This window comes from Rhinatrema bivittatum, chromosome 5 (assembly GCF_901001135.1).
Source record: "Rhinatrema bivittatum chromosome 5, aRhiBiv1.1, whole genome shotgun sequence".
In the NCBI taxonomy this organism is placed as follows: Eukaryota; Metazoa; Chordata; class Amphibia; order Gymnophiona; family Rhinatrematidae; genus Rhinatrema; species Rhinatrema bivittatum.
This window is the reverse complement of record NC_042619.1, coordinates 287,672,613-287,816,791: the sequence shown is the minus strand read 5'-3', so window position 1 is coordinate 287,816,791 and position 144,179 is coordinate 287,672,613. Positions and strand designations below refer to the sequence as shown.

The window sequence follows — 144,179 nt, the reverse complement described above, 5'->3', positions numbered from 1 at the left end:
TCCCAAATTCTTTAGATGTGAGAATTGTGAAACGGTGTGGTCCTCACCTACAAGAAAGTGAGGTAAGCACATTTATGGTTTAAAGGGTATTTCCAATGCTATTAATTCATTCACCATCTGAAGTGAGAGAAGGACGGGAAGATCTGCTGAAACCACAGAATGCTTTGCTGTTCTTTTAATAGAAACATAGAAATGATGGCAGAAAAGGACCAAATGGTCCATCCAGTCTGCCCAGAAAGCTTATGGTAGCACCAGCCATGCCAAACAGGTCTTCCCCATAAAGATATTGGGGGGGGGGGGGGGGGGCAACTGGCTTGCAAGTTACCCCCCATACTTATTTTCCCAAACCTTTAAAGACAGGGCCCTTGTTGGTTTCTGTCTGAGTCCAATGCCCCTTTATCTCTTGCCATTGAAGCAGAGAGCAATGTTGGAGTTACAAGTATAAGGCTTATTGGTTAAGGGTAGTAACAGCCGTATCAGCAAGTTACTTCTATGCTTATTTGTTTTGCCAGACCGTTAAATTCATCTCCTTGTTGGTTGCTGTCTGAAATTAATTCTCCTTTTCCTTTTTTCCCCCTGCTGTTAAAGAAGAGAGCAATAATGTGTTGTAATTTAGGGATAATAACCGCCTCACCAGTAAGTTACCACAATGTGCTTTTTTCCTCATTTCTATTCTCCAGCCTTTAGGGATCCACAGAGTTTATCCCATGCCCCTTTGAAATCTTTCACCATTTTTGTCTTCACCATCTCCTCTGGAAGGGCATTCCAGGCATTCACCACCCTCCACCGGCGCTACCTTTGCCCTGTCATATGACAGGGCAAAGGTAGCGCCGGCGCCATTTTGGTTCCTGTCCCCCAACGTCACGGGCGTAGGAGATCGCTCCCGGACCCCCGCTGGACCCCCAGGGACTTTTGGCCAGCTTGGGGAGGCCTCCTGACCCCCACAAGACTTGCCAAAAGTCCAGCGGGGGTCCGGGAACGACCTCCTGCACTCGAATTGTGTTGCCGTAATGCAAAATGGCCATACGGATTCGAATTTATCATTTAGGATCCTTTTTCCTGCCACAGACAGATGTAAACCATCTTTGACACAGAGCCTTTTACTGTTCCATACACAGTCCCAGCCCCCAATATATCCAAAACGTTCTTCTTTACACCACATTTTGAGCCATACATTGAAGTTATTTATATGGCTTAGCCTCGCTTCTGAAAAGGCAATAGTCTTTGCCATGTGACTAATCTGCTTCGCCAGGGACTGAAAATCTCTCTGCACCACTTGGATGCTGTTTCTAGGAAGGGCGTTGGTTCCCAGATGGATGATGATATCAACTTCAGGGTCTTTGCTTTCTTCTTTGATCGTGTTGACTATTTGAATAGCATTTCTACTGGCAGCTGATCCCAGAAAGCTTTTAACTAGTGTTTCCCTTGAAAATCTCATATGTTCAGTGCCGACCAGCTTTCTCTGTGCCTGGGACAGATGCTCAATATTATGCCCACTCTCCCGACTTACCAGTGGCTGCTCCAGCACAGCAAGCACCCCATCTCTCCCCCCTCCTGTCCAGCATCCCCCTCTTTTTCTTCCCCCACCCCTTGCTCAGCATCCCTTTTTCTCTTTCCCTCTGTCCCCATCTCTCTCCCACTCCACTTTGTGCCCTGCATCCCCTCTGTCTCTTCTCCCACTTCATGTCCTGTGGGAAAGAGCATTTCCTGTGGCGGGTCCAAGATTATAGAATTCCTTACCTACCCCTGGTCAAACACTAACAGAGACCTAGGCATTCAAAAAAGCTGTAAAAACGTTTTTGTTCCCGTAGAATGATTATGGCACCGGATGAAATATTTTAATCCCATGAGTTTATCTGCAGACACCGAAATGTGCTGTTGCTTTTGAGTATTTCATTTCTATTATTGACTAATGTTTTATATTTTTATGTTTTATTTTAATTAATGTATGGCTTAAGTGTTCCCTGCCTTGAATCTTGGGAGGGTGCGGGATATAAATCTTTAAATAGATAAATCTCCTGCTCGGTATCAGTCCGTCTCTGGCTTTCCCTTCACTCCTCCTCCTACGCTTCTTAGACTGCAGTGCTGTAGTGATCTTTGTGCAGCAGCAACAGCAGAAATAGCTGCAGAAACTCAAAATAAAATCAGCATGGGGCCTGTGAGCTATCATGTGCCCACAAGCTCTGAGGCAGCTCTTCTCCCACACCAGCTTATTCATTGTGGATATCCTGAAAACCTGACTGCATGGGAGTAGGTTTGGGGGAGGCTTTCAGCCTTGGGTCTTCCCCTAATTAACTTTCAGGGGCCAGAACCCCTCCTGAGATTTTGATAATTAAACTCATCAGTCATTATATCTCACCATAACCTTTCTCAGAACAGTCCTGTAAAATCTTTTAAATATTCTTTGTTTTCACACACACATAATACAAATATGTTTCAGAAATCATGGCACATTGTCTGACTAATGTGTCATCTGTGAATTTTGTAGATAGATTGCAACATTCCTCTCCCCCCCCCCCAAGAAATACCTACATTTATCAAGGCCCAGCGACGTGCGCAAAGCCCCGGGACGCGTTTATGTTCCAGGGCTTTGTGAAAGGGGTGGGGCAGGGGCGGGACCGAGGTCTTCGGCACAGCAGCTGTGCTGGGGGATCGCGTGCCGGCAGCAGGCCGGCGCGCGCAAGTTACGCCTGCCTCTGGCAGGCGTAATTTACAAAATAAAGGTGGGCGGGGGGGGGGACTGGAGAGAATGAGAAAAGCCATCGGGGCTCCCCTAGGGCTCGGTGCGCACAAGGTGCACTAGTGCACAAGGTGCACTCATGGGATCCTGCTGTCATTCGCTTCAGGAGTCGTCCTTGTTCCAGCACTTCTTCAAGATCCTGTGTTTCCTGTTCTTCATTGGAGCTCCTCGTCTTGTCCAGATATCCACCTGCTGTTCCTGTAAGCTACGTTCCAGTCCAGATGTCCGCCTGTTGTTCGTGTTCCAAGTCTAAGGTCTGTCTCCTGACCCAGTATCCGTGTCCAGATGTTGTTTCTCCTGATCCTGTTGTCCGTGTTCCTCTTCAGTTGTCTTGAACCCCTGGCAAGCCATGTCGTGGTCCGCGACCAGCCCCACGGGCGGGCTGAGTAGGGCGCTTCATGATGCAAGCCATGTACCTCATTCCTGAGTCTTTTGAAAGCCTTATACCTCGTTCCTGAGTCTACGTCTGTTTCTGAGTCTACGTCTGTGCATCCAAGTACCTCGTTCCTGAGTCTATGTCTGTGCATCCTAGTACCTCGTTCCTGAAGTCTACGTCTGTGCATCCAAGTACCTTGTCCCTGAGTCTCATCTGAATCTCCATGTTACGGTCTTTGCTGCCCTGGCCTCCATCCGGGCAGCGAAGACTTGGAACGGTCGGAGGACTGTTCATAAAGACCATCATTGTATTGTTGGTCTTCTGGAGGAGGGTCAGTATCTCCAGTCTTCTGTCCAGCCTCGCTCCTGTCCAGCCCATGCTTGGGATTGCCTCGCCTACCGCGGCACCTCTTCGGAGTTCCTCTGGGGTCGAGCCGTGGCCCAAGAACACACATCTCTTGGTAAGTGGGACCGCTCTCCTAGCGCTCCCCAACACCTATAGCATAAAGCAAACCTGCTACTCCAATACAGCACTATCTCTGAGAACTCAAACAGTAAGAATCCTGTATAAAAAGGTAATACTGCAAATATTCCACCACAAATATACCTCCTATTGGGAAAGCAGAACAAGCTGGACTGCTAAAGACCACTACACAGAAACTACATGCTAACAAAATAGTTTATCTCAGTCACAAATACACAACACAGACTCTCACTAAATACAGAGTAAAGGATCAAAAAGTAGAAATATGCAGACAAAACGTGAATTCTTTGTTCTGATGTCCACTGCAGTTTCACCCTTCCCTCCCTTTTAGTTCCTTTCCAAAAGGGGTGGAGGGGCTGGATTAGGGAGTAAAAGGACTTTCTTAGCACAGTTTTCTGTCTGCTCCAGGCTAAACCCTCCCCCTCATCCTGTTTCTTGCTGCATGTGAAGGGAGAAGCAGCAGCAGAAAGCAGAAGGGCCAGGGGCGGATTGGCCTATAGGGGGATAGGGCATCCCCCGGCGGGCCGGTCACCCTGGTCACGTGGTAATCTCAGCTCCTGCTGAGGGACTGCCGTGGAACTCGACATGGCCCGAGGGAAGTGTCAGTGGATCCGCGACAGAGCCCAACCCATTGTGGTGCGAGGGAAGTATCGTGCAGCCTGAGGGAAGTCTTGGCTTCGATGGAGCCCAACCCAATGTGGTCCGAGGAAAGTGTTGGCGTGGCCCGGGAGCGGTCTCAGCATGGCCATGCGGCACAAGAAGGGTCAGTGCAGCCTGAGGGAGGTCTCCGCACGGCCTGAGGGAGTTCTCGGCCCAAAGAAAGGCCTACAGGCTCGGCAACAGGAAGCATCTGGCAGTTCCAGGGCCCTTCCTCCCACTTTCCCCTCTGGCAGTAAATGAGCAGCGCAGGCTTGGCCAAGGCCCAGAAGAAAGGAGGATGCCTGAGAGTTGTGTGTGTGCAAGTGTGTATATGAGAGAAAGCTCCAGGATGGGTGTATGAAAGAGAGAGAACCTGAATATGTGCATGAGAATGAGCCTGCATGTGTGTATGAAAGAGAGAGCACCTGCAAGTGTATATGAGAGAAAGAGCCTGAATATGTGATTGAGAGAGTGCCTGCATTTGTGTATGACAGAGAACGTGCCTATATGTTTGTATGAGAGTACCTGCATGTGTGCATGAGAGAGAGAGAGAGAGAGAGCCTGCATGGTATATGCAAGAGAGAATCTGCATGTGTGTGTGAGAGCCTGCATGTGGTATGAGAAAAGAGAGCGCCTATGTGTGTGAAGGAGAGAGAGAGAGAGGGTAAAAATTGTCCTTCACCCAAATCTACAACAATTTCTGGAAAATCAAAAGATGCCAGGAATTTATTTATTTAATGGTATGGAGAGCTGGAGATTTTTCAATTATTTTAAATTTGGGGGTATTATTTCATGTGTCTGCTGTTTTGAAATATTTTCTTGCTGTTTGGGAAATATTAGAACAAATTTATGTGACTTTGAAATCATTAGGGGCCCAATATTGAAAGATGGTCGTTTAAGTAACTTGTCCGGATATAACTTATCCAGCTAAATTACACGGTATATTCAGCAGCACGGCCTTGTCGCTGAATATACGCATATATATATTTGTACTTAGCTGTATCGGTTATAACCATCTAATGTAACTGATAAATTTATGCGGCTTAGTCGAAATATTGCTACTTAATTATATAAGTTATGCAGCTAAGTTGCTCTATCAACTACCCGCCCACAACTTATGCAACTAACTTTTTAGCCAAATAAGAGAATAAGAATGAACATGTGTGTTAGAGAGAAGAAAGTTGTGTAAATCTCCCACCCTTTACTAATCCATGACAATCTCAGGACGACTGGAATCTAAAGTTCCCAGATATGGAGAGCAGGGGATTTATTTATTTTAGCTTTAATTTTAATTATTGGGGGGGTGTTTGCTGTGTCTGTTATTCTGAAATATTTTATCGATGTTTGGGAAATTGAAAAAAACAATGTTAGATGTTTGTAATCATTGGATGATCTTTTCATCAGCTGTTTTGAAATATTTATTCTTTTTATGAGTTTGGTTTCTTAATTTAGGAAAAATGTGTCATTTATTTTGGAGATATTTGGGCTTAATTTTGCCGGGTTTCAGAATCGACTTGGTGCGTTGATGTATGTGCTGCAGAGAAAGTGCACAAGGGAGTAAGATACCCTTAGGCTAATTTGGAAAAAATCCCCCGGGCTAATATTTTCCTGCAATCTGCCCCTGAAGAGGGCTGTTCTCTGCCACCTTAGATTGGGACACTGGTCAATACAGTGATAGGAGCAGAGCGCAGTGTACTTATGCAGTGGACCCCCCTGATGATGCTCCTTTAGGCTTGACACTCGAGGTAGTCACCCCCTCATGCGCCCCATCCCTCCCTAGTTCCGGTACTGCTTATCAGGCCGATACAGTACAGTGCGTGTTTTCGATGCACTAGCTTTACCTCTTATTCAGTAAGGGGTAATAGCGCGTCGAAAACGTGCGTCCAACCCCCCCGAACCTAATAGCGCCCACAACATGCAAATGCATGTTGATGGCCCTATTAGGTATTCCCGCGTGATTCAGAAAGCAAAATATGCAGCCAAGCCGCTCATTTTACTTTCAGAAATTAGCGCCTACCTTTGGGTAGGCGTTAATTTCTCCGGGCACTGGGAAAGTGCACAGAAAAGCAGTAAAAACTGCTTATCTGTGCACCCTCCGACTTAATATCATGGCGATATTAAGTCGGAGGTCCCGAAAGTTAAAAAAAAAGTAAAAAAAAAATAAATTTAAATCAGCCCACGGCTCGCGGTTTGAAAACCGGACGCTCAATTTTGCCGGCGTCCAGTTTCCGAACCCGTGGCTGTAAGCTGGTTTGAGAACCGACGCCGGCAAAATTGAGCGTCGGCTGTCAAACCCGCTGACAGCCGCCGCTCCTGTCCAAAAAGAGGCGCTAGGGGCACGCTAGTGTCCCTAGCGCCTCTTTTTGCCGTGGGCCCTCATTTAAATACAGAATCGCGCGCACAGGAGAGTGGCCTGTATGCACGCCGGGAGAGCGGGCGTTCGCCCGCTCTCCAGCGACTTTTACTGTATCGGCCCGTATGTTAGTTGCAATGTCAGTAGCTTGAGCACAAGAGTATCTTATAGAGATAAAAGGTGTTTAACACACCAGGGGGGCCGATGCAATAAATCAGCGTGGAAAATGGGCACTCGGTGTTGAGCGCCCGCTTTCCTTCCTAACACGCACCCAGCACTTCTCCTGGGCGCACGATCGAATATTTAAATGAGGGGATGCGCTGCCAAGGAGGCGCTAGGGACAAATGTGCGTCCCTAGCACCTCTTTGGCAGCGGGCGCCTAGGAGAGGTGGCCGTCAGCGGGTTAGGAAAATGGACGCTCAATTTTACGAGTGTCTGTTTTCCTAACTTGTGCACAGCCATGGGTTAGGAAAACGGACGTTGGTTAATTGAGCATCCCTTTTCCTAACCTGACTGCCGGCAGGCTTTTTAAAAAAAAAGTTTTTATTAAACCCTTTGCTCCCTCCACCTTAATATCGTCACGGCATTCTCACCTGCAAGCAAGATCTTTTTCAGGAATGATTCCTTTCCTTTGGAACGAGTTACTATCTAATGTGAGAGAAGAGCAGATTGAAAGCTTTAAAAAACTTGCTTGATGAAAGAATGTTTCTTATAGAGTTGATTTTTATTTCATTTTATTATTTCTGAAGATTATTTTAAATTTTTCGTATAAATTGTTCAAATCCATGTTGTAAATCGCTTAGGAAGATGTATTTTGTTAGGAGATACATAAATGATTTTTAAATAAAGAAAATAAGTCGGAGGAAGTATGGAAAAGCAATATTTCCTGCTTTTCTGTACACTTTTTTGGGTTGCTCAGAAATTAACGCCTGCCCAGAGCAGGCGTTAATTTCTAATCCCATTATAGAATAAGGGGTTGTGGACGTACATCCAACCAGGGGTTAAACAGTGCGCTCGGCCCCCAGGTGATAGAAATGTCTGACTGATGCTTTCTCCATGATGCAGCCTTCCCTCTTCATTTCCCCCTCCATCTGAAATGCATTGAAGAGCAAAAGCATTCTGGAGCTCAAACAGCACACATTTTTATTTAATGGTAGAAAGTTGACTGCACTATTTGATGAAGAAATAAGCCTATCGTAGGGATGACAACATGGTTAGGACTGAAATAATAATGCAGCCAGGCAACAGAGGAACTGCAAAACCAGGCAAACAAACAAAGCTAGAATAAAATGTCAATAGAAGGACAAAAATATAATAGACCAACTTTTTTGGGGTTTTTTTACAATTATTCAACCAATGGTTAGAACAAAGCAGACCATTAGCTTCCTCAGCATTCTTTGTTTATTTACATCCATCCTAAAATAGAAACAAAGGAGCCCTATTTACTAAGCATTTTTCTCATAGGCACAAAATGGGATAAAATCTTTAGTAAACAGACCCCAAAGTTTGCTGGGTTTGATAAAAACAAAACAAAACAAAACACTATGGGCTGGATTTTAAAAGCTCTACATGTGCTAGGCCTATTTTAAAAAGCCCCGGCGACGCGGGTAAAGCCCCGGGATGCGTGTAAGTCCCGGGGCTTGCAAAAAGGGGCGGGGTGGGGTGGGGGAGGGGCCAGAGGCCTCCGACACAGCGGCCATTTGCCGCTGTGTCGGAGGATCGCGTGCAGACAGGCGCAAAAGATTAGATTAAATTTTTTTTTGGGGGGGGGGGGTAGAGTAGGACTGGGGGGGAAGGTTAGGGGGGAGGGAACGGGGGAAGCCTGCGAGCCGACCCCTGATTTTGTAACTTTCGCGCGCAAGTTATAAAATCGGGCGTACATGTGCGCGCGCCGGGTAGTGCGCGCACACATGTAAGCCCGCGCACAGGTTTTAAAATTTACCCTTATGGCTGTCTGTGCTGCAGTGCTGACCATCATCAGAAACCAGGCAATTGCCATTGACCACTGATAGCATCGCTAGTTGGCAAAAAAAACTTACTTTACGTACGCTGACAAGGAAAATAAATGCCATGCAAAAGCTTGAAAAATGGCACCTTATTTGATGCTGCTAAATCCTTACCGCTGCGCCTCAGGGAAAGGTCATTTCCCTTTAAGGCAATGCTAGACATGAAAAATGCCAGTTAACAGTAGGATTGTTCTCAATTGCTATTGAGTTCTGTATCTGTGCTTCTCTTCTTCTTTTTTTTTTTTTTAAACAATTTAGTAAGATTCATCACTTCTGTCTGGAATTGATTGCCAAGATGATAAATGCTGAGAGGTTGAAGATATTAGTGTCTGGAAGACAACGGTGCAGTTTGTCTGCACAGTGTACAGAACAGGGAAGATGGTTTTAAAAATCAATACTTGAACCTTTGCTTTAAAGGTTAGCTTATGTTAAGGTTGCAAGTTGCACCTTTGTCAACGAGAGGATTTCAAGGGCAACATTTGTTCATCAATAAGAGGTATCTCCTCGCCTTGTGTCAAGAGTGTTGCTGCATGAATATCAAATAATGTAGGATTCCTAAGTAAAGCCAAGCAAAGTGTTAATTGTTGATGTTTGATGAACTTAACCAGATGACTTTTTTTTTGTGTGTGTGTCTAAGCATTTAGCATGTTCTGAGCAGAGGCGTTGCTAGGGATTTAAAAGATTTGGGGTATGGACCCATCAGGCACAAGAATTTAATAATTAAATCCAACAATCATGAGCAACGCTCCCCCCTCCCCTCAAAAACCGCCACACAAGTGGCGGTTTTTGAGGGGAGGGGGGAGCATGCGGGCTGTGCATGAGCATGCGGGCTGTGCATGAGCAACGCGACCTTTAAGAAGCCGCGAACTACGTGCATACACGCTCATGCGCACGTCAAGAATAACGGGGGCAGAAAAGGGGCGGGGCCTGGGGATTCTGAGGTGGGGCCAAGACTTAGGAGCATAACTCCGAATTTTACAAAAAACTGACCGTGGTGCGTGTCGGCGCGTTATCCGCATAACATTACTGCTGGTCCTGGTGAGGAGCAAGTCGGGAGATCTCGAGTTTTAGGACTTTCAGCACAGCGTGAGCAATCGGGGGCTTACAGGATGAAGAACCAGAGGGTCTTGAAAACCCCAGTATCATATGGACAAACTGGTGGCCTAATTGGAAAAACTGTTTTTTCCCTCACGTGAGCACGTTTTAAAATCCGCCCACATATGTGCGTAAAAGCTGCAAAAGCACTAGCGGAAATAAGCGTGGGACATGTACTCGAGCTGCCTCTTAAGATTACGCGCACACATATGTGTGGCAGGGGTATTTTAAATGATACGCGCGTATTTGCATGCACGATATAAAATGGAAGCGTATCTCCGCTTGCAAGCTGATACGCGCGTTTATGGGCGCACACGCGTTCCTCTTAAAATTAGCCAGCAAAGAATAAGTTCATTTTTCAAGATCCCCCCCACTTGGAAGCCTTTCTGGGTGACAAAGGACAGGGGTTGAGTTATAAGGCTGTAAAAACGTATTATTCTCCTTATTGCTGTATAAAGTATTACAGGGTTTTTTTTAAATTATTATAAATGTGATATATCCTCCCAATAATGAGGACTATTGATTTCTGAATGTAAATGTAAAGAGTTTGGGATAAATATTATTGATAATTTGTTTTTATGATTCAAAATATTATTTCTTGATTTTTCTGCAAATGTAAAACATTTGTTTAAAAATCTTAATAAAATATAAACTAAAAAAAAAAATAAAATTAGCCAGCCAGAGGTGTGCTGCCAATTTCTTATTATGGAGCACTCACCATTTCTGTTCCACTTGGTGAAGCAATCCTTGCTTTCACAAAATGATTTAGCCTTCCATGACCTCTCAATACATTGTAGATAGAACATACAATAATTTAACACTGAAAATTACATTCTAATCATGGGACTTGGCAGATTCTGACATTTTTGACTGGATCAGTATATGACTTATCTAAAAGTATTTTGCATGAGCTTTTGAAACCATAGAGGTCCCTTTAGATGTCACATCAGAGACATTCACACCTGAAGAAGGGACCTATGCAGTCTCGATAGCTCATGTATAGGGACTTTCATTTTCTTTTTTTATTTTCTTTTTCCTAAGAATTTCAATGTTATAACAAAAAATCAGTGGAAAATGACTATTATAATATGGGAGAAGATAAAGTGGAAAAGCCATTTTTCCAGTGATTTTTTTTGTTATAACCTTGAAATTCCCAGGAAAAATAAAAACTTAAAACAAAACCTTTTTTAGATAAAAGTTTCATTGATCCAATAAATGCAGAGAATGCAGTTTACTCCAGGAGTCATGACGCTACCAGATCACTGTATTACATATTCCAATCACTAAATTGAAAATAAAATGCTTTTTCTCTCTTTGTGATCTGGGTGGAGTTTATTTTGCATTGGTCTTGGTTTCTTTTTCATGATTTCCTCTTGTCTGAGTTCTCCTAATTCCTTTCCATTTTATCTTTTTTCTCTTTCCTTTTTTCATCACATCCTCCCCTCCCCTGACATCTGTCTTTCCTTTTCCTATCATTTTTCTTGATTTCTCTCGTCTCTGCCCCTGCAGACTGCCTGGAATGGAGGTGCTGGAGTAGTAAACAGAACAGCTGAGATTCAGGGCACTGGGATATTGGCCAATAGAGGAAGGGCTGAGCCCTATGTGCCCACGGTTAGTGATGCTTCTGGTTCTGAGAGTTGTCTCTTTGTGCATAAGAAAGTCAGTCTATATAGTTTGGGAAGCATGGACTACACAGTTTTGCTTTCCAGTCCTCTCACCCACACCACACAGAATAACACCTTTATAAAAGAAAAGGCATTTCTCATCACAACAGTTTGTGTCTAAGCAATGTGAGAGATATCATGGGAATTTGAATTACCAGCCGAGTGGATGTTATATGACTAGCCCCACAGTACATCTAACCACAGTTTATAGTGACACAAGTATCCACTGTCCTCACTTTCAATCCAACCCAGTCTTAGACTATAGAGAAAAACATTATGTTCCTTTATTTGGGGAAGTTGTAGATTTGGTGTTGTGCTATTTGTGTGTGTTTTGGAGGGCTAGGGATGATGGTTCAGTACATTGGGTAGTCATTTAATACTGATGGGTCCCTGGATTTATCACAGTTTAACTCTCAGTTGTGAGCACATTTTATGCATGCAGGCTCTAAAGCAAGGACTGTACTGAATCAGGCCGATTCAGTACAGTCTGCTCAGGCCAAGCGCACCGTTAGCCCCTTTTGGACATGCGTTTTTGACACACTATTCTTACCCCTTATACAGTAAGGGGTAATAGCGCGTGGAAAACACGCATCCAACCCCCCCCCCGAACCTAATAGCGCCCTCAACATGCAAATGCATATTGATGAGCCTATTAGTCCCGTGCGATACAGAAAGGAAAATGTGCAGCCAAGCCGCACATTTTAGTCTCAGAAATTAACGCCTGCCCAAAGGCAGGCGTTAATTTCATCCAGTACCAGGAAAGTGTACAGAAAAGCAGAAAAAACTGCTTTTCTGTACTCCCTCCAACTTAATATCATAGCGATATTAAGTCGAAGGCCCTCAAAATAAAAAAAAAATAAAAAATCTGCCCACGGCCCGCGGGTTGGAAAACAGACGCTCAATTTTGCCGGCGTCCATTTTCCGAACCCGTGGCTGTCAGCGGGTTCAACAACCAATGCCGGTAAAATTGAGCGTCGGCTAACAAACCCGCTGACAGGCGCCGCTTCTGCCAATAAGGAGTCACTAGGGACGCGCTAGTATCCCTAGCACCTCCTTATTAGCACGGGCCCTCATTTGCATACAGAATTGCTCACTCAGGAGAGTGGCCTGGGCGCACATTGGGAGAGCGGGCGCTCGCCTCGGAGCGCCGGCTCTCCCGCGCATTTTACTGAATCGGCCTGAATGTGTGTTTAAATTAGTTGCCCTCACATAGAAATTCCATGTCAATGAGGGCATTAGGCATTTCTCACCAATGCAGAGAAGTGTGCCGGTTTACCTCCTGTTTTGTTAGCGCTGAAAAATTAACTGCTAGTGCAAAGCTTCTATGGCTCATTCAAACTGACTTGCAGGACAGGTATAAAAATTATCAGCTATACAAGTTGGGAGAGGAGGAGGCATACTTGATGTCATGCAAAGTATTCTTTTATACAGGAAAAGAATTTTGAGGAGTAATAGAAATAATATGTAAGAAAAAATGGTAACCTTGGCAGAAAAGAAAAAATTCTGAGTACCAGTGACAACTGTACATAGAAGAAGGAAGAGAAAGTAGCCTGGAAGTAGGGCATGTTTGAGGACTAAGGGAAACCTATTCATACCATGGCAGACTGAAGAAATTAGATGAAAGGAAGAAATGGAAATGTACATTGCTGGAGAAGCTAATAATAATAATAATAATAATAACAATGAAAGCAGGCAAGCATCTAAGGAGGTCATTCTCATCCCTGTCCTGAGGACACCCCAGCCAGTCGGGTTTTCAGGATATCCACAAGGAATGCGCATGAGAGAAAATGCGTATGTTATGGAGGCAGTGCATGCAAATTTTCTCTCATGCGTATTCCTTGTGGATATCCTGAAAACCTGACTGGCTGGGGGGTCCCCAGGACAGGGTTGGGAACCACTGATCTAAGGAAAAGAGACTAAAAGCAAGATTTAAAGACAAATGCAGTTTTTCAGTAGATCTCAGAGCTCCTGGAAGCTAGCTGGGAATCTGAGCGCACCCAGACAGTATTTGTACCGCCCGGTGCAGAGGGGAAGTGATCACATCAAAACTCGCTTAATACAAAACGAAAAAGAGAAAAAAGAAGTGACTCAGAATCCAGAGCTGTAACACATGCTACTCAGTCTGTGGCGGAAGCTGGAGTTCCAGTCCTGGGACCTCTAGGATTTTATGTGTAGTAAACATGCTTTGTGCACAGAAAGAATGTTTTCAAAGTGTAAAATATGATTTAAGCACACAAAATATGCTTTCTGCACAGAAAGCATTCTTGTGTGCATAAATTCTGTGCTTAGCCCTTCTGTGCACATTTTTTAACTCCCAATGCTTTAGCATACCATCAGTTTATTGCATTGGGAGTTATACAACATTAGCTTGTGTGTTAGGGAAAATGTGTGCTGAATTTAACGCTCAGCTTGCTGCATCATCCTTTCTGTTAATGTCTTTTTCAACAAATGATATGTGTGCAATGGTATATTCAGTTTGGGAGGTGCCAGAATGGACTTTGCTGAGAACAGTGAAGAGACCCCTAGAATGTTCTAGAACAGTGGTTCCCAACCCTGTCCTGGGGACCCCCAGCCAGTCAGGTTTTCAGAGAAAATGCGTATGTTGTGGAGGCAGTGTATGCAAATTTTCTCTCATGCACATTCCTTGTGGATATCCTGAAAACCTGATTGGCTGGAGGGTCCCCAGGACAGGGTTGGGAACCACTGCTCTAGAGGGGTAATGTGAGGAGAGGAGAAGTTTTTCTCTTTTTCCCTTCAGTGAGCTGCAGGAAGTACACAGGTAGCTTGTTGTTTGCAGGCCCAAAGGAATGGTTTTTAGGCTTTCTCCCTGTTTTAGAGAGTAAGGAGGGGAAAGCAAGTCTGAAACTTTCTCATCTCGTTCTCTAAAGCCTGTGTGGTGAATTTTCAAAGGAGTTATATGCGTAAAATTAGCATATATGCACATAAATAGCTTGTACTTGCATACTTGCTATTTTATAAACATCAAAAGTATGCACGTATTTTCATTTCCATGCACACATTTCCATGCGCAAAAAAGGGATGTCTGGGGTGTTCCGGAGCAGGGCGAAGAGTTTCAATTCAGATTTAGGAAAGCTTTAGATTTTGACTTCCACTATCGACTCACTCAGAAGGGGGATGGGCAATAGTAAAGGCTATCTTTTGTAGAGATGTGAATCGTGTCCTCGATCGTCTTAACGATCGATTTCGGCTGGGAGGGGGAGGGAATCGTATTGTTGCCGTTTGGGAGTGTAAACTATCGTGAAAATCGTTAAAATCGTGAGCCGGCACACTAAAACCCCCTAAAACCCACCCCCGACCCTTTAAATTAAATCCCCCACCCTCCCGAACCCCCCCCCCAAAATGCTTTAAATTACCTGGGGATCCAGCGGTGGTCCAGAACGGCGGCGGTCCGGAACGGCCCCCCTCGATTGAATCCTGTTGTCTTCAGCCGGCGCCATTTTGCAAAATGGCCGCCGCAAAATGGCGGCGGCCATAGACAAAAACGATTCGACGCAGGAGGTCGTTCCGGACCCCCGCTGGACTTTTGGCAAGTCTTGTGGGGGTCAGGAGGCCCCCCCAAGCTGGCCAAAAGTTCCTGGGAGTCCAGCGGGGTTCAGGAAGCGATTTCTTGCCGCAAATCGTTTTCCGTACGGAAATGGCGCCGGCAGGAGATCGACTGCAGGAGGTCGTTCAGCGGTGGTCCGGAACCCCCGCTGAACGACCTCCTGCAGTCGATCTCCTGCCGGCGCCATTTTCCGTACGGAAAACGATTCGCGGCAAGAAATCGCTTCCTGAACCCCGCTGGACTCCCAGGAACTTTTGGCCAGCTTGGGGGGGCCTCCTGACCCCCACAAGACTTGCCAAAAGTCCAGCGGGGGTCCGGAACGACCTCCTGCGTCGAATCGTTTTTGTCTATGGCCGCCGCCATTTTGCGGCGGCCATTTTGCAAAATGGCGCCGGCTGAAGACAACAGGATTCAATCGAGGGGGCCGTTCCGGACCGCCGCCGTTCTGGACCACCGCTGGATCCCCAGGTAATTTAAAGCATTGGGGGGGGGGGTTCGGGAGGGTGGGGGATTTAATTTAAAGGGTCGGGGGTGGGTTTTAGGGGGTTTTAGTGTGCCGGTTTTCCTGCCCTCTCCCTTCCCCCGATTTACGATTTTTTAACGATAAATCGGGGGAATTGGTATTGTATCGTGGCCCTAACGATTTTTGACGATTTAAAATATATCGGACGATATTTTAAATCGTCAAAAAACGATTCACATCCCTAATCTTTTGGTGCTTCTTGACATGTCAACAGCCTTCCGCATTTTGGATCACCTTCTTCTTCTTTTTCTCATACGTGAATATGGCATTGCAGGAACGGGCTCTTAACTGGTTCTAATCTTATCTCTCCAATCGTTCACAACAGGTCAGAATTAGGTAGAAGTCTCAGTGGCGTGAGGTTCCCACAAGAGTCCCCCAAGGTTTGGCCTTATCTTCTTTGCTGTTCAACATCTCCCTGGCACCTAATGGCAAAATCCTTGTGGAACTCAGGGTGGGCTACTGAATTTACGCAGATGACATTCAGTGTTTCATTCAGCTTCAAACTATATGATCGGACCCTGTCGCTTTGATTGCTCTGTGCATTTCTACAGTTTGGTCATGGCTTTGTCATAATAAGCTTTCCCTGAATTTGAAAGAAAAACACTAAACTTGTTGTGTTGCAGCGTCCTACCCTAGAGCTGCCACCTACCTCGCTTTTAGTCAGCAATGTGATATTGTCAGCCGCCTCCTCTGCGAAGAGTCTGGAGATATGGCCTGACTCCAGGCTTGCATTTACAGAAGAAATCAAAGCAAAATTGTTAGGTCAGAGTTTTTTTAAACTGAGACTGCTTTGCAATCTAAAACTTTACTTAACCAGTCAGAATTTCAGTCTGTCCTTCAGGCGCTCATCCTTCCCTTACCAGATTTCTGTAGCCCTCCTTAGTTGGGTCTTTCCACCTCCTCTAAGATCATTGCAGCTATAGCAAATTCTGCAGCATGCTTATGACTGGTAGAAGCAGGAGAGAATGCATCATTACTGGCTGCCGTGATGATGCTTAGCTCATTACATTTTGATTCCTTTCCCTGGGCCCCTGCTGTTCTCTGGACTCATACTCCAACTTGCGTCTTGGCCTGCCACGAGCGGTTATATGGATGGAGCGTCACCCAGAATGGGACACCTGGAGGGAAGGAGACAAAAGGCTTTCTGTGTTGTGGCATTGAGCTCTGGAACTCCCTTCTCATACAGCTATGGTGTATTGCATGTCCTGAATCTTTCAAATAATTGCTGGAGACACATCTGTTTAAGGCTTACTTCTGAGGAGTATGAGTTAGTTTCCCTCCTTGTTCTATCTGGAGATTGTTATGTTTAGTTCAGCATCAAACTGAATTTTAAGGAGCTCCTTTTTGTTTGTTTTCTGTCCCAGTACCTGTGCTGTTTATCTGTTGAATTTAAATGTTATGTATGTATAATTAATTGTACATTGCCTAGAGCACTGTGTGTTAGACGATCCACAAATTTTTAAAAAAGATAAGTTTGCTATTTTATAAGAGACGTATGTAAGTATATGTGGCAACTTATTTGAGCAATTTTAGATCTGCTAATTATCTCGAGCAATTGATATCAGATTTATCTGTTGTCTGCTGTTTCAGGCCCCTACAGTACACTGCGCGGGAGAGCTGGTGCTCCAAGGCGAGTGCCTGCTCTCCCAACGCGCCCCCAGGCACCTTTTTTAAGTATTTAAATTAGGGCCCGCACTAATAAGGAGGCGCTAGGGACACTAGTGCGTCCCTAGCGCCTCCTTATTGGTGGAAGCGGCGGCTGTCAGCGGGTTTGACAGCCGAAGCTTAATTTTACTGGCATTGGTTGTGAACCCGCTGACAGCCACGGGTTCGGAACACGGACGCCGGCAAAATTGAGCGTCCATTTTCCAAGCCGTGGGCTGCGGGAGATTTTTTTTATTTTTTATTTTTGGGGCCTCTGACTTAATATCGCTATGATAGTAAGTCGGAGGGAGTACAGAAAAGCAGCCTTTTCTGCTTTTCTGTACACTTGCCCAGTGTTGTCTGAAATTAACTCCTGCCTTTGGCACACATTTTACTCTCAGAAATTAACTCCTGCCTTTGGCAGGAGTTAATTTCTGAGAGTAAAATGTGTGGCTTGGCCGCACATTTTACTTTCTGTATTGTGGGTGAATACCTAATAGGCTCATCAACATGCATTTGCATGTTGGGGGCGCTATTAGTTTCGGGGGGGGGGGGGGGGGGTTGGCCGTGCGTTTTCCACACGCTATTACTCCTTACTGTATAAGGGGTAATAATAGCACGTCAAAAACATGCGTTCAAACGGGGGCTAACGGTGTGCTCTGCTGAGCGCACCGTTCTGTATTGGCCTATATGTTGGGTGGGAAATCTGGTTGAACTTGGAGGAGTTCTGGATGTTGAATTAGGAGGGTCTCAATGACTTGGAGAAGGACTGGGAAAACTGGTGGAGGTATTGGCAAACTGATGATTTCAATTACATGCACATATTTTAAAATATACTTTCTGCATATAAATCAGGGTTTTACATGAGCAAGTTATATATTTTTTTGCATGTATATTTATAAAATAGTTAGGAAAGATATGCACTTTTAATGCATTACAGGTATTCATGTGTAACCAAATATATGCGCATATGTTGGGGTAGACATATGCGTATTTTATAATCTGCGTATACCTGATTCATGCAGATTATATAAAATACTGTAGTAGATCTCCGCCTGGAAATATACAAGCATATATGGGGATGCATGGAGTTCCTTGAAAGTTATCCTCTGAAGTTATAGACAGGTGAAGCTGCAGAGAGTTTCCCCAGCTAGAAGAGAGTTCTCACTTTTAGGATTTTTCCAAGGAAGGAGAAAATCCTGTTTTTTTGGTCGATTTTTGGTTCTTCAGAAAGGGATCTGGAAAGCTATAGCTACCTGCAGTATTTTGTTTTGGAGAAGGAGCTATACACTCATACACTGCCTATTCCAGTGCATCTACCCAGTGTTGTACATCAAAGGAGAAAGAGTGCCAACCTGGTACTGCAATAAGGGAGAAAGGAGCTTTCATGCACATGGTACTCAAACCAAGGAGAAGTGAGGAGAGGAGACTGTGTGCCTTGTGGCAGAGCAGAATCATTGGAATCCAGGTACCAAGGGGCACTTTAGAAGAAAGTAGAAGAATTCCTGGAGCTTATACATTAGGAAATCCTGCAATTGAGGGGGATTCTGAAAGAGTGTGGCTTGTGAAATGGAAGAAGCAGATCCAGCTCCAAGTAAATGCACCCATTGTCAGATTGTTGTTACCAAAACATTTTATTTCAAGTAAAATTAATTTGTTGGTCAAGTGCAGCATCTAAACCTCAAGGACCTTGAAGTGTAGCTTCCCCCTTGCTCGGGAATAAACCCATAGATTGTGCACCTCCATTGCACAGCCCCCTCTGTTCTGTCTTTCTGTTCCTTTAGCCTGACCTTTTCAAAACATGGGAGGGGCAGGGGGACAGGGGATGAGTTCCATTACAATATAGGAAGGCAAGTGGAGAAAATGCGTGTTGATGATGAAGAGAATGTGGGAGTAGGCTGCTGAACAGAGTGTGAGGGAGGGGCATTATGAATCCTCATAGGCACACTACATATTGCTTTGCATTGAGAGCAGACTTTCAGGCATCGTGTCACTGGTACTCCATTAGAGCACCACTCTAAACCATTTCCTGCCCTCTCTTTGGCATTTCCATGTCACTGCATGTTTACATTTTGACGAGTGGGTGTGTGTGTGAGGAAATAGCATCAATCTACCCCAGGAATCCCCAGAATAATTTTATTATCCTATCTGCTCCTAAGGTTAAGAGTGAGGAATGGATCTGGTTCCTATTTAAGGCCTTTGCAACCAAAGCAGATTTTTTTTTTTTTTCAAAGGACCCATTCCGGTGCTCGTAATTTGAAGCTCTGTTCACTTTAGCTCTCTACAGATGTATGGCAGGTTTTCATTTTGTAATCATTTCCTACCTGCTGAACATTGTCTATAGTGATGTGTGTGTCAGTATCCTGTGAGATAGCGCAGTGAGGCCTGTCGGCATCACTAGGCCCAGGCCTGAGCCATGGTTTGCTGAGAGGTGTTGCACAGAGGGGAAGAGCTGACCTTGGGACACCAATCAGCAGATGATTGGGCTCCTTTCAGAAGAAAAGAGCCTTACATGTCCTAAGAATATCAATGCGGTTCCTGTCATAGATAAGAAACTATAACAAAGTGCAGGCCTGGATTTGTCTGCAGAAATCAGGGGGGCTGAGGATTTGCTGCCTTCCAATAAAAATCATATAAATTATACCAATAAATATAGTGTAAACCTACTTTAGATTCATAATGTAATACAAAAGATGGAAATGTTGGCCAATTTGCTTCAGAATTATTGAATTTTTGTCATAGGATCTACCCCTGAGCTGCCACAGGAAAATAAGGGGGGGGGGGGGGGGGAGGCTGTGCCTTAGACCTTCTGCCCCCTGTTCTCCAGCCTTGGGGGGAGGGAGGGGAGAGAAGAAGGGGGTAGACAGGGGGCAACAGCACCAACAGAGCCTAGGGGTGCCAAAATCCTAAATCTGTCTGAAAAAAAGCCCTGCAGAACGAGAATAGTAATACCTGGTGCAGGGAGCAGCTAGGCCATGCTTACGGGCAGGGGTACAGATGAGAGCATCAGCATTCACATTGCAAATGACTAGACATACAGCTGCTTTTGCACTAGGGGAAGGGGCTGTTTTTCCTCCTCTCTTCTCTGCTGAGATGTTAAACTGTGTGCCAGCTTATCCATCTGATAAAATCCACCGCTTGCCTTGTTTCATTTAATCCCACTGCTTGGAGTTGGAGCTGGCACTGACTGAGCACAGAGGTTCCCTGCTTCGCAGACCAACCTGAGAGGGAGATCTATGAAGAAGACCTCCAGGGAGCCAGAGGGAGAGAGATCTAATTACATGCTTACCCTTGCCTGGCTATTCTTTGATCACCTATAGGTCCAATTAAAAACTAGCTCAGCAACAGCTTAGTTTCCTTAAAGCTCCAGCTCTGGCTCTGAACTCTGGTCCTCGTGATCTCCAAACAGGTTTAGCTTCCAGGGTAACTGAATTATGTGGATCAACCTGGCTCTTAGATCGAGCGAATGCACACCACCTTCCAAACATTCATTACGAATATCCTGAAAACCAGACCTGTTTCGGGTCCACGTGGGATGGAGTTAAAAGCCACTGGACTAGCAGCTGGAAGATGATGATTAGAAAATCGTTTCCCTTATTGGACAGCTGCAGCGGATAGTGTGTGCTCGCAGCAGCAAAATGTAATGAGCAGCACACGAAGATGCTATCAGCTTCCTCATGCAATATTCCTGGGTTAAATTTGAATAGAAAATTTTAACTTCAGCCTCCTAGTCTTTATCTCTGAACAGAATTCCCATTGGATCATGTAACTTTCTGCCTCGCAGCATACATGCTAAGTACCACTTTCCTAACTGAATCATCAAATCCCTTTAAATCTGCCAGGTTGGCAATCCACAAAAGTGTTCCTTAGACACTAACTATCTGTTCTTTCCTTCTTCCCATGCCTTTCTGACTACCTTCTCCCTCCCATCAATCAGGCTCTAGAGAGAGTTAAAAGTCTGATTGGTAGATGAACCAAACATGAGTTGGAGAGGACGGGAGGAGCAGATCCTCTCTAATTCACTTACAGGCCGATGCAATATGGACACGCTAAAAACAGCATCCAAACTGGGCGTCCCTTTTCCTAATTTATTTAGGCGATTTATATACTCATGCACGCCCACCCACCTTAACAGCCACGTTAAAAAGACATGCTAGGGAAAATTGTCCATCCCTAGCACTTCCTCGGCATCAGGCACCCGAGAGACATGGCTGTGCGCACAGCTATGGGTTAGGAAAATGGATGCTCAATTAACAAGCGTCTATTTTCCAAACCTGCACACAGCCCTGGGTTAGGAAAACCACGCTAGTAAACGGAGTGTCCATTTTTCTAACCTGACTGCCATCATTTTTTTCATGTTGTTGCTTTCTGTGATTCCTCCGACTTAGTATCATGACAGAACTAAGTCAGAGGAAACACAGAAAAGCAGTATTTTCTGCTTTTCTGTTGACAGCTTGGGGTGCCTGAAGACTTATTGCCAGCTCTGGGGTGCCATTAAATTTTGAGGGTTAAAACGTGCGCGTTGGGTGCAGTGATTTTTTTTTACATCGGGGTACTAGCTAATAGCCTCCGCAATATGGCATTTACATGTGATGAGTGCCTCGTGCAGGTTTGGACGTGCGTTTTGGACACGCTAATCCCATTATTGCATCTGGAGTTTTTCTAGCGCACCCAAATGCGCGTCAAGCTGTGCGATGGAATGCAAACCCTCAGAATACATTTTGCAAGAATTGTCACATTCTCAAATATAACGGGTGGGGTGGGAGGTAGGGGGACAAAGGAGGGAGTCAAATCGATGAGTATAGGTGGCAGCATGGCTTGACTACCTTCCTCAGTGAACAGCAAAATGCATAAGGAAAAACCTCCTGTAGTAGGTGGCCAAGTTTGTACAATTAATAGCAGGGAGATTTCCTGTGGCACAGGAAGTGGAGGTGAGGGCTAGGCATGGTGATTGCCAGAGACAGAGCAGTGTAAGATTGGGTGGGCCAAGTGGTCTGTACCAGCCAGCATCTACTATGTTACCCTCAGACAACAGGACAGCATTGTCTAACAAAGTAATGTCCTGATTTGTAATGCAGCTTTACTGTGTAGTGACTGAAAAGTGAAAAGGGGGATTTTAGCCAGAAAGTTAAGGTGTTTAAATAAATCACACGCCCCCCCCCAAAAAAAAACCCAAACTGCCTCATATAGGTAACCTGAAAACTTAATTTGGGCAAATCAACTTTTATCCCCAGAGCACCATTTAAAAATTGGTACACACAATAAATTAAAATGGACCCAGATAAAGTGTTCCTTAGGAGGGTGACAAGGACAAGCGTTTCAAGCTACCATGGTGAATTCCCTGTAAAAATGTCAGGTTGAATTAAAGAAACAAGGGTTTGCTTTGAAAACCTTCAGCAATTCCTATTAACAAATTATTATGTAGTAATACTTTATGATTTTAGTGCACACACCGCTTTGATGTTACAAGGAATTGTGGTATATTAAATAATAAACTGAGCTGATACAAAATCTGCCTTGGGTTTGCATGAAATTTGGGAGATTCATGGTCAAAAAAATGCAGTGGGTTTTCTGCTTGATCTTGGAAAACTTTGCTGTTTTTTTCAAACTAGGCTGAAACCTTCTTGGCTTGAATTTGACTCGGACAGGTTTGCACATCCCTTTTCTCCAGCTGTGGCATCTACAGCTTCTTCCATCTACATACGTCTAGTCATTAGAGATGTGAATCGGAACCGGAATCGGTTTGGTTCCAGTTCCGATTCAAATCGTGCATTTTTTTCGTCCGGCCCAATTGTTTGTTTTTTTTTTATCGGCTGCGCCCGATCCGATAAACAAAAAACCCACTCCGACCCTTTAAAACTGCTCCCTTAGCCTCCACCACCCTCCCGACCCCCCCCAAAAAACATTTTAAAATTACCTGGTGGTCCAGTGGGCCCTGGGAGTGATCTCCCGCGCTCGGGCTGTCGGCCAATAAACAAAAAACCCACCCCGACCCTTTAAAACCGCTCCCCTTAGCCTCCACCACCCTCCCGACCCCCCCAAAAACGTTTAAAATTACCTGGTGGTCCAGTGGGCCCTGGGAGTGATCTCCCGCTCTCGGGCCGTCGGCTGCCACTAATAAAAATGGCGCCGATGGCCCTTTGCCCTTACCATGTGACAGGGTAACCGTGCCATTGGCCGGCCCCTGTCACATGGTAGGAGCACTGGATGGCCGGCGCCATCTTTAAAAATGGCGCGGGCCATCCAGTGGACGGGGTGGGTTTTTAGGTTGTGTCCTAACTCCCGTTAGTGTGCACTAACCCGATTAACAATTTTTTCACAATAAATCGGTGGAATTTATATTGTATCACACTCTTTAACGATTAATGACGATTTAAAAAATATCGAACGATATTTTAAATCATCAAAAAACGATTCACATCCCTACTAGTCATGCCAGAATTTTGCTAGCCTGTATCTCTGGCAAGTTGTTTCTTTGAATGGGTTAACTTTCTGTGGGGAATGGATGCCCTACACTAACTTGTCTGTTAAGCTGAGAATTGTTTCCACAAACAGCATTGAACTGCGGAAATCCTTTAGTACATCATGGCCAAGAAGAATCTTGGGTAGCAGAGTCAGAATTAGTCTGGGACAGCGGCTGCCTGACTTATTGTTGCCCAGCTAGCCCTGTGGCAAATTCCTTCACTCTGTAATGGAAACTGTTCCCGTTAGTTTTGCAAATCACCACTTTTATTTCGGTATATCCAACCTGAAATTTGACATCACAAAATAGTTCAGATCTAGAAAAACACTGAGAAGAGTTTATGAGGTCATATTTTTACACCTGGTAGTTCTCCTTTGTTTGACATTCCCATCTGTTCTGCACTTTTAGACATTTTGTTTCACGGCGTTTTATACAGTGGCTGTCTCTGCCATCTATCAATGATCACAATTTCAGAAAGACAGGAGTTTAATTTTAGGATGTTAAGACTGTGGATGCAAGGTTAAGGGCTTTTGGGGGAATGGGAAGAAATAACAAACAGCTTTCGGCAGAAACATAATCACGCCTGTCATTTCCAGCTGTTCTGTCCTGGCTCCCAGTTGTTCCTCTCTTCTGGAAGCAGGGACACTGTGGGCGTAGGGAGCCTGCGAGCGTCACTGCCACTGTCAGTGCTGTGCTGTGAGCAGAGGGCGAGCAGCCCTCCCACAAGAGTTTAGACGGCCTCTCCGTCCTCACTCAGGGAGATGGTGTGGATCTTGATGGTTGGCACGTTGCACTTGGCCTGGGTGCTGCTGCTCGAGGAGCCAACGCAGCAGCAGGCCCGCAGGAAGGTCTTACTTCTCACTTTGGCACTGGCACAGTTTGATCTCTCCTTGGGGGCTGAACTTTTCATAGATGCGCTTGACACGGAAGAGAAGTATTTCCACTCACAGACGCCATCAGACTTGGAGATTTTGTAGAAGGTTTCCCCCGATCCTACAGGAATCCGGACCATGGCCCTGTGCTCTTCCAAGCTGTGGCTAGCTGGGCTGGTCAGGCTGTAGCCAGAAGAGTGTTTTTTGGAATATTGTTTTCTTTGGGGGCACTGGGCTTTCAAAACATTCTGGAACGCTCTTTTGAACTCCTGACTCGAACATGGGTAGATGATTGGGTTGATGCAGCTGTTGAAGTATCCCAGCCAAAATGCTATTTTGAAAACTGTGTCAGAGGGCTTGATTGCAGGGAAAATGGAACCTGGGGGAGGAAGTGTGCAGGACACAGCATTATTGGAGAGTCAGCAGAAAGTGTGACAGTTCTAAACAATGCGTAACACAACAGTTCTAAACAAGAAAAAGCTAGTTTGAAACTTTTTTTATTTGAATCTTTCATTTTCCGGAAACTTCTCATGCTTGATGGCCAGGCCTGGATTTGCCAATAAACAACTTGGGCCTGTGCCTAGCATGGCGAAATTCTTGGGGGGGTGGGGGGCAGGGTTCAACACTCTGTATCCTGTTTCTTCCCTTCCCCTCCCAAGCAGTGAGCAGGGAACAGGAGAGGAGGAGCCAGGGTGGAGGGGACAGGACAGACGTAAAGTTGCTTTGCTCCCTAATCCAGCCCCTCTGCTCCCTGACAGCATGCAGAATACAGGAAGGGAGGGGGTGAGATATGAGGGGGAAACGCCCTTCTGCTCTCTAATCCAGCCCCTCCTTCCTGTCCAGTTACTGCCGGGATCAGCTGCAGTGATGGAGGTGTGAATTGGGTTTGAAAGGGGGGAGCGGGAGAGGAGGGAATGAGAGGAGAAGCAGCTGGGGGAACAAAGGGGAGGTTAGGAGGGGCTGAGAGAGGGATCATTGGGTGGTGAAGGGATTGGCCAGGAGGCCGTGTGCTTGTGAGTGCGGGAGAGAGGGGAACAAGGGAGGGGCAGTGTTTGTGTGCGTGCGTTACACGAGGGATCTGTGTTGGGCATACGTGTGACAGATTGGGTGGGAGGTTAGACAGGGATGTGGATGCAAGGGGGGGTAGGACTAGAACAAGCTAGAGACATCTCTTCCACCTACCCCACCTTTATTGGGATCCTTATTCTTGAGTTGCATCCATCAGATTTGAGATTCTCCCCCTTATCTTCTCCCCTCTTCCTTGACTGACCTTTCCCATATCCCTGCTTTTCTTTCTCCTCTCCCTATCCTTGGGATCTCCTCCCTGGGTTGATATTGGAGGTCCGTTTCCCTCATCCAATAGAAAACAACATATCACGCGTGCTCAAGCAAGCCTGGAAAAGCTGTTTTCATAATGGAATATAAAAGATGGAAATATTTGCCAGTGAGCCTCAGAATTTTCTAAATCTTGCTGTAAAATCTACTCCTGAGCTGCTGCAGGAAATTGTAGGGCTGGCCCTTAGACTTGCGCCCTGCTGTTCAACCTCCGGGGGGGGAGGGCTTGGTTAAGGTAACATTTTCAATAGGCCTAGAAGGTGGCAGAAATCTAAATCCATCTGTTGATGGCCATGGAGATGTGCACCGACGCATCGATTCCACTTCTGTAAGAGGTGCTGGTGGGAGCAGGGTCTACAAATCCCACACTGGATCGGGATGCCAATTCATAAACACAGGACTAGTCAACCATTTCTCCCTTGGTATGGGTTCCCTTGGCAGCTTGGAAGATTTGTTTTTGCATGTAAAATGAAGAGTATGAAATATTGAACAGTCTAACAATTCTGTGAACCTCCAACAAATTATCATGGAACTGCTAATTCAATCTGTTTCATATATACAGTAACAATGACAAATTAATCAAACAGCTTCAGACATGGGGTGGGGGTGGGGGAGAGAACACTTTTCAAAGCCGTGTACATGGGCGGATGACTTAGGCCTGGATTTTCTAAGCTCGCAGACCTTAGAAAATCCGGCGGTAACGGGGGGGTGGTCCTGCAATAGCCGGCAGCCATCGCACCTCCGCGGTGCGATGGCTGCCGGCTTTCGCGCCGAATAACTACATCATAAAAGGTGTAGTTATTCGGCGTGAAACTGGCGGCGATAAGGAATCTTACCTTTCACCGCCAGCGATGTGTCCGCAGCATCGGCCCTGGGGCCGACTCCGCCCCGAGCTAGCTATCGCACGCGAAAAGGGACTTTTTGCCTGCGAAACGTCCCTTTTTGCATGCGATAGCATTAGAGAATGACTCCCAGGAAGTATCCGCAGGCTTCCACAGCCGTGTACTTTTAGCCACGGGGAAAGAGAAGCGTTCCTGCGGGCATGTATAGATCAGGGGAGGAGAGCAAAGCGTGTACATTAAATTTCAGATGTGCCCCCACAAATGCCAGATCCAAAGTATGGGTGCACATTATTTCTGTTAGCTACCCAGGTAGTGTCTCTTTGAAAATTAGTGTAAAGTCCACTCACTAAGGGCCTGATTTTCAAAGGCATTTATGTGCTTAAAAATGGGTTTTACATGTGTAAATGCACCTTACTGATGTAAGTGGACTTTTGAAAATTGCTACAATATATGCCGTTGAATTGCCCGCATAAGTGCATTCCATGCCTGTAAATATCTTTTTAGAATTGCTATGATGGTATGTTACATTTACATTTGTAAATCCTTTTGAAAATTCCCTCCTGTGAGCAGTGGTCCCTCGTCGAGTAACATTATCAACTATCTTTTACTGATTTAGGAGCAGTTAAATTTCAACAGGGCTGGATTTAAGATCACAGTGCCCTTAGGGAAAGGACTGGGGGGGGCAAGGGATTCTTCCTCCAGAAATATTACAGGTTGATTCAGAAAGGATCGCGGGAGAGCGGGCGCTCCTTGTTGAGCGCCCGCTCTCCCAACGCGCGCCCAGTCACCTCTCCTGGGCGCGCGATCCTATATTTTAAATGAGAGGTTGTGCTAAAAGGAGGCACTAGGGATGATAACGCACCCCTAGCGCCTTCTTGGCGTAGGAGAGGTGGCTCTGGTCAACAGGTTCAGGAAACTGACGCTCAATTTTACGAGCGTTGATTTTCCAGATCCCCTGACAGCAATCGGTTAGGAAAACGGATGGCGGTAAAATTGAGCGTCCGTTCTCCTAAGTGGACTGGCCGGCACATTTATTTTTAATTTTTTTTTTTTACATTTTTGGTTCCTCCGACTTAATATCGGAGGAACTTAAGTCGGAGGGTGTACAGAAAAGTAGTATTTTCTGCTTTTCTGTACACTTTTCCGGACTGCTCATAAATTGTGCAGATTGGCAGCACATTTTACTTTCTGAATCCCGGGTGAATGACTCATAGGCTCATCAGCATGCATTTGAATGTGATTAGCGCTATTAGTTTTCAGGGGGTTTGGCCGCGTGTTTTCGAGCCACTAAACTCCTTACAGCATAAGGGGTAACAGATGCGTGTTGAAAACACGGGGCTAAACCCATGTTAAATACTGCACACGGCCGAGCGCAGTTTATACAGTCGGCCCATTAGAGCAGTGGGGAGAGTTCTAGGTTTTGGGCACCTTGAAAATTTGGCACTTATGTTGCCACTTATGTTGCCTGGCCCTAAATGCAGCCCTGAATTTAACAACCAGTGACCTGGATATTTGATTATGTTACCTTATTATCTGTCAGCCTGGTGTGGCCAGATCCACTGAGCCTATGCCGTATACTGTGTAAAAAATACTATTTTTAACTTGAAAGCACTGGGAACGCATAGTGCAATAGGATTCACTTCAAAATCTGCTTCTGACAAAACATGCTTCAAAGGACTTTTACTTAATTGATTTCTTTATAGAACTACGTTTCGTGTTGCAGAGTTTAAAGATTTATTCCAAGGGGAGGGGTAAAGCGTATAAGTGAGAATCAATAATCCTAATGTGAATTCAGATGCTAGAAAACCTCCTAGTTCATAGCAAACTGGATACGTAATGCTATCTTGAACACAAGTTCCAACCAAAGCACGGGTTACAAAACATATGCTCAATAAACCAGAGCGGTGAATGCACCTTTACTCTCTCCTCCGGAGAACCCAATACAGGAAGAAGAATCAGCAAAGGAAGAACCAATCAAGGAAAGATCGAGGTCATTTTGAGGAGACAGCAAGGTTTATGGCATCTCATAGGGGTGTGCATGTGAAAAATGTTCATTTCATTTCGTTTGATGTTTGTTTAATTTCAATTTGTATACTGGAAACGAAACAAACATTAAAGTGAAAAGATAAAAAAAACAAACAAAAGGAAATGAAGAGCTCTCCTTACAACCAAAATCCCCACAGCCCTATTGACATTTAAAAATGGATCCTCCTGGGCTTCCCCTATCATCCCACCCTCCCCAGAAACCTCTTACCCCTTCCATGGGGTCTCCAAAGTCAAAATGGGGCAAGAACAATCCCAAGACACGCTTTCCTCAAAATGGTGCCAGCTGGCCCTGAGGTCAGCACCATTTTGTTGTAAGGCCATCTGCTGTGCAGCTCTACCACCAAATGGTGCTGCCTCAGGGCTGGCAAGCTGGCGTCATTTGAAAAATGGGACCCAGCGGAGCAGGAGTGACTGGAGATTGCTCCTGCCACATTTTGACTTTGGAGATCCCAAGAGGCATCCAGGAAGTATGTGTGTGAGTGTGTGTGAGTGTGTGTGTGTGAGTGTGTGTGAATGTGTGTGTGTGTGTGTGTGTGTGAGTGTGTGTGAGTGTGTGTGCGTGTGTGAGTGTGTGTGTGTGAGAGTGAGTGTGAGTGTGTGTGAGGGTGAGTGTGTGTGTGTGAGTGTGAGTGTGTGTGTGTGTGTGAGTGTGTGTGAGTGAGTGTGAGTGGGGAGCCCTTTCAATTTTAAAATATCAGCTGTGCTTTAGTGTTGTTTGTTGTTGTTTCCGAAATGAAAGGAAATGAAATAAAACCTCACATATCTGTTTTTTTTTCCATTGCATTTTCTCATGAAATGAAATTAGGGTTGCATTTTTCATTTTCTTAGAAAACAAATGCACATAATAAATATCAAAACAATGAGTAACTTGCATATCAAATGCAGGGGCACTCATCACTTACAGAAAGATGTCAACTAGAAAACAGCTTTAAGCATTTTGCATGGTTTTCATCTGGACAGATGGTTGCACCTTCGGCATACACGTCTTTTCCACTCATCTGCTAATCACTTGGCATTGTTTGCCAAGCTTTGACTCCCTCCATGATTTAACACAAATGAATTACTTGCTGTACAAAAGTGTTGGGAAGTTTGGTGCAACTCTCTGGTGCTTACCAAAGCATTTCGTGTCTCCCTCCCTGGGCTCCATTATACATTTCAGGCACTGTTTAGAACATATTTATTTATGGCCCTTCAGTAGTTATTACCTTGCATGAGTTACAAAAGATATAATCAAAAAGAAACAGACACAGTGGGAGAAAGTTTTCAAGGTGTTTTGTCATTTCTTGGAAGGAGGATGGGAACAGTCAGAGAGGTTTCCCAGGGGAAAGATGTTTTTGTACCCTATCCAGATTGAGAAAAACAGAGAAATGATGGCAGAAAAGGACCAGATGGTCCATCCAGTCCTCCCAGCAAGCTATGGTAGTATCTGCTGAGCCATGCAGGTTGCCCCCATGCTTATCAGTTTCCCAGATCGTAAACATCAGGGCTCTTGTTGTGTGCTGTTTGAATCCAATACCCTGTGTGGCACCCCTATTGGGTCTGGCCACTAGATGCCACTGTCCCTGTATCTCTGTCCTTAGAACACACCATACCCTTCACACCCTCCCACCTGGAGATTGAGATTGGGTGACTCGGTGCTACTTAGCTCAGCCATTTTAACACTCAGGGGCAGGATTCAGTTAGAGAGAGCAGCTGCAGAGGCAACATATTTTTCCCCACTCTGGTAGAGCCTCCTGGCCTTGCCCAAAGGAATTTTCTTTAAGAAGAGACACCTCACCATGCACTCCCGGCCAGAGGGTCCTTCTTATATTCACAGTGAGACAGACTTTTAAGCCTGATACCCCTTTGGGGCAAGGAGCTCTCTTCAGGGGACCAAAGACCTGTGAGCCTGCTCTACTCACTAGGTAGGCAAGCACTAGTGATGGATCCTGCTGCAAGAGACAGGGAGGCCAGATAAGCTCTCCAGATTAGGAATTAAAGTATTTTTTGGAATAAAGAGTAGTGGGGAGGATTTTGGATCCCCTTCCTCCCTGGAACTTCAAATCATGACTCCTAGTTCTACTGATTTTTTCCCAACGTAAAAGGTTTGTTGTTGACCATGGATCATTAAAACCTTTCAAGTATCTGAAAGTCTGTATTAGGGATGTGAATCGTGTCCTCGATCGTCTTAACGATCGATTTCGGCTGGGAGGGGGAGGGAATCGTATTGTTGCCGTTTGGGGGGGTAAAATATCGTGAAAAATCGTGAAAAATCAAAAAAACGTAAAATCGCAAAACCGGCACATTAAAACCCCCTAAAACCCACCCCCGACCCTTTAAATTAAATCCCCCACCCAAATGACTTAAATAACCTGCGGGTCCAGCGGCGGTCCGGAACGGCAGCGGTCCGGAACGGGCTCCTGCTACTGAATCTTGTTGTCTTCAGCCGGCGCCATTTTCCAAAATGGCGCCGAAAAATGGCGGCGGCCATAGACGAACATGATTGGACGGCAGGAGGTCCTTCCGGACCCCCGCTGGACTTTTGGCAAGTCTTGTGGGGGTCAGGAGGCCCCCCCCCAAGCTGGCCAAAAGTTCCTGGAGGTCCAGCGGGGGTCAGGGAGCGATTTCCCGCCGCGAATCGTTTTCGTACGGAAAATGGCGCCGGCAGGAGATCGACTGCAGGAGGTCGTTCAGCGAGGCGCCGGAACCCTCGCTGAACGACCTCCTGCAGTCGATCTCCTGCCGGCGCCATTTTCCGTACGAAAACGATTCGCGGCGGGAAATCGCTCCCTGACCCCCGCTGGACCTCCAGGAACTTTTGGCCAGCTTGGGGGGGGCCTCCTGACCCCCACAAGACTTGCCAAAAGTCCAGCGGGGGTCCGGAAGGACCTCCTGCCGTCCAATCGTGTTCGTCTATGGCCGCCGCCATTTTTCGGCGCCATTTTGGAAAATGGCGCCGGCTGAAGACAACAAGATTCAGTAGCAGGAGCCCGTTCCGGACCGCTGCCGTTCCGGACCGCCGCTGGACCCGCAGGTTATTTAAGTCATTGGGGTGGGGGATTTAATTTAAAGGGTCGGGGGTGGGTTTTAGGGGGTTTTAGTGTGCCGGCTCACGATTCTAACGATTTATAACGATAAATCGTTAGAATCTCTATTGTATTGTGTTCCATAACGGTTTAAGACGATATTAAAATTATCGGACGATAATTTTAATCGTCCTAAAACGATTCACATCCCTAGTCTGTATCATATCGCCCCTACTCCTCCTTTCCTCCAGGGTATACATATTTAGGTTCTTCAATCTCTCCTCATAAGTCATTTTATGAAGACCATCCACCTTTTTGGTTGCCCTTCTCTGGACTGCCTCCCTCCTGTCTCTGTCCCTTTGGAGATATGGTCTCCAGAACTGAACACAGTACTCCAGGTGAGGCCTCACCAAGGCCCTGTACAAGGGGATCATCACTTCCTTTCTCTTACTAGATATTCTTCTCTCTATGCAGCCCAGCATTCTTCTGGCTTTAGCTATCGCCTTGTCACATTGTTTCACCGACTTTAGATCATTAGACACTATCACCCCAAGGTCTCTCTCCTGCTCCGTGCACATCAGCCCTTCACCCCCATCAAATACAGTTCTTTCGGATTTCCACGTCCCATATGCATGACTCTGCACTTCTTGGCATTGAATCTCAGCTGCCATATCTTTGACCACTCTTCCAGCTTCCTTAAATCCCGTCTCATTCTCTTCTTCCAGCGTGTCCACTTTGTTGCAGATCATAGTAACATCTGCAAAAAGACAAACCTTACCTTCTATCCCGTCCGCAATGTCGCTCACAAAGATATTAAACAGGACCGGTCCCAACACCAATCCTTGCAGCACTCCGCTTAACACCGCTCTCTCTTCAGAGTAAGTTCCATTTACCATCACACATTATCTTCTGTCCATCAACCAGTTTGCAATCCAGGCCACAACCTTGGCTCTCACTCCTAAGCTTCTAATTTTATTGACAAGCCTCCTGTGCGGAACAGTGTCAAAAGCTTTGCTGAAATCCAAGTAGATGACATCGAGTGCTCTTCCTCAATCTAATTCCCTATTCACCCAATCAAAAAAGTCAATCAGATTTGTCTGACAGGACCTTCCCCTGGTGAATCCATGCTGCCTCTGGTCCAGCAATTCTTCTGACTGTAGATAGTTCACTATTTTTTCTTTCAGCAGTGACTCCATTACTTTTCTCTACCACCGAGGTGAGGCTAACCGGCCTGTAGTTTCCAGCCTCCTCTCTGCTCCCACTCTTGTGAAGCGGGACCACCACCGCTCTTCTCCAATCACTCAGCACCACTCCCGTTTTTAGGGATCTATTGAACAGGTCACACAGCGGATCTGCCAGCACATCTCTGAGCTCCCTCAGTATCCTGGGATGAACCTCATCAGACCCCATAGCTTTGCCCACTTTCAGTTTTCCTAGCTCTTCCCATACATTCTCTACTGTAAATGGAGTTACATCTACTCCACTCCCCTCCAGTTGCTTGTTAACCAGGGTCCGAACACCGAACTGAAGTATTGATGTGGTAGGCTTGATCGACAAACTGAAGAGTACAATGGGTGTACCATTTTCCCTAAAGCCAGTCCAGTGAGTGAGAGTCTTTTGAACGCTGCCACCAGGATTCATCCTGAGTTGCCCTGTTTGAAGGCAAAACACTGCAGATATTTTGACCGGGGGGAGGAGAAGGGCAGTAGATACAGCTGTGCACTTTTGTTCATGGGATGGGAACTGGGATTCAGGGCAGAGGGAACTGTGGCAGGGGGAGAGGGATTCAGGGGTAGAGTGATGAACTGGTGCTGGGTGAGGGGGGCAGAGGAATGGGGATTTGGCGGCAGGCAGGCAGGGTGCAATACAATGCTAAATTCACTGCCAAAATGATTATCATGTTTTCACTTGTTTTTGACGGTGAATTTTTCTATTCAAATACTTGGGATCTATAATCATGCAACTTACTCTGTTTTCCAATTTGCACTTCCCAATACAAAGTGTATTGGTGTTCTAGAGCAGGGTTTTCAACCCATATCTCAGGGCATTCCCATCCAGCGAGAATATTTCGTTATTTATTGGCCTTGAGTTCTTGAGAAAAATGAAAAGCAGTTTAATAAATCCAAGAATAAATCCATCTTTTTTTGGGTGATGGGGAAGGGCTGCCATCTTGTTCCTCGCCTCAGGTAGCAGGTTGCCTTCAGCCGCCCCTGCTAGGAGGATCTGGGTTTCTGTGGCTGGGAGGTGTGAAAGGACAGGGATGTCTGTGTGTGAGCATGACTCCTGTGGAAGGGGAGGCAGGGTTCAGCGTGTTTGTCAGTGGGCATATGTGTGTGTGTGATACGCGACCTAGTGCTCACTAATGAGGATAATGTCTCTAATGCCTGGGTAGGTGCTCACCTGAGCTCCAGGGATCACTAGACTGTATGGTTTGACATAGCAAATAGGACACAGAAAAGACACACAAAGATCCAAGTTTTAAATTTCAAAAATGCAGATTGTGTCCAAAATGGGGAAGTACCTGGAGGAAGACCTGGAAGACTGGGAGAAAATGGGTGAGGTGGAACAACAGTGGGCCAAATTAAAAGGAGCTTTTACAAAGTCAACAAATCTATATGTTAAAAAAGTAAACAAAAGAAACCTATTTGGCTTTCAAAGGATATGGCTGAAAAAATAAAGGCAAAAAGAACAGCATTCAAGAAGTATAAAAGAATCCCAAATGCAATACTGTTCTCTGCTTCAGCAGTGGAGCAAAAGGGGAATTGGATTCAGATGACAGCCAACGCTGGGGTGTGGATCTGGAGTATGGATATGCAGACATTAGGAAAAAAGCACAGGACTGCTTCTATGGCTAAGTCCAAAAGCAAAGCATGTTCAAGCAGCGTTGTCTGAATTATCAAGAAGACTGCTCAACTCATAAAAATGTTGCTAGCAGTATTTTTGTTATGAGTTTGACAGTTGCTTGGTTTTGATTGTAAATATTACTATCCTTAACACTAGTTTTGGGGGTAAGCCGCATGGAGCGGCACTTACTACTCTTATCAGAAACATGGGAGTAACCTGCATGGAGAGGTAGTTACTACCCTTAACATAAACATGGGAGTAACCTGCATGGAGCGGCAATTACTACCCTTAAAAGAAACATGGGAATAACCTGCATGGAGTGGCAGTTACTACTCTTATCAGAAACATGGGAATAACCTGCATGGAGTGGCAGTTACTAAACTTAACAGAAACATGGGAGTAACCTGCATGGAGTGGCAGTTACTACTCTTAATAGGAACATGGGAGTAACCTCCATGGAGCGGCAGTTACTACTCTTAACAGAAACATGGGAGTAACCTGCATGGAGCGGCAGTTACTACTTTTAACAGAAACATGGGAGTAACCTGCATGGAGCGACAGTTACTACGCTTAACAGAAACATGGGAGTAACCTGCATGGAGTGGCAGTTACTACTTTTAACAGAAACATGGGAGTAACCTGCATGGAGCGGCAGTTACTACTCTTAACAGAAACATGGGAGTAACCTGCATGGAGCAACAGTTACTACTTTTAACAGAAACATGGGAGTAACCTCCATGGAGCGGCAGTTACTACTCTTAACAGAAACATGGGAGTAACCTGCATGGAGCGGCAGTTACTACTTTTAACAGAAACATGGGAGTAACCTGCATGGAGCGACAGTTACTACGCTTAACAGAAACATGGGAGTAACCTGCATGGAGTGGCAGTTACTAAACTTAACAGAAACATGGGAGTAACCTGCATGGAGTAGCAGTTACTACTCTTAATAGAAACATGGGAGTAACTTGCATGGAGTAGCAGTTACTACTCTTAACAGAAACATGGAAGTTACCTGCATGGAGTGGCAGTTACTACTCTTAACAGAAACATGGGAATAACCTGCATGGAGTGGCAGTTACTAAACTTAACAGAAACATGGGAGTAACCTGCATGGAGTGGCAGTTACTACTCTTAACAGAAACATGGGAGTAACTTGCATGGAGCGGCAGTTACTACTTTTAACAGAAACATGGGAGTAACCTCCATGGAGCGGCAGTTACTACTCTTAACAGAAACATGGGAGTAACCTCCATGGAGCGGCAGTTACTACTCTTAACAGAAACATGGGAGTAACCTGCATGGAGTGGCAGTTACTACTCTTAACAGAAACATGGGAATAACCTGCATGGAGCGGCAGTTACTACTCTTAACAGAAACATGGGAGTAACCTGCATGGAGCGGCAGTTACTACTCTTAACAGAAACATGGGAGTAACCTGCATGGAGCGACAGTTACTACTTTTAACAGAAACATGGGAGTAACCTCCATGGAGCGGCAGTTACTACTCTTAACAGAAACATGGGAATAACCTGCATGGAGCGGCAGTTACTACTTTTAACAGAAACATGGGAGTAACCTCCATGGAGCGGCAGTTACTAAACGTAACAGAAACATGGGAGTAACCTCCATGGAGCGGCAGTTACTAAACTTAACAGAAACATGGGAGTAACCTCCATGGAGTGGCAGTTACTAAACTTAACAGAAACATGGGAGTAACCTGCATGGAGCGGCAGTTACTACCATAAGAGGTTTGCTGGGCAGTCTGGATGGACCATTTGGTCTTTTTTTGCTGTCGCTGCTATGTTACTGTGTGCATGTGAGTATATATGAGTGTGTGTGAGTATATATAAGTCCTAAACCCACACACTTTAATGCCTTAAACAATTCAGCTGCAGATTTACCTCCCTCCTCCCTGGCTGAACCCCAGCATAGTGCTGTCCATCACTGTCCTCACTTAGGGGATATGTTGTGTGCTGACTCAGAAAGTGTGAGGTTAAGTGTGTGCGCGTGTGGCCTTGTTGTTTCCTTAAGTAGTGGGATGGGAAGAGCCTGGGGGATATCACATTTGTGTTGTGAAGTGGTGGATCCTGTCAGGAGGAGAAGAGCCTGGGGGATTCCAGCCCTTTATGTCTTTGCTGTTCTTTTCTTTTCTACACTCACTTAGAGCAAACCTGTAACAGGAAGTTTTATTTAGCACTTGGGGTATGAGTGCAGTTGGGGTATGAGTGGAGGATAATGGGTTGGGGTATGAGTGGAGGATAATGGGTGAGGGATGTGCACTCAATCCCTCTTACATTCTTCCCTCTGCCCTCCTCCCCCTCAGTTCCTTTTCTCTTTTTCTCCCTCTTCTAGTCTGCCTCCCTTCTCCCTCAACCTATCCCCATTTCTTCTTCTGCAGAACCAAGCAGAATGCACAGATAGAGTAAATAATATAGTTACAATGATAATAATGTAGTACAAATACTTTTCTGATGTCCAGGGCAGCTGAATAGCTTCTGTTGGTGAGGATTCTTTCTCGCTGTCCATTCTTCTGCCACTTCCTTCCCCTGCCTCCTGTTAGTTATACCCTTTCCATTTGCAAATCAGAACTGTGTTGTAAGAAATGGATGCTGTGTTCTCAAAATACATTCCGGGTTCTCTCTTGCAATTCTAACTCTCTCACCACGGATCCTGCACACCTGGTGTTTACTTCTTATATTCTTACAGTTGTTATACAGTCATGTGATGTGTGTTTGTGTGAGAACTCTGAATCCATTAAGGCCTAAATTCTGAAAACATCCTTGGTCAGATTAGTCAGACTTAGGCCAAGTAATTCCATTACACATCCCCAGTGCCCTCCATGCATACATTCCCAACTCTAACACCACATACCCCTCCACATACATACACCACAATCCAAACCCTTTCAACTTGCCTCAGCACCCCAAATCCCCATACCTCTCACACAAAACCACCCATGCATATACACCCAATCTACACTCATCCCATATACCTTCCCACACAAAACCACCCTCCACCCCATTCTCCCCACATCCCATTCCCCCTCACCCCTATGCACATTCACACACATGCCTGCCTCTCCCCACACCCTTCCCCACTCCCCACATGCCTGCACCACACCTCCCATCAGTCATATACACGCCCCTACACCACTACTTCCCCAGCACACATGCCTCTCTACACCACAACCTCCACACTCACCACACCTTCGTCTTTGCCACATACATACACACCTTACACCAATCTCTACATCACCACCTCCCTAACACCCACCTCCTTACCTACCTCCATGCCAACCCAGAAACACACATACCCTGACACCCACACCTGTCCAACACACACTTCCCTACACTACTTTATGACACATACATCCTACCTATACCAGCCCCGATACTACCATCTTCACCTACCCCTCACCTATACCACCACCCCCACACGCACATGAGGGAGGAGAGGGAAAGGGGGTTACAGAGAAAGGTGCAAAGGAGAAAACATGCCCGCTATCTTACAAGCCTATTTTCCCACACCTTCCTCACTGACACACAGATACCTACCTCCATTCCTTCACCCCCCAAGAGCAGCTACAAAGCACACAGATATCTGAAACATTTATAGCACACATGCATATCATGGAGTAATATAACGTGATCTTTGAAGATGGCATGCAATTCTAAACTACTCTTTTTTGGGGGATCCCCTTAATATACAGGCACATTCAGTCAGGGGAGGAAAAGAAGGGGCAGTATCAGAAATTTTATAACTCTCATTCCATCTTTTATTTCATTAGGTCAGCAAGTACATTATCAGTCACCCCACCAGCCATGCCTTACATTTTATGCCTAGGTAGGAGCATACTTCGAGCACAGAGTAGAGACCCTACCAGTGGGATTGGAAGGGAGCAGGGGCACAGCCCATAGTTTATATAAAATAATAAAAAAGTAGAAGTCATATGACACTAGGCTTGAGAATCTAAAAATGTATAGGTTGGAGGAGAGCAGAGACAGAGAGAGATGTGACAGAGACTTAAATACCTGAAAGATTTTAGGAATGCGCAAGAAACAAACCTTTTTCAATGGAAACTAAGTTCTGGAACAAGGGGGCATGACATGAAGCTCCAAGGGGACAAACAGCAGAAAATATTTTTTTTTTCAGAGAAAGAGTGGTGGATGCCTGGAACGCCCTCTCAGTGGAGGTGGTGGAGAATAGAACAGTACCAGCATTCAAGATGGCAAGGGATAAAGGATCCCTAGGATAGTAATGAGGCACTGAGATAACACTCGTACAGGCCGATACAGTACACCGGAGCGCACTGTTAGCCCAGGTTTGGACGCGTGTTTTCGACGCGCTAGCTTTACCCCTTATACAGTAAGGGGTGATAGCATGTCGAAAACGCGCGTCCAACCCCCTGAAACTAGTAGCGCCCACAACATGCAAATGCATGTTGATGGACCTATTAGTTATTCCCGCGCGATACAGAAAGTAAAATGCCGCACATTGTACTTTCAGAAATTAACGCGGGGAAGTGTACAGAAAAGCAGAAAAAAATGATTTTCTGTACACCTTAAGTCGGAGGCCCTAAAAGTAAAAAACAATTAAAAATTGGCCCGCGGCCCGTGGGTCGGAAGACGGACGCTCAATTATGCCGGCATCCGTTTTCCGAACCCGTGGCTGTCAGCGAGTTTGAGAACCGACGCCGGAAAAATTGAGGGTCGGCTGTCAAAAAGGAGGCGCTAGGGACGCGCTAGTGTCCCTAGCGCCTCCTTTTACCACAGGCCCTAATTTGCATAGGCCACCCTCCTAAATCACGCGCCCAGGAGAGTGGCCTGCGCGCGTGCCGGTAGAGCAGGCCCTCGCCAGCTCTCCCACGTGTTTTTCTGCATCGGCCTGATAGAGAGTATCCCCTACAGAGCAGCAGTTACAACCCTAAAAATCTTGCTGGGTAGACTAGATTGGCTATGTAAGTCTTTTTTTGCCATAAGTTACTATGTTACTAATGAACCAAAATTCAAGAAAAATTATACCAGCATCCAGATGTAAGTTACAGGAAGAGAAATATGTCTTCCCTTTACAACAAAAATCTTTATCTTGGATGAGTCTCTTACAGTGACAGCTAGTGCTGTTTATTCCTTGTATTGTTTCAGAGTAAATGGCAAGATCTGAGCTTGAAAGCACATCAAAGCCTGGATTTACCAGTAGGTGAAGTAGGCAGCTTCCTAGGGGAGCTGAGAGGAGCACTTTCTTCTCCTCTGTCCTGGTGGCACTTAACTTGAAAGCACTGCTCAATCTGAGCAGCCTGACCTGTCCCCTTTAAAGGCACAGAGGTTCAGGGAGCAGTGGCATGCAAAGCACTTTTAAACTAGACCTGCTGCCGGCCTGTGAGCCCCTGAGCTTTTAAGGGGACGAGTACGATGGGGCGCTTCAGCTCAGGTTGAGACGTGCTTGCGGGAAAGTGCCCCTTAGAGAGAGGAAGAGGCATCCCTTGCAGTGCAGAGCATTTTCAGAAAAAATCCCCACCTACGCCGCACTTCCTGCATCCTTGGAGGGGATCCCCCAACTCTGTGCCTAGGTGGCACTTCAAAGGTAAATCCAGCCCTGCGCACATCACCATCACCGGATCATTCTTATATTGGTTCAGTAAGTGGCATCACTGCCTGCAAAGACTCCAGGCTTTTGTTCTCTAGGACCCATGCAGCTACTAGAATTGCAAGGTACAGGAGAACCTAAAGAAGCCACAGAGCAGAGAACTCTAGTCGGTTGGGTGCAATCGGAGCACAGGTTAGAAGAGGAACACTTAGCTCTGCACGACACAAGACATGAGCAGCAGATAGTTCCACCCTATAATCCACAATTGCTCTTATCTATTAAATTTTGATGCAAACTGGTAATGATCCAATTGAGATTGGTGATTCATGGGCTGAATTTCTGGTTTGCCACCTTCGGTTCTTAATCTGCTAGCATCCTACAATCGAAGAGAATTTAGTATTACTGAAAATATCGGATGCATCTCTAGTTAAAAATACATCCTGCACATGCACTAAGTACTAGTCTGTTCCTGAATGCTATGGTTATATTTGGTCTCCTCATAGCTCATTCTGTCCATTAGCAGTCTTTAGAGTACTAACTGTTCCTTGAGGGAAGCAAGAGAACAGGAATATATTGGTAAGTGAGCCTTGGAAATGCTCAGTGCCGACTGCTTCTCACTCAGTTCAGGCTTTACATTAAGTCTTACAACCTTTTGCTCACTAGTACAAGCTGTTTTTTTCTATCACATCAGTCAGCAAAGGTCAGCTTTAAGCATTTTTGTTCCACACATTGCCTCACAGCATGTGGCAAAGTAAAAGAAGAGAAAAAAATATTGCAATTTTTGTATGGTACAGGATGCCGGTGTGCTCACTGCAGCCCAAACAGGGTGTCCTGTGGAGATTCTAATTGGTTCTGCTTAAGAGGAATGCCACGGCAGAACGGGGCAAATCTAGCATGTTTTCCAGAACTGGATTGCTTATCGTAAGTGAAACTTTTCCATAATTCTATCATTTTTTTTTTTATAATTTATTGTGTCAGCCTGTGTCTAAGAAGAACATAAGAACATGCCATACTGGGTCAGACCAAGGGTCCATCAAGCCCAGCATCCTGTGGCCAACTATTTTATCTGTAACTACTTGCCTGTCTTTTAGTCCACCTGTCTAGCTGTTTATCCATCTAACCATAAGGCGTATTAAACATTTATATTATGTAGATAGCTCACAAACTTAATATCTGCTATGTCTCATCTATCTACCTATCTAGCCAACATTGCAAGCGTTCCATTGTTTGCTGTATTGATGAAACTTGATTGCTGTGCTTTGACATCAGGGGTTGTTTTAGTGTTCTTTGTTCGTCAATCTATCCATTCACTTTTGATAGAAAGGTCAATTAGCACCTGATGGAAACTACAGGAAACCCAAATCTGTCCGTTCTGTGAGCTCACTGTGAGTTACTGCTATTGGAAGTCACAAGTATCTTCCATTGTGGTTCTTATGAGCAGGTTACTTAGCTATTGGTTCAGTTTGTTACACTGAAAGCCTCTGCAGTGTTACTGGCATATTATCTGTAAGGACAGCAAGACAAGGACATGCTGGGTCTTTACTCTGGTATGTACATTTACTCTGGCAACTGGGTGTCAGCCAACTGTATTTTGTTTTTCACATTTTAATTTATTATTTTTCTTTATTGTACTTTTTACCTGGCTGTTCTCTCCTGCTCCTTTGTGCTTCCAGATTAATTGGATCCAGCCTATAGTGGGCATTGGTGCCATAGGTCTTCAATTGCAACTACACAGGGTGTTTTCTCCTATTATTGTAACCTACCCTGGTCCAGCCATTGCATTGGCAGTCCTTGACTGGGAACCAGAGCCCGTGATCCTCTCCAGAACCTGGTTCAACCACACTCTAAATTCAGCGAGCTATGACTGGGCTCACTCTCCCTACTGGTGACTGAATGCTTTCTCTGAAGCCTCTCCAGTCTTCACACAGGAAGTGAATTTGGGTCTTCCCCACAGCAGTGCATAGGAATGCTGTTGAGCCATTGGGCCAACAACGTGGCGGAATAGACTAGTGGTTAGAGCAGAGGGCTAAGAGCCAGGGAAGACAGGGTTAAATCCCACTTCTCCCATGATAGCTCTTGTTGTATCCTTGGGCAGGTTATGTCACTTTCTATCGCCTTAGGTACAAGCTTATGAGTACATTTTCAAATAGGTTACATGCATAAAACGGCATATCCACGCATATGTGTAGCATATGCACATATACCCAATTTTAGAAAAGTATATGTATATATACTCGTATTCGTGAGCAAAAGCATGTGTGGGTGTGTCAGGGCATGGTTTGTAACTTCATAAGTACTTTGCTATTTTATAATGTATGTGCGAACGTCATCAAAACTGTGCAAACACTTTTACTACAGCTTTTTTTCTATGCCAGTTTCAAACTTGCATTCTCCTTTTCAACTTAGTGTTTGGTGTGTGGCTTCTCCTGATGAGTGGACACTGCAGCAGGCTAGGAGGAGCGGCAGAAAGAGCGGGGGAGGGGGAATGAGAGAAATTGTGATCTGTGCTCAGAAGTGTGTTTGAAACCTTTTTGTCTAGTTTGCTCTCAGCTTGCTGGTTTTCTTCAGGGGATTAGCGTGTGTGTGTGTGTGTGTGTGTGTGTGAGTGTGTATGGTGACTGGGATATACTGGGCAGAGGGCGAGTGTGACTGAGGCACATTGGAGATTGAGTGGCAGGAGAAAAAAAATTACAAAACGACAATAATAAACTTATGAATACTCATGGAACAATGGTTGAGGAGGATGAAAGAACAGAGGAGGAAGAGGAGAAGGTACCCCCTTAAAGAGAGTACACAGGACCAGGGATCTGCCTGAGAAGCAGGTTATGTACAGGTTCAGGTTCAACAAGGAAACCATACTGTACCTATGCCAGCAGTTAGAGCAGGACCTGCGCCCTTTCACCCGAAGAGGCCACACCTTGCCAGTACACGTCAAGGTCACTACAGCCCTGGCCTTTTTGGCTACCAGCACTTTCCAGGGGTCATGGATGTTATAAGCCAGTCAGCCACCTCCTTATGTTTCAGGAAAACATGTCACTAAATATCTTTTCCTCAGAGAAGACAGCAACAACAACTTATGAATGAGTTCTACCAAATTGCACAGATCCTTCTGAGGGCACCAGCTGATGAGGCCACCTACTAGAATTGCAAGGGCTTCCACTCTCTCAAGATGCAATGCCAAAGGGATCATCATGGATGTAGTGCCCGGGTTTCTGGGGTCCTGTCATGATGCCTACATCCTCTTATAGTCTTGACTGCTTCCAGGAAGGTCACATCACTGGGGGTGGATTTTAGGTAGGTCTGCTGCTCTTACTACAACCACACAGCTACTAATCTCTCCCCTTTTCTCTCCCTGATATCTAGATGGGCTTATCACTTAAGCCCAGGAGGCCAACTCCAGCCTTTACTGGGAACAGTCCCGCTACTTACTATCATAGGAAATCTCAGTCAGCTCTTTTCTGCCTTCTTCTTTATAGGTGAGCAAAACCTGGCTCATGAGCCCATTGGCATACTTACCCACAGACAGCTGCAGATGTGCACTGCAACAAAGCCCAAGGGCAGACCAGGGAAGCCATCGAGCGAATCTTTGGCCTACTAAAAACAGATCAGGGAATATCTTCTCTACAACCCCACCATGGTCTGTGAGATCTTTCATAATTTCACCAAAACCAGAGGCCTGTCTCTTCTAGAGGGACTAGATGGTCATCTTGAATAGGAGGCATGCGACCTAAGCGCTGAGGAATTGCAGGAGATGCATCGCCAAACTTAAAAGCAGACGGTAGCAGAAAGGAACACTCTGATTCAAATACATTTTCAATGGTGAAGCTGCATTTATTTACAGGACAATGGTGATATTGTGCATAGAAGACAATAAATGAATGCTTCCTAGGCCATCCTCTCTTTTTGGGAGTGGCTCCAATGCCTTGGGCTGGCTATCTGGTGCTCGTTCACAGTGGTGTCCGGGTCACTACTCACAATGCCTTTGGAGTGCATGCACACTGAGGGCAGTGGCAGGAGGTGAAAGCTGCAAGAGAGCTGTGCAGTGGAAAGTAGCTCCTGACAGCATGGGGGGTGCCTGAGGATGAAGGTCTGCCAGCCTACCAGCTGTAATGTGCCTCTTCTCTTCAGCAGAAGCACAAGAAGAGTCCATCCCCATTGTAGCAGAGATGGGAGGTGGCTACCTTGTGGTGGTGGAGGGATCACTGAAGGAGACATTAGTGCAGGTGGTGCACCCAGTGGAGGATGAGACTCCTTCATGGGTGATGGCAGACCCACTGCAGGAACCTCCCACCTGGCTGATGGAACAATAGCAGGCGGTGTAACAGTCGGTGCAGTGAATGCTGGGGGAGGCAGCATCAGGGGGTCCGATGGACGATACCATACAGGCTGTGGTAGGCAGAGAGCTTCTGCTGCAGCATCTCCCTGCAGACAATGGTCATGCTCTGAGATTCCTCCTGCAGCATTCTGTCAAGGCCTTGGATCTCCTGTCGGGCACCCTGCATTTCCTTCTGTACCACTTCCTTAAGACCCTGGATGTCCTGCCATAGGTCAGCAATATGGTCTGCCGTTCTTTTATTCAATTGCCTGATACGGCTCTCTGGTAGAGTGTAGGGCACCTTATCTTCTAATCTCTACTAGAGAGAAGCTGCCCTCTTCAGAATGCCTGCCCACGCCCTCATCTACAGCATGCTGCAATACTTAGGAGTAGATGGCTCCTCCTCCTTCAGCAAAGGCTGGTGTGATCGGCATCGGAAGCCACTTTCCTCTCATTCTCCTCTCTCTCAGCTCTGGACTCTGCTGACCCCTCCTCTTCGTCCTTGCTGCTTTCCTCTGGGCTTTCAGGCAGCAGTTGTGCATGCCATCTAGCCCCCTCTAAGACCTCTGGTTCTGGGACCGTCAGATTCTTAGCCAATCTCTTCCCCTACAAAAACGTAAAAAGGTACACACTGTCACAACACACTCTATTTGACCTTTTCTCTTTTCTACCACAGTACCATAAAAACAGCTCATAGGTGTAAAGTCTATAGCCTCCTTCTACTTGACTAACTCCTAATCTAGTATTCCTGTGTATGTCAACACTAACATTATACACTATTTTCTCATCTACATTCATGCACAAAAAAAGGACAGATAGCTTGGTGTGGCTATTGACTGCTGGCCCTATCTGCCTTTAGTATCATAGACATAGAATATCCCAAAAAAGTATATATATATTTGTAGTTATGGTATTGCACATTATTATAGTCATGACTTGCAAGCTCCTTATACGCCGTTTTTACAAACACAGCTCACCTTGGTGTCCTTGAAGATGTGAGGTGTCCAACTCTCCCTCCCGTCTCATACCAGTCTCTGAAATGGTGCTGAGGACCATTCATTCTGCCTGGGTAAAAATAATTTGGCTTGTAAGCCCCCTTTTCTCTCATCCTGGATTGTTTCTTCTCAATATGGCGGCGGAGGTCCCAGTTTTGGCTCGCTCCTGTTGTTGTGGAAGACCACATTAGGTTGGTGACAGATCTTTTTTTTTCCCAGGTCTGCTCTTTCTGGTAGGAACCCACTCCCCATGATTCCTTCCCACATAAGATGTGCTGGACCTTCATGACCTCTTTCACCAGAAGGTCCACCTCCCATGACTGGAAGTTAGGCTTCCTAAGCAGGGCTGAACTTCTTCCAGACAGGGTGCAGTTAGGAAGTCAGGCTATGAGACTCACCTTTATATACATGCATTTGTGCATAAAAGCCATGTTAATGTGTGAACAAAGGAGCAGGGTTTATGCCCATATAATTTATGCTATCTATTTTATAAAATCGATAGCAAAAATATACACATAGGTTATGCTCAAATATATTCACTGCATATATGCATGTTTATTCTTTGTAAATTTGTGGTATATGCATACATTTTCCTCAAAAGCGTGTGTAGGGTTGATCCATAATAGGATTAGCTGCAGGATCAATGTCTTCAGGGACAGGCTGAGCCAATCCAGCATTTATCCCTATTGCTTTCAATGGGGGTAACACCAGGAGCAGCTCCTCCTGTCCCTGATGACATGGAGCCTGTAGGTAACCCTCGTCCATAAGGAAAGCAAGGACCTTGTGGATGATAACTCCTCATCTGAAGTACTGAATTTGTATTTTTTGGCCTTTGCTTTTATTCCTGATACCTGGCATTAATCATTAAGCAAGTTAGCAATGAAACAATATTTTTGGTAAGTGTATATGCCCTGTGTATTAGAAGACATTTGGCTATTAGTTTCTATAGGATCTCATTATATACATCTACCCTACAAACTCTGGATGGGAAGCAGCAGAGAGAAATTACAGCTCTGACCCAGCTTCAGGTGATTGTCTGGCTCTGAAGACTTGCTGTGTCAAGGTCCTTCCCAATTTAGGTGGCTGAGTAGGCGAGGTAATGGAAACATCGAGGAGTCCCTGATTTTATAGCTCAAAGCTGCAGCTTTAATGTGAGAGCTCCCCAATAATCTGTTTGCCTCCATGTCTTGAAGAAGACAGAGGGCAGGCAGATTTCCGCTGGAGACATAAGTGTGGGCATAGCATTGATTGAAGGGATGTCCAGAAGGATGCAGGGAGCCTAGTGGAGGAGAACATTACTCTATGAGGAGGAGAGCCAGTGTGAGCAGGGAGAAAATGAGGCTGGATCATTTTGTTACACCTGTCATATACCAGGGAGGTCTTCTTCAAGACTTTGCTCCCTATTGCTTTCATTATCAGCACCATTTTTGGGGAGGTAGTAGTGCATGATTAGAAGTTGTTGCAGATTGCTTCTGTAGAAAGGAGCTCCTAACTGCAGCACATCAGTAAGACACCTTGTCTCTGCTGGAAGGTTTGCTGTAGGTGAAAGGGCCAGGAACTGTCAGTTCCTTGTCTCCCCATTGATTTATGATTGTAGTTGGGAAGAGATCGCATGCTTCCCTCTATATGGTATGGCCTGGCTCACTTAAATCTCTGGCACTTAGGGGAAGTAAGACCACATTGATGACTAACTGCTTGGATGTGTTGTGCCCACTGAAGGAAGGACATTCTGGGGAGCCGAGGTTGTAGCTAGCCTATGGCCAGGATGGCCATGGCCATAGGTGCCAGATCAGAAGGGCGCCGCTGGCCACACTGGGACAGAGGCAGATCAAAGCCTCTTAAGCAGCAGGATGGCTGCTACAGCTTCTCCCCCCCTCCCCATCCTTCCGGGACTGATGATGCTTCTAGTGTGCTGAAACACTTGCAACCATGCAGATGCACTGTTAAAACAAGTGCGAAACCGAAGCAGGGCAGGCAGACACCTGCAAAGTAGCAGGCACTGCTGCCTGCCTAAGAGGACCCTGGGCAATCTAGTCAGCGCCAGCACACTGATGCCGGGTCTCCTGCTGCTAAAAAGGAGCAGGTGGCAAGGGACATTCTACCGCTGTCACTTCAGGCTTTGCAGACCTCGGAGAGTGGTGCAGGCAGCCAGTAGGAAAAAGCTTGTGGAGGGGGGAAATCCCATTATTTGTCTTGAGATGGGGATGTTGCTTGTGTTGGGGGAAGTGAGACAGGAGTTATCTGGAGGACAGAGAGAGTGATGCTCCTGGGAGGAGAGGGGATGTTTGTGGCAGTGCTGGGAAAAGAAATACTGGTACTGAACTGGCTGGAGGGGAGACTGGACCAGACAGGGGGACCCTGGGGGTGGGGATAGAGAAAGGGGGATATTGGTGCTGGCTTGGAAGAGAATGGGGAGACAGAGATGGGGATGCTGAGGATAGACTGGGAGATTGGAGGGTTGATGGGTAGAATGGGATAGAGTGGGGGTTACTGGTGCTGGCCTGGGCAACTGCCAGTGTGAGAGCATGTGTGCATATGTGTGTGTGTGCACATACATGAGAGACGTATGGAGGAGAGACCGACGTGGGGGGAGAGAGACAGAGCAGGTAGGGTGGGAGGGAGAGGTAGAGTGCATGCGTGTGTATGTGGTAGAGGGGAAGTGTATGTGTGTGTGTGTGTGGAGGATAAAGTTTGCACACACCCCCAACACATACACACTAATCCAGAACAATCTCTGGGTCAGGGTGACTGGAAATCACACGTTCCCAGGTATGGAGAGCATGAAAGTTTTTAAAATCCCTATTAGTTTTACTTATTGGGTGTTTGATGTGTCTGGAGTATTGAAATATTTTATTGGTGTTTGGGACATTTTTTAAAATAAGTAAATGTTTTTAATTATTGGATATCGTTCTGTTCATCAGCTGTTTTGAGATATGCACATTTTATTAGTATGGTTTCACTATTAATGATTCATATTTCTTGATTTTCTTGTTTTATGTTTTCTGAGGAATGGTGGTGGTTCTGGGTTTCCATTGTTGCACTGCATACAGAGTCTGGCTTGCTGCAGTTTCCAGGTCAGTTTTGTCTGCTTGTTTCTATTTATTCTTTATGTTCTCTTTATTCCTTATTTGTTAGCATGTAGTTCTGTTAGCATGTAGTTCTGTTAGCATGTAGTTCTGTTAGCATGTAGTTTTAGTGTAGGAATCTATAGAAGACTGGCTTGTGTCATACTTGTGTCTACTTATAGATTATAATAGTAATAGTGTTATGGTGTAAATTAAAAACAAAATTAAGAGTCTTCTGTGAGGAAGGTGGACCCTTGAGTCGAGACGAGGTTGTTGCCACCACCAAGGCGAGGCCCCTGGTGGTCTTCGTCGTCAGGAGGCGGTTCCGGGACAGAGAACCCAACAGGATCTTCACCTATACCAGTCCACATTCCCCGCAGGTTGAGCACTTGGGTGACGGGGCCGGCAGGACTTAGGCGCGGGTCTCTCAGATGGCAGGCAGAAAACAGGTCAGACGTACCAAGGGTCGAGGCAGGCAGCAGACTAAACGAGGTGGAGGCCAGGCCGAGGTCTGTGCAGGTAGCGAACAAGCAGAAACAAAGAACCAGGCTGAAGATCAAGGCAAGCAGCAGACAAGCAAAAACCAGGAGACAAGCAGGGTTGGAGCCAGAAGATCAATCCAAGGAAGCTGGAACGAGGTGGAGCTGGACGGAGGCAGGAGCTGGAACAGGGCTAGGGCTGGAGCAGGAGCAGGATCTGGAGCAGGAGACAGAAGAATCACAGGAACACGGGATCAGGATGCAGACAACACGCACTCACCAGGAGCTGCACCTATTGCCAAGGCGAGGAGGAGGTGGCAAGGCAGGGTATTTATACCTGCCTTGCCTGATGTCATCATCCTGAGCCGCGGGGAACTTTCCTGCCATTGGCCCTTTAAATCTAGCCCAGGCACGCGTGTGCCTAGGAGGCCCAGGGATCACTATGGCATTGGTGGCGTCGGGAGCACCGCGAGCAGACTGCAACAGCGGCGAACCGCGCTGGAACGCAGCAGTGGCGGGGTACGCTGGAGCGGGCTTCCTGCCAGCACAGTGAGGTGACCTGGCCTGACTCCCTGAGGACCGGGGCACCTAACATCTTCTAGCTTGTGGTGTCATGTTGTGCACGAGGTGAAAGTGCACTTTTTCACTTGGCCATAGGTGCCAAATTACCTGGCTACGGCTCTGTGGGGAGCTACGTACAGAATGCAGCCCCTAATTACCCGATATTCGACAGATGCAGCTGTAAGGGTTGACAAGTGCAGGAGAAGGGTTAGCATGGCAGTGAGTGGGTGTGAGAGTGAGTGACTCAGGGATGAGAAGATTTCTAGCATGCAAAAAAGAGACCTGCACCCTATTAAAAGAAATATAAAACTTTTATAAAAATAAAAACCTTTAAGAGGCCAATATTCAAAGTATGTTCAGCACTATTTAAGTGACTTATGCAGCACTGAGTAGCGGCTGCTGAATAAGCGCCTACGTTTAGCGGCCACTGCTCAGCTGCATAAGTCACTTACATGGCCAAAACGTTAGCCATATAACTTATGTGCGTGTAGTGGGCAGATCGGGCGGAGTGAGTTAGCCATACAAGTTATGCAGCTTACTTTGCTATTTGGTCTTAGTCACATATGTTATATGCTAAGTTTAGATGAACCATAGAGCAGGTTTAAATGTAGCCAGTTCTAACTTATACAGCTAAGTGCAGATATATATCCATGTATTCAGCATCTTACCCGAAGAAGTTATATCCGGCTAAGTTACTTAAATGGCCAGCTTTAAATACATAACACAGGAGGAGGAGGAGGTGGGAAAATCTAGGGAGACAATTATTTACAAAATGTAAAGGGCCCCAAGAACCCCTGGAGGCCACGTCCTGATTGGCCTAGGGAGCTGGGGGCTGTGGCAGTTGCCTCGTGCATTACCAATTTAAGAGTGGCTGTGTAGCCCTCTTGAGACTGGATGAGATGCTCTACCACTTCCATCAGCCTCCCACTGTCAGCACGTAGATGACAGACATCCTCCCCCACCCTCTGGACAGCTACCTCTATGGCTGCTAGTCCTTGGAATTCTGGGCTAGGAGTGAGTCCTGCCTCTGCAGCCATGGGGTTCCACCCTGCATCTTGTGGAAACTGTCCAGGAAGCTGCTCACCTCCATTCCCGAGCAAAGGCTGGGCAACTACAGGACCTACGTCCAGAGGTTCTGGGGCCAAACAGGAAGGAGGCCTTACTGGGAAGGAGAAAGCAATGGGTGGCAGTATAGGGCTGGGGCCTCCCATGCAGGGAGGAGTGGCTATTGTGCCGCTGCTGGGTCCACAGTTGGTGGCGGTGGCTGCTGCACCCCTTCAGTGGGCACAGCTGCTACTCCAGCAGGAGAAACCGAGTGCACTTCCTCATCCTCTTCCTTCTCTGAGCTGGTGGTATCTGTGAACAGAGCAAAAATGTGTGCCAACCATCAGCTGGTATGCTCCAGGATGTGATGTGCAGTATCATACAAACTATTAGAGGGCACTGCATTTCTGGGAGAGGTGGAGGCAATGGGAAGTGCGCCTATCAGTGGGAAATCCATGTGCTATAGGGAGTGGCAAGGCCATGTATAAGGTCTCAGAGAGACGTAAGCTTCTGTACAGCGGGCCTTTTCAGCATGGTGCCTAACTAGTGATAGGGGCTCAGAAGTAGCCTCAGTGTCTGGTAGTATGTGTTATGGTGTGCACTAGATTTCAAGCTGTCAAGGCCATGATGCCTCCACAAGTCTATGGATCTTTGTTAGATGGGAGACCTTGACATTCCCTGGTAAGGGTATTAGGAGTAGGTTCTAACACCCTTCTTAGTTCAATGGTTGGCCTATGAGTGCATTACAAGTTGTGCTTCATGACAGTGCTACCTGTGACCCAGGGAATTGCCAAGGAATAAATTGTTATGCATGAGGGTTTCTTGGAGCTTTAGCCAGAAATGAGGTCTTGTAGAGGCAGGGCAATAGTGAGGCTTGTGATGCAAGCAGGAAATAGATAGACCATGTTGACATTTCTCTGATGGGCATGTAATGAACTTACCTCCGGCCTCCTCCTGCCAGTCACTCCCTTTCCTTCTACTGCAGCTCCCAGGCCTTCCTCTTGAAGTCCTCAGTCTATATAGAGAAACAGGAATGCAATGCTGGTTCTGTGATCTCCTCAATGGTATGTTTCCATTTTTCCATCTAAAGCCTTGACTCTGTGTTTCATGGCTTCTTGCTCTTTCTTCGTGCATCGATATGAGGTGTCCTGCTACCTGGCCAGAAAATACATCTGAGCAGGGACAATTCTAGAGCAGCCAAGGTACCCACTTTCAAGAGAGCGACTGCAGGCCAGTCCAGGCTTTTGTAAAAACCCTATTCTGATGCATTATGGGGCCAGCAGTACTGATATCAGAATCAGGGACTACAGATACCACCCAGGTTTGGATTGTAAGTTTAAAATCAGGACTATCCAAAAATTCTCCCTCCTGGAACTGGGAGACTTAACCCTGCAACAGGAGCCAGCAGCAGCACCAGAAACCTGTCCCTGAGGCTGTTCTTTCCCTTACCTGGACCTTCACTTTACTTATGACATTTTTAAAAATTTGCTTCTTGTTTCCCTTCCCTTTTATTTAGCTCTTTCAGTATAATACTTTAGCAACACATGTCCATTTGTCACACCAATAAAGTTATCTGAATATGTTTCTTAATCAATATATGCCTATTGGCTCTTGCCCTACCGCAAACCCACAATGCCCTCCCAAATCCTTCCACATCCACAACTTCTGCCATCTCCTAAAAACCACCTCCACCCAAACCCTCTACCTTCCTCCCACCCCCTAAAAGCCCCCCTCACCCACCTTCCTAGTTTCCGCAATATACTTACCCCATGGGAGTAGGAAGCTCCTCGATTATTTTCTGCCTCAGGCTCCTCCAGGCCTGCTGATTCCTGTGGTATTCCCTCCGAGCTCCCCCAGATGGGGAACAGGATGGCTTCGTTCCTCACCACCAGGGATGCCAGCGTAGACACGTCCTTGGTGGAATAATTTGCCTGCCTTGCTGGCAGAGGAAAAGGGGGGGCCATCTTGGAATGAACCCACCCTGTGTGTGTGTGTGTGTGTGGGCATGTAAAAATATACACATGTACAAGTTCCCAGGGACATGTTGAAACTAAAAAGTACGCGCATACTTTGGGGGCTGTTGATACGTTTATTTTAGAAGCTGCATAGATGCATCCTCACAAATTCTATAATATCATGGTAAGTCTGCGCTGGCTAATATAGGCCCGTATCTGAGGCCATGCAGAATTGTTTGAAAGTTATCCTCCCAGATTGTAAATTCTGTAGCAGGGAAATATCTACTTTATCTTTAATGTACCTGGCCTTGAGTTTGGATTTGGAAAGTCAAGTAATCAAATCCAAGCTATGTTTTCAACCGTATGCAGCTCCACTCTCTTTCTGTGTCTACATGAGGCCTGAAGAAACTCATCATACATCCTACCTCATTTACTCCAAGCAATGACTCAACTCCTTTCTTTCAGCTAGCAAAAAAATATATATATATCTATCAATTCCTCTTACTTTCATATTGTAAATGTTAGGTCATGTCTGAGAAGAAATAAATGTTAGTAAGGTCTTTGACTTCTCCTGTCCAGTACTCTCCCCATTATAAATGTAAATCAAGGCACCACTGGGCCAATCCTTGTGAAAGCACGTTGCAGGCATCAGGCTGGTCTGAGAGTGAATCAGTAGAAACACAGAACAAACAGCCGATGGATGGATGCTCTAGGGGAGGTGGGGCTCTAGAAAGGGAAAGAGAGGACACTAATGCAGGTGTAGACCTTTTATTAAAAAAATAATAATGTGGGACCAGCTCAGTGGCTCAGTAGACCAGAGAAACTGCTGGGTCAACTGCCAAGTCGGGTCTTCTGCTTCCTGGGGTGGCTGGGCAAGGGGATGCTGCAAAGGCAGCGTTCAGAGCCCCTGACTGGAGGAAGTCTCAGTCGTTGGGCAACAGTGACACCTAGTGGCGGGATTTCTGGAAGGATGTGCAGTTTGTGGCTCCTGGCTGAGAACTGTCGCTGGGATGGCTGGCTTGAGCTGTGTGGAGGCTGGGGTTGGGGAAGGTGAGGGGGAATATATAAAATAGGAGCAAAATCCCTGTGAATAAAGCCTCATGGGCATCATAGGGCAACAGAGTCTGGTTCCAACTGAGCTGGAAGGCCAAAGGAACTGGAAGAAACTACTGGGCCAAAGAAAAGAATGTGCCAAATAGAAGAAAGTTAACTATATTGGGAAAACAAAGAAAGGAGATCAAGGAATAAGATAAGAAGGAAGCAATGGTGATGCGAGCCAGGCACATTGATGATTTGAGTATGTAGCACAGCAGTCGACTGGTGGATGAGTATGAATTTGGGTTTTGCTGTGGATTCTGTTTCTGTCCATGAACCGGACCTGATGTGGCTTTTCTTTGGACAGAATCATTTTTCGTCCCACAATCCCCACTTCTCTTCATGTTCTAGATGCTGACTGGGCTCAGGGAGAATGCTTTCATCATTTCCAAGCCTCCACTAATGTTATGTTACTTTTATTTCTACGCCGCTTATGTCGAGGACCCTGAGCGGCTCACAAAAGAACATGACACGGGAGAGGCATCTTGTAATCTCCAGAGCAGAAAGGGAAAATGATGAGACAGAAAACAGAAACCATCAGGATGAAGGAACTAATATTGACAATTACAGTGAATGCTCGCCAAGACGCTGAGCTTTTCAGATGCAGGGAGAGGGTGTCAGCAGGGTGGAGGAAGTAAGGCATGAAGGACTCACCATCCACTGCTTTGAGTACTCTTGAGTCTTGTATGATGGTTATAGGGGGGGTTTTTTTTATCCATAGGAAGCTGTTTTGGTACCAATAGTATTACTGTTTCTGCTGATAGATAAGAGCCTCTTGGTCCAACAGATCTGCCCAGTTTCCTCTGCCTGCAACATCTTTATCTATATTTTTATTAAAATTTGATAATCACTTATACATAGATAGACTAAGGCCTGGATTTTCTAAGTTTGCAGAATTTAGAAAATCCGACGGTAACGGGGGCGGGTGAAGCGGGGGGCAGGCCTGCGAAATCCGTCAGCGATTGCACCTCCGCGATGCTATCACTGCTGGCTTTCGCACCCAATAGCACCACCGTGAAAGGTGGTGCTATTGGGCGTGATACTGGCGGCGATAAGGAGTCTTACCTTTTGCCGTCAGCGAAGTCGACGCGGAGTACACAATGTAACATATGTAATTCAACACATTTAAAACAGACATCAAATTACTTCCATCTGAACATATCAGAGAGGCTGTTGAAACACAACATTGTCTAATTCCAGCTTAGCTTATACACAGGCCTGCTTATAGAGAAAAGGCTTTAGCAGGACCTTAAATATTTTCAAACATTCCGGATGTGCGCACATAACTTTTCTATGCAATTTTTAAAATGGTCATTTCTGCAGGTGAAACACTGTTTACCTGCAGCCATCCCTTTGAAAATTACTTTCTTTATGCACCTTAATTATTTTGCACCAAATCACAGTAAACTTTTATTTGAACATCCAACCAGGGAGTCCAGCCTGTTCTGTCAGAGTACCTGCCCCAAAGAGCTATATTAACACAAGAGGAAGGGATTTCATCTACACCCTGGGCCTTGAAGGATTTCCTTCCCCTCAAGAGATTAAGAGCCTGCACCCCAGGGCAAAAGACTGGTGACTGTAATATTGGGACTTAGCTCTGGGATTTTTATGGCCCTAACAGAATTCAGTCCCTACCCTGAACTGGGGTTACACGTGTGCTAAAAAAAAAAAGAGTTCATTCCCGATGTAGTAAGCTGATGGTCTGTAAATGCATCAGGAGTTTAAAAAGCATGCTAACCCAAAAATGTGTGCATAGAAGTATGCTCAGCATGCACAAAACAGGGCTTATGTGCATTGTTATGTGCGGAAAACATGATTTGTATGCATAAAAGGTCTGCACACAAAATATCAGTGCATAAAAGATTTGCTTATAAATGTTAGGAGCACAAAACGCCAGATAAGAGCAGAAAAGCTGTGTGCATAGAATTTGTTTTATGCAAATAAACCAAAGCACAGGACACCGGTACCACAAACTTCAGGTTCAGCCCCATAGACTAACGCTAGCCCTAGAAACTGTACTCATGCTTTGAGTAACATGGGATTTGCATTGGAGGATTGCTAATTTATGTGCTCCGTTTTACTCAGATTTTTAAATACATTTTTTGTGGGCCAAACTCTTTGTTAAATCAGGAGTAAAGCAGTGGTAAGTAGAACCGGATGCTCAGGCCGTGTTTTCTGCAGCTGACATGCGTCAGACAATAGGGGGCATCCTTTCCAAATATACCAGCTGGCCTAATTTTGCAGGAAACCACAAGGAGCATGGGAGATTAAAAAAAAAACAAAAACCCATAAACTTTAACTACTAAAATACCATAAGCCAAGCAGCTAATCCAACCATGGTGGCCAGAATAAAGACAACTCTGCCCCTCTCCCAACAGGTTCTCAAACAAATGGCTCTGGAGCTACAGATTTGCAAACCAACAGGATTTAAATACCTTGCTCTTAAAAATAGTACACTAGGGGGGAAAAGGAAAGGGAAAGCATGTACCTTCCCCGAGATTTCCTCGCCGAGGCCCGCCAGCCCGATCGACAAGTTTGTCGTGTTCAGCAGCGGGGGAATGGCACAGTGTAACGGAACTGAAGAAGGGTCCTTGGAGTCGTGACGGTTCAGAGTCGCTCCTCCCACACCCTAACATCTCACTTTCTCCGGATTGCCGTCTTTCCCCCTGACCAGCCTATCCCAGAGCCTGGCATTGAGACCATTATTCTTGCTGCGGGGGATCCTAGCCCCGTGGGACTTTTGGGGGTCTACCCTGGATGCGCCAGCTGGGTTGCTGCTGCCTGCGTCGGTGGGAGCTGAGGGATCGTGAGGAATGCTTACCGGACAAGAAGGTGCTTCCTCTAACTTGGTGGTGTCAGATTTGCTGGGAAATTCGCCTTTACCTCGGGTGACAACAAAAGGGACAGAAGAATGTATTCTTTCTAAGCCCGTTGTTATAACTCTTGACTCTATCTGGGAAGCATCTGCAGGGCTTTCATCTCAGCTTGGACAGTATGTTATCTCTCAGCAGTCTCTTATTGAACCGCTACAAACTTCCAAGAAAGACCCGGAAAAATGATCTTCTCAAGTTTCAGAATTTCAGCGTCAGATTTCTTCACTTAAACAAGATGGAAGAGTAACCTGCTGGCTAGTGCAGTGGGCTACGAGCCAAGAGACCAGCGTTCAAGTCCCACTGTTGCTCCTTGGGCAAGTCCCTTTTTTTACCCTCCATTGCCTCAGGTACAAATTTAAATTGTAAGTTCTCTGGGGATAGGGAAGTACCTGAATGTAATCCACTTTAAAGTGTGAAAAGCAGAATATAATATATAAATAAATGTTGGGAATATCTCTAAAGGCCATATGGCACTTCATTATAAAATTAAATCTTTGGAGAATGTGGTGAGATCTAGGAATGTTCAATGAATAAACTTTCTCAAACCAAAAAATGTTATCACCATCTCAGATGTTAAGAAGAAGGCATTTTATGGAGGTACTGAAAATTCCAGAGACTATATTTACCACCATCAGCAAAGGAAAGCCTTTCTCAGGACTTAGACTCACAGCCTTCCTTGGATGTTTTGAACATAACTGGTTTTTTGGAAAACTCTGGAGCTGCTGAGACTATTGCTGCAAATTTTAATAGCTACTTTTGTGCTGGACTCAGATTGGGACTTGGTGATGAGAGATTTTTTTCCGTAACAGGATTTCCTCTTTCCTGAATTTTCGTATTAGTATATTTCTTGATGTTGCAAAAGCCACCCAGCTTAGAAGGAAAAGGTTTCTTATGTTGCGTCCAGGGGTGTTACAACTTGGGGCGTTGTTTTGGTTAAATTTCTCTTGCAAATGTGTGTTCAAGCTGCAAGGGGTTAAATATATTTTTTATGGTCCCGCACAATTGACCAATTTTACAACTCGGAGGCAATCTTCCATCTCTCCACTGACTGTCTCTTCTCCTATGTTACCTGTCCCTCACACTGATGGCTAAATAAGTATTTAGCTGAGCTTAATTAGGTACCAGCCTTGCCTTTCTTCTTCACGCTATTAATTGAGTCCTTGCATGGTTTTCCACGATTTCCCCCAAGAATTGTGGGCTAACATAGGAAAAAATGTCTTACTTTAATTTTCCTTAATATGTTTTCTTTTGTTTTTGTACAAGAATAATTTCTTGGAATTATTGTAAAAACAATAAATAAATATACATAAAAAAAAAGTACATTAAAATAAACTCAAATGTGTTCATATATAAAACTTCTGGATTAATTAAGGAAATATCATTTGTAGACTGTACAGCTATAGTTTCCATAAAGATATAAATCTATACAATATCTGTTGTGACTTAACCATGTTCCTTGTTCAGTGATCCCTAGTGTTTGTCTGCTAACATAAGACAGAATACATTCTGAGCTTCCTATGCCATCTTCTCTCTGCAGTAAATGAGTGTGCTTTTGTGAATTATTTGTGAAAAATACCACTTTTTTGCTTTTATTTAAAATTACCATCAATTTAGTGGATTCAGGTTATTTTTATTAATATTAAAACGTGAGAACTTGCCATCGGTTTTGCATTATTTTTTTTTTTGCCAAAATGCATCATGTTTGCCTTTTCTATGCCAACATATTTTTGACGGTTTATAGGAAAGGCAAAAAGCGGCAGTCCCATTTGAAGTTTAAAAAGAAGTTTCCTGTTTAGTCTCTTCTTCCTACAACCGATGGGCTTAAAGCAGCAGGCTTTGCGGGCTGGGGAAGTAGAGCCCACGGAGCAGGGGACTGGGTCAATCTGAAGGACTCGGTCTCTAACTTCTAGCAGAAAAAGATTATTGGGAGATCACAATGACTTTATTAATTAAACCAGCAAGCAGATGGGGAGGCATTCTCAGCAAGTAACCTGCCATTAAAGTAATTGATGTGGTTTCTCTTTAATAGCCGCCTTCTCCACAGCAATCATGCCTTGGCCAAGTTATAGTTACACAGAAAGATCTTAAGAAAATGGGAATTATACCAGGAGCACAAGAGAAAAGTATGCGGACAGGGCTGGAAAGGACCTTGAGTGCTCAACTGGGGTCTGTGCTCTGCTCCAGGAATAAAACTAAGCAGACTAGATGGACCTTATGGTCCTTATCTGTTGTCAGATTCTGGGGGGTCCATATTCAGTAAGCGAGCTGAATATATTGTATTTACCCAACGTTATCCAGCTACATGGAGCCGGATAACTGAAAAATCTGTCTGTGTTTGCATACAACCAATTAGATTTTTAATTTATCCAGTCTTGTGTGGATGGATAATATTTAATTGCATGCCTTCAAAGATATTATAAATTAAAAATAGATGGAAACGGGCCTGCAGCCCAACTCTCTCCCCCCCCCCCCCCCCCCCCAACACCCCATAAAAACCCCGGGAAAGTGGCCAATCATGTCCTAGGGTCTGCAGCTCAGGCCCTCCACCCTTTTCCTGCTTCTGTAAATAGAAATTAAATTGAGTCCACTGTCCCTCCTCCCCCCCAGATCCTCTCACCCACTCTCTGTTTGGGCAAAAGAGCTGCCCTAAAGTCAGCCAGCTATAGTTAGCCTGCTACGGGGTAGATTTTAAAAGGAGTGCTCACACGGGCGCGCCAATTTTATAATATGCGCGTGCCGGTGTGTGCACATTATAAAATCCGTTGGCCGCGCACACATATGCACCGGATTTTAAAATCTGTGCACGCGGGCGGCGTACACAAGAGGGGTGAATTTTTGAATATTACGTGCGGCAACGCGATCGGGCCTCCCCCAGTTCCCTCCCAGTCCGCTCCAATTAAAGAGTGGAGTGGGAGGGAACTTCCCTACTCCCTGCCTCACCTTCCTTCCCTTTGCCCTCTCCACCCCGACCCTTAACCCCTACCTAGCTACACGAAATGTTTTTATCTCATCACTTACTGCTCCTCCGGAGCAGGAGCTGTTTCCGTGTGCCAGCCGGCTGCCGGCGCACACTTCCCCGGGACAGCAGCTAGTGACCGCTGTCCCAGCCGGCCTCCGTCCTGCCCCGTCCCTCCCCGCCCAGACTACGCCTCCCCCCCCCCCCGGGCCACCTCTTTTTCAGGGCCCGGCACTTGTGCACATATCGGTGCTTACACGCGTGGCTGGGCCCTTTTGAAAATGCGCGCAGCGCGTACAGGGCCCAGCCACACACGTAAATGCCGGTTTTCACGCGCGCAGCTGTTTGAAAATTCAGCCTTAACTTTAAGATTGCCGGATAAATAGTGCGGCTGCACTGCTGAATATACCTCCAAAGTTAGCCAGGTAGGTTTATCTGGCTAACTTTGCTATCCGGACTGTGTCTTAATATGAGCCTCCAAGAGTCCTCCAGATTGCCCCAGTCTGCTGCTCTGTGGGCTCTACTTTCCCGACCCACAAAGCCTGCTGCTTTAACCCCATCAATTGTACGGAGAACAGACTAAACAAGAAACCTCTTTTTAAACTTCAAAAAGGAACTGCTACTTTTCACCTTGCCTACAAACAGTCGATAATATATCGGCATAGAAAAGGCAAGCATGACACATTCTGTCAAATAATAATGCAAAGCTGATTGCAAGTTCTCATGTTATTTTATTATTAAAACACTAATAAAAATAACATGAATCCACTAAAGCGATGGTAATTTTAAATAAAGACAAAAATGTTCCGGCTGCCTCTGGACGTCTCCCCATCCCCCGATACCTATTCCTCTGTGCCAGGAGTGAGGAATAAACTTAAGCCAATCCCGGCACTCCAGTACTGCCTCCGTCAAGGTGAATGCTGGACGCGCAAGTTACGCACCGATGGAAGCGTAACTCGCGAGTGGCTTATGCTTCCAGCTTTGACTCTGACAGAAGCAACCCTGCAGCAGTGGGAATGAACACGTTTAGACCTCGCTTCCAGCAGGGATTAATAGGAGGTGGAGGGGACGGGGGAGAGAGGATCGGCCAGGACTTGCACTTCGATTGAATGGGAGGGTCTTGGGGGGTGGGGCTTAATTTAATTACAGAACCTGGAAAAGGGTTGGGGAGGTTCAACCTGAGGACCCCGGGTTTGAACCTCCCCAACCCTTTGAGGGATGAAGAGACTCGTGACCCAAAGAGCCTCATCTGAAGTTGGGAGGGAGAGAATCCGACGTCAGCTCCATTTACACCTCTTTTTTTAAATGTATTTTTGACAGTGCTACATAGCTGGATATCTTTGAAGATAGAAATAGCAGCTTAGGGCCTTATTTATTTATTTATTTATTTATTTATTTATTTATTTATTTATTTAGAGATTTTTATATACCGCAGTACGTAAAGATATACATCACCGCGGTTTACAATTAACAATAAATTAGCAACAAGGCTTTACAAATAACAGTATTAATAAGTATTAATTACAATTAACAGGATTAACAGAATACAGGCTGTATCATACAGGCTGATTCATCAAAGGTATTTCCTTATAGACACAGAATGGGAGAAAAGCCTCCTGGGTCGATTTTAAAAGCCCTACGCGTGCCAAAGCCGGGAGATATGCGTGTGTGTCCCGGGCCGGTGCATGCCGCGCAAATTTTAAAAAACACGTGAGTAGGCACGTGTGTCCTGGTGCATGCACAAATCAATCAGGTTAAAAAAAAAAAGAGGCACGCAATGGGCATGGGCAGGGCAGAGCATGGGCATTTTGGGAAGTTATTTTGAAATGTGCGCAACCAAGCGCGTGCCTGGGCCCCCTGCCGTGTAACTTTGCTTCCGCTATGGACAGCATGTGAATATTAAAATAAAAAAAAAACTAGGTGAGTCAGCGGGGTTTTAAGGGTAAAAGAGAGGCTAAATAACCCGGGGGGGGGGGGGGGGGGAGGAGTTAGGGAATCCGATCCATTAACTGGGCAAACTGGAAGCAAACTGGGAAGAAGGGCTATTGCACGGGTGCAATAAAATCCCCCCACTCGAGGCAGCAGAGCCGGCACTTGTGCGCGTCCATATAAAATTGTGGTGCACGTGTATGCGCACGCAGCTGATTTTATATCACACACACACACACATATCTGCATGTATGTTATAAAATGGCCATGTCTCAGGGCGCGAGCCGACCTCTGCGTGTACACGCATGCCCGCGCAGCTCTTTGAGAGCTCTCGTCCCTGTGAATCAGGCAGTTAGCTGGTTAAAGTTAAAAACTGGCCAAGCTAGCTAGATAACTTACCATCTCCCTGAAATGCCTCTTTTTTTTATCTGGCTAGATTGTAGCCAGATAATGACTTGCCTGGCAAACATCTAGCCGGGTGTAAGTGGCTCAATATTCAAAACCTTGCCATTTGTGAGTTTTCCATCTAAGTGGCTTTGAACATTGACCTCTTTATTTTTTTAACTTTATATCTATTGATTTTAATATACATTTCCAAAAGTCTGCATCTTGTTAAGAATAGTGTACATAAATAATAAAGTACCACTTAAGAAAAGAAATCACATAAGTAGTAAATCACTAGTCCACCACAGTAGGGGGTAGAGAAAGCACCATACCAAGAAAATTAGAAAACAACAGCAAGCATATTACAGAACAAATCCCTAACAAATCAAGCATTATATTTTCAGGAGGAATTAACCTCCCGTACCTAGAGCGAGCACGCAACGGAGGGCTTCCATGAGCTGACTTACCACTGAGAAAGAGCAAAGGCCGACAGGTTTCCAAGAAAACATAACTAACATTCTCATAGTTAACCAAACACTTAGACCAATACTTTAAAAAAAAACATATTGCCACGATCTGCAAAGCACTTGGTCTCAGGAGCAAAAATGGCTTCCTTCTTTTTTTTGTGTTATTCATACCACGTCTGGGAAGATTCTTATCTTGCATTTATAAATCAGTTCTTCTCTATGTCTAAAGAACAATTTCATAATCTATTCTCCGTCTGATTCCAATACTAAACCCAGGATCAGTGTTGCAGATTTTACGTGCTTTTCTCCAAGTTTTCTAACTTACAGTGTATAAGTACATTATCATTAACCCAGCAAAAGGTCATTGGTTTGAATCTGAGCAATCATCTGTCCTACCACATCCACCCTCTTATTGCCCGCATTCAGCCCTCTCTTCTGAGCCGCAGGCCTATACGTTGATTCTGACAATTAACAAAGGCTTTGCAGTATTTGTGCAGAAACAGTAAAATTCTTTCCAGGCCTTCAGTATTAACTTGGCAAGCCAAATTGCCTCTACAGTAAAACCTTGAGGTTTCACCAGGGCAAAAGGTACCTGGCCCGCCTCTGCAGCTACTCCTTTCACAGGCAGTTCAAACTTCTCAGATCCCTCTGCTTCTTCAGCTCCCCCGAGCTTTGACAACTCCGGGCAGCCAAGCGAAATTGCTCCCAGAGTTCCCTGAATGAGCCCCTCCGCCCTAATGATGTTATCATACGGAGACCACTTCCGCTCAGCCACGCTGGACCTTCCCACAGCTGGATTTGCTGGTGGCCTCCGTACACGCCAGACTCAAAGACGTGGCTGGAGTCAGGGAACGTGGCGGCGCATTCTTCTCCCCGCCATCCCTCCCACCGGCCTAGCCCTGGAGGCAGGAGGTTGACTTTCTCCGTGGCGCGCAAAGGGCTCGATGGGCCCAGGAGGAGAGGCCCTCACCAATTCATCTGGAAAAGCTCAAGAATTGCCCTTCCCCTTCGTCATCTCCAAACGTAAGCCAGCAATACAGAAAATAACAAAGGTAAAATGAGACACCGCGGGGCAATTCAGGGAGCCAGCTTCTACCTTGCTCCACCCCCATCTCCCTCTGCCCCATCCTCTTCCAGAACAATAACGTGCTTTAACACACTTCTCTGCACTATTTTTTTATCATCTTTTCTCCTTGATGCTGCAACTTATAACATTTTGTCTGTGCTAAGCTCAATACCACACTGACTTATAATGCAAGCCCCTGCTGTACAATGACAGGCAAATGGCTCCATTTTTCATAATGTTATGGTTTACTCATACTAGATACAAGTGGTTCCACCTACTCGCCTAGCGGAGGGCGTGCGGGTTTTGCATGCCATCTTATAATTTTCCTTCTCTTATCCTTCACATTTGTACTTCTGTTGCGAGCACAAACTCTGCTGGGCACTGCTTGATGATACCCAATTAATGACAATCCAAACAGCATTTCAAGAGCTGAAAAATGTCATGGTTTCCCTAATGTGTCATTATCTTAGAAATTAATAGGCCAATTTTCAAGGGGTTAGGTACCTAACTTTGGCAGTTAGTCTCCTAAATTGGCCCTTTTGAAAGTTTATTAGGGCTGAGTGCCTACATTTAGGCTTCCAGTTTTTCTAGGAGTCTAAATTTGGCTCCCTTAAAGTAGATGGCTATGTAGTGGAGCTAGGATTGGGGGAAACAAACAGGCCGATTCAGTAAAAACGCAGGAGAGCAGACGAACGCCCGCTCTCCCGGTGCGCGCACCAGCCACTCGCCAGTGCACAAGATTCAGTATGTAAATGAGGTGGTGCGGTAGAAACGGGCAAAAGGAGGCGCTAGGGACACTAGCGCGTCCCTAGCGCCTCCTTTTGACCTGGAGCGGCGGCTGTCAGCGGGTTTGACAGCTGACGCTCAATTTTGCTGGCGTCGGTTCTCGAGCCCGCTGACAGCCACGGGCTCGGAAACCGGATGCTGGCAAAATTGAGCATCCGGTTTTCAGCCCAACAGCCGCCGGCCCAATTAAAATTTTTTCTTTTTTTTTTTACTGTTTACACCCTTCGGGACCTCCGACTTAATATCGCTATGATATTAAGTCGGCAGAAATTAGTGCCTACCTTTGGGTCGGCGCTAATTTCTTAGAGCAAAATGTGCGGCTTGGCTGCACATTTTACTTACTGTATCCCGCGCGCATTCCTAATAGCGCCATCAACATGCATTTGCATGTTGAGGGCACTATAAGGTGTCGCGGGTTGGATGCGCGTTTTCCGCCCCTTACTGAATAAGGGGTAAGGGAAAATGCGCGTCCCAGAGCAGGCTAACAATGCGCTTCATCGGAGCACATTGTACTGTATCGGCCTGAAAGTTAGGTGCTCAAAGGTGAATTTTTTAAAGCCTGATGCGCACATTAATTAGGGGATGTGCAAATATATTGGACCTGGGCTTGCCGAGCAGATTTTAAAAGCCACAGAGATACGCACGTATCTCCCGGAGCGCGCGCGCATCAGAAGCTTTCAAAAAGGGGTGAGTGTGGGTGTGGCCTGGGCGGGGCCTGGCTGTTTTGGGGCGGGTACCTGAGATGTGTGCGTAAATGCTTATGCAATCTGGCACACGCCTAGGCCCCCTACCGTGTAACTTTATTCTGCTATGGATGCCATTTGAGTTAAAACAATAAAGAAAAAGAGGCAGAACTGCGGGGTTTGAAGAGTTGGGGCTAATGGGGTGGGCAGTGAAGGCTATTAAACTACGGGGGTTTGGAGAACCTCGCTCTTAACTGAGTGAACTGGGGACAAACTGGTAAAACTGGGAATAGCATCGGTGTGCACCCCTTTTAAAATCCCCCAATTTACATGGTAGAATTGGCCTTTGTGCGTAGGGATGTGAATAGGTCCTGGAATCCCGACCCCCCCAAAAACTTTCCTAAAGTACCTGGTAGTCCAGCGGGGGTCCCGGGAGCGATCTCCTGCTCTCGGGCCATCAGCTGCCAGTAAACAAAATGGCGCCAATGGCCCTTTGCCCTTACCATGTGACAGGGGCTATCGGTGCCATTGGCCGGCCCCTGTCACATGGTAGGAGCAATGGACGGCCGGCGCCATCTAGCTAGCATCAAAACCATATCCTTAGAGAAAAATCAAAGATAAGAACCTACATAAAAATAACATTGAAAGTCCTGCCTAATATTGCCATTCAACCATTTAAAGTCCCCATGCTATAATAATTCCTCATCTACTGTCTTTGTCCTATAACAGTGAACAGAACAGATTGCTGATTTTTCACCATTTATTTTTTTTTCGGAGGATTTGGATATTAGATATAATGGTCCACCTTTCCAAATCTGATTATGTTCAGGGCTCTGTATTTTGATTCCATGCCAGTGCCTCGCTTTATGCTTGAAAATGAAAACCATACTTGGAACAGATTTATGTGTCATGATCTGAACTTTACAGAGTGACTTGTTTCAGCAAATGGATGTTCAAGGCACCAGGAAAATGATGGCTGGTAGGATGTAAACATGCCAAAACCTTTTGCACAGAATTACAGCAAAATTATGCACCCGGTTCCTGATTGGAAATAGTCCCTACTAGTCCCTGTCAGTCTGAAGCGGAAAACCTGGGAGTTGACCCCCAGGTTATCTCGCATGGCAGAGTACAGTGTAGATTATTGAGCTGGCCACATCTGGTAATAATTTTATCTCCCTTAGAAGAAGACAAGACTGTATCAGTCACTTTAACTTCAGATTTATGGATGACACCTTAGAGAACAGAATTATCACTCTGGAATACAGCTGTCTCTCTGATATACAAGCTAAAACTCTAGAAAGATCATTTTGAAATTTCTATATGGCATGTCAACCTAGCTTTTGATTATCTATATTTATATGTACTGTATATATATATATATATATATATATATATATATATATATATATTTTATTTTTTTTAATTTAAATTTTCATCTTTAAAATGGTGCTCTTATACTCCAGAAAATAATCAATTATAACCCCAAAACAGTAAACAAAGAGGCTAGTATTTTCTACCATATAGCAATAGCAAATCTATTTATGTGGGGGGAGAGCTGAATCGCAGAGAAGGAAGACAAAAGTATTTTACTAGATGCTCACAAACAAGGCACAGATAAAACTAATTTTATTTTCCTGCAGTAATGGACTTAAAGGTGTCTTTGATTTTAAGGATTTATATGACTTTGCACTGGGCCTTTTATGTTCTGTTTACTGAAGTCCTTTTGAGAATGAATAAGAATTATGTATGCAAATTAATGATGCACAAGGAAAAGGGAATATATGCAATAAGTCAATGCCAGTTCCCCAGCCTCCTCCCCAGTTTATCAAGTCAGACCATTAAGCTACAATAAACCATCCAGATGCTTGGCTTATAATAATTTTCCTTTAATATTCTAGAAATGTCACTAGACGTGCAATATGCTTACAGTGCAATCCATGTTCTCCCTACCGACTGTATTTTTTAAATTAAAGAATGATTGTAGCATTTTGTGTGTTTTATTAGCTAAGAGTACATAATTAACTAAATGTATTTGGTGGCCAGTAAGTCAGCCAGCTCAATTTGTTGATTGAAATTATTTTGCCAATTGCCAGAGATGCTTTTTCAGAAAAGGCTTTCATCTTTTGGAGAGTAAACCAAGCTTTCCTAATTAAAAAAAAAAAAAAAAAAAAAGCCAACACTATTTAAAATGGTCTTCTCAGTCAAGTTCTTACTTGACTCAGTATGAATGTGGCAGTGACACTAGGTAGTGGTGAAGTGGTAGCAGCCATTCTATTTGAGACAATCCACAAAATGGGAAAATTGATGCCCTGTGACACCTGCTGTAGGCGATCTTCAAGTTGAAGATTCTTCCCATTCCTGGTTATGTTGATTCTGTAGCTACAAAGGGCACGACTCACCTTTCAGTCATTGTCCATACTGGGAGCAAGTATGATATCTCCTGAAATTAGTTCCCATATACCCAGTGCAGCAATTATTTCATTCGTTACCTCTCATACAAGCTCATAATTGTGAACTGGCAACTCATCTGCTTTTTCACAAATAACTCTGCAGCTACAAAGAAGTAACAGTTTTTTTTGCACCAGAAAATGGTAACATGAGTGCAATTTTCAAATTTCCCACCTATGTGCAAAGTCCTCAGGTACACCTGCAGACCTTTAAATTTTCAAAGGGAAAGTATGAAAATACTGACCCTTTGAAAAGTCCACAGATATAAGAAAACAGACTTTGTACCTGCCTTTTCTGCGGTAAAACTTCAATGAAAAGCAATACACACAGTTTTGCAAACAGAAGCCGCATGCATTCTTTTCTGATGTTACACGAAACGCATCCCCAGGGATGCCTCCCATCAGTCTGGCTAAAACTATGCACTTTTAGCTAGATTCAGTGAGGGAAGTTTTCAGACAGCCAATGTACTCAGGGGAATAGCTATTTCCCTGGGTTAATGGCCCTCAGTATCAATTGTTTCCATTGCAGAGTGACACTGCTTCAAGGTGTTTGATGTCTGTCGATTATCTAGGCAGGAGTTACACTACTGTAATCTTTATCAAGATCAAAGATACTTGGTAGCTCTCTTATGGAAGTGCTGGTAACCACCTTGAAGCCTTTCTTACTGGTAGTTTATGACCAGTTCCTTTCCTTCTGTGTCTTAATGATGCTGTCCATTATTCTTGTCTTATGTAATCAGTTGTTAGACACTAGGAGGATAACTTTCAAACAAATGTACTGATGGCATATACGTGCTTATATGGCTGTGAACAGATTTACGCTAGTATTTTATAACCCATGTGTATGATATATGTGCATTTTATAAAATGCTGACACGTAACAACCAAATTATAAGCGGAATCAGAATAAGAAGTCACGCAATTTTGAGAACTCTAGTTCGTCCTCGTCTGATTCTTCGGGCGAAGACGGCACTAATTCGAATGAGGTTAAACAAAATAAACGTGTAAAATTTCAGGAACAAAAAAACTCCAAGTTTGCGGGCCGCGGATCCAAGACGAGTCAGCAACAAACTCGATCTCGACCAGTGACTCGTTCGCAGCAAGAACAAGACTAAGTGATTCCACGGTAATTAATTTATCTTCTTGCATCTTAAGTGATACTAAAATGGCAGTATTAGAGAAGGGTCTCTCATACGTACCAACAGTGAAATTTGATTTGTTTGAAGTTGAGAAATACTTGTATAAGTTTATTCGCCAACTTTGGCTTAAGGTTTATTTTAGTAATCAGCCGAGCCAGAACGATTCTTCGATAGTCTTTCCTAAATCTAAGTGGTGCCCCCCGGGGATTATGGACCCTGCTGTTAGTACTTTTAGAGATTTGGTAATCAATGAGATACGAGGTTTACAAAAGTTGGCATTTGTAACAGAATCCAACATCACTGAGCTTGAACAAAATGCATTGAATGAACTGAGACGTGACCCTTTAATCGTTATTAAGGCTGCCGACAAAGGCGGCGCGGTGGTGGTGATGGACGCAGAGATGTATCACGCAGAAGTGATGCGACAAGTTAATGACTCTGCGTATTATTTAAAATTATCTGAGGATCCCACTGATGAAATGAAAAAAGATATCGATTATTTGATTGAAACAGCTTTTTCTAGATTTTGGATTACTTCTCGAGAAAAAAGATTCTTGATTGTTGATTTTCCTAAAATACCGGTGTTGTATACATTGCCGAAAATCCACAAGACACTGCTGAACCCCCCTGGTAGACCTATTGTGTCCACCAGGGGCTCGTTGCTCGAGCCACTATCGGTTTTCGTCGATAAGTATTTAGCACCAATGGTTAAGACACTTCCATCATATGTCAGGGACTCGTCCGACTTGATGTTTCAGCTTGAGTCTTTAACCGCGCAGATATTCCCCAACAATCGCCTGGCGCTAGCTACCATCGATGTGGTTTCGTTATATACGAATATTCCGCAGTCAGAGGCTATTCAGATTATAGCGCAAAAGTTGAATGGAGTGTCATCTTGTATACCAGTTACATTTATATTAGCTTTGGCACGAATAGCCTTGGAACAAAACTTTTTTATGTTTAATAATGAGTTTTTTCTACAAAAAAAAGGAGTTGCGATGGGAGCCACGATGGCGCCAGATGTGGCGAATTTGTATATGGGGAACTTTGAAGATAAATTTTTGAAAGAGAATCCCTTCAAAGATCACATAAAGCTTTGGAGGCGATATATCGACGATATCCTGGTGGTGTGGGAGGGTGAGGACAACGAATTTGCAGTATTTATGGAATGGTTAGAAAGGTGTGATGACAACTTGAAATTTACGTACAACTTCAGCAAGAATCGAGTAGCATATTTGGACATTTCAATCACGTTATGCTCGTGGGGATTTGAATTTTCTATCTATCGGAAATCTACCGATAGAAATACGTTGTTGCGATATGACAGCTGTCATCCCCACCACCTGCGCAATAATTTGCCTTATGGTCAGTTCTTGAGACTGCGAAGGCTTTGCTCAGATGTGAGAGAATACAAATTAAAAGCTCAAGTGATGAGCCAGAATTTCCAACAAAGAGGCTATCCGCCTCAGATTGTTAGGAAGGCTTACAAACGAGCACGTTGGATAAATAGAGATCTACTGTTCCTACCTAAAAATGTTCAGCCAGCGACCAATAGGGTGGTCTGTGTTTTGCCGTACTCGCCACAAGTATATAAAATTCAGAATATTATAAAAAAATTTTGGCACATTCTACATTTGCATGAGGAATTGAATGAACTGCCCAGATTTGCTTTCAAGCGTGGACAGAATTTGAGAGACATGATTGTCCACTCGGACTTCACTGATGAAAAGATGGATGGACAGTTAACAGACAGTGCGATTAAAGGACATTTCCCTTGTGGGAGTTGCACTGTTTGTGCTCAATCTTATGCTGGTAAAGTTTTACCATTCTTTGCCAATGGCAAATTTCAGTTACGATCATTTACCAATTGTGAGTCCAGAGGCGTCATTTACGGGTTATGGTGTCCATGCCCCCGCCTATACATTGGCAAAACAAAACGTTGTTTGAAGGTTCGCATGATTGAGCACAGGAGTGCTATCACACGTGGTAAGATTGAAGCGCCGGTAGTACAACACTGCCTTGCAAACACCCATACATTTGAGGATTTACGATTTGCCGTGATAGAAAAACCTCTACCTAAGAACCGTGGAGGTGACTTCGACGGTTATTTACTTCAAAGAGAACAAAAGTGGATTTATTTCTTTAACACGGTGGATCCCCTTGGATTGAACAAAGACATCGACTGGTCAGTGTTTTAAAAGCTTTGGCGCTTTTAGGGAGTAGGACTGTGGGAATTGGAGTTCAGTTGTGTTGGGCTACACGGTCCGGATTTCCGGTGGTTAGTACAAGTGGGATGTGCTTAAATATAGAGTGAGGGCGTTAGCAAAGAACATCTGAGACGCTGACGCGCCATTTTTTGTATCCCAGTAAAGAGACTTTTAAACTTGGTCCGGGTAAGTGGAATATTCAGTTTTGTATTCTTTACTACTAGGATAATAGGGTGTATTTAGTTTTCATTTGAGGATATGGCTGTGAGGTCTGCTTTGAGTATATTTTTAAACTTGTGTTTACTTTTTAACTTTTAGGGTACACAGAATATATTGGCCTGAATTGACAATTTATATCTCCCCTGAAGAAGACTGATACTTCAGTTGAAACGTGATTCATGTTGGGTTGGTTAAAATTTAACAGCAAAGCCCGGAGTGGCTGGTCTGAAAAATACTGACGGCTAAGTATTCTATTTTTGGATTTGACATTTAGAAGAACGTTCTGTTCTAATTAAAAATCACTAATAAAAAATTCTTTAGATAGTTAATGAAATGGTTTAAATAAAGGTAGTGGGTGGACAAATGACGGTAAATGATTACAAAAAATTAAGCTCTGTGAGCTGACTACAGCCTGTGACCCATTGCGCGGTGAGAGGCTGCAGATTACACTGTTTGAGCATAAACATCGTATGATATTGTCATTTGTCTAGTTAGTCACTTTGAGTAAAACAGTTTATGTAAAACGCTTGTGTGTTAAGATGTACTGAGTGAGCTCATTCTCCTCTCCTTTGTTACGTGTCAGATTAAGGAGAGGTAGCTGCTTCATTATTTGTGATTTTATAAAATGCTTACATCTCTATCCCGCAACATAAGACGTATGTAGGCTTATGCACGAATACAGATAATGCATTGAAAGAGCATATATCAATGCACTGAATGCACATTTTCCTATCTATTGTTAAAATATACATGTGTATATTTTACATGCAAAAATAACCTATGATTTACTTGCATAAATCAATATATTTAAAAACATGGGCATGTCAAGGAAATTACCAGTTTTACCAATTAGTTCACCAGTTTGCCCAGTCCTTCTCCAGGTCATCAAGACCATCCTGGTTCTTCAGCCTGAACTCCCCCCAGTTTACCCAGAGCTCCCACCCAGTCAGTACTACACAATAAACACCTTTAATATCACTGACACCAGATAATTAGCAGGTGTAAAGTTATATACTTTGGCAAGTCTATGAGGTGAATTTTCAAAACGTTAGGTGTATAAAAATGAGCATATACATGCATAAGAAGCCTCTGCTCATGTAGTCCGTATTTTATAAAAGTTGAAAATACACGTTTGCAAAAAGGGGCAGTCCAGGGGTGTTTCAGAGCAGGAGCAGCATGTATATGTGTCAGTTGCTATTTTAAAACACCTGCTAGTTATCTGGCATAAGTGATATTAAATGTGTTTATTGCGTACTATATGCTGGGGAAGGGAAGCTCGGATGAACTGGAAGTCGGGCTGAAGGGCCAGGAGGTTCTCAATGACTTGGAGATAGACTGGGTGAACTGCTGGATTAAGTGGTAAATTCCTTGATGTGTGCATGTTTTAAAATTGGCTGATTTACGTGTGTAAATCAGGATGTACATGAACAAGTAATAATTTACTTTCATGCGTAAAATATATGTATGCATGTTTTAAAGTTAGGTAGGAAAAGTACATGCGTTCAATGCATTTTATATGTTTCATTGCGTTGTATGTATTTATGCGCAAGCCTACATATGCACTTATGTTGTGGGATAGAGATAGGAGTATTTTATAAAACATGTATATATCGTACACGTAGATTATAAAATACTATGGTAAAACTACATGTGGCCATATATGCGCATATATGCTGCCACACACAATTGTTTAAAGTTATCCTCTGACTTAGGGCCTGATTTTCAAAAGCATGTACATGCTTACAACTAGGTTTTACACATGTAAATGCACTTTACCCATGTAAGTGGGCTTTTTGAAAATTGCTATAATATATGCCATTGAATTGTCAATCAGTTTTACTGACAGGTAAATGGCTTTTGACATTTGCTATGATAGTATGTTACTTTTACGTGTCTAACTCCTTTAAAAAATTCACTTTTGTCTTTTAAAATAGCAACTTATTCATAAAAATTGGCCTTTCCCCAGAGCACTCCTAGACTGCTCCCTTTTTATGCATGTATAAATGTGCGCAAAAGTGAAAATATGTGTGGATTTTTTACTTTAAAAAATTTTAAATAGCCAGGAAGGCCATATAACATCACCTTGTTAGGACGAGAGAGAGAGAGAGAGAGACTCTATAAGGCTAAATCTGACACTCTATATATGGACCATTGTAAGGGGGCACTTTGATTCAGGTTGAGTTTTTGGGAGGTGGGTTGGGGTTAGGGGGGGTGTTTCAGACACATTCAAAGGTATCTACTGTAAAACTGGCATCATTAAAGAATTTATGACCTTATAAGTGATGAAAAGGAGTTGATTTGACCAATGCAGCTAGTAAACACCGCAGTGAACAAATCAACTCCTCTTGTTAGAAATTTCATCACTTATAAGGTCAAAAATTCTTTAATGATGTCAATTTTACAATGGATACCTCTGAATGTGTCTGAAACACCACCACTCCTAATCCCAACCCACCTCCCAAAAAGCTACCCCCAATCTAAGTGCCCCCTTACAATTGTCCATATTTATTTATTTATTTATTTATTTTATTTAACATTTTTCTATACCGAACTTCATGACAAGCTTCATATCAGACCGGTTTACATCAAACTTAGGGGTTAACTGAAACATAACCATATAACAAGAAAGCCGAAGCGCAGTTACAAATAACAGGGAGAATGAACTTGGGGGCTAGTGTAGCCAGGAAATAAAGGACAGAAAAAACTGGAGAATGAGAACGTATGAATATACAGTGTTTGGGTCGGACATTTAGTCTATTGGGTTAAATGAAAGAACTGTTGCAATGTTAGGCTTAAGGGAAGGCTTGGATGAAAAGCCAAGTCTTGAGTTTTTTTCGGAAGGTAATCAGGCAGGGTTCCAGTCTTAGATCAGCCGGCAGGTTGTTCCAGATGATGGGGCCAGCTGTGGAGAGTGCCCGTTCTTTCGTGGAGGTTAGACGAGAGGATTTAGTTGGGGGGACTTGAAGGGTTCCTTTGAGTGCCTCTCTGATGGATCTTGCAGATGTGTATAGATGTGTATATAGAGTATCAGATTGAGCCTTATAGAGTCTCTCTCTCTCTCTCTAATGTTCACCAGACGAGGAGCTGTGGCATGCGTAATATATGTGTGTACAGCTGCAGACATGCACGCAGGTAGGTTATAAGATAGCGCATATTTTTGTGTGCAGCGAGATACGCATGTTTATAGCGCATGTGTGGCGCTTTTAAAATCTACCCTTTAATGTTTTGAAAATTCACCCCTGTGTGGTTTGGATGAGGTCTTCTTACCAAAATCTAATAATACCTAGTTAGATGCAGAAGGAACTTGTGACTTGTCCCCCATGTAAGTGTGTCCCTTTATCGGATGTAACAATACTTACTAAAAGTATTTTCTGGGACAAGCAGTCATAAACATAAAATATTTACATTGAATATTTTTCTTATCGCAGCCGACCAAGAAGGCGGTCAGCCGTGATAAAATAACTACACCTATTTGAAATGCATTAAATGTGCGGAGGGAGGCCCAGCCTCCCTCCGCACATGAAGCTCCTGCTGCACATTTAAAGTGACAGGAGAAAAAATAATCATGGCAAATGTGTGTGTGTGTGTGTGTGTGGGGGGGGGGGGTGTCAGTGCTGATTCCCGTCTCCCCCAAAATGATAAAAATAAATAAAGACCCACACAGCGATGGTTCCAAACCCCATTTCCCCTCCCCTAAGCAAAAAGTCAAAGGTGACCCTGGCCCTTGATTCCATTACCCCCACCCTCAAGATGATATCCCAGCAATGGCTCCCCCAATTGTAGAAAAGAAAAGGTCCTGGGCCCTACACCACCTCCCCTTCCCACCCTCCCCCGAAAGGAAAAAAAAAAGTAGTGTCCCGGCCCCTAACTCTCCTTCCCACCCTCCCCCCAGGCTGTCACTTGGGGAGGGGAGGTATTGGGACTGGGATGTCAATTGGGGAGTAAGGGAGGGGGAGGGGGCCATTGCTTTCAGGGGGTGGGGGGGTATTGGGATCGGAGGCTGGGGCCACAATTGACTTTTTGTGCTTTGCAGAAGGGGGAAAGGGGGACTGGGGCTGTTGCCGTGCAGTTATGTTTATATTTTTACCATTTTGGGGGTATCAAGGCGGCCCCTAGTTATGATGGCGGTCAGCACTGACCTCCTCTTAACCTCCCCGTTAGGCCACAACTTTCTTTTTTGGGGTGCTCATTGGCCCTTTAAGGTGGTGGTGGTGGTCCCTTGCGGATGGGGCTGCCATTGCGTTACAGGGCCTCTAGGCGCATTCTTTTGTCCCGCGGTGTTTGGCCATAAGACAAAAGAAAGCACCACAGAGCCGCAATATTTTTTGGGGGGGAGGGGGCCCACTATTGCAGTGGCACCCCCTCCCCCTTGATAGTGGGACCACTCCCGCAAAAGAATATCGCAGCTTGATGCATCTCGGGTAAGTCTGTACCTGAGGCAACGGAGGGTGAAGTGACTTGCTCAAGGTCGTATGGAGCAGCAGCAGGATTTGACCCCTGGTTTGTAGCCCGCTGCTCTAACCACTATGTTACTCCTCCACGTAAGTCTAAAAAAATAATATAAAGCGCTTTTCATTGCTGTTCAGCACCACAGTCTGGACAGTTCCTTTGATGGACAGATGATTATATAAACATTAATAGCACTTTCCAGATTTTTGAAATGCGCTAATGGGCTTCTACAAGCGTTCAGGGAGGATAACTTTAAAAGACCTGCGTGCAGTAGCACATAGGTATAAGAACAAAAGAACATAAGAAATTGCCATGCTGGGTCAGACCATGGGTCCATCAAGCCCAGCATCCTGTCTCCAGCAGTGGCCAATCCAGGCCACAAGAACCTGGCAATTATCCAAACACTAAGAAGATCCCATGCTACTGATGCAATTAATAGCAGTGGCCATTCTCTAAGTGAATTTGATTAATAGCCGTTAATGGATGTCTCCTCCAAGAACTTATCCAAACCTTTTTTGAACCCAGCTACACTAACTGCACTAACCACATCCTCTGGCAACAAATTCCAGAGCTTAATTGTGCACTGAGTGAAAAAGAATTTTCTCCGATTAGTCTTAAATGTGCTACTTGCTAACTTCATGGAATGCCCCCTAGTCTTTCTATTATTCGAAAGTGAAAATAACCGATTCACATATACTCATTCAAGACCTCTCATGATCTTAAAGACCTCCATCATATCCCCCCTCAGCCGTCTCTTCTCCAAGCTGAACAGCCCTAACCTCTTTAGTCTTTCCTCATAGGGGAGTTGTTCCATTCCCCTTATCATTTTGGTTGCCCTTCTCTGTACCTTCTCCATTGCAACTATATCTTTTTTGAGATGCGGCAACCAGAACTGTACACAGTATTCAAGGTGCGGTCTCACCATGGAGCGATACAGAGTCATTATGACATTTTCCGTTTTATTAACCATTCCCTTTCTAATAATTCCTAACATTCTGTTTGCTTTTTTAACTGCCGCAGCACACTGAACCAATGATTGTAAAGTATTATCCACTATGATGCCTAGATCTTTTTCCTGGGTGGTATCACCTAATATTTTATAACATGTGCATAATCACATCTGTATCTATTATAAAATATGCCTTTGTTTACCCCACAACTTGCGCGTATGTAGGCCGATTACATGCAAAGCATTGAACCCACGTATTTCAGGCACTGAATGTGTGTACTTTACCCACCTATTTTAAAAATATATATGCGTATATTTTCCGTGCAAAAATAAAGTATGACTTACTCGCCTGAGTCGGGATTTACATGTGCAAGTCGGGGTATTTGAAAACATATGCACATGAGTGAAACTACCACTTTAACTAATTAGTCCAGTCTTTATCCAAGGTCTTACGCATGAATGCCCTCCCAATTCAGCCAGACCTCCCACTTAGTCAGTGCTACCCAATAAACATGTTTATGATCACTTATGCAGGATCGTTAGCTGGTGTAAAAATATGCGAGTACGTTGGAAAATGTATGGGCCTGATTTTCAAAAGACTTTGCACACTTTTTTTACCCAATATTAGTGGACTTTTGAAAATTGTTACAATGTATGCCATTGAATTCTCAATAGGTTTTTCCCACCCAGCAGTGCTTCATCACTATCATGTGATACTGGTGAAGCGCCACTGATAACATTCAGCAGAGTGCGCGGTGCCTGCAGGAGGACTTCTGCTGCTCAATACTGGGATACTCCAGAATGATAATGCTTGATGTTCGAGGAAGCTTTGAATACTTCTTTGATAAAACACCACTCCTAAAACACCACTCCTCTTGTATATAACATTTATTCTGTATACTATATTTAAATTGTATATTGTTTAACCATCTCTTTTCTCTCCTCTCTTCTTCCTTCTCCAAGTTCGGCTACCCTTGTTAAATGTAACTGTACTTTCGGACACCACAGTTCTAGTTTTTGTTTATAATGCACTCCTGTTCGATGTAAACCAGCAAGATATGTTTTCATGATTGCCGGTATATAAAAACTCTAAATAAATAAATAAATAAATATTGTGTGTGTGTGTTTTGGGGGGAGGGAACGAGTGTTCCAGATGTTGTAGGGGGTTGTTGACTTGATGAGGGTTCTTGATGTTTGGGGAGGTTCCTTAATTCTGGATCTGTGTGCCTTGATTTGGGGGTGGAGGGCAACTGCCTTGATGAGGGATCTGGCCTTGGTTGAGGACAAGGGCTTCATGGGGGGAGGGGGGGTTGTCAGGCCAATCCTGATGGGAGGGTTGAAATCCTTTCTGCTAACTGGCACTTTCACTTTGGACTGGCTAGCACAGAAGATGTTGCTATGTATCACATACATGCTAGACTTTTTGGGTTATGCAAATTTGGTTTGATTGTTGGCTGAAGAGGTTTCATTTTGACAGACGTGCAAAAAAAGTAGTGCATCCCATGGTAAGTGATGTTTTGGCATGCATGCATTAAAGTTTTACCAATTTGCACGCTAAAACGCTTTCAGAATGAGTGTTAGTGCACAGACCCCTATATAAAAAGAATGGGTCCAATTCAAAGCTTGGTTGTTGGCAAGCATAGCACAGAGCTGGGAGTGGTCAGAGCAGCAGGCTGCAAACCAGGGAAGTCAGAGTTCAAATGCCATTGGCTCTCCTTTTGATCTTGGGCAAGTCACTTCAGCCTTCATTGCCTCAGACACAAACTTAGGAGGTCAACTTTCAAAGCAGTTATGCTTGAAAAAATGGCATATATGCACGTATGAGACGCATACACATGTACACTCAATTTTAAAAAGGGCGACGTATACGTATATACTCACTTTCATGAACAAAAGTAGGTGTGAACAAAGAGAGAGTGTTTGGGGTCTGTTTTAGCATTATCACACATACTTTGCTATTTTATAAAGAACATACATGTGAACATCATCAAAACTGGGCAAACCTTTTACTACAGCTAATTTATGCATCAAATTCAAACTTGCACTCTCTTTTTTGACTTAGTGTTTGGCAACTCGCTTCATCTGGTGAGGGGATACTGCATCAGACTAGGAGGAGAGAGAGAGGGGATGGCAAGAGCAAGCAGGGAATATTTTGCCCTTGCTCAGAACTGTGTTTGCCTATAACCTTTAATTTTGTCTGGTTTGCTGGTTTTCTTTGGGGGAAACCTGTTAGTGAATGGTACAGAGAGGGTTAGTGTGAGTGTGTGTGTGTGTGTGTGAGTGGGGACTGGGGCATACCGGAGGTGGGGGGAGGGGTGAGTGAATGTGACTGGGGCATAATGGGGGTGGGGGGGGGGGGGGGGGTGGATTGAGTGGCAGGATAAATAAATTCCAAAATGGCAATTATTAACTTATGGATACTCATGGCACAACGGTTCAGGAGGGAGAGAGAACAGAGGATGAGAAGACACCAGTTCCAGAAAGTACACAGGGCCAGGGCTCAGTTTTTGGACCTGTCTGAGGAGGAAGTTATGCGAGGGTTCAGGTTCAACAGGGAAACCATACTATATCTATGGCAACAGTTCGAGCAGGACCTCTGCCCATCCACCCGGAGAGGCCACAGCTTGCCAGGTCATCTCAAGGCCACTAAGGCTCTGCTCTTTCTTGACCACCTCTAGGGATCACAGCTGGAATAAGCCAGTCAGCCACCTCCATATGTACTGATCAGTTTCTGCTTGCTTTTCTCAGAAAAACACATCACTATATATTTTTTCCTTAGAGAAGTCAGCAACAACACATTATGACTGAGTACTACCAAACTGCACACTTCTCCTCAATTTTGGGGGCTATCGACTGCACTCACATCCCGATAAGAGCATCAGTAGCTGATGAGGCCACCTACCACAACCACAAAGGCTTCCACTTTCTCAATATGCAAGTGGACTGTGATGCCAAGGGGATCAGTATGGATGTAGTGCCTAGATTTCTGGTATCCTATCAGGATGCCTACATTCTCTCACAGTCAGGAATTCATGACTGCTTCCAGGAAGGTCACAGCACCACAGATGGCTTCTAGGGAGGTCTGCGGCTCTTGCTGCAATTACACGGCTGCAAGCTTCTGTCCCTTTACTTTCCCTGATATCTAGGTGGAAATATTGCTTAGCTCCACTACTGCCTACCACTATAGGCTACTCCCTTACCCACTCAAAGCCTGGCTCATGCAGCAGAAGTGCGCTATAATAGGGCTGACCGGACGACGAGGGCAAACATCAAGTGAACTTTTAGCTTTCTGAAAATACAGGGTGGCCCATGGAAAAGTAGCCTGCCTCCAATGCACTGGTACTGTGTGTTCACGCTGCCTGGGCATACCTAGAGGATGTCTTCTCTACATCTCTGTCAAAGTCTGTGAGCAGAATTGGATTTAGATAGGCAACTGCCTATGGTGCCAAATTTTGAAAGCATCAAATATCCAGCTCAAAGAGGATCCTGATTCTGCTTGCTTTAGATACCATGTCAGCTGAGCACCACAATCTTAAATGTGGCTCTGTCTGTGAGATTAAATCTGGCCCTGTTTATGAGATTTTATATATTTATTAATTGAAGTATTTATAGTCTGCTTATCGTGACAAATCATGCTGAGCAGACTATAAATATTTAGCCTGCTGCATGCTTCATAACCTTGCCAAAACCAGAGGCCTGCCTCCTCCAGAGGGACTAGATGATCATCTTGAGGAGGGGGAGGCATATGACCTTAATGCTGAGGAATTGCAAGATATATCACCAGACGTACCAGCAGGCTGTAGAGGAAAGGGACAACAGTGATTCAAAGAAATTGTCAGTGATGAAGGTGCATTTATTTACAAGACAATGGTGATATTAGTGCAAAGAAAACAAGAAATGATTCCTCCCTAGGTCATCCTCTCTTTTTAGGAGGTGGCTCCAGTCCCATGGAACTGGCCCAGTCTGGTGCTCCTTTGCAGTGCTGTCTGGCCACTACTCACAGTGCCTTTGGAGGGCGCAGACACTGAAAACTGTGGCAGGGAGTGAGAGCTGTAAGAGGGCTGTGGGGTGGAAAGTAGCTCCTGAGAGCTGACATCGAGGGGGCCAGAGGTAGAAGTCCTGCAGCTGTAGTGTGCCTCTCCTCTTCAGCTACAGAACATGAGTCATCCTTCCCACAGGCAGCAGAGATGGGCGTCTTCCTCTGCACTGGGAGAGGCATAGTTGGAGGCTGTAGGTGGCTGAGGGTATGGGAAACATCAAGGAGTACCTGATAGCTCACAACAGGAAGCTTTGAAGTGAGAACCCTCAAAAACTCCTTTTGCCAACATGGACAGGGACACGGGAAAAACCTGTGATGTGGCAGACAGATCTCCACTGGAAGCTATGCTTATCAGACATACAAGCGTCTGATTTGCAGCTGGAAACTGGGAGCCTTGTGGAGGTAAGCTGGCGCCTATCAGGGAGGAGAGCCAGTGTGAGCAGGAACAAGTTGAGGCTGGGTGCAACAGTGACATCAGACTCCTGTATCACTCCAGACTCAGGAACTGAACTGGGCATGATTAATACCAAATATCTCAATATTTCAAATAAGTCCCATCAATGTCTTGTACAACTTCATGAGACGCAAAGTAAGTAATATGATGACTCATCTAGCTCAAACATGGCTACAAAACGTCTGCAGACTTCTTTGGCGAAGCAATCGTTCTCCGTTTGGTCAATATTAACTCTAGTGCTAATCCTGCATAAAGACAGTCACATGCTTTCCTCCTGGCTGCACTATGTGCTTGGAAGGAGCTTCTTGAGCTGGTGCATCTGATCATATTCCCTCTCCTGCCTGGATTAAATCCATTTAAAAACCCATCTTTCTGAGGCTGCTTGTAAATCTGAAGCCTCATTAACTAATTTTAACCATTGCCTTACTATATGAAATTACCCAAGCCTCTTGACCCGTATGTATGACTTGATTAGATTATAAGCTCTATTGAGCAGGGACTATCTTTTGTTTGTAGAGCGCTGGGTATGTTGAGTAGCACTATAGAAATGTTAAGGAGTAGTAGTAGGCCTTCATCACTGTGGGGTAAGAATGATTTTGTCACCTTTTACTTTCATTGACATCACCAGCTTTTGGGAGATAGATGTGAATGGTTAGAATTTGCTGCAGACAGCTTTAGATGAATGAAGCTCCTACTTCCACATCTATATGATACCTGTCTTTTTGCTGGAAGTTGCGCTGTTGTTGAAAGGACCATTTATTGTGTGCTCTTTGTTTCCCAATGCAATGCTTTGTGTAGTGGGAAAACATACAAGATGTTTCCCTTTATAGACTATACCTGATTTTCAGGCTGATGCAGGAAAACCCGCGGGAGAGCCGGTGAGCGCCCACTCTCCCGATGCGCGCCCAGGCCACTATCCTGGGCGCGCGATTCAGTAAGAAAAAATATGTAAATGAGGGCCTGCAGTAAAAGGCGCTAGGGACACGCTAGGGACACGCTAGTGTCCCTAGCGCCTCCTTTTTGACAGAAGCGGCAGCTGTCAGCGGGTTTGACAGCCGACGCTCAATATTACCGGCGTCTGTTCTCAAACCTGCTGACAGCCACAGGTTCGGAAAACAGACGCTGGCAAAATTGAGCATTCGTCTTCCAACCCGCGGGCCGCGGGCAGATTTTAATTTTTTAAATTTTTAAATTTTTTTTTACTTTTGGGGCCTCCAACTTAATATCGCTATGATATTAAGTCGGAGGGTGTACAGAAAAGCAGTTTTTTCTGCTTTTCTGTACACTTTCCCGGTGCTGGCCAAAATTAACGCCTGCCTTTGGCAGGCGTTAATTTCTAAAAATAAAATGTGCGGCTTGGCTGCACATTTTACTTACTGTATTGCGCGGGAATGACTAATAGGCTCATCAACATGCATCTGCATGTTGTGGGCGCTATTAGTTTTGGGGGGGGGGGGGGGTTGGCCGCGTGTTTTCCACGCGCTACTACCCCTTCCTGAATAAGGGGTAAAAATAGCGTGTCGAAAACATGTGGCCAAATGAGGGCTAACAGTGCGCTCAGCCTGTGTGCACTTTACTGCATTGGCCCGTTTGTGACTTGGCTGCACTCACATCTCAGACACTTTGAAGTGGTAAGATGTAAATGTTACTCAGAAGTATTGTGCTCATTACAGCAAAGTCATTGAGGGGAGCTAAGTATAGAATGCACACCCTAATAACCAGGAGTTACACATACAGGCCGATACAGTACGATACAGGCCAATATAGTACACACGTTTTCCACGTGCTAGCTTTACCCCATATTCAGTAAGGGGTAATAACGCGTCGAAAATGCGCGTCCAACCCCCCCAAAACTAATAGCGCCCGCAACATGCAAATGCATTTTGATGGCCCTATTAGTTATTCCCGCGCAATTCAGTAAGTAAAATGTGCAGCCAAGCTGCACATTTTACTTTCAGAAATTAGCGCCTACCCAAAGGTAGATGTTAATTTCTGCCGGCACCAGGAAAGTGCACAGAAAAGCAGTAAAAACAGCTTTTCTGTACACCCTCCGACTTAATATCATGGCGATATTAAGTCGGAGGTCCCAAACGTTAAAAATAATTAAAAATTTAAAATCGGCCCGGGATTCGCTCAATTTTGCTGGCGTCCAGTTTCCAAACCCGTGGCTGACAGCCGCCGCTCCTGTCAAAAAAGAAGCACTAGGGACGTACTTTTGTCCCTACCACCTCCTTTTACTGCGGGCCCTAATTTGAATATTTTCTTTACTCAATCGCACGCACAGGAGAGGGGCATTATCTCTGTTAGTGAGCACTAAATCGAGTATAGCTCCCTCCCTCGTGGGTTCCATTACCATTTGTTTGATCAGAGCCCCTTGCAAGGCATCCACTATCTCTCTACTACTCTTAGATTCTACAGAAGGGATTTTCCAGTCTACATCTGACAGATTAAAATCTCCAGCAATCAACACTTCTCCCTTCTTTCCCATCTTTTGGATGTCTTCAACCAGATCTCTGTCAAGTTCTTCCATTTGATTTGGAGGCCTGTAAACCACTCCAATAAAAATGGATGCCCCATCATCTTTTTTTAGGTCAGCCCATAGAGCTGCTTCATTGCCCCATCTTCCTTGCAGCTCAGATGCTTGGATGTTGTTTCTGACATAAAGAGCCACTCCTCCCCCTTTCCTAACCTCTCTGTCCTTCCTTAACAAGTTATAGCCCGATATGGCCGTATCCCGATCATGAGATTCCGTGATTGGGATTCCTTGATTGGGATACTCTTTCCTCCACTGCTCAACTCCTTACTTCTTTCTAAATTATCACCCTGGATTCCTCCCTTAACCCTGGGTCCTCTCCCTCTCCATCTTTTGCTGTCTCTGGCCCTCACTCTCTCTCTTCCACCTCCCCATTACTTCCATCTTCTCTAATTCAACTCTCTCTCCTCCTTGTTATTGCCTCTCCTGTTCTCTCTTTCTCCCACAGCTCTTGCTCTGGCTGTCCCCTCTCACTCCTCCCACATTCCTGTCACTTTTCTTGCTTGCCCCTCACTCTTTCTCACCCACAGCGTTCTCTTGCTCTTTCCTCTCACTAATCTCCCCAAACGCCGAACAGACGCACTCGATTTTTCTTCCCCCCCTTTGATTTCTCATTTACACATGCTAAACTTTCTTTTTCTCTTGCACTTGCCCTGCCTCTCCTTCTTGCTCTCCTACACCAGGAGAGGAAGACTATGAGAATGAACCAGTCAGAGGTGGGAGGCAGGGAATTTGCAGCAGAGCTTGTTCATGCCTCATCCTCTCTCCTGGCTCATGTCATCTGCTCAGTACAGATGGGAAAGAGGCAGTTTGGTTGAGAGAAGGGCAGTTGATTTCTAGAGCCCGGAGATCCTGGGTGCTCTCTGAGAGACCCAGAGAAAGGGCTCTAAAACAAGCGTCTATGGGCCAAATCCATAGAGTTCCCAGAAATGCTTAATACCGTCTGGGTTCCAAGTGACCTTTTTTGCAGGGCTTTCTGGTTGGCACCACAGCAATGCATATTGAAATAATATTTATGTTGTAATATTTTACCTCAGAAGACTATGAATGTCCTTTCTCATGTAAAAATTGTTATTTTAAATGCACAATTTTTAATTGTGTGAGGAGAGGAGTGGGAGGGAGGGGCACAAAGCTGTAAGGTTCATCTAAGGCACCTAATATTATTGCACGGATCTGGAGAGAGTCAACAACACACAGGCCCCCACCATTTACCCATCTTCCACTTCTCCAAATGCTGGGAAACCATGGCAGGCAGGTTGTAGTAGCGTTCCTGGGCGTGTGGCGGGGTTTCCGGCTTCATATAAATATTTTCACCCACATTCTATTACCTGTCATTTCCCTGGTAAATGTGATCCCTGCTTTTCCAATTCTATAGCATTTCAAATCACTGAAAGGGCCAGATTCCAAGGGGGGACACCCCCCCCGGCTCTCTTGATGATTTAACCTGTGCCTTGCCTTGTGGGGGAGGGGAGGGAGAGGAAAGAGGGGGAGCAACATATCAAGATTGCCTTGAGCTGCCCCTGCCCATGACCCAGGGAATTGCCAAGGATCAAGTTAATGTGCATGATGGTTTCTTTGCTCTAGGCAGAGGCAGGGTCCTCCAGAGTGGCAGGGCAATAGTGGGGCCTGTGATGGAAGCAGGAAACAGACAGACCCTTTTGACATCTCCCTGATGGATATTTTATGAACTCACCTCTGGCCTCCTGCCTGGCACACAGCTGGTCCAGTTCTTCCCTTTCCTTCCAGCTCAGCTCCTGCGCCACCTTCTTGCAGTTCTCAAGATTTGCCAAAGGTCCATCAAGCCCAGTATTCTGGTTCCAATAATGGACAATCCAGGTCACAAGTATTTGGCAGGATCCCAAAAGGTTAATAGATTTCATGCTGCTTATTCAAGGGATAAACAGTGGATTTCTGCAGGTCCACCTAAATAATGGTTTATGAACCTTTCTTCCTGGAGCTTGTCTAAACCTTTTTTAAAACCAGCTACACTAACAGATTTTTACCATATCCTCCGGCAACGAATTCCTGCATTGAGCAAATACATATTTTCTCCTATTTATCTTAAATGTATCACCTAGAAACTTCATTGCATATTCCCTAGGCCCCTAGGAATACAAAGTTCTTAGTTCAATGTTGCTGGTTCTGTGATCTCCTCAATGGCATGCTTCCATTTTTCCATCTAAAGCCTTGACTCTGTGTTTCATGGCTTCTTGCTCTTTCTTCGTGCATCGATATGAGGTGTCCTGCTACCTGGCCAGAAAATACATCTGAGCAGGGACAATTCTAGAGCAGCCAAGGTACCCACTTTCAAGAGAGCGATTGCAGGCCAGTCCAGGCTTTTGTAAAAACCCTATTCTGATGCATTATGGGGCCAGCAGTACTGATATCAAAGGGAAGAATCAGGGACTACAGATACCACCCAGGTTTGGATTGTAAGTTTAAAATCAGGACTATCCAAAAATTCTCCCTCCTGGAACTGGGAGACTTAGCCGTGCAACAGGAGCCAGCAGCAGCACCAGAAACCTGTCCCTGAGGCTGTTCTTTCCCTTACCTGGACCTTCACTTATGACCTTTTTAAAAATGTAATCTGCTTTGAAGTGCCACATGAGAAGGAACAGAACATTTAAAAAAACAAATGTAAATGTTAAAACGTGTGCACCTGAAAGGAATAGCTTGCCCAATAAGAATGGCTTTTCTAGTGGAGCTCTCTCCTTTAAGTGGGATACCCTTGTCCATCGCAAAGATTTGAATCATAGCCATATGTACATATTGTCTGCTTCTTCAAGCCTTCAAACATGCCCATAAGCTGATATTTAATTACTAAAACTAATAAAATGCAGTGCTTCAAAATCTCATTCCTCACCAGAACAAACAGGGAAAGCAAGTGCAGGTATGGATTCAGGATTACTTTCCACAACAGATTTGAAGAAGCGGTAGGGAGTAGAGGAATCTGTGAGCATGTGGGGCAGGGGGTGTGGGGGGATATAGGGATGTGTGGTGGGTATGGATATAGTAAGGGGGGGAGTGGAAACATTGTGAGTGGGGTTTGGGTGCTTGAGGCGAATGGGCTTGGTGTGTGTGGGCTATGAGAGGCGTGGATTTGTGTGTGCACATGTGTAATGCAAGTTTGGGTGTAGCTGGAGTATGCCAGTGTGCAGCTGTTTATGTGTCTACGGGGTTGTGAGGGTTGCATGGGGACTTGTGACATGAAATGTGTGGGGAGATGTAGATGTGGGTGTGGTATATCATGTACTATATATGAGTGTGTCTGTGTGTTATGGTGTGAGATGAAGGAACATGAGGGAATGTGGAGTGCGTGGAGGTCACGGTGTGTTTCTTTGCTTTGGAAGTGTGGGTCGGGTTGCTTTGAATGTGGCCCTTTGGTGCCTTGCATTGCCAGTGCAGCTCTGGGCCAAAGTGCAGGAAAGGTGAGGGGGGAGCTTTTGAAATGGAGTGCAGGCCAGCATTCGGCAGCTCTAGCAGCAAGGAGGATTATTTTTTTTTGGAGGCCTGATTCTCTGGAAATACTGAACTAATATTTCTAGTTTTCAATCTCGTCCAATTTTCTTCCTGCATGCCAAATCTGGCGAATTTCCATACCTTTTTTGGAGAGTTGGTGTGCCTATGGCCAGATGAATGCACAGATAGACATTGATCCCTTATTCTTTCCAGCATTCCATATGTTGCAAAGCATAAAAAGCAACCAATCATATCACTTCATTTTTTAATTTAGTATCTACAAATTGATGATGATGTTAGGTTTGCAATTACTTGTTCTACTATTACAAGATGATAACTCGCTTTTAATAGATGATTTTATTGGGTGTGACGGGACAAATCCATCTGCCACTTAGGTATCGTGCCTAGGAGTACGAAGACTATTGCCCACATTTTAAAAGCCCGGCATATGTAAACAGAGGATATGTGCATGGCCGGGCCTTGCGCGCACCAAGCTCATTTAAAAAATGGCACGGCCACACGCGTATCTCCTAATACGCATAGAAGTGCCGGGCTCAATCAAAGGGGTGGGCCAGAGGGCACGGTCTGGGCAGGGAGGGGTGGACAGAGGCCGGCTGGGACAGTGGTCATTAGGCCCTGTCCCGGGGAAGTGGGTGCCGGCAGCCGGCCGGCACGTGGTATTTACTTCATCTGTTCAGATGAAGTAAGTTCCGAAATAACAAAAAAAAATAAAGTTAGGAAAAGGGGTTTTAGGGTTGGGGAGGAGAGGAGAGGAGAGGAGAGAAGGGAGGCAGAATAGAAAGAAGTATAGGGAAGATCCCTCCCAGTCTGCTCCTTAATTGGAGTGAACTGGGAGGATACTGGGGGATGCCTGATCGTGTTGCTGCATGTAGGTTATAAAATCCCCTCCGCACGCACGAGTCGTGAGCTGCCTGCACATGTGCGCGCAGATTTTAAAACCCACCAAGCATGTGCATGCGGCCATCGGATATTATAACATTCGTGCACTGGCGCACGCATGTTATAAATTCAGCATCCATGTGCATTCACCGGGAACTGTGTGCACATGGACACGCGTGCGGTTTTGAAAACCGACCCCTTAGTCAACTAGCTATTTCAGTTTGGGTTAAGTGAAATGTGTTGACACTTTGGAAGCGGGGAGACAAAAGGGGCAGATCTCATTGAATTCAAAACATGACAAATTCTCTGGGAACAGAGGAAGAAAAACATAATGAAAGGACTTGAATGGGTAGATGTGAAGCTGTTATTTACTCTTTTTGATAATACAAGGACTAGGGAGCACTGCATAAAGTTAGCAAGTAGCACATTTAAGACTAATCAAAGAAAGTTCTTTTTCACTCAACGCACAATAAAGCTCTGGAATTTGTTGCCAGAGGATGTGGTCAAGACAGCTAGTGTAGCTGGGTTTACAAAACGGTCGGAGGAGAAGTCCATAAGCTGCTATTAACCAATAGGGAATAGCCACAGCTTGTTACTGGATTGGCCACTGTTGGAAACAGGAGACTGGGCTTGATGGATCCTTGGTCTGATCCAGTATGGCATGTTCTTATGTTCTTATATTTTTAGTGCCGGATTTTCAAAAGGTTACGTACGTGTATGGCCTTATGCACCCTGGCCTATTTTCAAAAGGCCCGGTGGCGTGCATAAAACCCTGGGACGTGCGTAAGTCCCGAGGCTTGCAAAAAGGGGAGGGGAGGGGGCGGGGAGGAGGTGGGGAGTGGGCGGTCTGGTCCAGGACGAGGCGGGGGCGGGGTCAGCGGCTCCTGGCACAGCGGCCATTTGCTGCTGTGTCAGAGATTGTGTGCCAGCAATCAGCCGGCGTGCGCAACTTGCGCCTTCCTGGAGGGAGGCGCAAAAGGTACAACAAAAATTTGGGGGGGGGGTTAGAGTAGGGCTGGGGGGGGGAGTTTAGGGGAAGGGGTGGGAAGGTTAGGTTAGGGGGGAGGGAACGGGGGAAGGCTGCGGGCTTGGCCCGCGCAAAGTGCACAATTGTGCACCCCCTTGTGAGCGTCGACCCCAGATTTTATAACTTGCGCCCTCCAAGTTATAAAATCGGGTGTACATGTGCGTGCGCCGGGTAGCGAGCGCACATGTACGCCCGCACGCAACCTTTTAAAATCTACCCCTTAATACAAAATGGAGCAGGGTCTAAAAATGTTAGAAAAATGGTGACTTACTGGTAAGGGTTAAATATCCTCGATTACCTTAGAACGGTTATTAATGCAGCAGTAGGCACTTTCATGCTAGCAGTATCAACTAAAAGGGGATGATGACTTTGTAAAAGCTGATTTCCCTTCCACAGTACATTGAAATGAAAACCTGAAGTTCAGCAGTGCTCCCCAACCTTTGGCCTCATACAGGCTTTCATGTCTGGTAGCAACGTCCTGCTGCACAGAAATATTTCAGCAGCCCTTAAAACAATTGCCCTTAGAAGCTAAATTGTTTGAAAAACACACAAAAGGCTGTTTAGGGTAAATATTTTAACTGTGGCCCCCACTGACCCTGTATTCCAACAGAGCTATTCAGTCTTCTGGGCCATCTTCAGAACGATGACGCTGGGCCGTTAAACAATCATGAAATGTTCTGCGACACGCAACCATGCGACATTTAGATAGGAAAGAAGAGAAAATATTTCTGACTCCCACAGCCTGGTCACTGGGCACCCTAAAGCTTCTGTGAAAGGAGACAAGGAACTGATTGAAGACGAGCCCTCCAAACAGTGCTTGGTGTAATGAGACGTTAATCACAGTTATTGCCATGGCAGATATGGAGACGCCTAGTGAAAAGAGCCGTGGGCTGAGAAGCAGGGAAGCCCAGGTTTAAATCCTGCTTCTCCCAGTAATGCTCTTTGTGGCCGCTGCGTATAACCTTTTAACTCCCCTGTTTACTCTCTTAGCTGGTCCCAGCCTGTTTCACCCTCCATTGCCTCAGCTACAAACTTAGGCCTAGATTTTCTAAGCTGCAATATTTTACTGAGGGAGGGAGGAGTGATCCTGCAATATTTTGCCCCTCCTTGACATTAAAAAGAAAACACTTAGATGAGACTGTGCCTTTGAGTCAAGTTAAGATAAAAAGGCAATCTAACGCCCGGTTTCATGCAGACTGAGTCCTGCTTAAGTGTCGGTCTGAACGAAATTGGTGAAAAAATAATAAAGAGAACAACTTCTTTGCTTTGCAAAGCTACTATTAATCATTATAAAACTGAGATTAAGAAAGCTAAGAGGGAATATATGAATATACAATCAAGTAAAGCAAAAACCAGGGCTAAATGACTTTTTGATACTGTTAGTAAACTGACTGGTTTTAAACCCGTGCCTGAAATTGTTGCATTTGGCGGACCGCGGGCTATTCCCGCTAACCGCCGCCCTTACCTCAGGTGCTGGGCTGGCCATATGACTCCTCGGTGTGGCAAAACGCTGCCAGCACAGCTTCTGATGCCATGCAGGGGGACACCGCCAAGACAATGTGCCGTGCCTCTCCCTAGGTGCACACACACCCAACCCATCCACTTTTAAAGGGACTGTGGTGAGGAAGGTCCCTGCTGCCCTACTGATAGGGGTGTGCATTCATTTTCACCGTATTTGTAATCCGCAACTTATTTTTAGCGATCCGCAAAATACGTTGGGAGGTGAAATGCATCGCGACTCCCAACATATTCAACAGATTTCTGTTGAATACAGTGAACCTAAATAAACATTTAAACCCCACCCTCCTGACCCCCCAAGACTTACCAAAACTCCCTGGTGGTCCAGTGGGGAGTCAGGAAGCCATCCCTGCACTCGTTTGCGATTTCCTCACGGCGCCGATAGCCTGTGTCACAGGGGCTGCCTGTGCCATTGGTCAGCCCCTGTCACATGGTCACTGGCGCCATCTTGTGCTCCTACCACGTGACAGGTAGGTCATGTGGCAGGAGGTCGCTCCGGGACCCCCGTTGGACCCAACCGGAACTTTTGGCCAGCTTGGGGGGGTCAGGAGGTCCCCCCGCTCCGGGACCCCCGTTGGACCCAACCGGAACTTTTGGCCAGCTTGGGGGGGGGTCAGGAGGCCCCCCCAAGCTGGCCAAAAGTTCCGGTTGGGTCCAACGGGGGTCCCGGAGCGGAGGAGCATGTGATGCTGGAGCGGAGGAGCACGTGACACCGACGTCACGCCGGCGTGACGTCGACGTCACGTGCTCCTCCGCTCCGGGACCCCCGTTGGACCCAACCGGAACTTTTGGCCTCCTGACCCCCCCAAGCTGGCCAAAAGACTTATTGTTGCTTAATTTCTTTTCTGTTCATGTGACATGTTAGAAAAACAAAAAGATATAGACTATGTTATAATATGGAAGATATATGTTTACATGAAGTTTATTTAATAACACAGTTGAATACCGAGTAAGAAAGAGCTCCTGCCACATGAGTAAGGAGCGACCTCCTGCCACATGACCTACCTGTCACGTGGTAGGAGCACAAGATGGCGCCGGTGACCATGTGACAGGGGCTGACCAATGGCATCGGCAGCCTCTGTTACACAGGCTATCGGCGCCGTGAGGAAATCACAAACGAGTGCAGGGATGGCTTCCTGACTCCCCGCTGGACCACCAGGGAGTTTTGGTAAGTCTTGGGGGGGGGGGAATTAAGGAGGGTGGGGGGTTTAAATTTTTATTTAGGGAACCGGGAAACGTATGGACAGATCGACAACTTATGGAATTCTCCATACTTCCATATTCAATGGAATCGACCCTCAACGACAACGTATCACAAACGCAACGAAAACTTTTTGTCTGCACATCCCTACCTACTGATGACATCAGCACCACTGCCCTATAAAAGGCCAGCTGACCAGATGCAACTTTGCCTCAGCAACAGGTCCAGCTGAGAGTAGTGTGTGTTGTCCCAGCCTGTTCCAGACTTCATCCCAGCCTGCTCCAGTCTTTGTCTTAGCCTCTTCCAGTCCTCATCTCAGCCCCTTACAGCCTTTGTCTCAGCCTCTTCCAGTCTTTGTTGCCCTGCTTGTTCCAGTCCGTGCCTGCCTCAGCTCTATCCATCCCTTTTCTCCTTCCTCAGATGGATACTCGGTTTGATCTTTGCCTGGACTTTTGATATGCCCGACTGCCTCCTGCCTCTGACCATAGTCTGGCCTTGGATTTTAGAGATGTGCATACTTTTTTTTTTTCTTGCCATTTCATTTTTGTTTCGTGGGTGGGCCATTTCAGTCCACCCCCAAATCGGAATTTTTTTTTCATGTATACTTTCATTTAAAAAAAACAAAAAAAAACAAACTCACCCCAACCCTTCAGATTTAATTAAATTCAATGTCCCCCACCCTCCTGACTCCCCAAGGCTAACCAAAAGTTCCTGGTGGTCCAGTGATCTCCTGCTCTCGGTTGCTCAGCTGCCAGTAACCGTCCATTGCTCTTACCATGTGACAGGCACCAACTAATGGCACTGGTAGCCCCTGTCACATGGTAAGAGCAAAGGGCTGCCGGTGCCATTTTGGTTACTGGCAGCCGACCGGCTGAGAGCAGGAAATCACTCCCAGGCCCCCCGCTGGGTGGGGGGCATTGCATTTAATTAAATCTGAAGGGTTGGGGGCAGGCTTTTGGATGTTTTTATTTTCTAGTTGTGCAATTTTGGGGGGAAAAAAGGAAAACCACATGAAATTTCGTGGATTTTCCTTTTGTTTTTTTCCCTTTCCAAAATGCAATGAAATAGGAAATATCATCTTTATTTCCTATATCGTTGCAAACAAATGCACATCTCTATTGTATTTCCTCTCCTGTCATCAGCAGAGATCCCGGCCTAAGTCCTGCTGGCTCCAGCACCTAAAGGCTCAACCCGAGGGAAACGTAGGCTGGTAAAGGTGAAAGTCCTGACTGGTCTCTGCTTCATCTGGGTCTGGCTGCCGAAAGTGAGAACCTACAGGGCTTCTTCCTGCAGGCAGAACCAATCTCACCTCAGCCAAAGGGTCCACAGACACAAAAGAAAATCATTTTTCTTCACTGTCAGCAGAAATGATAGCAGATTTTTTTTCAGGAAAAGATTGTGAATATTTAGCAGTCATTTCTGTATCCAAATCAGGATCTGAAAGATAACTTTCAATCTGCTGGTGATCAGACTAAAGAGGTGGCTGGTTTGAGTAATGATAACCAATCCATAGATAATCAGCCTAGTGGATCAACTAACTTAATAAATTACATTTTATTTACTAAAAATAGAGTGAACCTACTAGGATAAGCATCTTGGAAAGTTTTTAATCTGATTGTAATTATAGGTATAATACGGGTTCTTGTTTCAATGAATGACTCAACCTCACAATTAGACCCAATGCCCTGTATTTTAGTCATGATTAAGGAGTTGAGGCTTGCTAGATCACTAAGGTCTATGGCTAATGCAAGTCTTGGAAAAGGATCTATTCCACAGAGTCTAAAAATAGTCCATAGTTCATCCTATTTTAAACAAGAAATCTTTAGAACCTACTGATCCTAAAAACTACTGACCTATATCTAATTTACTATTAGCAATGAAAGTTATTGAGAAGGTCGTTTTTATGCAGTTAAATTATTTCATTGAAAAGACAAATGCACTTAATCCATATTAATCAGGTTTTCAAAAGAATTTTAGTACGGAGTCTGCCTTATTATGAATGATTAAGGAAATTAAGATGAACATCGGTAGGGGCAAAGATGTTTTGTTAGTTTCAATTGATATGAGTTCAGCTTTTGATACAGTGGATCATATCTTATTGTTAAGACGTTTGCAGGAATTAGGAATTACAGACACAGTTTTAAAATGGTTCAGGTCATTTTTAGAAGATCAACAATTTTTTGTTGCTTGGGGAACAGATACATCAGCATTAAGAAATGTTTCTTGTGGAGGACCACAAGCTTCTGTTCTATCGCCTCTACTTTTTAACTTGTTTTTCTCTGCCAGCCTTACCCCCTCCTTCACCCCCTTCACCCCATGCACTGAAGACTCATTGTGGCTGAGTGTTTGATCTTTTGTGTAGTTGTGTTATAAGGCAGCAAGTTGTCTGATTTTGTACGCACAAGGTGCACGGTTTAATATCCCTTACTTCTTTAGAATAAGTGACTCAAACTAAATAGTAAACAAACTCTTTGGTCACCGACTAGAGTTAGCAGGGATTACAATAAAAAAATAAACTCTTGCTTTCTTTCATAAAAATAATCAAGTAACTGTTATTTTAAAACAAAAACTCTTTCTTACTCGGTATTCAACTGTGTTATTAAATAAACTTCATGTAAACATATATCTTCCATATTATAACATAGTCTATATCTTTTTGTTTTTCTAACATGTCACATGAACAGAAAAGAAATTTAGCAACAATAAGTCAGCTATCAAAAGCTTCGGAACTCTTCTTAGGATTACTATCATCAGATAAGTATTCACTATTTTAAGTTCTACACTCTACACTTCTTTGTTATTTAATATTTTGTCTCAGTGTCGTGCACTAAGAATTGAAATTTTGTGTTTTTCTTTTCTTTTCAGAATGGACTGTAAACTCACTTGAAGGAGATTCTTTTCAAGGTAAGTAAAATGCTCTATTTATTTATGCATTTGTAATTTTGTGTTCTCTTTCTCTTTTATTATCCTTTGCTTTTACTTTGCTTTTACTTTTCTTGTTTCTGTGTGTCTCTTCTAAGCTGAGGCCTGACTATTCTATGTGTGTGTATATACACTTATCTGCTTATTCTCTCTCTCCTTTCATTGCTGGAGCTCTAGATTCCACAGTCTAAGTCATCTTCTGCTGTCTTCTTCCTTAACCTACTAACCTAATCTTTAATAAATCAAATAAAAGAAACTTACTCCCTTTCAGTGAATTTGAGTTTCCTCAACACAAACTAAGAGGGTCATTTATCAAAATGTCTTAGGGCATTATTGCATACTTTGGGACCCTAACACCCATGATAACACCGTGATGTGCGCGATAAATATTACATCGTGAAATGCGTATGCAAATTGAAAATTTATATTGAGTGGAAGGAGTTTGGGTGGAGTAAATAGAAATGAGGGTTGGTTAACGTGGCATGCGATAAATTTAATGCCAGAAATAACGACACCTTTTTCTTGTGCATTATGGGGTAGATTTTCAAACAAGGCGCGTTGGCGTACTTTTGTTGGCGCTCCAGGCGCCAACAAAAGTACGCAGGATTTTAGTAGATACGCGCGGAGCCGCGCGTATCCACTAAAATCCTGGATCGGCGCGCGCAAGGCTATGAATTCTGTATAGCCGGCGCGCGCTGAGCCGCGCTGCCTACCCCCGTTCCCTCCAAGGCCGCTCCGAAATCGGAGCGGCCTTGGAGGGAATCCTCTAACGCCCTCCCCTCATCTTCCCCTCCCTTCCTCTATCTAACCCACCCACCCGGCCCTGTCTACACCCCCCCCCTTACCTTTCTCCGGGGATTTACGCCTCCCGGAGGGAGAAGTAAATCCCCGCGCGCCAGCGAGCCTCCTGCACGCCGGGCCGCGACCTGGGGGCGGGTACGGAGGGCGCGGCCACGCCCCCGGACCGCCCCGGGCCATAGCCATGCCCCCGTACCCGCCCCCAAAACGCTGCCGACACGCCCCCGAAACGCCGCGACGACCGGGCCCGCCCCCCCGACACGCCCCCGACATGCCCCCCTCGGAGAACCCCGGGACTTACGCGAGTCCCGGGGTTCTGCGCGCGCCGGTAGGCCTATGTAAAATAGGCTCACCGGCGCGCAGGGCCCTGCTCGCCTAAATCCGCCGTTTTGGGCGGATTTAGGCGAGCAGGGCTCTGAAAATCCGCCCCTATGCCTATGTTAGCTTTGTTTTACTGAATGAAATGGTATTTATTGCAAAGGCCGGTTCGAGAAGGGGGGGGGGGGGGAGGGAGAGAGAGAGAGAGCCTAGGTGGAGGCTCACTTATAATTTAACTTTTTATACCACTGTAAGAGGGGGCATTATGAACTCAGGGTGAGTTTTTTTTTTTTTTTGGGGGGGGAGATTGGTTTTGGGGGGCAGTTTTACATGTACAGAGTAGATTTGTATCATCTTCTCTCTATCTAGCTTGATGCAATCTCTAACTAGCTGCAATCAAGCTAGGCAGAGAGTAAATGGTACACACTTACTCTTCTTTTACCTTTCATCATTCCAAATCACATTAAATCTTCACTGATAGCAAATGTGCTGTTCATACGTATGACTGTGCATGTAAAACTGCCCCCCAAAACCTAGTCCACCACCAAAACCTCACCCCAGGTTTATAATGCCCCCTCTTACAGTGGTATAAATAGTTAACTTTTTTGTGAGTCTCTACAGAATGCCTCTCTCTCTCTCTCTCTCTAATAGCCCAAACCACCATTCACAATAAAAACCTTTGTGGCTGCAGTTGATAACTCAGTGTGCAAAGTGAAAATACCATATCATGCAGTATCAGAAAAATTAGCCTAACCACACTCCTTTTGGGTTTTTTTTTTTTTTTTTTTATCATGGGCGCTCTTTTTGCTATATTTATAGCTAAATGATGAATCTAGGTCTTAGTAGTGTTACCTCAGTGTATGCATCCACGATGTCTTATTGGCACTGTATTATCTCTAACAAAAAAACCCCCCACAAAAGATAATTGATTCAGCCCTACCTCTCTTCTCTGAGAAAGAACAGTTTGCTGTCACATTCACTCTTCCTTTCTCTCTAATCCAATCAGCTTCATCTGTGTTTTCCTTCCTCTCTGTGGGAAATAGTGACAGTGTTTCTGTCTGCTCACAGTAACTTGCGAGAGTATAATTATGATGTTTTCTCCCTCTCTCTCTCTCTCTGAATTGGTGCTTTGTCACAATGTATCGTATTCTTGTTTTGGTGGGACTTCTTGCTCTCAGTTGGAAGTTACTTTGTAGCTGCTTCTACACTGAAGGAGATCACTTTTATTTTCTTAGACCACTTAGTGAGTCCTCGTCATGTAATAGGAGTTCGCTGGCAATATTTTATCTGGTTCAAATTTCTGAGTTTTCTCCAGTGAGCTGTCATACATTGTGCAATACTGAACAAAGCAGTCACACACTATAAATGCCCCACTACATATGCAGTGCAGCAGTAGATTGATTATTAAAACTGTCCTGCCTGGTTCCTTATCTGGACCTGGAGCAACTCTTAATAACCCTTCCCCTCACACTTTACATTCACTATATTAATGCTGTAACTGTTCCTTCTCATATTTCAGTGTTTGTGCCGTTTTTGAAGGCTTGAGCGCAGAGCACCATAAGAGCACCTCAGCTCAGTGTAAGGTCAGGCTTCACTCTCCTTAGAGTCTAAAACTGCCACCTTCTTTCATGGGCTGCGGTATCCCTGCTCGCGATGATGTATTCACAGTACATAGGACCTGGGGTTATCTGCTAGATGCCTTAGACGTTCCCTAACGATCTCTCTTTCTGTTTGCTTTTACTACTGTTGGATGAAGAGAATTTTCCATACCTTTAACATCTCTTTTTAATGTCTCAGTTGTGTGCTGGGACCCTGCACTGTGACTTGCCCTAGTGCTACTGCGCCAGCCCCATCACTGGTATCATGGTTATGGCTTCAATCTCACATCCAGTTACCATGGCGGTCCTAACTTTTCAAGGCTTCTTTGGGCCATTCCACTAGTTTTGGAAGTGCTCGGATAGTAACATTACTCTCAAAACTGTAATTGTCCGCTTCACATATGCCCTGAAAATTCTTCTATGAGTTCCAAAAACATTTCTCATATTTGTTTATGTCCAATCATGTCACTATGTATTCTCAAATGACCTCGTTGTTTCCCCTATCAGGATCAACATTTATTCCTTTAACTTTCACAGCTTACGGACAGGAGTCCTCAGGGACCTCTCTGGTGGCCACCATCTGTCTCCCAACATTTTAGCCATTTTGGGGGGTTTTAACCCCTAAAATTCATCAGGAGCTCAATGGGGCAAATTCAGATTTTTTACCTTTCTTCAGAGGCCAGGAAGTGGTGTCAGACAGGTAGTCAGTGTACTTTTATCTACATAAGAACATAAGAAATTGCCATGCTGGGTCAGACCAAGGGTCCATCAAGCCCAGCATCCTGTTTCCAACAGAGGCCAAAACCAGGCCACAAGAACCTGGCAATTACCCAAACACTAAGAAGATCCCATGCTACTGATGCAATTAATAGCAGTGGCTATTCTCTAAGTAAACTTGATTAATAGCAGTTAATGGACTTCTCCTCCAAGAACTTATCCAAACCTTTTTTGAACCCAGCTACACTAACTGGCAACAAATTACAGAGCTTAACCTGACCCTATAATTATTTTATTAAAATTTGGCTTTGTTTTCTTTATTTTTAACTAAACTGGTGGCCCCCTTCTCGGGCATCATCGGTCCCACTGTCCTCATCTGTGATGTCAGTGAGGATCACAGCCTAATTTATCCTGCCATGTTGGGGCTTTCCCTAGGCTCCCCCAATGCTGATCACAGAATGCTCAACAAAAACTGCAGTGGCATTAGCTCAGGGCACTCACCCCCATCAGCTCTCCTTTTTCTCCCCTTGCCTCATGTTGCAGCTGGGTTGTGGCTGCCCAAGCTCCTGTGCTGCATCGGACCCTCCTTCAGTGTTTTGTGGCTCTCAACCGCCAATCCGTTCCTCCACAATGGGCCTTTCTACCATGGTCTGGGTTCATCATGAGAAAATGCAGCACTGCTTGCTCTGGCTCCTCCTCACATCAGCTGTTTGCCACTGCTCCTGTCTCTGCTACAGTTGGGTGCCTTCAGGAAGGCTGGCTTACACAGCAGCCCAATGCTGCTGCCTTCTCATCAGACCTTCTCCTTCATCACGACCTCTCTGTGCTTCTACAGCCTCTCACATTGCCACTTCCTACTGCCTAACTTGCACATAATTGTGGTGCTCAGCTACCATTCAAGCCCCTCCTCTCCTAGCTGTTCCAGCACCCTACTTGGCCATCTCCACCTTTTCAGGATCTCCTATCACAACTCTCTAGATGATCATGGCCTCTCTGATCAGGCTCCTCACAGGATGGTTGCCAGGGTGGTCTCACGCTGCTTTCCTCATGGGTCCCCTACTCCCTTCATGGCTCCTGGCATGATCATGGCTTCTCTAGGCCTTCCTCTTCATGGTGGCAGTCGCCAGCCCTTTTACTTCTTAGCTGATATCGGGGAAAGTTGTGCGGGTGCTACAACATTGCGATGATGCTTCTCTTCCTCTAGCCCTTCTTCTCACCACTGGTCCAGCACCTAGGTACCATGGCATAATTGGGCTGGGAGAAAGAACCTGCCACTGGCTTCCATGATCCCTCACCTGCTTGCTTTGGTAGGCCCTGCTCGTTAGGCTCTCAGGCCTCACTTGTGGCCTTTCTAATACCCTATGGCTCCTTGACCACCTCTGAGTCCAGGTACATTTTATTTTTCTTATATTTTTTTTAAATATGGGGTACTCCATTTACAGCTCCAGTACCAGAATTAATTCAAAGTTTGTGTTTTAGCTGCCATATATATGCTGACGATATTCAGGTATTGGCAGCTTTTAATCTAATTTTGTTCATGACATGAATAACTAACTTTTGTTTAAATAAGATTGCTAGCTGGCTATATGAACACAAACTACAAGTTAACCCACAAAAATCTGAAGCAATCTGTTTTGGGAGATGTAAAAATTACTCCATGTATACAAAATGCTATTATATCTCTTGCAGTCAAAGTCTTGGGAGTTAATTTGGACAGTGCACTATGTCTAAGCAGGTTTCACTCTTATCCAGATCCGTTTTTTATAATCTTATTACATGATTCATCAACTAATTTAATTTTTATCCAAAGCTGATCTGATGCTGTTATCATGTATTATTATTGTAAGTCTATATTTGGGTATTGCTGAGGTAAATTTAATGTGTATGTAACTGTTATACTGCAGTTAATATTTCATTTGGTGTCTTTAAATAAGGCCATGTTTCTCCATTGCTGTTACACTGGCTGTCTATCCATTGTCAGGTAGTTTTTAAAATTGTCTGTTTAACATACAAGGCTTTAACTATTGGAAAGCCTAAATACTTAGCTAATCTTTTGCTCCTTTATAGACCAGTAAGAGTCCTAAGATCATCTCAAAAAAGAACTATTAAGAATTCCTTCACTATAAGAAATCAAATTAGAAGACACAAAATAAGGCACTTTTCGATATCAGGTCCCTCTTGTGTAGAATTCTCCTTGGACTTCCGTACAGCAGCTAATTCTATAAAGTTTTGGAAGCTGGTAAAATTCAGCCTTAAGGACTGCTGTTTAGACAATTTTATTTACTTTGATAGTCTGTCACATGTTTTATTTGTTTTTAAGATGTATTTATTGTATTTTATTGATTAATTGCTATATTTATTGTATTTTATTTGTGAACTTTCAATATACACCATTTTGAAATTTTTTATGAAAATCAGGTCAGTATTCCAAGCACATTCAACTATTTAGTCGGAGAAAATTCTTTTTCACTCAACGCACAATAAATCTCTGGAATTTGTTGCCAGAGGATGTGGTTAGTGCAGTTAGTGTAGCTGGGTTCAAAAAAGGTTTGGATAAGTTCTTGGAAGAGAAGTCCATTAACTGCTATTAATCAAGTTTACTTAGGGAATAGTCACTGCTATTAATTGCATCAGTAGCATGGGATCTTCTAGGTGTTTGGGTAATTGCCAGGTTCTTGTGGCCTGGTTTGGCCTCTGTTGGAAACAGGATGCTGGGCTTGATGGACCCTTGGTCTGACCCAGCATGGCAATTTCTTATGTTCTTATGTTCTTATAAGTGGGACTTATGCAGCTAAGTAACAGCCATTAAATATGTGCGTACATTCAGCAGCCACCGCTTAGCCGCACAAGTCCCTTATATGGCTAAAATGTTTGCACAAAAAAAGTAAGCATGCATTGGGTGGGTTGGGAGCTTAGCTACTAATATTCGGAGTTAGGCGTATAAGTGCATGTTTAAGTTTAGACTTCCCACAGAGCAAGTCTAAGCTTAGCAGGATAGACTTATCCAGTAAAGTGTGCACATATATGCATATTGTTATGAACCTGGAAGTGGATCCTTAGTCCGAGGAAGGGTAAGGGCTATGTCAGAGAGAGTGAACCCTCGTAGACCCCTCTAGTCGGAAGGCAAGGCCTGTTACTGCAGAAGTTGAAGAGATGCTTCGCCACTGGACATCCTGGGTTCCCCCAGGAGGAACCCATAGGGACCAGGACTGCTTGGACTTAGGTGAATCACGGAAGATGGAGAGTTGGTCTGGATGTAGGTGCCTCCTGAGGGTCATGGTCTCCAGACCACTGGTGCCACCAGCAGGTCGTAAGTCCATCCAGTAGTGACAGCCGAAGAGTGGTCGAAAGCAAGTCCTGTAGTCCAAGTAGGTGAATGGTCGGCAGCCGGTCCAGAATCAAAGCCACAAGAATCAAACCAAGGAGGGAGACGAGCAGAAGCGGGAACAACCAAACAAGAACAGGCTTGATCGGAAGAACCAAGGAACTCCAAGCTCAGAACTTGACCAAACAGGAAGCCTCAATACCAAGGCAAGGTCTGAGGAGCAGACCTTGCCTTAAATACCAAAAGTACAGGGAGGAGTCCAAGGGAGGAACCACGACAACTTCTCCGTGGAGAAGTCCATTACCTGCTATTAAGTTCACTTAGAAAATAGCCACTGCCATAATCGTTTTTTGATGATTTAAAAAAATCATCAGATATTTTTTAAATTGTCATTATTCATTTATAAATCGTCAAAATTATTCATTTATAATTTTACATGAATGAGAACATTTAAAGTACAATCTTCTGAGGTAAAAATATCACTTACAACATGTTATATTATATTTACATGCAGTGCTGTAAAACTCTATAAAAAAGTTAAAAGACCTATGGAATTGGTATGGCCAATTGTAATGTGTATTGGGTATGGGTTTGATCCTCATAAAGCCATGAGTAAAATGAATTACAATTTCAGTATAATAAATATTCTTACTAAAACTGCAATAACTGCCAGCACTCAAACACTAACAACCCTACTTATGAATAGGAAACACTGCATTTATTATACCAGGTAATAAAACATCAATAAACCTATTAGGAAAACAGAAAAAGCCAAGCTGCTATAGACCCCTACACAGAAACTACACACTAGCAGAATATGTCGGCAGGGTGACACATGCAAAATACAAATAGACTCTCACCAAATGCAGAATAAAGTGACCATAAAGTAGTAAACTGTAAACCAGAAGTCAAACTATGTATGCAGTGCAACATTAGAAAAACAGAAAATTACAAATGCTCATAAATATCAAATAATAAAACCGGGAAATATAAATCATCAAGAAAAGTAAAAGCATACTAATAAAAAGAATATTTCAAACTAACTGACAAAAAGAACATCATCCAGTAATTTAAAACTCATATACATTTTATAAATGTAACCCCTTTTAGAGGACTGTTGCTCCTAAGGGCACACGACTAATTTATTTCTTGGGTGCTGCTCCGGCTAGCATGTTGCATCCCACGTTGACTCTTAATCCCTGGGGGGGGGGCGGGAAATGGGACTTTTTTTATGGGAGAAAGCTCTCACTTATGGCCCAGGTGATGAGAAAAGGTTGCCAGTGTATGTATGTGTAGTCATTTTGTGCTTCCCGTGGGTGAGAGGCTGTAATAAGCTCAGACAAGACCCGGTCTGGGTGTTAAAATAAAGCTTACTGATTAATACTCCTAAATTAAAATCCATTATCCAGAAGTGTGAATTTACATGTGACTGATGGTACAGGTATCATTCTGGGTAGGTAAGGTATCCTTACACCAGACCTCTGGGTGGAACCAATGGGGATTTTTTCTTTTATGCAATTAAATGTTTATTAACAGATTATTAAGAAAAAATCATCATATAGAAATCAGAATATCCAAATTATACATTTGAGCACAGAATCCAGCAGAAAAATTGGGCTTATACATAGTACATACACAAACAAACTCCTGTATCTACCTCCTTGTTTTTATTACCCCCCCCCTTTTCTCCCCCACTCCATCCCCTTGACCTCACTAGTACCTTCCCCTAACCTCTACACAACAGACCCTCCCCTAACCCCTCTGCCTTCCAAAGTACCTATATCCCCAAAAAGCTTCCAGTGGATCCATAGGAAAGCTTTATATTACTCTATCTTATGCTGACCCAAGCAATATAAAGGGCCCAAGAGTTTTCAAGTTTTGGAAGTGTGTCATAGGATAGCAGTGAGCTTCCCCATATTAAGCACTCTAGCCAATCACACTTGCACTTCTTAAATGTACAAACTCTCCCAGCAGCTGTGCGGACATCCTAGTGGAGGTGTCCCAAACTTTACTAAAAAAATCCTACCTTTGAACATCTTCTTCTCAGACACCCAGCCCATCCTGGTCCTGAGATGGTAGAGTTCCAGATGGGATCTCCCTCTCATTTTCTTCCTTCCTTAAAGATTCTTTCATCCGTATACTCTGATCTTTCTGGGGAACTTCTCTTGGGGAAACATTAGTGGGATCAGGCAAGTTTTATGCTCTGAAATCCCAGTGGGGAAGGGGGATCCAAAAACGTCCCCACTCTTCTTAAGTCCAAAAAATACTTTAAAGCTTAAACTGGATCTCTCTTCTGCCTTCCCTGTCTCTGGCAGCAGGATCCATCACTGGTGCTTGCCCACCTAGAGGAGGCTCACAGGCCTTTTATTCCTGGTGAGAGCTCTTTTGCCCCTAAAGGGTATCAGGCTTAAAAGTCTCTCTCTCTGTAAATTATAAGAAGGACCCTCAGGCAGGGAGTGCACTGGGAGGTGTCACTTCTAAAATAAACTCCTTAAGGTGAAGCTGGGAGGCCCCACCAGAGTGTGAGAAAAATACATCTTCACCCAAGACTGCTTCCTCATATTGAACCCCATGATGTATTAACATATCTGGGCTAATAATGTTCAGGCATCCAATCCAGACAATCCAGGTAGAAGGGTCTGAGGGTTATGGATGGCTCCTTACAAAGTGTGTTCTAAAGACAGGGACAGGGACATCTCATGGCCAGACTGGGAGGGTCTGCTACATAAAGATGAATAAAATATTTCTAAACAGCAGATATAAACCCCACCCAGTATGTAAAACTTAAAAAGGATAAGGTCTATACCTGGGATCTTTTGATTTCCAGATGCCCTGAGATTGTTGTGGATTAGCAGGGGAGAGGAGAGGGGTTGTTGCTCACAATCTTTCTCCTCTCTCTCATACATACACACATGCTCAATCACTGAACATACTCACACACACACACACACACACACACACACACATGCTCTCTCACTCACACACACACAGACATGCATACACATGCAGATATGCTCTCACTCACACACACAGATATGTTCTCACTCACACACACAGACATGCATACACATGTAGACATGCTCTCACTCACACACGCAGACATGCTCTCACTCACACACACACACACATGCTCACTCACACACACACACACATGCATACACATGTAGACATGCTCTCACTCACACACATGCATACACATGTAGACATGCTCTCACTCACACACACAGACATGCTCTCACTCACACACACATGCAGACATGCTCTCACTCACACACACAGACATGCTCTCACTCACACACACACACATGCAGACATGCTCTCACTCACACACACAGACATGCATGCACATGTAGACATGCTCTCACTCACACACACACATGCATGCACATGTAGACATGCTGTCACTCACACACACAGACATGCTGTCACTCACACACACACACATGCAGACATGCTCTCACTCACACACACAGACATGCTCTCACACACACACACACACATGCATACACATGTAGACATGCTCTCACTCACACACATGCAGACATGCTCTCACTCACACACACACATGCATATACATGCAGACATGCTCTCACTCACACACACACACACACACACACATGCATACACATGCAGATATACTCTCACACACACACAGACATGCTCTCACTCACACACATGCATACACATGCAGACATGCTCTCACAGACACAAACATAGACATGCTGTCTCTCACACTCTTTCTCACTCACTTCCTCCCCCCTCCCCATCAGAAGTCCAGTGGCAGCTTCCTCCTTAAGTGTCCATGGCAGATGGGATTCTATATCTTTCTTTAGGCCATGGTGCTGATGCTGCTCTGCTTCCTGCACCTGCAAAGCTGGGGGCCACGCACTGTTGCTGCTGCTGCTCCTGCAAGGATGATTCTGCTGCTGCCTGTGATGGCCTGGCCTATCAGCTATTTCTGGCTGTGACGGCATGGCCTTTCCATCTTCCCGCCTGCACGCACCCACCACTTCCTCTTCCAGGCCAAGCGGGTGGGAAGAAGAAGCCTTGCTGTCATTGCCCCCAGACCTGAGGCACTCTGGGAGGTCGCCTAATGTGCCTAATGCTTCCACTGGCCCTGCAGGCTGCTGACGTCCTTGGCAAGGTCCTCCCAGATCTTCCTTTTCATTTTTGAGGATGTGTTTGGAATGAACAATGCACTGCACGTCTCACAGATCTGTGGTACTAGAAGGTCTTTCTCTTCCTCAGTGATGCATACATCATGTTGCCAACGCTTCTCCTCCAGCTGTTGGTTGCTGGGTCCTGCCTGATCATCATCATTGGATAATTGGTGTGAATCCCTACCTCCCTTAGCACTACTCCCACTCCCTGCTCAATTATCTCCTCCCCCTTGCTTTGACACCTCTATAAACCTTCTTTCTTTCCCCCTTTACCACCCACCAGCTCCTGTGCCTCCTGTCCAGTTTGCTTCCTCTCTGCTCCCCACTCTTCTCCTCATGCTACTCTCCTCCTGCCCATCTTTCCTTCCTGGCTACAATCCACTGGCCTCCTGTCTTTTCTGTTACCACTCACTCATCTGCCTGGCATGCTTATCCGCTCCCTCGTTCCCACCCCTCTGTCATGCTCCATTGCCTCCACAGACACAGACACCCACTCTGCTCTTTCAGGAAATTAAACACAAAAGTGGACAATACCAAAGTCAATCACAGACTAACAAACAGATCCACTCCAAAGATTCACTCAAGAACACAAACAAAAGACAAAAAGGATGGGAAACAGCAAAGCAAAATCAAGCAGCTCAGAAAGACACCAATCGACGACAATCACAAAGCTCCAATAAAGAACAACCACTACCATTGCTAGACCAGGAAAACCTCCAGCACCTAGTCCAGAGGTCACCTAACATCACCCACCACTGGCAAAATGGCCCTAGAAGAAGCTGCCTTTATTTTCCTGGAAGGAGGAAGAAAACTGCTGGCCATCTATGCACCTCCAATCACCCCACGGGTCTTCCTAGCTCACTACTATCAACCAAGAGGCAACACTGCAGCATTTGTCTTACTCAGCACTATTTTTACAGCCGTCTTCTGCATTTCTGTTTTAACTCCGGCTATAGTGCACGTTTTTGGTCTTACCCTAGGTTTAACTCTAGGTCTATTTGCATACCATTAGTTTATAGCATTGCATACATAGTAAGGAGTGATTTTAACATCCATGGTAAGTAAATTTGGCACTAAAGTAAAGTTTATTCTGATTTCTGCCTGGGTTTTGTTACATTGGCCTCATTGTGAGAAGTGCTACTGGTGTACGAGCAGTGCTGATGATCTGTCTCAGACAATCCCCTCCAGACCTCAACCAGTATCTTTCCATTCCTCTTAGGGGTGGGGAAAGGTGACTGTCAGGTGGGAAAATATGGAGAAAAAAAACCAATACAAATAATTATATGCAGTAAAAATGTGTTTGCAGCATTTAATTACATTTGGGGTAACTAGAGTCGGATCAGGAGAGTGAAAATTAAATTATTGTTTCACTCCTGCTGTAACTGGAACCATGAAATGTTTGCTAAGTTAAATTTGGGTTTCACGTGTTTCGTATTATTTGTGGAAGTTACTTCCTCTCTCTCTGAAATAGCCTTTGAGTAGTAAGACTCTGGGGAATCATTTCTTTTTCAAGAGGTTGGCCCTTTGCCTCTTTCCATGGCCACCATTCTAAAAGGACCTACTAATCAATTTCTGAAGTCTAGAGATGGCAAAACCTGATAGGATACAGTCTAGGTGAAAAACACTATGTAAACAGCACATCCAAATCCTGCACTTCATCCAACATTCCCCTGCACTTTTACAAATGAATTTCAGAATAAGGACTGAGTTCCATTTTGTCCTCCAGAAATGTTTGTCATTTATTTAATAATGTTGCCCATTATATGTAATTTTGCCTTAATTAACTTTCTTCATCTCGCTGCCTATTGCAAGTAATGCAGAGATAAAAGCTTCTTTGCTTTCCCGTCTCCTGATCTATAGAATTAATGTTGAATGTTCCCAGCGAGGTTAGTCAAAGCTCAGGGAGGTAAACCTTGATCAGATTCTGGATGCTGTGCAAAGCTGGCCTCTGCCTCCCTCTCCTTGACAACCCGTGGTACACACAGGGGCTGTGTTTTGCGGGTACAGCAGTTGGGGGCACTTTTTGGGGCGTGCATGGGAAAAATGATGGTTGTGTTTTCATTTTGTTTTTTCCCTTTCATTTTGTTGTATTAGTGCACACTAAAATGTTTTCATGTACACTAAATATTTTAACATGTGCTAAATAGTTTTAATAAAAAATGATGAAACAAGACATAACTTTATTTTTTTGTGTTGTTTCAAATTTTATTGGTGCTTTTGTGTCTTTGGAAAATGGACAGCACACCTCTAGCAATTGCTACTAAGCTTTCCAGGGCAAGGTACATGGGTATTTTTGTAACTCATCAAGTGTTAGCGGTTTTTTTACTTACATTCACGTTGATACAATACCCATCTGTTTTGCCCCTGCTATTTCTGAGTGCTGAGAAATGGTGAAAATTATGCATTTAGATTTGACCTAACTTTTCCCTCCCTTACCAGGAATAGCTCTTTTTAATGTAGCTAAAAGTATGCATATTATGAAATAAATATGCATGTTTTAGTACCTGTGCAGGGGACAAGTTTTAGCCCCATGGATCCAGCTAGATGTGGCTTACAAATTGTCCTCTTTCATATCACACCCACATGTGTTTGTGTACCAAAGGGCGAGACAGGCTTCCCAGCTTCACCTATTGGAGAAACAGTGGACAAAGATCTCTACAGCACAGCCTAGCTCCTGACTAAAACCGAGTCCATCCCTGCTGTGCTTGGGAGCAGGACACCCATTCTTCCGTTGAGATGATCTTCAGATTCTTCACACAGGGGTAAGGGCCCATTTACAGCAGTTCTGAATTGGCCATGTCAAAGGGAAAAACCTGCATTTCGGCAAGTTGCTGCAGATCTGTTATATATGGATTAGCATGAACTCGTACAACTTGATTTTTGAAAGTTTTTTTTAATCACAAGTGATAGCTGTGAGCCAGCCTTTAAACAGAAAAAAAGTGAGTGGTCAGTTTTAGATTGATAGCTCTGGCTATGTGAAACAAAAATATATTTTGCTCTGTTCAGCCTGTATGGGGCATCGACAAAATATATCTATCTATATATATCCACAGCTTCTACTCTGGAGCTGCAGATCTGAGATCTTCCTGCTTCTCAAACAAGATGCAGGAGAGGCAGGCGCAGGGAAGGTCCTTCATGACGCCCTATGCTGGGAACAGAACTTTGCATCCAGCTCCAAGCTTGTCTTGATTAACTGCATGAACTGACAGAGATCTTCATCTAGGAATGGTGAACTGCAGCCCTAAAGAGCTGAAATGGGTCTAGTTCTTAGACAATTCAAATACATCATGCCTATGACTATAGAAACACAGCCACATAGGACGGTCTATTAATGTGTTGGAGTTGAAACACATTCCATTTGTATTCTTAACAGCAGAAGAATAACCAGGAGATGCTGTAGCATATAAACATTTCAAAACCATACAGGTCCCTCCTTCCCAGTAGGATTGCTAACTGGCTCCTGATCCAGTGCATGCATGGACTCATAATTCCTGGCTTTTTTTTTTAGAGAAATCGCTGAAACGGAGCCGGTTAGCAGATTGCAGTTCCTATCCAGTCTCAAAAGCTCATCATACACTAGAAAGCCCCTACTAGGATCCGAGTCTTCTCTGGGATGTTAAGCTACTTGAAGTTCCCCTTTGTCTTTCAAAATACATGTACTCAAAAGTGTTTGAACTGCGAAAGAGATGCATTTCAAATTCATCTCGGACGAGCTTGGATGAGGTCTGACCTATATTTCAGACAATTTGTGGAGAAAAACTGTTTTTTTTCCCCCAATCAATTGGAATTTGGAAATAATGTCTCCCTGTCCTTTTCTGGTGGAAAGGAAACACAATTGTTACTTATCTCCACCCTAAGAATAAATATGAGCTACAGCCTATTCAGAGTGAAATACATGGTAATCAGTGTCATGTAGAATGGAGCACCCAATCAGCCGCTCATTTAAGCTCATCACTTCTCATTCTAAAGCCTGTGGGAATCGTAACCTCACAAAAAGAGTTTGGGCAGCTCTCTGTTTTCTCATGGTCTTTGCTCCACAATAAAAAACTTTGTAAGCTGTAATGAGTGTTCATTTAGCAGTTCCCCCAAGCTCAGTGAGGCTTGGATGTGCAATGTGTGACAGGGCAAAAGGTCCCGAAGGAGGAGAGAGAACGTTTGGGATTGTGACAGGAGCAGCATCTGTGCCCTCCCTGGAAAAAAGTGGGAAGAGATCAAGGCTGGGGCTCTGTAATCTACCGGGAAAGGAGTCTTTTATGGGGTCCAGCTCATCCCCCGTGGAATGATGAGCGAATGCCTTTCCAATTATTGTTTCTGGGTTAACACTTTGCATAAGTGAATCTGAATTCTAAAGATGCAGTATCCTGCTCTGTGCGTGAAGCGAAAGAGAGCACACTTACTGTTTTACTGCATGGAAGACCACACAGAGGCAATTCCACTCAGCATTTATTGGGATGAAGATAATACAGAATGTTGGGGTTTTTTTTTTTTTGCATTTTGTCTTTTCACTGCAGAGCGGATCTAAAGGCTCCTTTATAAATGATGGATTTCTTAAGCAACCTGCAAAATTCAGCGATTATCCAATATAACGGGAGATTGTTTAACTGGGAACTAAGTACAGCGAGCTGTTTATTCCAGTGGAAAGAAATAGCATTTCATGTTATTAAAGCAAGATTCTCTGACACTGGGATCCAGCAAAGATGCTGTTTGCACTTGCTGTGCTGGAACTCAACACAGGCATAATGCATTACTGTTATTACGCAGATACAATTTTATCTGGCTCAAAAGGATGAAAGGGTGAATGAATGAGCATCTGGTGATCTGGCCCTCTGAAATTCATATCTCTGCATGTCAGAGGCAGGCAGATGCCCCAAACAGCTTCAGATAGTCCCTTGGCTTTGAGTATAGGATAAACCCGCCCAGAAAGGAACAAATATCTCATGTGCAGGCATTTGACCAACTGCTTCCTGCATCTTGATTTATTGTTGCCCCTAGGGATGTGGAAGTATTTATGCAGCACATCGATAGCATTTCTTCCTATTAGGCCTGTTGCTTGACTGAGTGGGTGAAATCGTGCCAGCTGTTTCCTGCTGTTCATGGTCAGAATGCTAACGCGTGTTCTCAGATTGATTCCTTTTATGGGATCAAGTATGACAACTGGTAATTCTTGCCTTTGACATATTGATTAAATAACCTTTCATTGATGACTGCTACCTTGCTACGGAAACAACCTAATACCAGTTGCAGTGAAAGCAAGGGAAGGTATATCCAATAGCTGTGAACATTTCAAGTACTGAAGCTACATTGTACTACATCCTTGTCTTTTATGCAGGGCCGAACTTACCTCTTAAGCAGCCCTAGGCAGAGGAGTGGAGAGGGGGAGATTTTCCTCTGAGCATGTGCTGCCACACTGAAAAGGACACCTCCTCCTCTGCCCTGGCAGCCCTTTCTCAGAAACAGCACTCAGTCTGAGCGGCAGCACTCTATCAGACCTGGCCCCTTAAAAGTGCAGGGGCAGGTAGGCAGTGAATGGAGTTGACAGTGCTCTGAATGCCCTCAGAGCACTTTTGAGGGGGAAGGTCCAACAAGATGCTGCACCTCAGATTGAGGGGTGCTTGGGAGAGAATGTTACCGGGCGGAGGAGAAGATGTCCTTTCAGCCTAGTACAACTAGGCAGCTGCCGACTTTACAGAGGGTGAGATTGGGGTCAGCGTGTAAGTTACAGTCGGGCCAATTCAGTAAAGTCCACGGGAGAGCGGGCAAATGCCCGCTCTCCCAGCGCACGCACAGGCCACTCACCTATGCGTGCGATTCAGTACTTAAATGAAGCCCAGGGGTAGAAAACGGGCAAAAGGAGGTGCTAGGGACACTAGCGCGTCCCTAGCGCCTCCTTTTGGCCTGGAGCGGCGGCTGTCAGCGGGTTTGACAGCCGACGCTCAATTTTGCCGGCATCGGTTCTCGAGCCCGCTGACAGCCACGGTCTCGGAAACTGGCAAAATTGAGCATCCGGTTTTCGACCCGACAGCCACCGGCCGACTTCAAATTTTTTTTTCTTTTTTTCTTTTACTTTTTTTACTCTTCGGGACCTCCGACTTAATATCGCCATGATATTAAGTCGGAGGGTGCACAGAAAAGCAGTTTTTACTGCTTTTCTGTGCACTTTCCAGGTGCCCGAAGAAATTAGCGCCTACCTTTGGGTAGGCGCTAATTTCTGAAAGTAAAATGTGCGGCTTGGCTGCACATTTTACTTACTGAATCACGTAGGAATACCTAATAGGGCCCTCAACATGCATTTGCATGTTGAGGGCCCTATTAGGTTCGGCGGGTTGGACGCGCATTTTCTGCCCCTTACTGAATAAGGGGTAAAGGAAAACGCGTGTCCAAGGGCAGGTTAACAGTGTGCTCCGTCGGAGCGCACTCTACTGTATCGGCCCGAGTGTCAGGGATTTCTACCATTGCTTTTATTTATTTATTTTTCTGAAGGTGGACACTTTTAACTGCTTGGTGTCGATGCATATTTTGCCTTCCCAAAAGAGAAATGAAGTGCCAGTGGAAGGGTAGATTTCTACTCCCTCCTTCTTTCTGGCCTAGTATACACCCTCTTGGTACAAGGAGGCAAATCTGTGCTAAGTTTGTTGTTGCTGAAAAACGTTGCCCTTCTTAGGAATGCACATCCTCCAAATCAAAGTGAACTAGTTTCTCATGCATTTTGTGTGTTTAGTGTGTGTCCACTTGTGTGCATTTAGCACACATGCCACGTGCTACCCATGTAAATGTACTGCCCCTGAAATATGACAGCAGAAGCAAATTTGCTATACCTGCTGAGCAACTTCGGCTTGGAGTTTGACCAATCATAGTGTCCTTTTCACAGGAAATGTACTGTCCCCAGCACTGACAGTGTGACTATGGTGAGAACTTTGTGCCTCTGCTGCTGGAATGGTATGCAGTCCAATGTCAGTCACAGGTAAGCTCAGACTGCATGCAACGTGGCCACATTAAACCCTTTCATTATGCTCCCCTCTATTAACCCAACTTCAGAGAAAAACACTTTATGATATAATTCCCTTGCTGCTTTTATTCACCTACTCTTCAGAATCTTTAGGGGCCGAGCACATCATTAATTCTCATCAGTTCTCCAAGTCTGACAATCCTAAATCCAGACACATAAAAGGGCTGAATTATCTGGTTCTGGGTACAGTACATTTACAATTAAAAAGGTGCTATTGCTCACCAATTTCATCCTTGAGCTAATTCAGCCCTTTTTTTGTGTCCCTTACCATGTGCCCAATATACGCACATGGGAAGCCGAACTTTGAAACATACCCGCGGGGCCCCATATAGGCTTCCTACGGTCTATGCAGATCAGAGCAAGTATTTAGAACCTGCGCGGACCGATTTTAAAATAGGCTTATCTCTCTGTTCCCCCAGAGTACGTGCATGCCTTTCAGTACTTGGGAGCTTTAGTACATGCGTACTTGTTCCCTCACACATGCGCATTTCTGGTTATGCTGGGGCGGGCTCATTCCAAAATGCGACACCCCCCACCCCTAACTTTTCGGCACAGGACATGGCCAGGCTGGCCTCATTGCTGCAAATGAGAGCCTTCTCTTCCCCCATGGTGAGGTGGGGGATAAAATGCCCGACACATGAGCCAAGCCTGGCAAGGCCTGCACCTTCATTTTAATCGCGGAGCCTCCTACCCCCCCCCCCCCCCCCTTCCCCGGGAGGCATTGAACAGAATGAAAGAGAAGGCCAACTGAGCGCATGTACAAAACAACATGAACTGCACGCAGCAGGCTGTTTAGCAGAGAAGCCAGAGAAAAGGCCCCAGTTGAAAGCTTTACTACTAATATATACTTCACTGTATGCAGAGAGCATGTGCTCATTGGCAAATAAGCTAAAATTTATGTCCTGCCAAGACAAACTATTGTCCTTGCCTCGGATTAGAGATTATCGAGTGCAACAGGCTCAAAGAAGGGCCTTTTCTTATTATGGGCCTGTTTTATGGCAGGCCCTCCCTGCAAGGCTGAGGGACGAGCATGATGTGAAGATTTTTAAAAAGCACTGAAAGACAATTTATTTTAAAGAAGCTTTTGAGTAATTATTTTATTGACCTTAGAAGTGAATGTGTTTTGTGAGTTTTATTGTGAGTGTAATGAATCTAATCTGCTTTGAACAATCCTTGGTTGGAAATCGGCGGAATATAGGCAATTGAACTAAGTAAATGAACAGAATAGTCTTAAGGTGCTTTCTCACACATGGACATGTGGGGCAGGGTGGAGCCCCAGAGCCACAGCTGTGCGGCCAGCACAGCGCCAAAGCCCAGGATGGTGGTGGTACTGGGCATTGGAAAGACACAGCTGCGGCTCAGTGACAAGCTTGGGGGGGGGGGGGGGGAGGGGGAGGTATGATGGGTGCTGCTGATGTTGTGACCCCCCTCCCCCTCCCAAGCAGGAGCAGGGCTGGACCCAGGTAAGCCAGGCCGGAGTGCGACAGGAGCAGAGGATCTTCAGCCTTCCCCTCAGGCTGCCCTCGGATGCTGGCGGCCTGCAGGATGGCGGGAATATGAGATAGAGCGTAGGGAACCCGAAGGAGCAGGGCGGAACCGATGCACGGGCTTGATTGAAAAAGGCAAATGTAACTCCCCTCTCCAGGAGATGACTAAACACTGATGCGGCCATAAAAGAATGGGGCTGATGTTAACTGCAGCTCTCTCGAACCCCAGCGAGTCTCTTGCCCCAAGGTTCTCTTTCGATGGTGGGGAGAAGGGGAGGAAGGGAGTTCTCCTCAAAGACCCTGGCGGTGGGGGTGGGGGGGGGGGTGCAGGGGTGGCACTCTTTCTTTCTGCCTGGGAGAGGTATGTCTACTCTGTCCCCTCTGTGGATGTGAGTGCCAAAAAGACACAACGCAGGAGACTCTGATGGTGTGTCCAGAAGTAAACGTTACTGCAGGTGTCCTTAGAAAAAACATCAGTGGCACCGTTCACATCAGTTCTTATTTCCAGTATGGCATTTATGGTTTTCGCCTTTTATCTGTGCATGGATCTCTCTCTTTACCAGGGCAAGGGAAACACTTACCCTCCAGCGCTTGCATAAGTAAAGTTCTCATCTGGGCAGGGGTGTGGGCAGTACGCCCTCCTCCAAACTGGCAAGAAATGTCAAAATCAGTTTTTGCACAGTCCCAAAATACCTCTTCCCAAGGGTGAAGACTCCTGACAGGGGTCCTCAAAAGATCTCAGATTTGGTCTTACTTATAGTTCTCCAGAAGTTCCCTCTCTCTCTCTCTCTTTCTGGATCCATCAATGGAAAGAGGATCCAAACAGGAACACCATAGCTCTTTCGATGTTCCTCTTTCAGGGCAGGAAGGGAACAGCAAAACCCCTGTCCTCTAACCAAAAATCTTCTTCCCTGAAACTAAATCCAAACACCAGGAAGACTCGTAGCAGGTCATTATCATTCTTCTGTCTTCGATGAGGCCTTCCCTATCCTGGCTACACAGAGGAAGCCTTCCCCATAATCTTCCTCAAGGCCAAAACCAGGGATTTCACAAGGCTTCTTAAAACCAAAATGGAAAATCCCAAAAAACAACCTGGAAGGGGGAGTCACATGATGTGGTGAGCCGAGAAGGAGGTTTCCCCTAGGCTCCAGGTGCCTCTCCTAACATCCTATCGCATCCTACTCGCAGAAGCAACAAACCACCTGCTCTTCATTTGAACTGCCTAGAGCTTATGTCCATAGTACATTATATGCAGAGAACACCTCCAACGATGGCTTCCAAGGGAAGTAAGAAAGAAAAAGAAAAACCCCGCGGCCCAGACCCCAAGATGGTCGCCGGGAATGACACCCCCGAAGAAGGAGCAATTTCATTGATTACCCAGGCAGATATCAAAGTCACCATTTGTGCTGCCTTGGATGAAAAACTTGGCAAAAAACTAGCGGGAACTGAAAGCCGCTTGACAGAGGAATGCGCAGCAATTGCCGAACTAACACCCTGTCTCGATCAAGCGGAAGGCAGGATCGGAGTTCTGGAGGATGACTCGACCGCTTGTGTCAGCAAGATGGTGGCCCAGGAAAAAAACATCTTAGAACTAATGGAGAAAATAGATGATATTGAAAATAGGGCCCGGAGATCTAACCTCCGTTTCCTGGGTTCCCCGAATCTGTTGCTGACAACGATCTGAGCTCCCTGCTGGAATCATGGCTACCTACCGCTCTAGATCCCCCTGCCTTGCAAGGTAAACTCATGGTGGAGCACGCCCATAAGCTCGGGGTGAAAAAGATGCTGTGCAGCGGCCCCGGGTAGTTATTGCAAAACTTCTGAATTTTCGCCATAAACAAGAATTCTGGCAATCCTACTGGAAACGGCAGGAGGTCACCTACAATAATTATAACATCCGTATCTTCCAGGATTATTCCATGTGCGTCTTAGACCTGCAGAAAAACTTCTCCCCTGTTTGCACGGATGTAGGGATGTGAATCGTTTTTTGAATATTTAAAATATCGTCCGATATTTTTTAAATCGTCATTAATCGTTAAGAGTGCGATACAATAGAAATTCCACCGATTTATCGTGAAAAAATCGTTAATCGGGTTAGTGCACACTAACGGGAGTTAGGACACAACCTAAAAATCCACCCCGACCCTTTAAAACTGCTCCCTTAGCCTCCACCACCCTCCTGACCCCCCCAAAAAACGTTTTAAAATTGCCTGGTGGTCCAGTGGGCCCCGGGAGCGATCTCCCGCTCTCGGGCCGTCAGCTGCCACTAATAAAAATGACGCCGATGGCCCTTTGCCCTTACCATGTGACAGGGTAACCGTGCCATTGGCCGGCCCCTGTCACATGTCATGTGACATGTGACATGATTTTGTAACAGTCATATGACTTTTACAAAATCCTTCGGATGCAATTAACAACCCCCCTGACTCACTTCTATATAGAGGGGTTGCCCCAGAAAAACGTCCCCGCAGCCCTTAACTTGGCCCACATTACAGTGCTTCCCAAACCCGGCAAAGACCCACTATTACCCTTCTCATACCGACCCATCTCCTTGCTAAATTGCAACCTAAAGATCCTAGCAAAAATCCTAGCAGAGAGATTAAATGTCCTTCTTCCCCTGTTAATTTCACTGTATCAGGTAGGCTTCGTTAAAGGGTGGAACACAAACTCTAAAATCCTCAAATTGATCACAGCTTTGAAAATTTGCCAGTCCCGAAACACCCCAGCATTAGCAGTTGGATTCAATTCAGAAAAGGCTTTCAATCGGGTATTGTTGTCCTACTTATTTTCCATACTCTGCAAGCTGGGGTTTAAGGGCAACTTTTTGGCCTACCTCTCTCTTTTATATAACAACCCCATCTCACGTATAGTAGCCAACCAAACTGTATCGGGGACATTCACATCCGCAGAGGAGTCCGGCAGGGATGCCCGCTGTCTCCCTTGCTATATATTCTTTCTATTGACCCTCTTTTAAGGAAAATAACCTTAAATCCACACATAAAAGGTTTTGGGGGCCCCTCACAGATCTTTAAAGTGGCAGCGTTTGCAGATGATGTGCTTGTCTTTCTCTTAGACCCACATTCCTCCCTTCCGGAGGTAGTACGCCTACAGAACGACTTTGGGCAATTTGCCAGACTAAAAATTAACCAGGACAAATCTGAAACTATAGACGTCACTGGACAACTACAGACCTCTTGGCTCGGCACTTTCCCATTACGCTGGGTAAAAGACAAATTAAAATACTTAAGCATCAAAATCCCAACTAATATCGACACTCTTTACACAGCAAACATACAACCCTTGGTAACATACATGGTCAAAACGCTAGATAAATGACACTCATTACCACTTTCAATTGGGGATAGAATACGGATTTTTTTAAATGATACTTCTCCCCATATGGCTTTACATACTACAAATGGTTCCCATTTGGATTGTGAAGCGGGATCATAAATTAATCCTCAAAGCCCTATGTTCTTTCCTTTGGTGAAACAAAAAAGCCCTGTTACCTATGGAAATACTATCTAAACCCATCACGAAAGGTGGTCTGGGTTGCCCAAATCTATCCCTGTACAATATAGCGTGCAATCTCCGTTATGTAAGAGTCTGGCTTTTTTCAACCTCGAACTTCGTTCCATACCAATGTTTGCTAGAGTGGTATGGAGTACCCTCTCTTAAACCTTGTTACAATTAGAGCCTCCTCAGGTCCCCCCATCCATTAGATCCCAATTATTACTCCACACATGCCAGAAAACCTGGGCACAACTCTGCACCATTCTCAAACACCCTTACTGATTAACCTCTATAATCACAATAGCCAACAACCCATTGTTTCCATCAGGGCTACATGAATCGGTGTTTCACAAGTGGCAATGCCAAGGACTCATCTTTGTTCACCAATTATATGACTTCCCCTCTGAGAAGCGGCTTGATTTTTTGAAGCTGCAGTAACAGTTCTAGCTGCCACAAACTGACTCTTTCACCTTTTTGCAAATCCAGCATTTTTTAAACAGCAAACCGGCATGTTTCTCAGAATCCATTCCCAATGAAAAACTATGAAATATACTACAATTGACAGGAAATAAACAACCCACCATTGCCAACTACTATAAGCAGTTGATAGCAGTTGGAAACTCGCAACACCCTGGTGCACATGTACGCAACTTGGGCAGTCTGGCCACCTTTTACTGTGTCCCTTGACGACTTCAAACACATTTTCGCAAACATCTCAGATAATATTCTTTTAAGAGAATCTAATTATAAATTTCTCTGGAGACCTACATATCTCCCGCCAAAGCATTTCGCATCAAAATCAGCCCCTCTGCATTCTGCCCAAAGTGTCACATTGCAGATGGCACATTCTGCCATTGCTTTTGGGACTGCTCCTTTGTTCTCTAGTTCTGGGGGAAAATAGCCCACATATGCTCACAGTTGGTACAAATGCCACTCCCATTAGACCCCCAACTTATGGTTGTTTGGCTCAGTGGAAGCCCTGCATTTGGGGCTTGATGAGCCTACTTTGCTCTTTCTCCAACGGGCGAGCCTCATTGGCTGAAAAATGATATTGACTCAGTGGATAGACAGCCAGGATTTAACTACGAACACTGGTTTCAGAAAATGATTCACCTTTGTGCCTTAGAATATGCTACTATCAGAAACATCTCGCAAAAAAAGTTTAATATGAATCTGAAAATCTGGTCTCCTTTTCTTGCCTAACTGTCACCTACATTGGAGAACGCGCTAATAACCCAACAATAAAAACCAGGCAGATGCCTTAGGTTGCTCCAACAGTCAGTCTTCCCAAAACCTCCAAACTCCCAAACCTCCAAACGTCTATGCTCCCAGCTCAGTAACCACTAGCGACTAAAGGCCCCTACAACATAGGTAAATGGTGGAAATATATGACACTAGGAATACCCCAAACAAGTCCACGTATCCCTTTTCCCCCTCTTTATACCTACCCTAAATATCAGTTTATTTTAAGTTTGTGTTTATCTTCTTGTAAACCTTCTTGCTTGTATCATTGACATCCGAATATTGTACTACAACCATATTCATATCTAAACTTTTAAATTTCTATATGTCTACAATTATATACCCAAGAGGGATTAGAGGAGAAACAAAATGTAGGGGAGGGAGGGGGGGGGGTTAAGAGTTAAAGAATAAAGATGAAAGGTTAAAGTTTATCGTAAACAGTTTTCATGCTACTGTAAGATGATGTTTTGCTGTTTTAAATGTATATTGTATCTTATTATAAAACCCTAATAAATATACCATAAAAAAACAAACAAACAAAACAAAACCAAACCTGGAAGGTAAACCTAACCAGCCTGAGTGGACTGGAAAGGCAGCTTCTCAACCTTTTCTCACAAACTGCAGGTAGGTGAACATGAATCCAAAAGTAAGCCCAAAATCCAACTGAGGCAAAAGCTCCTGTACTTTCTCTAACTCCAAAAATCAAGCTGCACTTCCTCACTCTCCTCACAAGGGGATGCTCATCCCAGCACCCTCAAAGGGAAGGACTGTACCCAGTGGTGCCTCCCCTCATTACTAACCTGTCTTTCCTAGCTTCTGGAGTTAACTAGGGCCTTAATGGTAATGAACCCAAGGGTTAATTACACAAAGACTAGGAAACAAAGAACAACTAAGAACAGACAAGAACACAAAAGCAAGTTAAAACCAGACTTGAACACCAAATAAACAAGGCAGAAGCATAGAATAAACAGGCCCAAAAGGGGGATCCATGTAGGCATCAAATTTGAGCCACAATACTAGAATCAAGAGCAAAAGGCAAGAACAAGATATAGATCAGGACTGGAACCAAGACTAGGAACCCCAAGCTCTGGCACTGAGCATGGTGTGAGGCCGGCTCATAATTATTGCAGTGCTGGAAGAGCATGGCTGCCAGCAGAACCTCCAAACAATAGAACCTGGAGGACTAGGCAGCATACACATGGCCCAATGAGGGCCCCTGCTGGTGGGAGGCAAGAATTGCCCACAGATCCTTTACTGGAGTGTCTCAGGGTTCTGCCCTTTCTGCAACACTCTTCAATATATATCTTTTGCCTATATGCCATCTTTTAAAAGAACTAGACTTGACCCATTTCCTCTATGCCGATGACATACAAATTTTAATTCCTATTCAAAATTCACTAGACGAAACCTACAAGAAAACTGCCACATATCTATCCACAATTAAACATCTGCTAACCCGCTTGAAACTCATAATAAACATTGAAAAAACCGAAATAATCATTATGGATCGGAAACCCAGCCCATCTCTACCACCTCCTCTCTTGCTCAAGAACCATAAGGAACCACTCTCCCCAGTTACGCATATACGCAACCTTGGAGTGATCATAGACAATGAACTATCTTTAAAACACCACATCACAACCAAAATCAAAGATGGATATCACAAACTATTAACCCTCTGACACCTAAAACCTTTTCTTACCACATTTGACTTCAGATCTGTACTTCAACTTCTCATTTTCTCTAACATTGACTATTGCAACTCCCTATTACTTGGATTACCAGCTTCTACCATCAGACCGCTCCAAATACTACAGAACGCAACATCGAGAATCCTAACAGGCGTTAAAAAACATGGACACATTATTCCCATCCTTATTTCCTTACACTGGTTACCTATTAAATATTGTATAGAATATAAAACCCTGAACATCACACACAAATTAATACATATAGATCAACCAAACTGGTCAATTATTAATCTCATTCCTCACATGACTCAATGAAACCTACGTTCAAACAACAAGGGCTTTCTGAGAATTCCCCCTGTCCGATCAGCTCAACTATCAACAACCCGTGAAAGAGCCTTCTCCATCGCTTGCCCTAAATTATGGAACTCAATTCCATTGCAACTTAAAATGCAATCCAACTTAAAAACATTTAAAAAGGATCTGAAAACATGGCTTTTCTCCAAAGCTTACAATGACATCCAAACTCTCACAATAATACCTCAGCAACTGAACTCCGAAATAAACTTTAACATGCTCAGTTTCCATGGACAACAATACTCTGAACCACCTCCAGCTGATAACTCATACGTTCCCTTAGCTTGTTAACTTCTACATTATTACATCACCCCTTTTTACCCTACCTGCTCTACTTTAACCTGTTTTGTATCTATTCCAAACCTCTCTCTATACATCTACCCTACCTTTACCCTGACGATGTTGCCTATATATATATATATATATATATCCCCTTTTTGAAAATATGTAACCTTTTATCACCCTATTGAAATATGTAAACCGTTGTGATGGCATTACCGAATGACGGTATATAAAACTCAATAAATAAAAATAAATAAATAAATAACAGTATATATTGATGTCAGAAGGGACAGTGAAGAGTCATTGTTAGGGTGGGTCAAGAGTTAGCTGCATGAATGAAAACCTGCCATTGAGAATCTTATAGAACGTGCATCATATAACTAAGAGCATAGTGTAGAATAGCGAACTGCATATATCCTGCACATATGTAGTTATAGCACTATGAAGCACTATGATCATTGAACTTGCCAGAGAATCATTCAGCACGGATGACATCATTCCTGGAAGGATGGAACTAAGTTTGTTATTCTAACTGATAAGAAGAGGCCTGTGGCCTATAGTAAGAGCAAGCTGCTGTACACATGTTAAAATATATATTGATTGGTTATTAAAGGTAATGGGTGTGGATTATGCAGATGTCTGATAGTAGCAGATTCAGAAACCTTTATAAGCTGATGCACACGTTAAGAACACTGAGCAGATTTTAAACAGACTTTGTACACCTTTGCTTGTACCATTTTTTCTCTGTATTTTCTGCTCCAATAGAGGAATTCTCCGCCTTCCTCTGTTTAATTACCTGTATCAATAAACCCCTTTCTTTATTACCATCTGAAGCTGGTATTCATTCTGTAATTAGATAGAGGGGAAGCCCCTCTTTTAACAATAGTCTTCTAACTTCTCATTAGTACAGCTAGAAAATCTCAAGAAGAAGGCCGGGAGCTGCATCCCCTGAAAGAGGAATGGCTGGAGCAGTTGCATGCCAGGCAGCTGTGGGGCTGGAGGTAAGTTCACATAACTCCCATCTGGGAGGTGTCAATAAAGACTTTCTATTTGCTGCATCCATCACTCCACTATTTGCTGCATCCATACTCCACTATTGTCCTGGCAGCCCACAGAACCCTGTTACAACCACCAGCTTGAGGTATCCCTCCTACACATAAGATGCCATCCTTCTAGAACCCATAGGGGTCCTTCGAGCAGAATGGTGCCCAGTAACCCAGGGGCGGATTGGCCTATCGGGGCTTCTGGAATGCCCTGGTGGGCCGGTCACCCCAATCACGTGACATTTCTCCGAGAGCGGAAGCCAGGGTCAGTGGAAGCATTAGGCCTGGGCCTAGGGCACCAGGAGCAGTGGTATCCCGAGGGGAGACAATGCCCCCGGGCGCAGGAAGCCTCCCCTCGGGATACCACTACTCACGACACATAGCAAGCAGATCAGCAGGGCCATGGTGGAGCTCACGTCACCACGGCCCAAAGAAAAAGATCGCATTTAAACGCGTTGATGCTCCTCCTCCTTTCTGCCTGCACGGCGCCGGAAGTAAACATTGCCGGAGCCGCATGGGCAGGAAGGAGAAGGAGCATCAGCGCATGCAGAAGAGGAGCAGCTGCTGCGAATCCCAACTCGCAGTGGCCCGAGAAGAGGAAGAGGCCCGATAGCAGGGCCGCTGTGGCCCGAGAAGATCAGGGCCACTGCAGAGCCCATCCTGCGGCGACCCGCGAAGAGGAGGTCCAGAGGTGAGAGAGAGGCTGAGGGTCTGTAGAGTGTGTGTGCGCATGTATGAGATGAGTTGAGAGACTGGGTGTGGGAGTGAGGACCTGAATGTTTGCAGAGACAGCATGTGAGAGCTTCTGTGTGTGAGAGAGACAGCATGTGACAGTGAGAGCCTGTGATTGAGCAAGACAGCATGTGGGAGTGAGAGAGAGCCTGTGTGTGTGAGACTCAGACAGCATGTGCCAGTGAGAGACTGTGCGTATGAATGATTGTATGAGAGAGAGCATGTGACAGTGAGAGCCTGTGTGTGCGTGAGAGAGAGAAATGCATGTGAGAATGAGAACCTGACTGTGTTTGAGGGACGAAGATGGAGAGAAAAGAAATAGAAAAAAAGACAATATAAAAAGAATTGGCAAAAAAATAAGAAAGGGAAGGTGGAAAAAAATAAGAAAGGGAAGGTGGGAAAAAAAAAAGCCTGTGACCAACCGATTAGAAAACTAAGATCAGACAGCAAAGGTAAAAAAAAAATAAATTACTTTTTAGTGATTGGCACATGTAATCTTTGGGAATGTGCAAGAGTAGCACATTCTCTATGTGGATCTCACAATGTACAAGATCAGCATGGAGAAGGTGGAAGCCCACAGGGCCTGCACAGAGGCAGCAGGATGGGCTTCAGTGTCAGTAGCAGCAATCGGCGCCTCCCCAATAGCCATGCGGCATCAGTGACAGTGGCAGCAGAGGAATGAGAGAGGTTCCGAATTTTAATTATTGAATGTTATTTGATATATGTGCTGTTTTGAAATATTTTATTGGTGGTACGGACATTTTCAAAAATTTGTATATGAGTTAAATTACTGGAGGTTCTATTCATCAGCAGTTTTGAAATATATATTTTTAGTATGATTTTCCTATTGTGATGTTTTATAGTTCTTGATTTTATTGTTTGATGTTTTATGAGGAATGATGGTATTTTCTGTTTTTCCATTGCTGCATTACATACAGCCTAACTTGTTGTGATTTCCAGTTCAGTTTGTCTGTGCATTTCTGTGTATATTTTATGGTCCCTTTATTCTGTATTTGGTGACTCACCAAATTGTATGTGTAATTGGGTACCCATGGGCCAGTATGGAGAAAAATCCCCCGGGCCACTATTTTCCCACAATCCGCCCCTGCCCCTGGTCATGGCCTGTCATCACAGGTCAACTATATAAGTAAGTAGGGTGTAAACACCAGCTTTAACTACCTTTACCAGGGAATCTCTATGCCTCCCTTCCAACAAGGTCCTTTTGTCTTGTGGCTGCATCATGATTGTTGAAGCACTGGAATCCAAGACACACTCCACTGGGCCAACCTCTGAGCCACTATCACTGAATAAGCACCATGCTGTAAAAGCACCTGTACCGAAGCCTCCAATTTGTTTTAGAACCTACAAATGGCCTTGCATCCCCTTACAGCAGATGGGTTTCCTATCCCTTCTCCCATAAATGGGGTGCAATCTTACGGTTTTTATGACAATGCATATCATACCCCTGTGCACAACAGTTGATGGTGTGTCATGCACTTTTTTTCTCTTTTCGGTGAAAAGAGAAAAAAAGCTGACCCCCCCCCCCCCCACATGGCGACCCCAGGCCACTTAAGGAGATGCCTACCTTGCCAGCTCCCCCTGGATTAGTGCCTTCCCATCCAGCCTTCCCTTCCTGTCCCCCCCCCCCTGTAGAGCACTTTCCTCTGCCATTGCTGGGGAAGACAAGTGAGCATCTCACTGCAGAGCTTCTCCCTGAATCAGGGCAGCACCCTGTGGCTGCAGAAGCTGTCTCTGTGGCTGGTGCACCTACTACAAGCCGGAGACCATTAGAAAAAAGCTAAGCAGAGCCCAGAGCAGCCAAGTTATAGGTTAGGTAACCCAGGAGTAGTGCTTTTTAATTGAATTGTAGGTATGCATATTGTTGATGACTGATTTTTGTGCTTCTTTTTTAGTGTTTGGAATTTTCCCCCTGAAGAAGGTGCCTGTTGGTGCTGAAACATTGGGTCATGGGTATATGCTTCGGAAGCACTTGGCTTGTGTAAATGATGTACTACAAGCAGAAATATGCTAAGTTAAGTATAAAATTATTTTATAAATAATACGAAAAAAGTAATAAAAGGCATTGAGTAACAGATTAAAACTGGTAAACAGAATAGATAGACTAAAATTTGCATGTTTTACAATTAAATAGGGAAATTAGGAGGAAAAGGTAAATGCGGTCAATTTAAGTGCTTTCGAGATGATACAGGTTGAAGCCCATTGCGGGCAAGAGCCTGTGGATTGAGAGGTTAAGCACGCTTTGAAATCTGACACCATTTCCTGCTTAAATTTGTTTTAATAGATTAGTGCACTTTTTTTGGTTGCAAATAAAAAAGCCTACAGCATTTCCCCCAGCGCCCCTGTCTTATAACTGCCATGTAGACAAAAGGAGTCTTCAAAGGCTTTCTTGTAAAAGCGCACAATTGTGAGCTATCAGGGACTCCTAGATGTTACCACTACCTTGCCACCTCACCCTCCTGCACCCCCTATAATGGATAAGGGCCCACACAAAGCAAGCTTTTAGAGAATGAGAGAAATCGCCTGAAGCAAGACCGGAAGTGGCAGTACCCTCAGTTGCTTCCCATTCAGACATAAACATTCAGACAGTTTTACTTCCTTGTACACCGGTGTGATATGTATATTATACAGGAACGTCGGTTTATAAAAACTAAAAATAAATAAATAAATAAATAAACATTAACAAAATGGAGTATGTTGGTAACAAAGAGCAAAAGTAACCCTTTGGAAACAAAAACTCTGAAATCATAACACAGATGAGCACATTATGGTGAATGAAGTGCCTCCACATCTGCGCCAAAATACAGGCTATAGAGGTAAAGAAAATGTGTCAGATAATGAGGTCATTATCCACACATACCTTGTAGTGCTAACACTAAACATTTAGCATATTGGCTAACTCTCCCCACACATATAAATGAAAATAATATGCATATACCATTTAAAGTGGACACAATATGTGCTTACATCGGTTAAATGTACATGCCTATAGGCTCTGTGCTAAATAATACCAATGCCCATATATGCATACTTATGTTCCCATCAGGAACGTATAAGTGTATTTAAGTTCTGGTCTCTGACAGCATCATGCTTGGAGGGAAAGGACTCTTGCTTAGAAAGCCTAACTTTCAACCACAGGAGGTGGGCCTTCTTGTCGAGGAGATGATGAAGGTTTAGAACATCCTGTATGGGAAGGAGTCCAGGAAAGTGGGATCATACACAGATGAGCAGACATGGCAGAGAATCTGCCATAAATTAAATGTAGACTTCCACAACAGAAATGTGGAACACCTCTGTCAGAAGTGGCAAGACCTTACATGCAAGGTCAAGGACAAACAGGCAAGAATGAGGGCAGCCAGATAACCTTCACCTCAGGTCCTGAGCAACATGTCAGAGGCTGCAGTGAGAGGTCCTGCTCTAACTGCTGGCAGAGGGACAGTATGGTATCCTTGTTGTATCTGAACCTAAGCAAGACTTGCTTCTCAGAGATCCAAAAACTATGATTTGATCCTGTATACTCTCTATAAGGAGTAGCTCCTTCTCCTCCTCTCGTCTCTCTCCTTCCTCAAACTTTGCTCCCTGAATATCCATAAGTTTATAATACTCATTTTATCTGACCCTTCCCCACTACTCTCTCACCCCGTCAGCCCTAGTGATGCACACATAAATACTTAGCCCACACATACATACATGCATACATACACACAGCCTCAGTGACACCCCCCCCCACATTAGCTCCAGTCAGCTCCACTCACCAGACACACGCTCAGAAATGCAGTGACAATGATTGAAAGGCTCCTGCAAAGAATGGAAGCAAACCATGGATCAGGCAGAAGGACAAAAAAAATAACAACATGCCAAACAAACTTGTGTCCTTCCCACACTCTCCTACTACTAGCAAGCTCTTTTAAATGCACCATGAGAACCGAAGCCAGCACGCCACTCAGTCCAAAAAACAATAAAAGTCTGAATTTGGCGTGTTAAATACATATAAAAGCGTTTATGCCTTCTCGATGATTTACAAGTGTACGCTTGTTATAAAATAGCAAAATACATACAAGCATCCAAACCACGCCCGAACAAGCTCCAAACACACCCACTTTCCATGTGCTTACTTTTCCACACAATTATGTAGGTTCATGTATACAGTCCAGGGGCGGATTGGCCTATCGGGGGATCGGGCATCCCCGGGTGGGCCGGTTGTGCTAGTCACGTGGTTTGCCGAGCGCGGCCGTGACAGAGCCGCGCTCAGCAGAGCACGTGGTATCTCCTGGGCCGGCCTGGGCGGCGAATCCCCGGGCTGGTCTTCATCGGGAATCCGCCACTGTGTATACTCTGCTTGTTTTTAAACATGCTTGATTGCATACATGATACACTTATACCATACAAGGCATTTTTGTGTGAAACCGTTTTGAAAATGTATTCCATATTTTTGGGTGCAATCCTAAGTCCAGGCATCAAAGAGGAGAATTTTCTGTTTGCTTATTCCTGTCTCATATCCCTTTCACAGAGTCGACCTTTCCACAACAATGAACAAAACAGAAGAATTTAAAATTCAGGAAAGATCAGCAGACATGTCTGGAGGTGGTCTCATAGGGACAAATGGTCCTTTTTTTCTGATCCCTAACTTTTGACTATCATCTCCTTTTCTGTGTTAATCATGGTTGGTGATTTTTTTTTTTTGTTTTTTTTTTGTTTTGCTTCTTTGGCATGGCTGCCCATTCCCTCTCCCTCAGACATGCTGTTTCCTGATATTGCCAATCCAACTCATCACATCCCATCTCTTAAAACATTAAGTTATTCAGAATTTCTAATCTGCTGAGGGAATTTGTTTGCACCTATAGACATCACATATGTTCTTTTATTCTATTGCTGCCATTTTGACATTAACACATGAAAATGCAAGTGTAAATAGTGGGATATATATGGAAGTGTAGTTACAAGCATTCCCGGACACCAATTAATCCTTCACACCATCAACATACGTTACCCAACCAGGTCAGCCTCTTCTCCTTGTAATAACTCTATCTAATGTTATCCTCTCCTTTATTTCTCTTCTCCCAGTTCTATCCTCCTTGTTATTTGTAACTGCCTCCTTCTACACTACCAGGTTAGTTTGTTGTTTATTGGGCACCCCTGTTTAAATGTAAACCAGCATGATGTGATTGTATCATGAATGCTGGTATATAAAAATCTTAAATAAATAAAATAAAATAAATGCACTTTCTTCCAAATCAAAAGAGACATTTGCATGTCTGTCTAATGTTGACTAGGCTGAAATGCCACCTGTGGGTTTGTCAGTGTTAAACTAGAGTTATGCAGCTTCAAATGGAGGAAACAACTTTAAAATTAGAAATCATCCTTGCTTTGATGAGGAGCTTCGTGCATGCAAATTATGCAAGAATATTCTTCAGCTGTCTCTGAAAAAAGGACAGATAATCTTCAAAATGCATTTACAACTAATGTAGAATTTGGGCAATAATGGGGGGCAAAAGGGAGCAGAGATGGGGCTAACATCCCTATCAATAACATTTTAAAAAATAGTTAAATGTATTTCAAGTCATGAGATCAGTCTGTAAGATCTATGATTCCCATTATCTGTATTCAGTGTAAGTATCCATTTTGTTTGCTAGGATCTATGCTCTACATTTTTGATGTCCCAAATTTCCAACTATTGCTTGGCCAATGCCTTTTTCCTGAATTGATGTTAGCAGCTAGTGTGACCCAATTAATATTAATCATCATTTATTTAGACATTTAAATTTCTCGCCTTAGCCTTGCAGCCCAGAACACATTACAAACACATATATCTGCAAATGCTTGTGGGAACGAGCGGTGATTCCCGCAGGCCTGGAGGCAGAAATCCAGTCTGACTCCAGCCGTTCTTAAAACATAATTTTTATTCACAGCTTCAGTCATATACACCACATTGACTGCTTTTACCTTCAGAGAGTGTACTCTCTCTACTCACGGTTGTGCTGCTTCATCTCAGTTCAGTGTTTGGACAGTGTTATGTTACAGGAGCTGCCTTCCTCCTGGAGACCTGGGCCTGGTCTGGTTATCCCCACCTGGATCCCAGCTCTTATTCCCCAGTCTCTGGTTATGCCCTCTGAGCTCCACCTGCCCCATAGGATTCCATCCATACAGCATACTCTCCTTAAGGCATTTAAGGTGGACCAGGCATCTAGCCTGGGCCTGCACAGATAAATAGGAGAAGACTAGGGGCGCTGCTTCACATACTCCTCCCCTCAGTTTGGTCCCATTGGGGCAACCATCCCTACTCCTTCCTGGATCCCATCCAGGAGAGTCCAAGACCTCTTCCTCTGGCTTCCCACACTTGGGAACAGGGACCTCATGACATGCTTACCCCCAACTCTTAGGGTTATCCTTGACAGCGTCATGACCACCACCCAGTGTGCCGTTCACACAGTGAACATCCCCAGTCCTTTAATTAAGTCCTTTCTTGGCTCCATGTTCAAATTCCACCCCGATGGAGCTTTATGGACTGACTGGGGAACCACCAGTGCTGATTCCTCTATAACTAGCTGCACCCACTTCCTGGTATCTGGCATCTCTGATGTAGAGCTCCTCCTTGGCTTTTCTGTATCCTAAGATGCTGGGGGCTCCACATTGCCATCCTCTGGGCTTTCCATGGACACTTCCTCTTGGTTCTCCGCAGTGCCTCCCTCTGAGCTCTCCATGGCCTCCTCTTCTGTACACTTTGCAGTGCCTTGCTCTGGGCTGTCTGCAGTTTCCTCGTCTGTAAACTCTGCATCGCCTCTCTCTGGGATCTCTGCAGTTTCCACCTCTGTACACTCTGGTCACTTGCCCACGCTGGTTGTTGGCTCCTTGGCAGCCTCACTCACTGGGGTCTCCGCAGTGCCAACCTCCGGGCTCTTCATGGCATCTCTAGCTTGCTTTTCTGTGCCCTCTCTCTGGGCTTCTCATGTGAGTTGACTCTGGACTCTCAGTAGTGTTTGGACACCCTATAGGGTCTTCCTCGTGACCTCCTGTAATCCCAATTTCAGACTGTTGACACAACTCAAGCTCACCATGAGCTTGAGTTGTGTCCTTGTCCCGCCAGTCTAGGCGTTCACTTTCTTGCCTGGCCTGGACTCTTGGGAGTGGGTTCCCTTGCTCAATTACCCTAGCTGGCCTCCCCAGCTGCCAAATCTCAAGCCTCAGGTTCTCCGTCTGACCCGGCTCCTGGGACTGGGGTATTCCCACTACACAGAAATACATTATGTTTTTCCTTCCATCCCTCTTGCTGCTTTTCCTTCACTGGTTGCTGCAGTACCCTGACTGCTCTACACCAGGTTTTCCTGTGGCTGCACACCTTTCCTGAGAGTGGCTTGCTTGCTGGATGAGGGCCCCGCCTTGTTTACTTCACTCTGGCAGCTTTTCCAGGGCCACACCCTGTTCAGCACAGCCCTGCTGCACCAGTGTTCCTCCCTCTTTTCTTTTTTCAAGGCAAGAAAAGTAAAAAAAAATAAAACCTTGCATAACCAGCAAAAACGGACTCATTTTTAATCCTTATCTATCTCCAGCCAGGCTTCTCCCGTTAGCCGGTACAAGCCTATCACTTCCTGGCCGTCCCTGCTACCAGGCCCAATCACAGTTTCCTCGCTATCTGAAACTTTAAACTTTGGATTTTTTCTCTCTTCAGAGCCGCTTCTGAGCCACACCTTCTCACACAAGCTACCCTGCTCTGTGCACCCCTGTGCTCTGTGCTTTGTTTTAGAGCCACGGGTCCCCTGTGTTCTGTACTACATTTAGAACCACAGGTCCTCTTCACAACTCTTTCTGTACTCCAAACAAATACTTTCTTGAAGGCTGGGATTTTTCTGTGCAAAGCTTTACAAAAAATCCCATGCATGACACTGTATGTGGGAACGAGAGGTGATTCCCACAGGCCTGGAGGCAGAAAATCAGTCTGACTCCAGCCTTGCTTAAAAACAAAGGGGTAGATTTTATAATGGACACGCCGATTTAATAACATTCGCGCATGCATGTTATAAAATCCGTGGGCCATGTGCACACGTGCGCCGGATTTTATAATCTGCGCATGTATGTGCAGGCAGCATGCACAAGGGGGGGACGGGACTTTAGCAATTTCCGCATGGCAATGCATCCCAGCCTTCCCCAGTTCCCTCCCAGACTGCTCCAATTATACTCCCTCCCTCTTCCCCTCTCCTCCCCACCCCCTAAACCGTACCTTTTTGGCAGGCCGATACAGTAAAGTCCGCGGGAGAGCGGGCAATTCTATATTCAAATTAGTTTTTACTGCTTTTCTGTGCACTTTCTCGGTGCCCGGAGAAATTAGCGCCTACCTTTGGGTAGGCGCTAATTTCTGAAAGTAAAATGTGCGGCTTGGCTGCACATTTTCCTTTCTGAATTGTGCAGGAATACCTAACAGGGCCATCAACATGCATTTGCATGTTGCGGGCGCTATTAGGTTCGGGGGGTTGGACATGCGTTTTCGACCCCTTACTGAATAGGGGGTAATGCTAGTGCATTGATAACGCGCGTCCAATCGCAGGTTAACAGTGCGCTCCGCCGGAGCGCACTGTACTGTATTGGCCCGTGGGTTTTTTTTGTTTTACATCTTAATTCAGGGCCCGACCTGAAGTAAATTGCATGTGCCTGCCGGCTGCCAGCGCGCAAATCTTTGGGACAGCGTTCAATGGCTTTGTCCTGGCCTGTCCCGGCGCCGTCCCTCCCAGCCCAGAACACAGCCCCTAGCCCACCCCTTTGAGGAGGCCCAGCACTCGTAAGCATACTGGGCTTTACGCGTGGCCAGGCCCCTTCAAAATTCGCTCGGAGTGCGCATAAAGCCTAGATTTTACGCATGCAGGGTTTTTAAAATCTGAGTAATAATCTTTATTTACAGTTTCAATCATATACACCACATTGACTGCCTTTACTTTCAGACAGTGTACTCTACTCACAGTTGTGCTGCTTCATCTCAGCTCAGTGTTTGGACAGTGTTACATTATAGGAGTTGCCTTCCTCCCGGAGACCTGGGCCTGGTCTGGTTAACCCCATCCAGATCCCGGCTCTTATTCCCCAGTTTCCGGTTACGCCCTCTGAACCCCACCTGCCCTACAGGATTCCACCCATAGAGCGTATTCTTCTTAAGGCACTTAAGGTGGACCAGGCGTCTAGCCTGGTCCTGCACAGGTAAATGGGGGAACACTAGGGGCACTGCCTCCCAATGCTATATATCTATTTATAGCTATCTTCCATATGTATCTATATATACATATATTCAAACATCATTATAATTTGAAACAATCAAAACTACAACATAAGCAACTCTCCATCCCAAAATTAAACCCAGTCTTGCCTCCTAATCTAGCTCCGAATCTGACAAATTGGTTACATCATGTTAAAATACTTCCACTAAAACCATCCGTAACCACTCAATGATCTTTCACAATTCCCTATTAAAATATACTAAAATCAAAACTACATTGCATAAAAAAAGGCACAGTAGTCCTGTTGATTTTAATCACTTTGTATAATAATTACATTTCCTACAGCCTCTTGCTGCCCTGTATGCGTGTCCTGACTGGATTGTAAACTCCATGGAGCAGGGATTGTCTCTTGCAGCACTGTGCATGTCTGTTAAGCGCTATAGAAATGATAAGTAGCAACAGCAGTGGCAATTGTGATACCCATCTGTAAAGAAATCTTAATCTTTACCTAGCTGTCTCTTTTTGGTTGAAAGGATTTCTTTTGTAGTGCAAAATACATAGCGGAACCAGATGAGAGTTGTAAAAATGATGTGCAGTAAAAGTTCCCAAGGAGGGAAGCCATCCGTACATTGATTTATAGTATTTTCTCTTCATTACTAAAAGACTTCAAATAGTCTCTCAAAACTGGAACAAATGGATAAATATCTTCGTATATTAATAAATCAATACATTTTTTAGCTGGATGCTTTGATAAACTTAGCCCAGAAATTTATGTTCCCAAATACAAGTCACACAGCTCAAGCATTTGCAATGAAAAGAGTCATGTATGCATACTTATTGCACCGGAAATACATTTTGCGCCTGATGATTGCATGATTTATGTGGCTGTGCCATAAATATCATTAGATGGAAAACATTACATAAACATGTGTTCCAAACTACCCTAGACCTACAGAGCTATTTACAAAGAATGGTGAAAGTATTTTGACTAAGGGCCAGAGGTTCTAAAAGTTTTTTTTTTCCATTTTGTCTCTATGGGAAAAATGCTTAGTGCATCTGGGCCCACATTTTAAGTTGATTCCATTTTTGAAAACTGCAAATCAGTGAGCGAGGTTTCCTGTAGGTTTGAAAGCTTATGAATAAGATGAAATGAACATGTAGGTCTTACTTTACTGCCATGGTAACTGGGAAATAGACTTGCAAAGAGAAACACGTATGTGTGTGTGAGAAATTTACATGCTTGGAATCTCTTAACTACACAGACTGATTTCTTTGTGCCAAATTTTGAAGCCAAGTAAGCAACTGATATTTGGCTCTGAAAATTGTTCACATTTTGCCAAATATATCTTCAAACATATGGTGCTGTGGGATGAGTCTCCATAGATGATGTTCCATATTCCCCCTCGATGCCTACCCTCTGCCATTTTCAGTTCTCTGAAGCATAACAACCACCAGTCATGTAGGAGCCTCCCAGATAAATAAATGTATCCCTGCCTGAAGGGGAAGTACATCCCCTGTGGCTCCACACAAACCTTTGGGAGCCTCTTGAGCTGTCATTCCCCCTCCCTCACTTCCCTCGCTTTGTTCTTTTTTGTCAGGGTAATGGACAGGTGTTCATGGCTTCCTGTTGGCACACTATAGTGACAGCAGCAATCTGAAGGATTCTCACGGAGCTCTTTCTGCTCCGTTTCCAGATGTGCATGCCGTCATCAAGGGAGGTAATACATATCTCAGCAGGTGGGCCAGTGGGCAGACCTAACGGGTCCACACTGGGGTGGGAAGACATCGCCGCCCTAGTTCCATGAGTCTTCAGGGTCAGACCTTGAGGAAGTGGCGTAACCCTGAACCCTCCCTTTGCCAGGGTAATGGCCCCTCAACCCCTAACCCCCTTTTTAAATGTCATTTTTAGCTGACTTTCTTTTTTTTTCTTTCTCCCCCTTCCCTCAGCTTGACTTCTTGAAGTCGGTCCTCTCCCCACTCCCATGTGCTGCCTGTCGTGCATGTGTGTAAGAGGGCGCTAAGAGAGTGTTTTCTTTTGTTTGTGTACCTGCTCGCTTATTGCCACACATCCAGGGTTTGTCAGACTAGGCGTTTTTAGTGAGGCAGCACAGTCATTTGATCTTGTTTGTGTCCCTTGCCCCGGAGTCCACCTTAATGTAGGCACATGCCCTTTCAGGGATACAGGAAGTTAGGAACAAGGGAAAAGTGGTGTTGTGGTGGAACGCGTGGGGAGCGGGCAGATAATATATTATGTGGCCAACAGCAGGTGCACAAGGTTTGCAAGCTGTGCCCACCCCACTTACATGAAGTTGTTGAGGGCTGGGACAGCCCCACAGTCTCTCTTTTGAAACTAGAAGTGCAAATATTAGCATTGACCCTTGGCTATCTCAATGTTTGGTGCTCTGAAGCCTCATGTAATTAGGCAGAACAGAGGTCGTTGGTCAATAGCTTTACAAATGATTAATGGATAGACAAACATGGACACTGCAGTGCAAAACATGTAAGGGGATGAGGATGAAAGAAAAGTCTCTTTAGGAGCCGGGGATAAAAATGGTGCTCTGGTTTTGCCTGCAGTGTCCTTCCATTTGGTTGAAAATATTTTTTCTCCAGCATTACATGGTCTTCTCATGTTAGTTTTTTTTTTTATTTACTTGTATAATTGTTAAAGGTGACAATGCAATTGTTTTTCTGGAGGTAATCTTTTTCACTCTGGTTTTTACACCAAATATTCTACTGTAACCTACTAGCAAAATGAAGACCTTTAATGTGATGCTAAAGGTTAGGAGCTGTATACACAACAAAATTGGTTTATATTATGGCTTAAAGAGGTATCTAAGAGTAGAAGATATATATATATATATATATATATATATATATATATAAATGAAATTCATGGACATATGTAACATGACGATGGAAATATGCATTTTAAATCCATCTATACTAAATATATAGCAGATATAAGCATTATAGAGAAGACTATTAAATCTTTGCAGGGTCTTTGTGGTTGCTTGAATGTGCCTACAAAAAGGGAATTGTGATGCACTGCTTTGCCCCTGCATCTGCAACTTTTTTTTTTAGAAACCCTGTGCAGTAGATTTAGCTCTTTGCAATTGTTTCCAGCAACACTGGTATTATAAGATTGTCACTTACCAATAGGCAGCACTAAAAAGAAGGGAAGCCAGCACAGAATGAAGCATCCCACAACTATCCCCAGGGTTTTTGCTGCTTTCTTTTCCCTGGAAAACTTTAGGAGCCTTACTGAGAAGTTGGTTTTGCTCTTGGAGGTGGGGGAAGGTGAATTGGTCTCTGGGGTGTTTCTGCGATGTATTCTTAGAGTCACTTTTTCTGAATCCGACTTCTCAGTTTTCATGCCGGCTGTTAAGCCTTTGCTTTCCCTCTTGGCCACGATGTATACCCGACAGTACATTATCAAGATGATAGTTAGTGGGAGGTAAAAGGAGCCCACTGCGGAAAAGATAGCATAGCCCGGTTCTTCCGTTATTTTGCAGACAGTCTCATCTTCTGGTGCTGGTTCTTTCCAGCCAAACAAAGGTCCAATTGATATCACAAGAGACAAAGCCCATATACACAACAAAGCAAGAAGTCCCCTCTTTTCTGTCATTATTGCAGGGTACCTCAGCGGATAGCTGACCCCAATGTATCGGTCAATGGAAATGGCACAAAGACTCATAATGGAAGCCGTGCAACACAGCACATCAACAGCTGCCCAGATGTTGCAGATGATCCTTCCAAAAACCCAGTAGCCTAGGATCTCAAAGGTGGCTGAAAAGGGCAGGACCATGGAGGTCAAAAGGAGGTCAGCAACAGCCAGGTTGGCTACAAAATAATGGGTCACTGTCTGAAGATGCCTGTGGCAAGCCACCGAAAGAATAACTAGAATATTACCCAGCACTCCGAAAATAATAAATCCCCCTAATATAACCCCAACTGCAATTGCTTTGGAAACGTTGATTGTCACTGTGCTATGGGTACAGTTGGGACAGTCAAAAGGAACTTGAGCTGTTTTATTTTCAAGAAGTAAAACCATTGTAGTAGAAATTCTTTCTCTAGGTCTTGTGCTCCCCAAAATCTTTTTTTTTTTAATGTGTGCACTTTTAACAGCAATTCTGTGAAGACACTGCAGAAAACATTTTTATCAGCTAACATCAAGACAATTGAACATTTCTTAGAAATATTCAAGTCTCTAAATAAATATATATATATATATATTATTTGAGGCCAGAAGCATCTTACATTCCCAGGAATGAAGAGTACAGTTGGTTGTAGCACTAATGTTTGCAGTTATTTCTTGCCAATTCTTAGAGTTTATAAAATGATTTTCGGTATAATGCTTCTTGGCTGTAGCCCAGCTGTGAAAAAATGGATTACAGATGTTGAAACGTCTTTTCCCCCACTCAGGTTTCCAGCTCTGGCTGGCATGGTACAGGCTGCAGTGAGGGGACTGTCACATATGTAACTTGTCTTTTAAGATAAAGATCAGGTCTCAGCTATATTCACAAATATCTCAGTCCAGGGCTAGCAGTAAAAAAAACCCCCAATACATTTTGCATAAGCTAATGGGCAACTTGAGCGTTTGCAGTCTTTCAGTGCTTTCTCTGCGTTCCTTTTTTCTTTCCTTGTGGCGGCTGCAGACCTTTGACAAACAGCAGCATTCATTTTTCTACCTCTGCATAGGCCACTTACCCGAGGTCAAGCTAACCTGGATTTGGAAAATACACAGCAGGTAGGAGGGTGGACAAAGCTTCGTTTCCTAGTTGTTTGCTGGTCTTGACAGATGCATCAAGCTTTAAGCGCTCGGAAGGGCGTGAATGTTCCCATTTCAGAACAGGGTTAGGAGAGGTGGCGGTGGATTTGTCGAAAGTTTGCAAACCTTTCCCTTGCCTTCTTCCTCTCAGGAGCTCCAGGAATCTTAGCCAATCTGTCCCGCCTAGAGAATACATAGAGAAGGCACAGAAAGGTCACCACCTCAGCCAAGGTCAAGGTCAAATCTAGGTTTCTTTCTCCCCATCCTAACACTGTTCCTCCCTCCATGCTTCCCTGACTTCTGCTTATGAATTCATCTTTGCTATTGGGGAATTCATTTTGCTTTACCCTCCTCTCCCAGGATGCTGCTTCTTTCTTGCCTCAATGTAATTCTTGCTGCAAGGAAGTCATTCCCTGAAACAGGTTTCATTCTGAGACAAGGCTAGCTGACCTAGCCTTTAGATTCATCAGGCAGGCTCTCCACCAAGAGCACCTCCTATCTGAAACCTGCTCCTCTTTTCTGGATTTCTTTTGTCTGAACATTTGTTTTTTTTCTAAGCAAAATTCTTTATGCCCGGCATTTTCGCTTCTTGAAATTTAGGGAGCGATGTCCTGAGCCGCTCACAGAGATGCCAAATTCAAAAGCTGGGGTTGGAATTGATGGCATTTCATAGCAGATAAATCAGCAGATTCTGCCTTTTGAGAAATACACATATAACTTCATAAATAATGGCTGAGCTACTGGGAATCCTCTCTTAGCAGATCCCTTCGGAGAGACTGAACATGCACCTTCATTATCATATTATTTAGGATACTCTGGAAATCAAATTCAGACCCGAAGAGAAAGATGAGGTTTATTTTACTCAGCAATTGACACTGAAACCCCCTATACTTTCGCCGTTTGGTATTCAAGGAACATATCTTAGAGCTTACAGGAAGCAAAAAAAAAAAAAAAGTCCAATGCTTTACTTAAACCCTGAACACATTTTTCTGTTGGAGACGTCAATGAATCTTTATTATTAGTGGCCTCCGTGTACAGAATTGTAATCAATAGGACCTCCCTTAAGTGAAGCTTTATGAAAACTGAATAGATTAATTTGAAGGGGGATTTTTAAAATTTAAATCCTATAACATGAAATCTGAAAAACACAGAATTAAGGTGTGAGGGTTTGGGGGAAAGGGGAATCAAACTTGCTTCGGGACTCCCTAAAACTTGAATTTCCAGTGTTTTCACTTATATGAAGTCTATTTAAAGTTGTTCAGCATTTACATTTTCTCCAATAAATTACAGGTTTCAGTATAAAAAAACAAACAAACCGTGGAAAATATACAAGTTAAAAAAATAGCGCTCTTTCTAAAGCGCTTCCCTTATTTTAATCCTAATTCTAGCGTGTGGCTCTGGGTTCTTACAATCAGGGCAGAAAATCAACTTTCACAAAAAGCGCACGAAGTTGGCAAAGCAGAAGGCACAGTGAAAAGCCAGCATCATCATCATCGTTCCTCCTTCCCTCTCCGAGATGCGGTTATCCGGATTGGCAGAGGGAATGCTGAGAGCCTCGAAGCCCAACTTTTCTCAGCCCCAGCCGTTGCTTACCTTGGTGGATGCCTTGCTTGCAGCTCCTAAGAGCTGGGGCTGGGAGGGCTGCATGGCGCTGGTCTTTTAAGGCAGGCTGGTGTATACCACAAGGCAACGGCAGCTTTGGGTCCTCTCATCCTAGTCCTTCCCAGAGCACTTGGATTCTTGCTTCTTTTTTTTTTTCTTTGCCCCCACGCGTGGAGTGGGGCTGGAAGCCTTCTTCCCAGCGATAATATATATATATATATATATATCTATAGATATATATATATGGTTTTGTGCGTGTGCAACTCCTGCACTGCTCCACACCAAATAAGAATCAGCAGCAAGTTTCTGTACCGGGAGGGTAAACCCTGCCAGGTACCGTAATCTTCTGCAAAGACAGGCACCTGATTTTTCCCCTGGCAGAAGCTCAGCACTTGCTAGCCAGATCGGACTGTGTGTGTGTGTGTGTGTGTGTGCCAGAGACAGGGGGCAGTTTTATTCGGCAGCCTTCCCTGATGCAGGGGCTTCCTGGTTTTGCTGCTGCTGTTGCTGGTGCTGCCTCCGGTCCCACATCCTTGTAGAATGCCATTCTCTTAACAATTTTCCCCTGTACTCTTTTTTTTTTTTTATCACAAGAACAAAAAATTAATAATCTGAGCATAGCACAGTAACGGCAAGTTTCTATTTATGTACAGTCATACACCAGAAATCCCGTTTTCAGCGTTTGCAAACAAGAAAGGATAAGTCTGATAACAAGACAAGCTCTGATTTAAGCAGCAGCGTGGTAATCTGTATAATCGTTTGCAAGTCAACTACACACAGGCACCTAACGCTCAAGGAATACGTTTAAGAAGGTTTGAAGGGCAAACCGTTTATATGGGTGATCAGCTTGACTGGCCAGGTTTTATACACTAATCCATAGCAAAGAAATCAGTTATAAATCTCCTCTATGAAAGAATCACAAGTCTTGAACCCTGTCCAGATTGCTGTAATTTCTTTCTGCTGCCTTCTCAGGGATAATTGGAAGGACGAAGGCTGCAGGTGGGTGGAGGGCGACAGGTGAAAGTTACCCAGCACCCTACCTTTGCCAGGAGCCAGCCCTAATTCTCCTCTTTCCAATGTCTTATTTCCCCAAGGTGTGAGTACATCGATTTCTGGCGATTCAGATGACAGAGGTTTCTAGACGTCTGACTTGATTGCTGGACAGCAAAGTAAACAGTATGGTCAAAGGCAATGAGACATCAATGTGAGTCCATATGCACCCTAAGCTGTAGACTTGGACGGGCCCCTCTTCTATTCTTGACTCATCATCGTTTAGATTTAAGGAACATATCGTTGCAGTATTAGTGCTGGCGCTCTGGTTTCTATTGACTCACATTTTTTAATGAGTTTTTTTTTTTTTGTGTGTGGTCACTTTTTCTGTCAGACCAAGAGAAGATGATTTTGGAGATTCTATCTTGGTTAGGATGTGTTAGACTAAGTGCTTAGTCCTACCTACTTGCACCTAGTTTCTGGGACAGACACATTTCATTATATAGAGTCTCAAGCCTCCATAATGACAAATATTTATTTATTTATTTATTTGTTTGTTTGTTTGTTTAAAAGCTTTTATATACCGCTATTTGGATATAACCATCATAACAGTTTACAATATTTGTCATTATCTAACAAATAACAAACAATACAATAGTCAAAAGGATCATTCTTACTTTCTTAAAATTAAACAAAAATTACAATTTAAAATCAAAGTTGACTCATTCATCTAAACATTCATATCGTCTTTTTTGAGATGCGGCGACCAGAATTGTACACAGTATTCAAGGTGTGGTCTCATCATGGAGCGATACAGAGGCATTATGATATTTTCTGTTTTATTCACCATTCCCTTTCTAATAATTCCCAACATTCTGTTTGCTTTTTTGACTGCCGCAGCACACTGAACCGACGATTTCAATATGTTATCCACTATGACGCCTTGATCTCTTTCTTGGGTTGTAGCACCTAATATAGAACCCAACATTGTGTAACTATAGCATGGGTTATTTTTTCCTATATGCATCACCTTGCACTTATCCACATTAAATTTCATCTGCCATTTGGATGCCCAATTTTCCAGTCTCACAAGGTCTTCCTGCAATTTATCACAATCTGCTTGTGATTTAACTACTCTGAACAATTTTGTGTCATCTGCAAATTTGATTATCTCACTCGTCATATTTCTTTCCAGATCATTTATAAATATATTGAAAAGTAAGGGTCCCAATACAGATCCCTGAGGCACTCCACTGCCCACTCCCTTCCACTGAGAAAATTGTCCATTTAATCCTACTCTCTGTTTCCTGTCTTTAGCCAGTTTGCAATCCACGAAAGGACATCGCCACCTATCCCATGACTTTTTACTTTTCCTAGAAGCCTCTCAAGAGGAACTTTGTCAAAAGCCTTCTGAAAATCCAAGTATATGTTGCGCCCCTTCCAACTAGGGGTGACACTCTTGAAGCGCCTACTTGACTGCGAGGAGTTGATGGCCACCAACGGTATAACGCTGTTCCATAGGAGAAAACTTATGTGACTAGAAAGAGCAGGGAATCAGTTTACTCTTAGGGGAAAACTGGTTCAAGATGGCTCCTGCGCTGATTGCAGAGGCGTCACCCTTGTTGCGACCCCCCCTGCTGCTGCGCTGCAGGAGGTCTCTTACCTTCCTCCAGAGGCCGCTCTGAGGCCAGGGCCTCGCCTGCGCATCATCCAGGACTTGCTCCAGGGCCTGAGAGGCCTAGCTGTGCCTGTGGCTTGCATGACTCAGCGTTTGGACTTCCTGTTGGGCGACGCCCTTCCCTAGGGGCTGGCCCGCAGCTCTCTACCCTAGTTATAGGACCAGCGGTGGGCGGTCCTGGCAAGCTCCTCCCAGGGAGTTGCCTTCTACCTCCAGTATTTAAGGACTTTCTGTTCACTGTGTCTTGGCCTTCGGATTGGGTTACACAGTTGCCTGTGGCCTCTCCTGATCCAGGTCCTCCGTGACTCTGACTCCTGCTTGTCGTCAGCCTGCCTTGACTCCAGTCCGTGACTCCGACTCCTGTTTGTCTTCAGCCTGCCTTGACTCCGGTCCGTGACTCCGACTCCTGCTTGTCTTCAGCCTGCCTTGACTCTGGTCCGTGACTCCGACTCCTGCTTGTCTTCAGCCTGCCTTGACTCCGGTCCGTGACTCCGACTCCTGCTTGTCTTCGCCTTCGGATCGGGCTCTACAGTAGTCTGTAACCCTGCCGATCCAGGTCCTCCGTGGCTCCGACTCCTGCTTGTTGTCAGCCTGCCTTGACTCTGGTCCGTGACTCCGACTCCTGCTTGTCTTCAGCCTGCCTTGATTCCGGTCCGTGACTCCGACTCCTGCTTGTCTTCAGCCTGCCTTGACTCTGGTCCGTGACTCCGACTCCTGCTTGTCTTCAGCCTGCCTTGATTCCGGTCCGTGACTCCGACTCCTGCTTGTCTTCAGCCTGCCTTGACTCCGGTCCGTGACTCCGACTCCTGCTTGTCTTCAGCCTGCCTTGACTCCGGTCCGTGACTATGACTCCTGCTTGTCTTCAGCCTGCCTTGACTCCGGTCCGTGACTCCGACTCCTGCTTGTCTTCGGCCTTGGATCTGAGCATTACAGTCGCCTGTAACCTAGCCGATCCAGGTCCTCCATGTTTGATGGCGCCTTGTCCTGTCTCTGCTTGATGTTCCTGATGTCCAGTGTCTCTGCCTTGATGTCTGTCTCTGACCCTGCCTAGATGTTTGTTCCTGTGCCTGCCAGCCGTAAGGGCTTCGGATGTGAGTTTCCCAGCATCGGAGTCCTGTTCGCCTGGGTCTTCCCCGCGCCCTCCTTCTCAGCGTGGTCCGCGACCAGCCTCCCAGGGCTGTGTAGGGCGCGTCTGGGACAGGGTGGTCCGTGACTCAGTCCCACGGGTGGGCTGAGTAGGGCGCCCTGATGGACAGTGCAATGTTCCCGTCCAGCCTTGTCTCCAGTGTCTGCTTCAGCCCGTACCCTGATGTCTTCCTCTGCCAGCCGAGGGGGCTTCGGATGTGAGTATCCCAGCATCGGAGTTCCTACTCGCCTGGATCCTTCTAGTGTCTCGCTTCAGCCCTTGTCCTGATGTCTCCGTCCTGCTTCTGCCCCGTCTGATGTCTTCTGTTTAAGGACTCTGTCTGCCCTCGCCTCTGTCCGGCCTGCTGCCCATTGCCGTTCCCTGCGGCAGGTCCGAAAGGGCCGGGAACAGTCGGAGGACCGTTCACTAGTCAACTTCCCCGTGTTGGCTACCATGGGCATGCAGGTCCGGCTGAGGGCCGGACTTCCTGCTTCTGTTCCTGCCTGCCTGGCTCACCATGCCTGCTCAGCTCACCTCCCACGGTGTGGCCTTGGGCTCCTCCTGGGGTCCTGCCGTGGCCCAAGGGCTCACCACCCGCCCGAGACGACCGCGCCCGCGCGCGCTCGTAACAACCCTCTACAATGAATGGATGTTTAGGATCCGGATGCTGCAGGCAAGGGCCAGAATAGAAAGCCTCCTTGATCATCTGAAAGGCGGCTAGTGCTTTGAGTGTCCACACCCGAGTGTTGGCTCCTTTCCTAGTCATCGCGGTGAGTGGGGCCACCAGGGAAGAAGTTAGCAATAAAGCTCCAGTAATAATTGGTAAAGCCAAGAAACCGTTGGAAGGCACGGAGCCCTACTGGCTGGGGCCAGTCTCGGATCCCCTGGACTTTCTCAGGGTCCATAGAAAATCCTCGGTCAGAAATGATATACTCTAAGAAGGGTAAGCAATTACACTCAAACAGGCATTTTTCCAGCTTGGCATACAAATGGTTCTCAGGCATTGGAGGATGATCGAAATGTGATCTCGATGAGATTCAAGGTCTTTAGAAAAGATCAGGATGTCATCGACTATGAAGGAATACAGAAGATCTTGGAAGATTTCGTTCATAAGGCGTTGAAAGACCGCTGGGGCATTACATAGGTGATGATAAGGCTAGGAACAGAGCCAGAATCTGCTATGCCCACAGGTAGAAGGGGAGCGCGGTCAGGTTCGAGATTGGAGGTCAGGTGGAACAAGGAGGACCAGAAGAGCATAGGTGATGATAAGGCTAGGAACAGAGCCAGAATCTAGAGATGTGGTCAAGCTGGCAGAGGTCAAAGTCCGGGAGCCAGTCCGAGGACTAGTCAGCAAAGCATAGGTCAGGTACCAGAGGTCAGACGAAGTCACAGGCAGGCCGAGGTCAGAAGGCAGGCAGCAGACAGGCAGGTCGAGAAACAGACTGGAGTCAGAAGGCAGGCAGCAGGCAGATCGAGGAACAGACTGGAGTCAGAAGGCAGGCAGCAGACAGGCAGGTCAAGGAACAGACTGGAGTCAGAAGGCAGGCAGCAGGCAGGTCAAGGAGCAAGGTCAGTACCAGTGAGACAGTCCAGAGGTACTACCTGGGGAGATGGACAGACGAACAGGAACAGAAGGACACTGGAGTACTGGGATGCAGGAACAAGGCAGGAACAGAACTGGAACAGAAGATCCTGGAACAAGACTTGGAACAAGACTGGAGCAAGAAACAAATGCAGTGACAATCTAGTACAAACGGCGACCCGATTGCCAAGGGAAGGAAGTACAAGCAGGGACTTCCTTATAACAGGAAGTCCTTATAATCAGGGTGCACCACGGGGCTAGGACCCACCCTTGGCCCTACCAGAGGCTGGGCAGTCTGCACACGCGCGGGTAGGGGCATGGTCACCACAGCCGAGGATGCTGAGCTCTGGCGTGAGGCCTTGTGCGCAATGGAAGGCCCGGCGACCACCACCATGGGACCCCGGGTCCTGGAAGCGCTTGCAGCTGCCGCTAGGGAGGCCAACCCGGGACCTGCCGTGGAACTATGAAGGTGAGCAGGCCCGTGCGTGGGCCGGGTTCGGATGGGATGCGTAGCACAACCCAGCCTTGTTTGCTTGGGGCAGGCCAGGGGTGAGTTGTTGGGGAAGGGGGGGGGGGGGGGGTGCTGTTCTCTTTTCCTCTACTTAGGTTTGTACCATCTATTAGTTTAAGGCTTGGATATGTAGAATAGACCTATTGCCAGGATTTCGACTATGCAATAAAGCTGCAGCCTATTTCTTTCTTTTTTTTATAATTTTATTTTTATTGAAATTTCAACTACATTTTACAGAACCATA

At 44.9% G+C, this 144,179-nt stretch overlaps 1 protein-coding gene across 1 annotated transcript; it reads right to left on the bottom strand.

Moving 5' to 3' along the window:
* Positions 1-23,815: 23,815 nt before the first annotated feature.
* ADRA1A (adrenoceptor alpha 1A) lies at positions 23,816-138,437 on the bottom strand. Its single transcript, XM_029604081.1, has 3 exons — positions 138,040-138,437; positions 134,832-136,629; positions 23,816-24,802 (listed from the first exon to the last, which is right to left on the bottom strand). Exons 2-3 carry the CDS (start codon positions 135,727-135,729, stop codon positions 24,282-24,284), a joined length of 1,419 nt encoding a protein of 472 aa, XP_029459941.1. The 5' UTR covers positions 135,730-136,629; positions 138,040-138,437; the 3' UTR covers positions 23,816-24,281.
* Positions 138,438-144,179: the final 5,742 nt, after the last annotated feature.

Bases quoted from the DNA above. Each gene is read 5' to 3' on its own strand.
- ADRA1A (XM_029604081.1), bottom strand. From the start codon at position 135,729: ATGGTTTTACTTCTTGAAAATAAAACAGCTCAAGTTCCTTTTGACTGT. The intron at 24,803-134,831 runs GTAAGTGACAAT...TTCCTCCCCCAG, and splicing joins CTTTTTAGTGCTGCCTATTG to GTTCCATTTTCCCTGCAATC.